General features: G+C 42.5%; 7 protein-coding genes, 1 long non-coding RNA gene and 10 other non-coding genes across 23 annotated transcripts; 10 read left to right on the plus strand and 8 right to left on the minus strand.

Annotated features, from left to right (window-relative positions):
* Positions 1–12,745: 12,745 nt before the first annotated feature.
* Positions 12,746–12,836, minus strand: TRNAY-GUA (transfer RNA tyrosine (anticodon GUA)). The gene is given in 2 exon segments: positions 12,746–12,781; positions 12,800–12,836. It is a non-coding gene; the product is annotated as a tRNA-Tyr (tRNA).
* Positions 12,837–17,629: 4,793 nt separating this feature from the next.
* TRNAY-GUA (transfer RNA tyrosine (anticodon GUA)) lies at positions 17,630–17,719 on the minus strand. Its single transcript is given in 2 exon segments — positions 17,630–17,665; positions 17,683–17,719. It is a non-coding gene; the product is annotated as a tRNA-Tyr (tRNA).
* Positions 17,720–18,195: 476 nt separating this feature from the next.
* Positions 18,196–18,285, minus strand: TRNAY-GUA (transfer RNA tyrosine (anticodon GUA)). The gene is given in 2 exon segments: positions 18,196–18,231; positions 18,249–18,285. It is a non-coding gene; the product is annotated as a tRNA-Tyr (tRNA).
* Positions 18,286–21,836: 3,551 nt separating this feature from the next.
* TRNAL-AAG (transfer RNA leucine (anticodon AAG)) lies at positions 21,837–21,918 on the minus strand. Its single transcript has one exon. It is a non-coding gene; the product is annotated as a tRNA-Leu (tRNA).
* A 4,352-nt stretch (positions 21,919–26,270) lies between these two features.
* Positions 26,271–26,352, minus strand: TRNAL-UAG (transfer RNA leucine (anticodon UAG)). Its single transcript has one exon. It is a non-coding gene; the product is annotated as a tRNA-Leu (tRNA).
* An 11,254-nt stretch (positions 26,353–37,606) lies between these two features.
* Positions 37,607–37,679, plus strand: TRNAT-UGU (transfer RNA threonine (anticodon UGU)). Its single transcript has one exon. It is a non-coding gene; the product is annotated as a tRNA-Thr (tRNA).
* A 1,154-nt stretch (positions 37,680–38,833) lies between these two features.
* Positions 38,834–38,923, plus strand: TRNAY-GUA (transfer RNA tyrosine (anticodon GUA)). The gene is given in 2 exon segments: positions 38,834–38,870; positions 38,888–38,923. It is a non-coding gene; the product is annotated as a tRNA-Tyr (tRNA).
* A 1,311-nt stretch (positions 38,924–40,234) lies between these two features.
* On the plus strand, positions 40,235–40,306 carry TRNAP-UGG (transfer RNA proline (anticodon UGG)). The gene has a single exon. It is a non-coding gene; the product is annotated as a tRNA-Pro (tRNA).
* A 451-nt stretch (positions 40,307–40,757) lies between these two features.
* On the plus strand, positions 40,758–56,139 carry RNASE4 (ribonuclease A family member 4). 3 transcript variants are annotated; one of them, XM_010990214.3, is made up of 2 exons: positions 40,758–40,897; positions 54,900–56,139. In XM_010990214.3, exon 2 carries the CDS (start codon positions 54,917–54,919, stop codon positions 55,358–55,360), a length of 444 nt encoding a protein of 147 aa, XP_010988516.1. In that variant the 5' UTR covers positions 40,758–40,897; positions 54,900–54,916; the 3' UTR covers positions 55,361–56,139. The 3 variants fall into 3 exon arrangements, with proteins under 3 accessions (XP_010988516.1, XP_010988517.1, XP_031309247.1); XM_010990215.3 differs by having other exon boundaries at positions 40,823–40,962; XM_031453387.2 differs by lacking the exon at positions 40,758–40,897 and adding an exon at positions 51,386–51,511.
* On the plus strand, positions 40,765–54,893 carry ANG (angiogenin). Of its 2 annotated transcripts, XM_064485780.1 has the most exons (3): positions 40,765–40,897; positions 51,219–51,511; positions 52,036–54,893. In XM_064485780.1, the coding sequence occupies exons 2-3, from the start codon at positions 51,237–51,239 to the stop codon at positions 52,130–52,132; spliced, it is 372 nt and encodes a 123-aa protein (XP_064341850.1). In that variant the 5' UTR covers positions 40,765–40,897; positions 51,219–51,236; the 3' UTR covers positions 52,133–54,893. The 2 variants fall into 2 exon arrangements, with proteins under 2 accessions (XP_064341850.1, XP_031309248.1); XM_031453388.2 differs by lacking the exon at positions 52,036–54,893 and having other exon boundaries at positions 51,219–51,977.
* A 5,485-nt stretch (positions 56,140–61,624) lies between the features above and the next one.
* EDDM3B (epididymal protein 3B) lies at positions 61,625–64,712 on the plus strand. The gene is made up of 2 exons (XM_031452758.2): positions 61,625–61,783; positions 63,413–64,712. Exon 2 carries the CDS (start codon positions 63,431–63,433, stop codon positions 63,869–63,871), a length of 441 nt encoding a protein of 146 aa, XP_031308618.1. The 5' UTR covers positions 61,625–61,783; positions 63,413–63,430; the 3' UTR covers positions 63,872–64,712.
* A 7,080-nt stretch (positions 64,713–71,792) lies between these two features.
* LOC135321291 (uncharacterized) lies at positions 71,793–79,858 on the minus strand. Its single transcript, XR_010380900.1, has 2 exons — positions 79,658–79,858; positions 71,793–72,047 (listed from the first exon to the last, which is right to left on the minus strand). It is a non-coding gene; the product is annotated as an uncharacterized LOC135321291 (long non-coding RNA).
* Positions 79,859–79,862: 4 nt separating this feature from the next.
* RNASE6 (ribonuclease A family member k6) lies at positions 79,863–81,017 on the plus strand. The gene has a single exon (XM_064485785.1). The coding sequence runs from the start codon at positions 79,863–79,865 to the stop codon at positions 80,322–80,324; it is 462 nt and encodes a 153-aa protein (XP_064341855.1). The 3' UTR covers positions 80,325–81,017.
* Positions 81,018–81,088: 71 nt separating this feature from the next.
* Positions 81,089–81,192, plus strand: LOC116151394 (U6 spliceosomal RNA). The gene has a single exon (XR_004135003.1). It is a non-coding gene; the product is annotated as a U6 spliceosomal RNA (small nuclear RNA).
* Positions 81,193–85,394: 4,202 nt separating this feature from the next.
* Positions 85,395–87,325, minus strand: LOC105097635 (ribonuclease pancreatic). 2 transcript variants are annotated; one of them, XM_064485782.1, is made up of 3 exons: positions 87,246–87,275; positions 86,850–86,953; positions 85,395–86,091 (listed from the first exon to the last, which is right to left on the minus strand). In XM_064485782.1, the coding sequence occupies exon 3, from the start codon at positions 86,074–86,076 to the stop codon at positions 85,624–85,626; it is 453 nt and encodes a 150-aa protein (XP_064341852.1). In that variant the 5' UTR covers positions 86,077–86,091; positions 86,850–86,953; positions 87,246–87,275; the 3' UTR covers positions 85,395–85,623. The 2 variants fall into 2 exon arrangements, with proteins under 2 accessions (XP_064341852.1, XP_010988514.3); XM_010990212.3 differs by having other exon boundaries at positions 86,850–87,325.
* Positions 87,326–100,338: 13,013 nt separating this feature from the next.
* LOC105097634 (ribonuclease K6) lies at positions 100,339–104,016 on the plus strand. Of its 2 annotated transcripts, none has more exons than XR_010380899.1 (2): positions 100,339–100,861; positions 101,380–101,614. XR_010380899.1 is itself a non-coding variant. In XM_064485783.1 (2 exons), exons 1-2 carry the CDS (start codon positions 100,837–100,839, stop codon positions 102,171–102,173), a joined length of 492 nt encoding a protein of 163 aa, XP_064341853.1. In that variant the 5' UTR covers positions 100,566–100,836; the 3' UTR covers positions 102,174–104,016. The 2 variants fall into 2 exon arrangements, 1 of the variants encoding a protein (XP_064341853.1); XM_064485783.1 differs by lacking the exon at positions 101,380–101,614 and adding an exon at positions 101,707–104,016 and having other exon boundaries at positions 100,566–100,861.
* LOC116153786 (U6 spliceosomal RNA) lies at positions 102,913–103,019 on the plus strand. The gene has a single exon (XR_004137665.1). It is a non-coding gene; the product is annotated as a U6 spliceosomal RNA (small nuclear RNA).
* Positions 104,017–107,258: 3,242 nt separating the features above from the next.
* Positions 107,259–109,212, minus strand: RNASE1 (ribonuclease A family member 1, pancreatic). Its single transcript, XM_010990210.3, has 3 exons — positions 109,084–109,212; positions 108,688–108,791; positions 107,259–107,952 (listed from the first exon to the last, which is right to left on the minus strand). Exon 3 carries the CDS (start codon positions 107,925–107,927, stop codon positions 107,487–107,489), a length of 441 nt encoding a protein of 146 aa, XP_010988512.2. The 5' UTR covers positions 107,928–107,952; positions 108,688–108,791; positions 109,084–109,212; the 3' UTR covers positions 107,259–107,486.
* Between the last annotated feature and the right edge of the window lie 32,599 nt (positions 109,213–141,811).

A 141,811-nucleotide genomic window follows, 5' to 3' on the forward strand; every position in this document is an offset into this window, starting at 1 on the left:
TCTGTTGGTGGACATTTATTTATTTTTAATGAAGGAGCTGGGGATTGAGTCCAGGACCTACTGCATACTAGGTATGCACTCTACCACTGAGCTATACCCTCCCCCCACCCCTACTGCCTAGCATCTACACTTACTAGTGGAGTAGCCTTGGAAAAGTTACTTAACCTCTCTGTGCTCCTCAACTGTAAAATGCTGTAAGGAGCAAATGAAGTAATAGTCCAAAGACTTTCCAGCACTTAGCTGACAAGTGAAGTGGTAGAGAAAACTCTGGACTATAACTTAGGGCAGTAAACTCTCAGTTTGGCTCGCCACTTCCCTTGGAAGACTAACAGTTAATCCAGCTTTGCTTGTTCTTCATCTGCCCAGCTGTAGGATGAGTTGTTTCTACTATATGAAATTGCCATTTTCATGGAGAATTTCCTCTGAAACCTAAGGGTCTAAATGAACTCAGCTTGACCTTCTAAAGCAAGTTATGCCACATTTAAAAGGAAGAATAGGGGTAAACCATACTGATTCAGTCAGTTATCCGCATCTATTTATTTAGTGTCAACTTCAAGCTGAATATTCTAGGGAACATTAAGATGAATTTCCCAAGCATTTTCAGTCCATAATACCAAGCCAAGGCTTATCCACAAACTTGGGCTCTATTAGACAACTTGCCAGAGACAGAATTCTTGGTACTCACTAATGAAATCAGAAATGAAGTCCTTACCATTTGATTCAACTCATTCCAATTCAGAAGACTATCACCAGTTATAAGAACCAAATGAATGATGTTCTGAAACTTTGTTTTTTAAAAAAGTCTCAATTATTAGGAGAAAACTGATCCCCTTTAACCATGCCAAGCATGAGAAATGACCTTAAATCCTTGATTCTCTTCTGTTCTCTAGCAAACCTAGCAGTCCTCTTTCCTGGCAAAGCTGACTCTTCACTTACAATTTCTCATCTTTGGATCCCACCTAAGTAGGAAAACTTTTGTACCTTTTGTTTAGGATAAATCAGTTCTGTAGTCTTTCTCCCTAGGAATTCCATTCTGTGTCTCGTCTCCCTCCAGCTTCTACAGAAATTGCCTTATTGCCAGTAAAACCATTTGTAATTTGCTCTGTGTTATGTATCAGGTATATATTTGGTAATTCATATATAAAGGAGACAGTCACTACCCTCATTAGCTCACTGCCTAACGAGAATGACAGAAGTTGACATGTCACAGGTGGAATGTCACAGGTAAGCATAGCGTACTAAGTGGGCACGTAGAAAGGGACCAGACTGAGACTTAGAGCTACAGGAAGTATTCTGGAGGAAGGTGATGCCTAAAAATACTTAAAAATAAATATGGATTTGATAGGAGAGAAAAGAGGGGTTTTAATGGAAAAGAGCAACATGTAAACATAGTACATTTGGGCTGTAACACAGAAAATAAGGGGCAGAGTGGAATGAGATAGGACTGGTCACCTCAAAGAGAACTCTTTCTGGCTCTCTGTTCCTCTCTGGAAGTAACTGCATTGAACTGAGCCTAACTATATCTTAAGTGAGAATAAGATGAGTGCCAAGCCAAAATATAGAAAAAATTCTTCACACCTGAATGTCCTTGATGTATCGATGAGGGTGAGGACCACCCTGAAAGAATTCTCTTTCCCTGTTTATGACTGAAACGTCCTACTCCATCCTGGAGACCTTCCCATGCCTTGTACTGTGAGGCTGACAATAGCCTGGCACCCTTGGAGTTCTGAGGATGGGCAAAGCACTTGGGAGAACAGGCAGCAAGTAGGTAACCTGCTTCTTCTCTTGTGCTTTCCTCCTGGGTATAATTCTTCAGAAGCTGTTCTTCTGCCTTGTAAACAAAGGGGCTTTCTGATCCTAAGGAGGCTGCATCATATTGCCCCTTCTTGTGGCCACGGACAGGTCAGCCATCAGGACCCACCCTCCCCTCCCTGTAGAGTTTCTTCTGCAATCTGATCACTGCTTTAAGCTAAAACAGACACACTTCAAGCAAAGTATAATGATCTCACTATGCTCCAAGATATGTCACTAAAAGAATAACATGAGGCTGGAAGGCAAGGGTGAGTGCAAAGGGGTTAAACCATTCTTCTATCTATGAGAAGGCTTGATGCACTTACCTATAGTTCCTTTTTGTCTCTAATGGTTGAAAGAGCTTCCATTTAAAGCCAGGTCTTTGCTTTCTTGCTAGTGAGTATTATGCACAAACTATCAGCTTTCCTGTCTTAGACCTGCTACTCCTCCCTGGCTTCTGGCACTGGCCTGAGTGCAGGGAAGGAGTGGGCTGAAGAAGTCATTGGTTTCTAACCAATCCTTCTATTAATGAGTAGGATCCTTCATACAACTTTGGTTTCCTATAGAAATGTCCCCAAATGGGGATTTACCGAACCAGACATTAGGAGCCCAGCTAGCAGCAGTGCCTGCCGGAGAAAAGAGACCCAAATGGTGAGGAGATAAAACCATAAGAAAGAGAGAAAATAATTCTTCAAAGACCCAAGGGAGATTTGCAATTCAACAGAAATTTCCCAGACTCCATGCCTGATAAATCTGAAAAGGAGGCTGACCCTTTATTCAACAAGGGATGAGTGGGAATGCTTCTGTCTTCACCTGTCACCCACCCCAAGCTGGCAGCTGCAAAAGTGCTGGGGAAAATCAGTGGGAATGAGAGAAAGGATGGTGTTCGATCAGCTCTGGAAGGCACTAGCCATGATCCACCTTTCTTCTGCATGGCACTCAGGGGAAATGTTTATATCCCAAGTAACAAGGACACTGTGTCTTCTCCCTAAAGACTTAAACTGTTACTGGGAATCCCTCCCCTGGCTCCTGGGTTGGGAAGTGTTAGTAGCCCCAAGGGTGGGATAAGATAGGGGAGGGTTCCCTGAGTCATCTGTAGCTTCTACTGCTTCTCCCAGCCTTGGACATTATCTTTGAGTGATAGCATATGAGGTACCACATACTCAAACTCTATTCAGAATTGTGGATCATTGTTCACATTTTTCTATTTGTGTCCACTTTATGCCCCTAAGTAATGACTTGACCAACTACTGTTCGTGTTCAAAGACTCAGTTTACTCTGGCACACACCAGTTCTTCCGAGAAGCTTTCCCTACCCGTTCCTCTAGACCCCATCCTCCACTCACTCTCCAGCCTGAACCATGGAAGTTTCTGCTGCCCTCAGTCTCAATACTTAATTGGAGCTCTGCTTTCTCATCTGTGTCTCATGCTAGACTCTGAACTTCTAAAGCAGGAATTATATTTCGATATACTATCAAACACCAAGTATAGTGCCTGGCACACATTAGGTGCTCAATAAATGGTATGTGAACTACACTGCCCTGAACTCCATACTTGAGTAGTAGCTAGTCTTGTGAGATGAACACCAGTTAAGTCTTGAGCTGAGAGGAAGAATACAGTTGTCCCTTGGAATCAGTGGTGGACTAGTTCCAGGACTCCCAGGGATACAAAATCCGTGGATGCTCGAGTCCCTTGTATAGAATGGTACAGTACTTGATTTTTTTAAAGGAACACCCCCAAATATTCCAAATATTCACTTTATTTTTTTTAACAGAGGTACTACCTATTGAACCTAGGACCTCCCGCATGCTAAGCACACCCTCGACCCCTGAGCTATGTCCCCATGCCCGACTCCTCCCCTTTCCTGAATGGTGTAATATTTGAATATAACTTACACACAGCTCCCATATAGAGTTGACTTTTGAATCATGAGGTGGTGGGGGCAGGAGGGGGTGGGGTAGGGGGGTAGGAAGGGGAGTGTAGGGGCACCAACCCCAAGCAGTTGAAAACTTCTGCCTCAAAAACAAAAGAAGTGATAATTGACTCACTGAAGGGAGGAAGATAAAACAGTTTGGTTAGAATCAGGACTCAATCTTTTGATTCATTCTGATTCTACATATTGTGATCTCTAAGAGAACACAAACTTTTCCCCACACCTAATAAATTTAAAGATATGTAAAATGAAAATACAGGTACTATATTTATTGAAAAAATCCACATGAGTGGACCCATGCAGTTCAAACCCGTGTCGTTCAAGGGTCAACGGTCCTTTAAATCATCTCTAGATTACTTACAATATCGAACACAATGTAAATGCGATGTAAATAGTTGCTGTTGCAGCAAGTTCAAGTTTTGCTTTCTGAAACTTTCTGGAATATTTTTAATCCATGGTTGGTTGAATCCCTGGATGCGGAACCCACGGATATGGAGGGTCAATTGTACAGAGGTCCCCCTGGCTCATTTTGGCTGAATCCCATTCTTCTGGACACATTCCTTTTTAGAGGAAAGAAAATACCTAACTGGAAGCATGAATGAGGCAGGAGAAGTGTCATCACTTTAGACTGCGAGGGAAGAGCAGGAGCAAACATGAGAACTGACTGGGCTAAACCGAACAAAACTACAACTAGGATCTGAGGCTCTCGTTCGCTGAGCTGCAGGGAGATGAGGTCTAAGCAAGAGAGACCCATGAAGTATGAGAGCTAGTAAAGCACACTGAAGCCATATATGCTTTCAAAATTTAACTGAACTATGAGGCTTAAGGCTACAGCAGAAAGAAAAGAGATCAAAGTCAGGCAATTTTTAAAAATTACATAGCTATTTGTCCAATTGACACTGGTTTTGGCATTTATCTTACAATACTTTTAAACTGACTTGATCATAGGAATATTCTAGTTTTTGCATGAAATAGAGCATTTTAGAAAAAAGATTTTATTTTAAAAAATATAAAACATACCCACATAACTCAAATATAAAAATATAACAATGTATAGATTTGAAAAGTCCTAGCTCTGCCCCTCCCCATCCACCCCATATCCCTTCCCTAATTAATAATTTTCATTATTTCACTGTACATCCTTTCAGTGTTGTTTTTTGTGTATGTAAGCAGATGTCAAAATGCTTATTTACCTGTGATTTTCTTATGCTGTACTGCACCTTATTTCTTCCTTTTAAGATATCCTGGAAAGTTTTCCCTGTCATTGTACAGAGAACAGAAGGGAAATATCTCAGCTAAGGAGACCACTACCTTGACAAATCTGTTGAATGATTAGATGGCAACATTCCTGAATTATACTTCTATTTTAATAATCATTTGATATCACTTTGACTTCAGTTTTCTTTGCCAATAAAAACTCCATTGTGGTAGAAATTTTATGAAAAATTTAGTTATCACTTTGTAAGTAAAAATAAGTCATAGCAAAATGATATGATATCTGGGATTTTCTTCAAAATAAAGTGAGTTGGGATGCAGATAAAATTAGCTTGGTCATGAATCGGTAATTCATGAAACTATGAGTTGGTGACACCTTCATTATACTATTCTGTCTATTTTTAGTATATTTGAAATTTTTCATAATGAAAAAGCCTCAGAAATATGTAGTGACAACCAGGTATCTATCTGAAGAAAACTCAAAGTTTTTGGAAATGTAAGATCTCTACAGTTAAAAATTAATGAATGTCAGAAATATTTCCCTAAAGATGGCAACTCAATTTTCACAAAATTAACCAACCAACCACTGGGGAATGTCAAATACCATGTGGACTACTCAGAGCCAGGAAACCTAAAACTATAATGAACTATCAACTCCAAGAAGAATTCCAACCTCTCAGCAACAATCTGCTTTCTGGTCCAAAAGAAGTGGAGGCAGTATAGAAACACATGTATACAGATGGAATCACAGTTCAGACTGGGGATTTTGGATTAAAATAATATATTGAGTACAGAATTTTTCATTATGACAAATTTCTTAAAATAAAATAAATATTCCTTTTTCTCTTCCTTCTTTTCTTCCCTTTTCATTTTTTAAAAGGGTAAGTACATAACAATATAGGAAAACAAGACTATATCATTAACAAATTTTATATAAAAGGAACTTCCAGGAGAAAAAAAATAGCAAATAGAATTAAATTAAAAAGAACAGAGAAATACAATGGAAATCTAAAATATAAACACGAGAAATTTATTCCATAGTCCTTAATTCATATATGTTAATTCATACCCATATGTCACTTGGCCTTGAGTATAACCACAGTGTGAAAAAGGAGGCTGAAATAGGACAAGTGACCTTACAGTACTCAAAAGAATAGAAACAACATTTAAAATTTCAAATTTGTATTCATAAGGTAATTTAAATATTCAGGTCATAAATATTCTAACAAAAGATTTTTAAATTAATAATGATATTATTGAAGTTAACATGCTGTATACATACACCAATTATAAGAGCGATTTGGCTGAAGACAGTCTTCTAGAACATAGATCTAAGAGACAAAATATATGAGAGAAAAGTTTAAGTGACAGAAAGGAAGACAAATATCTGTGAAACAGAATAGAGGATGCAGAAAGAGATCTGTATATTGATGGCCATTTGATTCTAATAAGGGGAAAAGAAAATTCTGTGGAAAAAGTATTGTCTTTTCAACAAATATTGCAGGAACACTTGGCTATTCATATAATAAAATGGACTTTACAACTTAGACCATATGTAAAAATTAAATGAAAGAGGATAATAGACTGAAATGTAAAACTATAAGTTTTAAGACTTCTAAAAGTACAAAATAAGATACAATCTCTGTGACCAGGATTTAGGCAGATTCCTTAGAAACGAAACCAAAAGCACAATCCATAAAAGACAAATGGATAAATTGAACTTCATCAAAATTATAAGTTTTGGTTCTCAAAAAAATAATGATAAGACAATACATAAACAAGCCATGGGCTGGGAAAACTATATTAAAATCACATATCTAATAAAGTGCTGGTATGTAGACTCTATTAAGAGTTCTTACCCTCCTCTGGTACCCACCACGAGTTCAGCCCCTGAGGGTTGGTGACCCCACTGATCAGGAGATGGGAAGTTTTCAAGGGGTATTTCTCAAGCACTAACCCCAGGAAAGATAACAGCACATTACCATAAATTTCCAGTTGTTTTCTATAAAAAAAAAAAAAAAGAAAAGTTCTTAAAACTTCTTAATAAGAAAACAAACAACTAATTTTTTAAGGAAAAAATATTTGGACAGTCCTACAATAATATTTGGAGTCTTCAATACTCCACTCCACTCTAAAACAACTAGATAAAAGATAAACAAAGAAATAGAAGACTTCAACTGTGTAATCCAACTGGACCTAACAGATACATGTAGAACATGGCACCCAACAACAACGGAATACACATTCCTCACAAGTACACATGGATCAGACTCCAAAACAGACATTACACCACAAAACTAATCACAATAAAATTAAAGTATTGAAATTATAAAGTGTCTTTTCTAATCACCATGGAATGAAACTACAAATCAGGAACAGAAGGAAATATGGAAAATTCTCAAATCGGTGGAAATTAAACCATACAGTCTTAAGCAACCAATGTATCAAATTAGCTATCACAAGAGAAATTAGAAAATACTTAAAGATGAATGAAAACAAAGTCACAACATACCAAAACTTATGGAATACAACAAAAGCAATGTTCAGAAAGAAATTTAGAGCTATAGTTGCATGTATTTAAAAAGATGTCAAGTCAGTAGCCTAATCTTCAATCTTAAGTTTGAATAAAAAAGTTCAAGAAGAAAAGTTTTAAGGAAAAAGAACAAACTAAACACAAAGCAAGCAGATGGAAGGAAATAATCAGGACTAGAGTGGAGATTATAAAAATGAGAACAAAAAATAGAATCAAAAAACCAAAATTCAGTTTTTGAAAAGATGAATAAAATTGACAAATCTTTAGCTTGACTGATGAAGAAAAAAAGAAAGAAAACTCAAATTTTCAAAATCAGGAATTAAAGTGGAGATGTTACTACCATCCTTACAGAAATAAAAAGGATTATAAGAGAATACTATGAACAATTGTATGCCAACAAATTAGATAACCTAGATGAAATGGACAAATTTTTAGAAACACACAAACTATCAAAACTGATTCAAAACTTTCTCAAAAAAATAGAAAATATGAACAGATCTATAGTGAGTAAAGAGATGAAATCAGTAATCAAAAACCTGTCAAAGAAAATTCCAGAATCAGATGGCTTCACTAAACATTGAAAGAAACTTCCACCAAATATTTAAAGAAAAAATTAACACCAACCCTTCTCAAACTCTTCCAGAAAATAGAGGAGGGAACACTTCCAAACTCCTTCTTTGAGGCCAGTGCTATTCTCACACCAAATTCAGATAAAAATATCACAACAAAACTGATGAAAGAAAAAGCATTTGAGATAGTTCCCAATTGTTTTCCTTATTAATTTGTAGACATTCTTTGTATATTTGGGGTATAAATCCTCTGTTGGCTATACAAATACATTCTCCCACTCTGTGGTAGGCCTCTTTACTCACTTAATAGAATTTTTTGAATGAGAAGATCTTAATTTTAATGTAGCTCAATTTATTATCTCTTTACATTTGTTTCTTTGTGTCTTGTTTAAGAAATGTTTGCCTAACTCAAGGTCCTCAAGGTATTCTCTTATTTTTTTAAGAAAATTTACTCTTTTACAATTCACAAATAGATTTATAATTAATCAGTTTTTATATGTGATATGTGCTTTGAAACAAGATTCATTTTCCCCCATTGTATTAGTTAAGTAATACATCATCACTAGTTGAAAAGACAATTATCTCCCCTGCAATGTAATCTTTGTCACACATCAGTGGCCAAGTGTGGGTCTGTTTCTAGACTGTACTGTTTCATTGTTATATTTATCTATCTTATATGATTACCATTCTGACTAAATTGTTGTAACTTCATAAAGATTCTTGGTGTCTGGTACAGTAAGTCCTCTCTATTTTTCCTTTCTAAGAGCCTATTAGCTATTTTCATCCTTTGCCTGCCCATATATGCTTTAGAACTGTCTTATGAAGTTGCTGTGGCCAATTGTGGAGTTTCAAGTAGATTTTAAGATGATAGATTATTTTGAGGAGATTTGACATTTTTACAATATTGAGCTTTTCAGTCTATAAACATGGACTGTCTTTCCATTTATGTAACTTTTTTCTTTAATTCTCCGTAATACTTTATATATTGTGCCTTGGGATTTTGCACATTGTAAAAGATGTATTCCTAGGTAATTCATTGTTTGATACTATGATAAAGATACTCTTTTAAAAATTTAATATTTGGGAGGTACAAACTATTGGGTGTAAGATAGGCTAAGGATGTATTGTACAACACAGAGAGTACAGCCAATATTTTGTAACTTTGTGAATAGAAAGTAACCTTTAAAATTGTATTAAAAAAGAAAAGGAGAAAATATTTAAAAATTTAACATTCTAACTATTCTAGTTGATGATGGCATATGGAAATATAACTAATCTTTGAATACTGGTCTCTGATACTGCAAATTTCTTAAAATCACCTATTATTTCTGGTAATACAGTTGTGTATTTCTTTTTTTATTCCCTCTCTCTTTTTTATTTTTATTTTTTTGGATTTACATGGTGAAGGTTTATTTCTTACCTATATTACAATCTTGTGGGCTGCAGCAATGGCTTAGAGATCCAGGATCCTCAACACGAGGCCCGCACAGTCACCGAGGATGAGAAGAGCATGGGGCAGGAATACGAGGACACTTAGACCACTTGTGCTAGTGTATCTCTGGCCAAAACTGGCCACCCGATCAATCTAACTGCTGTAGAGGCATTGTGGGGAGAGGAGCATGGCGTTGGTGAGCCCCCACAGCTTTAGCACAGGCAGAGGGAGAAGAGAAGCTGTTTGAGACCATCACTATTATTATCAAAAGTCATCCCACCCACCGGAGGGACAAACACCCAGCAGTGCATTTATTATCAGTCATTGGATCTTAAATCCTACAAACTGTACCAATAGCATCGTTACTTTGTGGATTTCTTTAAATTTCCTTTTTACACAATCATTTCTTTATTCTCACTTCTAATGAAAATCTTCAGTAAAATGTTGAATAGGCGATAGTGGGCATTTTAATTTTGTTTCAGTCTCAAACAGAAAACTAGTACCATTCCACTATTAACTATGTTGTTAAATACAACATGTAGTGAGGCTTTTTCTTTCTTGTAGATGCACTTCATCAATAAGTTGCCTTTTATTCCTGGTTTATTAATAATTTTATCATGAGAGATACCGAATTTTATTAAATGAATTTTCTTCACCTATTAAAATAGTCTTATTTTTTTCTTTTGGTCTGCTAGTGTGGTGAAGTTCACTGATTTTTCTAGCATTAAATCAATCCTACTTTCATCCAATAGTTCTGATTTTGTCAAATGTGTTATAATTTTTATATATGGTTCTATTTGATTTGCTAATGTTTTGTTTAGAATTTTTACATCCATGTTCATGAGTGAGACTGATCTATAATAATTCTTTTTCTTAATATTCTTGTCTGCTTTTGTTATGAAATTCATACTGGCTTTCTCATAAAATGAGTTATTTTCATATATGTGTACATTTTCTAGTTACTATCACTCTGGATTTTTATCTGTTATATATTTTGGGTAACTCCTGTCACCTTTGTTCTCTTTCCAATGTCATGAAGCAGATGTTTTCATATATTGTTCCAGCTTTCAGATTTCCTCAGTGATAGGGTTAATTTGAATATCTTACTGTGTGATTCCCAGCAGCTTCCTCATTTGCTTTTCATCACAGAAAACCATGGGCTCTTTATATGGAATCTGTCACCTCTGGTTGTTATCATCTTAGAATAAATTGTGGATTTAAGATTTTTCTTTCTTGGCATCAGCAGTGTTTCTGCCTTTACTGTCTGCTGGCCAAAACCAGGCAGCTGAAAAATGGATGTGCGTAGAAAATGACAGAAGGAGTGGAAATGGATGCAATGAAAATGATTGTGGAAGTGCAATGGCATCATGAACCTTTCTTCTGCTGGTCATTCTGGTAGAATAATGTACATATCAAGTGATAAAACCTCATAGAATAATGTACATATCAAGTGATAAAACCTCAGCACCTTCTCTGTGAAGACTCACAAGAGACGTTGAGAAATCTTTCCCTTGCTTTGGGGGTGAGCAGCAACTGGAACATCAGGAATATGATGAGATAAGATCAAACTCCATGCAGAATTATTTGTGCCTTCATTTCCTGCCAGGACTTCTCTGTATGCTCTAGTGATACCATTTTAGTTACACAAAAAGAGTCAACACTCTTTGGGTTCCTGTTTCTTTTCTAACTCTTCTGTATCCACTCCACTCACCTGATCACAGATCTACTACTCTTGTCCTAAAACTGAACTGACCACAAAGCACTGGCTCTACCAAGAGATCTTCCATATTTTCTACTTTACCCACCACCCCAGCCTGCATTAAAACTTCCCAAGATTGATTTTAGTTTTAGATTTACATGGAATATTCTTTTTACCTCAATTGCAGTTTTCAGCACTTTGTATCGCAACTGCCTTCTTCCATCTCTGTGTAACTTACAGTCAGAAATATTTCAAGGCAAGACTTACATTTTAACCTCTATAGCCCTGGTACAAGCACAACACCTGGGACAGCTTAGGTGCTTATTAAGTGGCTTGTGAGCAAAACATACCTGAATGCCAATCCTAAAAAGTGGCAACTCTATTGAGTCAACATGACCTGGTTGATGAGCTAAGAAGAGAATGCAGGATTTACTAGTCCCCTTGTTGATTAGTGTGTGCATTCATTCATAATTCTAAGAACACATTCTTAGTAAATAGGAAGAAATGTAAACGTAATAATGTAAGGGGGAGAATTACAGGATGCCCAGGAAAGACCTAATTCCTTCATTAGCCCTATTATGTTAATTTCTGCATGTGGTGACATTCGTAGCTGGGGTCTCTCTGTGGATACAGAGCAATCAAGTCTTTTATAGATCACCTGTCTGTGCCAAATGATATAAGCAGAATAGGAGATATTGTTGTTCATAAAATAGTAAAAAATCTACATAAAGCGCCAAGAAATACTGACTAGACAAATAAATCCGAAGATTCTTAGCAGAAAAAATCCAGAGATCACACTGATAGACCACCTAAATAGAACACGGGGAATAATAATCATTCATTAAATGACATAGACAAAACAGCTGCATATTTTGGCTTAAATGTCACTTAAAGGGCACACTAGTAACTTTACATTCTCAAAGGCAAATCCATGTTAAGAAGGTAACCATGAAAGTTTACTGCATAACTGGGTTTTAAAGATTATAGCTCACAGGCAAAATTTAAAAACCAAAAGAGAAACAAAACAAAACAAAAAACATTGAGGAAAAGAGACATATACATAAAATGACATGGAACGTTACAAAGATGCATGCCAGGGTTATCCGTGGCGAGCTTATTGGCCTATATGCCTGTGGACATACAGAATTTGCCATAAGTGGCTCTTCTGGGGCAACCTGTTTGACAGGGATCTGTCCGTGCTTAGAAAAGCTCTAGTGTCAGAGACAGCGCTTTGATAGGTAGGTGAGAGGGCTGTGGGCGAACAGAAGTGTAAAGGGCTTGGCAGTTTGTGGGGGCTGGCTGGTTGGGGCTGCCGGCTAAGGCAAAAGCAAGGTGGGCTGCTTTGCGCAGAAATGCATGGCTCCTTGGACTTCAAGAAGAGGCGAGTTATTCCCTTGGGAAGCACGCAGGTGGCTGTGATGGTGGCGCCAGAAGGGCCACTTCTCCTGGCTCTGTAGGGTGAGTTCTGATGCTTCCCTGGTGCAAGGGCTAATCTGCCGGGCAGAAGTGGCCCTGAGGGCTCGGCACCGGGAAGTGGGGGTCTTCATGATGGGGCAAAAAGCTTCACTGGCACTTCCTTCGAGCCGGAATCGAACCAGCGACCTAAGGATACCTACAAACGTCCTCGCCTACAGTCCTCCGCTCTACCAGCTGAGCTATCGAAGGGTGCACACCGGCAACCGCTGGGTCATTCCTTTTTGAGGAAATGAAGGCGGCCAAGACACTGAAAGACCCCGGGCGCAGCATGCCTTGGGGTGGTTGGAAGCCCCTCAGCAGGGAGCCGCGCACAGGCCGGGGCTCCTTGATGGACGGACATCCTGGGGCGGGGCTGCGATTTTTAAATGCTGGTCCTGGGCCTCTCCCTCTTGACTCATTTCCTCTCCCCGAGCCCTTTTCTGCAGAAAACAGCGGGACGACAGCCGTCGCTGAACAGAAAGCTGGTAAGAGGGTGAGGGGAGAGTGGCGTTAGCCACACAGATGCAGATGCTTGGGTGGGGCGGGGGCGGGCTTGCGGAGGAAAGCAGAGGGGGAGAGCGCACAACCACGCAGGCAGGGTCCGCTGAAGGGCTGTTGAGAAGTTTCGGAGCGCCGACTCCCGCCCCACCCCACCGCACACCTGCCCCCTGTTTCTAGTGCGCCCTCACCCCCGCCACTCAACCCCCGACCCGGAGCTGCTGCCCACTATGAACTAGGTGCACTTTTCCGCGCAGTGAGGGCTTCCTGGGAAGTGATAGGAAAGGATGTCAGGCTAGGTGGGGAGACCATCCCCATAGGAATCTAGACGCCCAGCCTGCTGCGGAACTGGATCCCCTCCTCTGTCCGCAGATCCGGATTCCTTTGGCAGAGGTGGCTGCTCAGTGAAGTAGCTCAAGATTCTGTGAGCTTTCTGGACAGGCACCAGAGATGAAGGGAGAGGGGCAGAGAGCACTGCTGTCCGGGGTTGGACCGCCTGCCCTGACTCCGAGTCTTTGACAAACGTTTCAAATCCCGTCTGGTGCATGCCCGCCTCCCCAAGACCGTTTCGCTCATCGACCCAGCACAGGTATCACAGAGACGCGGCAACCCACAACAAGTGACCAGACCTCCACTGCCTGTGTGGCTGTCCCAACGTAGGGAGTGACCCGCAGGTTTACACCTGCGAGGATGAGGGCTATCTCCGCGGAGGTCCCCTACCACTCGGTGTGATGTCCCAGATAGGAGGAGTGGACCGAGCCGGGGCTCACCCTGGTGCGTCCAAGTCACCAGAGTCCACCTCCCACCCATACACCCACTCCCCTACCCCTGTTATGTCTCCAAAGTGTCAAAGCTAGGTTCCCTAATCTGGACGCCTCCAATTCCCATGGGGGAGGGTGCGGGCACATCCAAGGAAACTCTTAGATTTTCTAAGTCTCAATTTTTATGTCTGTCTCCTTTTCCTTGTCTCTCTGTCAGAAGGAGCATGGGAATTGGTCCAGGCATTTTTACTACCATCATACAGAGCATGAGCAATTGTTGGTCTTTCAGAAAGAACTCAAAACTTCCTGAGCAAAAAGAACAAGGGCAAAGACAGGCAAAATCTGAAGTTATCCAGAGGCTATGGTCCTATTCACTGACGGACAGGAGACCTGAACTGGCCTCTGAAGTTTTTATGAGGCTATCAACCCCCCGCCCCCCGCCCCATGGCCATCTCTGGTTTCTTTTGTTCCTGCCAATGCCAGCCTCCCTCGAAGCAGGCCCACAATTGTCAAAGACTTGGAAAATCTCCGTGTGGCCTTCTGTCCTACAGTTGATAAAGTAGGGCATAGAAGAGGGTTTTCTGTCTCTGTAGGTCTATATATTTGTAGACCATGGGAGAAACACAGAAAGAAAGAGTGGGGGAGAGAGAGATAGTTGTAGGGAGAATTGGAAAGACAGAGAGATACAGAGACTGTAGCTGGGCTAGACAGAAAAGAGAGGACAGGGACCATCCTAAGAGGAGGCAGCATAGGAAACGGAGGTTGAGTGGGAGGGATTTCAAGAAGGATGCCTTGGTTACCAGTGACCGGTGTGGTGGTCTGCATGCTTGTCAGGCTCCAGGGCTTGTGGTGGGCAGCTACTGCGTGCCCACATGTTTGGCAGGGGTCTGTCCATGTTGAGCAAAGTGATGGTGGCAGAGCAGGCACAGCACTGGAAGGGGAGAGGTGGGTGAACAAAAGTTTAAAGGGCTTGGAAGGTTGTGGGAGTTATCTGGTTGGGGCTGGTGGCTGAGGCAGGAGCAAGGGGACTGTTTTGCGCTGAACGGTATGTATCCCCGGATTTCGGGAAGAAGGAGCAGGTGTGTTCCCAGGCAGGCAACTGCAGGAGCTATTCCAGCCAGTTTGGAGGGGGTTTCCTGGTTTTGTCCTGTGGGAATGAGAATGCTGGCCAAACTGTGTGGGCAGAGGTAGCTCTGGCTGGGCGTGGGGCACTGGGCACCTGGGGCTGACGGTCTTCATGATGGGGGGCAAAAACGGTCAAACACACCTCCTTCGAGCCGGAATCGAACCAGCGACCTAAGGATAAGCACACACGTCGGATCTACAGTCTTTCGCGCTACCAGCTGAGCTATCAAACGGTGCTTGAAAGGTTCTCTTCAGGTCCTTGGTTTTTGTGGAAATCACTGCGGTCAAGGTACTGAAAAGCACCGGGCAACATGCCTTGGGCTCGTTAGACACCACTTTGGCAAGGAGCTGTGCACGTGGACGGGAGCCCGTGGGCTGGCGATGTTTTAAATGCCTGGGTCGCCACCTGTTAGCTCATTTCCCTCTCCTCGAGCACTTTTCCGAAGGGACGGGCGGGACGACAGCCGTTGCTAGCCAGAAAACCTGTAGAGTGAGAGTAGGCAGGCTTTGGCGAAACTGATGAGAATGCGTGGGTTGGGTGGGGGCGAGCTTGCTGAGAAAAGCAGCGGAGAACAAACCGTGCGGCCAGGGTCCGCTAAAGGCCCCTGGAGGAGCCTCTAAGCGCCGTTCCCTTGTTCTGCGGCGCCCGTACCCCGCTACTCAACCCCCGACTCGGCGCTGCTGCCCGCTATGGACTAGGCTCACTTTTCCCCGCCGTGAGGCTTCCTGGGAAGTGATGGAGAAGGGATGTTGGGCCAGGTCGGGAGACCACCCCACCTGTACCAAGCCGCCTAGTCTGCTGCGGCCGGTCTGCGAAACTGGATCGCCTTCTCTGCCCACAGACCCGGATTTCTTTGGCAGAGGCGGCTGCTCAGTAAAGTAACTCAATATTCTGTGAGATTTCTGGACAGACACCAGAGATGAAGGGAGAGGGGCAGAGCACACCACTGTCAGGGTCTACCCAGCACAGGTCTCAGAGGCGCAGCAAGCCACACCCAAGTGACCAGCACTCAAACGCCTGTCACTAGGCACCCCTTGGAGTGGGAGGATGAGGGTCATTTCAGCAGAAGTCCTCTACTGCTCGCTGTGATGCCCCAGACAGGAGGAGTGGGCCATGTGGAGGGCTCACTCTGGCGTGCCCAGGTTACTAGAATCCACCTCCCACCCACACCTCCACCCCTTAACCCTTGAGGGTCATGCCCCTCAAGTACCAAAGCTAGGTTCCCCCTAACCTAGGCCCCTCCAATTCCCTTGGTGGGAAGGCCTTAGGTTCTGTCTTTGGTTCCTGTCCCCTGGTCTCCAGAGATGGTGGCATTCGAGACTGGAGACTCTCCATGGCTGCAGAGCAATAGGTTCCTCCTGAAGACCTCCTGTGGGACAGCAATGGCATCAACTCCCAGACCCCTAGAGACATGACAGCCCAGGATCAGCCCCTCTTAGTCAGCAGTGGGACAGCAGGAAAGACAGCGACCGCAGTGGGGAGACCTGGAACAGCTTGCCAGGAGAGGAAGATGTGTGGGGAAGCAGCCTCCATGCAGAAGCTGAACACGAACCAAAAAGGAGCTTGTGGGCTCAGGGGTCAAGGGAGGGCAGTGACTGGGCCCCAGGGACTTCAGAGAGCCACACTGCCATCACTGTGCCACTGACAGTCCTCTCTGTGTTGCTTTCCAACTGATGGCCTTCATGATGGGGCAAAGAAATTTGAAGTTTTCCAGAGGTTAAGACCCTGTTCTCTGATTGACAGGAGAACTGAACAGGCCTTTGAAGTTTTTATCCTGACTGTCAAGTCCCCTTCCCCCTGCCCTGGTGCCATTTGCTTCTGCCAATGCCAGCCTCCCTTGATGAAGGCGCACAACTGGCAATAGAGTGGAAAATCTCAGGGTGGCATTTCTGTCCAACAGTAGATAAAATGGGAGTGGAAGAGGGTTTTCTGTCCCACAGTAGATAAAATAGGAAATGGAAGAGAGTTTTCTGTCTCTGTAGGTCTATGTGTTTATAGATCATTCCAGACGAGTGGGAAGATGAGAGAGAGAGAAACAGAGAAACAGAGAGAAGCAGAGGCTGTAGTTGGGCTAGACAGAAGAGTGAAGTCAGGGGCCATCATAAGACCAGGCAGAGTAGGAAAGGGAGCTTGAGTGGGAGGGATTTCAAGGAGGATGCCTTGGTTGCCCCGGAGCTGTGTGATGGCCCCTATGCTTGTCAGGCTCCAGGGCTTGCGGTAGGCAGCTCCTGTGTGCCTTCGTGTTTGTGAGGGATCTTTCCACGTTGAGCAAAGTGGTGGTGGCAAAGTGGGTACTGCTCTCACTGGAGAAAGGTGGGAATAAAAGTGTAAAGGCTTGGGAGATCGGGGGTGGGGGGGTGGGTGGGCTGATTGGGGCTACCAGCTAAGAAGTTGTGCGGAAGGTCAGGGGTCTGTGGACTTTGAGAAGTAGGGACAGTTGTGTTCCTTGGTAATAGCTCACAGGTGACTGTGAGGGTTGCACCAGAAGAGCTTTCCAGGTTCTGTCCTAAGAGAGTTCAGATGCTGCCCTGCCACCCCTGCCGCAAGGGCCAACTTGCCAGAAAGAGGTGAGCGCCACGGTGGTGGTTTTGATGGGGCAAAAACTGTTGAAGGGCACCTCCTTCGAGCCGGAATCGAACCAGCGACCTAAGGATGTCTACACACACGATATCTACAGTCCTCCGCTCTACCAGCTGAGCTATCGAAGGGTGCACGAAAGCGAGGAGCTGAGTCTTTCATTTCAGTAGAAATAACAGAAGCCAAGGCACTGAAAGGACCCAGAGATTACAAGCCTTGGGTTGTTTGGAAGCTCCTCGGCAGGAAGCCGCACACGCGCCGGGGCTCCGTAGCCGTCGGGCATCCCCGGGCGGGGATTTTCAGAAATTCTGAGTTCTTGGTGCTACCCACTAAGGCAGGAGTAAGGAGAGAAGGGCTGTTTTGCGCTGAAGGGCATGTGTCAGTGGATTTCGGGGGAAAATACGGTAAGGTGTGTTCCCTGAGGAAAGCAGGGAGTTATCTGTGAGAGTAGCTCCGGAAAGTCCTTCCTGGCTTTACCCTGAGAGATAGAATGCTGGTCTGCTGCAGGGGCGAATTTGCGGGGCAGAGATAGCGCTGGGCGCGGGGAGGTAACTACCACGGGTTGGTGGGCTGGTGGTTTTCATGATGGGGTAAAAGCAGCGGCATTTCCTTCGAGCCGGAATCGAACCAGCGACCTAAGGATGTCTGGGAACATTTTCGCTACAGTCCTCCGCTCTACCAGCTGAGCTATCGAAGGGCGCACACTGGCTAGGGCTGGGTCATTTCTTTTTGTGGAAATGAAGGAAGCCAAGGCACTGGAAAGCCCCAGGGTCAGTATGACTTGGGTTGGTTGGAAGCCCCTCGGCAGGGAGCCGCGCACACGCCGGGGCTCCTTGGTGGACCAGCATACCGCGGCGGCGATTTTAAAATGATTCTCTAATAATATGAAACTTTATTATGTATCCACAAATTTATACCCAACAAAGTTAACATGAATTACTTTTTAGCATCTAGTACACAATACATATTGAATTTCCCTGATTTTCTTATAATAGCACTTAACAGGTTTTTAATCTAATCAGAACTGAAACAAATTTTATACATATATTTGCTTTAAGTCTCCTCTATCTCAGTCTCTCTCTTTCTCCTCTCTGTTCTCTCTGTTTCTCTGCCAGTCAGATATTAAAGAAACTGAATTACTTCTTGTGGACAATGTCAGTCTGATGCTCTTATTCTGCTCTCTCATTTCTTGAAAACGGAATATTAACTATAAAGGCTTCGTTAAATTCAGGTTAGAGTTTTTACAAAAGAACTTCACAAGCAGTCCCACATACTTCATATTTGGGCATCACCACAGGAGGCACATAAAATTTCAATTCTAAATGCTAATATTTCTCAGTAGGTTCACATCAATATAGCTCATTCCCTCCATTGTAATTTCCCCCATCAACCTATCACTAAATGATATTTTTGAATCAATGTCATTACTGCTTGAATTACTTTTTTAGGGGTTGCTAAATTATGATTTCCAATTCTATATTTCTTCCATATCCACTGGCTAGATTTCCTCTTCAAAGAACTTTTATTCACCAACTAGAGCTACTTGTCATCTTAAATAGAATTTGCATATAATGGGAAGGGACAATGCTTGATTCTTATCCATTATTGCAAAATTTTACAGTAAACAATTTTAACCCAGTTATCCCCACTGGTGATCAGTAAGTTGTTCTTCTTTCTGCATTTAAAAGATTATTATATGTTCTTATATTCAATGTATTGCAATCAGTTGCAGTAAACATTCAGCTTGGTGGTTGGTTTCTTCCATCTTTGGCCAATGTTGACTTCTGCAGATTTTTGACATAACTGAGTACTTTTCTTGCCAGCTCTTCATGTATGTTTCCTGCCCCAAACCTAAAATCAGCCACTCCTCTAAGAAGCTCTGGTTCTTTTTAATCAGAATGGTTTTTAAAGACCACGATATTTCAGTGATTTCATGAGGGAGAAGAGATTCTCTTTTCTGTAAATCATTTTCAAAAGGAATAATTAAAAATCTTCACACTGGTAATGTCACCCAATTAGAATGAAGTTCTCTCCCTCGTGAATCATACACTTTCTGTTGATTAAGATTTCTGTACCTTTTTGATACAATGGAGAAGTTTAAAGGGCAGATTATTCATATAAAAGACTCCAAACCGCTGGGAGTTGAACTCACAGTTCCAAAGAGACTGGAGCTCAAACCACTCCACCACTCCGCCTTACAATCAAACTTTTTCTTGATTACACTCCTCACATTTTGTGGACTAGATGAAAGATCGTTGGATTAAACATTTCCATTTGCTTGAGAAAAGCATTTTCAATCATTCTAGAAAGTGAACTTCCTGAGGACTTGGCCTTACCTGCTAGATCCAAGCTCAGTTCTTGGCAAATAGGCATTCACTGATTTGTTGAAGGCAAGTACCTTTTGATTCACATCACCTCCTACAAGCATTGAAGGGGAAAGCAGTAAGGAGGAGAAAGAAATGTCCTTTCCCACATGCCACCCACTCACCAAAACTTTAGCTCTCTAGATGAACTATTAGCATGACACTTGGAAACCTAAAAAGATCAAGGCAGACCCTCAGAGTGACCATGGGTATAAGGCAAGCCTTGCATCTACTCTCTTTCTTGTTCCCAGAACCTAAAATTTGTATTTGATACTGGGATCATAGTAGCAGCATCCTAGTGGGCTGTTGGGAATGATCCAGAAGAAGAGAGAAGAAACAACTGCCAAAAAGAATATTCTTGGGTAAGCAATAAAGGATGGCAACTAGTGCACAGTTGGGATGGCCTTAGCGAGGCTGTCATCCACAGTAACAGGAGGCATGAAAGTACTCCGACGCAGGTAGATGGGTGCCTTGTAGATGTTCTCCTGTGAATGCTGCTGTTTTCTCAGTGAAATAAAAGCTGAGAGGGAGAATATATGCTGAGGTATTGACACAAGAGAAGGAATGATAGAGTAGTCTTTAAAAATGGTACAGTGAAGAGATTGAGAAAAATAGTAAGGTTGTCTTGCAGACGTATTTGAGATTACTGTCATGAATTTAAATTGAGACCTGTTTAGCATCATTGGGTTTCCCTTTATTCTAGTTCAGCTAGGTGAGTGCAGGGACTGAATGCTTATGTTAAACAAGGATTGCGATTTTGTGAGTGAGTTTTCCTAAGCAAAAGAGGGGCAACAACATGCACACCTCTAAATGGAGAATTCAAGCTCCTGGTGATTCTTATAAGGACTTGGGCCACATTCATTCCTTCACCACTTCCTGAAATAAAATTTCTCTCCTTTGCCTAAAGGTGCTCACTCCTTCCTGGCCTCTCCAAAGAGACACTGAGAAAGATGCAACACTCAGATTCAACCTGGGATGCAGTGGACATCAAAATTCCACCCTTTCACTCTCCGGGACCCAAACTATGGGCACAGATCCAGAAATACATTGTACTTACAGTTCATTAGGGGAAAATGCCTAATAGTAGTTCAGATTATGGGTTAAAACATTCTTGGGCTCTTTGAGAGCAAGCTGTAGGAGCAGTAAGCTTAATTTTCCAAGTTAGTTGTCAAAGATCCTTGACTCGAGTCTGCAAGAATTGAAACACCCCCATCCTCCTGTGAGCATTGCCTTCTTGCTGAGCCACATCCTCTGGACAGTCTCATTCAGAACCTCTCCTTCTTTCTCGCTTCCTGGTAGAGAAAGATGCAGAGGCAAGAGAGACTAGAAATGGGTCTTGGGCTTGGCCTGAGCAAACAGACCAGTGGCGAAACAAGGACCCGAAGAGCTGACTCTAAAGTCACTGCTGTACTCCAGCGACAGGACAGACCCCAGGGCGTCCAGTGCTCTTGCCAAAGGAGTTGCCTCTTGAAGTTTGCCCATAGACTGACCGCAAAGCTGCTGTGAGTTTTCATATATGAGAAGAAAGAAATGTAAAAAATATAAACAAACAAAACCCCACTCCTTGTCCTTTCCCAGACTTTTTAATCAATCCTCTGTCGCGTGTGACAGCTTCCTCTTCTGCATATGAAGTCTTAAAAGTTCTGCTTCTTACCGACCCCTATCCTTCTGGTGAACTGCACCCTTGAAGACTTACCAAAACGTTACTAATTGGCAACGCTTTCTCGGGCCTTCTCTGGCCAGAAAATGGGAACCCACTGGACTTGGACCTGAACTTCACTCTTGCACAAAAGACTAGTCACTCATCAGTCCCAGCTGAATGCTAGGCTAGTACTCACAACTGTCCCATTTAGACCCTGGTTCTGCAGCTGGCAAAACGACTTATTGGCAGCGGTGGGATTCGAACCCACGCCCCCGAAGAGACTGGAGCCTTAATCCAGCGCCTTAGACCGCTCGGCCACGCTACCACCTGTAAACAAGCCTGTCTCTACTCTTTGTGATGGTATCTACTTTCTGTTACCTCTCAGCTCTGTTTTATATCATGTGTTCTCGGAGTATTAATTTCAAACATCATCTAAGAGCAAGTGAAGGAAGGGTTCAAGGAACATCAGAGGTTTTTTCATCTGCCGCGCAGCGCTTAAAGGGGAAGAACTTAGTGAATGAATAAGTGAGTAATGAGTAAATGAAATCTGTACCACACACTAGGCTGTGGGTCTTCTGCAGGTGTCACTACGTTTTGTTTTTGTTGGCTTCCTCTCAGTCTCGCCGCAAATTTCTTAGGGAGATAAACGAACGGTGAAGCTAATTAAAGCCACAAAAATCCCAGCTTTGAAGGAGCATGACTTATCGAAAGGAGTTTTGGAGCATTTGCACATAAATGCGTGAGCACCTACTTAAAGCTGGAATCTAACCAACAACCTAAAGTTGCGGATGGAACTTTACAGTCCCCCCTTTTACCAGCTGAGACATCAAAGAATGCACTCATACGGTTCCGCTGAATTATGTCTTCAAGAAGCCTCTCATACGATTTTACACTCTGTTCCTAAGACACCTGGGGATGTCTTCTTTCTGCTCTCATGGAGAGAGAGCTGATGCTTACACTGTTTGAATTTGACAGTTTTAGGACCTTAGAGGTCTCCCAGGTCTCCACCTTGACATCTCTGCCTTGCAAATCCACCCTCGGAGTCTTCGCTTGCTGCTCCGGGGAATTGTGCGAGGAAAGGTCTAGGAGAGTAGAAGGCAGCCTTCAAGTTCCCTGGTGACAAACTCTGCCCCCCTGGCGGAATCGTCAACACACCACCAAAAGCTATGCCCAGGTCCTCCCGAAGGAGCTCCGTCTCTAGGCCTTCCTCCTAGCTCAGTGTCACAACGTGCTCATTTCTTCGAGAAAAACGTTTTGTCGATAGAAGTCCTGCAGCTCCACAGAGGCCAGACTGGGGTTTCCAATCCCTGACCCTGCCCTCTTCCACCGGATGGTTTTCATTATAACAGAATATTCTGTCCTCGTTCACAGATCGCCTTCATTTGATAGCTGACGCCATTTTTCAAAAGATCATTCGGGCTCCTTCTGGTTTTTAACTCAGCATATCACATCAAAATAATAATTAAATTCCTAGAGCAGCAGTTCTCAGCCCTGGTTGTTCATCAGAATCATGTGAGGAAACTTGAAAATTCCGATGTCGAAGCCGCACCCTAGACCAGTTATATCAGAATCTCTGCGGGTGGTATCCCAGCATCAGCGTTTTATAAAGTTTCCCAAGGACAGCTAACATTAAAAAAAAAAAAAAAAAAAAAAAGACAAAAACAAAAAATCAATGCAAGAGGGTATTCTAACAAGTCTGTTCTATTTCTTTTAAGGACATCTCACTTGTCCTGCCTGTCAAGTCAAAATAAGCTTAGCCAGCAGCTGTTTCTCTGGACACGTGCTGGGACACAGCCAAGAAAGGTCATCACTGGGTTCAGTGCCTGGGTGGCAGTCTCCAAATGCCGCCGCTTGGCTGCCATTGCCAGACCATGGAAAAGATGGTGTGCCGGAACGATGTGAGGATGTTCGTAGATTACAAAGAGGAACCACATATAAGAAGGGCTCTTCACTAATCCTTCTATAAATTCCTCTGTCTTTCAGTCCCGTTCTTTGACACATCTCAGGATGATCCAGGGCTTCTAACTCTACCTTATTCCCACCCACACACCTGGGGTGAGCTCTGGACTGAAAGCTTTAGTGCTAGGAGCAAATACATCCCTGAAATGACACCTGAGAATAGGTTTTCCTGGTTCATAACTGCACGGATCCTGAATTGTTCATTTAATCGTCAGAGGCTGATTTAATCAACATAGTCTCAAAGTGTTGGCTTCTCCTTGACCTCTGACAAAGCTTATAGAAGAGATGAGACAGAGATGTCACTCCCAGAGCCACTGCACTCTTCCCAAAGTTTCCTCCCAGGAATTGGGGAGAGTGTTGGAGAGGGCTAATCTTGGGGGAAGGTCTAGCACCAGTCTCAGAGATGTCTGCACCAACACTAGAGACTTTCTAAGTTAGGAGAGACATGAGGTTGTTGTGGGTATTGTGCTGGACAAATCAAGTGTGTGAGGGTGGTGGCCTGGTATACCAGGGTCTTCCTCCAGACTCAACTGCACAGGCAACAGTCACACAGATTGTGTTTCTGTTCTGTCTGGTGACTTGTCTTCCAGCGTGGTGGACTTGGGAGGGTGAGATGCAATTAATTGGGACTAGGAACAACTATCTTCTATTTCTTTGTCCCAGTTTTGTTGGTTGTGGATCAACAAAATGAAAGTCTCTCTTAGAAGAACACAATAAGGAGATGCTGTAACTCAGGTTAATGCACCAGGCAGGAGCTAAGATGTCAAGTCCCCATGAGGCCTTAATTGTTGCACTTTTTATATGCTGTCACTTAATAATCAGACCAAGAAAACTTCTCTGGTGAATTTTAATAAACATTTCAGGGAGAAATAATGCCATTTAATGTTCGTGAATGAGAAGATTCAATATTGTTAAGATATCAATTATCCCTAAATTGATTTATAGGTTCAATGCAATCCAAATCAAAATAACAAGTTTGTTTTTGTTTTTGCTTTTCAAAAAATGACCAGTTGATTCCAAATTCATATGGAAATTCAAAGACATAGCATGCCCCAAACAACTTTGAAAAGAAAAACGAAGTTGGAGGACTCATTCTGCCTGACATCAAGCTGCTATAATTAAGACTGTAGTATTGGCATTAAGATACAAAAAACATATCTATGGGACAGGAGTACACATGTATTTCAACTAGCTGTTGACAAAATTTCAAAGATGATTCAGTAGGGAAAGAGTCTTTTCAATGAATGATTTTTTTTAAAAAGTAATTTGAAAAAAATTTTTGACCCCTACTTCACACTGGATAAAAAATTAACTCAAAATGGATCATAAGTCAAAACTATAAAATATTTAGAATAAAATTTTTGTCAACTTGTGCTGGGGAAGATTTCTTAGATGCAATATTAAAAGCATGATTCATAAAAGAAAAGCATGATAAATTGTACTTCATAAAGTTAAGATCCTCTGCCCTTCATAAGTCTTTAGGGAGGATTTTGCCTCCTAGGGGACATTTGACAATGTCTGGAGATACTTTCAGTTATCACAACTGGTATGATACCACTGGTATCTACTGGGTAAATGCAAGGGATGCTGCTAAACATCCTACAATACATATGCCAAGCCCCCACAGTTAAGAGCAATCCAAAATGTCACTATCATAGAGGATGACTAGAGTAACAAGCCACATGGACAAATTTATCTCATCTCCTTTAGGGCACAGGTCAGTCAGGGCCATCACCACCTACTAAAATGAACCGATGACTCCTTTTCAAAGGCTTGAGGAAGGGACAACGCCTAGATTCAAACCTGGGTGCAAACCATGCCCAAAACACCCTTTGGGTACCAAAGGCAGTGCACATAGGGCAAGAAAGGCATTGCCCTCAAAGATCAGAAAATGAGAATGTTCCTTAAAGAGCTCAAATTTTGACTTTGAGCCCATCCTGGGACACTTTGCGGGCTGGACGGGGAGTCAGAGTAGTCTTCCTTGACTGGTTCAAGCCTGGGTATTGAATTACTCCCCGGGCTGGTGAGAAGTAGCCTCCCTCGGCGATTCCCTTCCTGCTTTCTACTTTCCTGGCCTGCTGGTAGACCTGGAGGAGGAGACGGAAAAAGAAAGTGTGGGTGAGGGAGCGGGTGCTGTAGTAGCAGGGAGACCAGCGGCAGGGGGAGAAATGCGGAACATTCTGTAGGAAATAGTAGGTGTCCGAGAGGCGGTCAGCAGCAGGGGCTAGCACACTTTCCGCAATGCGCGCAACTGCTCGAATTTTTCCGGTTTAATACTTAGGAGCAAATGCTGAGACAAAGTCTCATTTCACCCCCTGCTTCCCTCAGTGACCCACCCCACCTCACCCCACCCGTTTATAGGACACATGCACTTTCAAGGTTATTTCAAGGTTTCAAGGCTCTCCACCTCTCCTCTCTCAACTTGAATGCCCCAGCTTAAATGCCATCCCTCTGGCAAGTCCTTATCCGCTCCCTTCCAAACAGAACCTTCCAAACAGAATCCTTCCAAACAGAACAGAAGATCGGGAGGACTGGGTCTTTTCAGTGGTCTGAGCATCTGTATGACTTGCTATCTCCCTAAAGGTAAACTGTGAGCCATTCATTCACTGATTCTCCCAGTCCAGAAAATCCAGATATTAGATCAAATCCCTTATGGATTTACAGAACTTTTATTTACAGATACGGGCCATGATCACTTACCGTTAAGAAACAAAACCTTGGCAGCGGTGGGACTCGAACCCACGCCTCCGAAGAGACTGGAGCCTAAATCCAGCGCCTTAGACCGCTCGGCCACGCTACCAAGCCTACGGCACAAAATTTCCTACACTTGGCTAGTTATACCTTTCTGCCCTTTTTTTCAGCATTGTCCTCTGCTCCCGGACCAGAAACCATGAGTCTAGGTATTACCAAAGCACCCTAAAGAGAGTTCTTCCCTCCCTTCTGTGCTTTACTGGGACTCTCTTCTCACTTTAAGAACTAAAAGGGAAGAGCCTTCAAAGCAAAATATCCGTTCCAGAAGCGCAGCTCTTAGGATCTAGAATGTAACAACTTTCCGAAGACAGGGATCGCATCAGCTTCCACCTGGCGCCCAGTTAGCGCTGGAAAACGGTCGAAAGGGCGAATGAACTCCTTGGTCTAGACTCCAGATCGCTTGCGGATAGTGGTGGTGGTAGCGGTGGAGTAACAGCAAAGCTGTCTTTCCCTGTCCACCCCACCGCGCGCTTCAATTCTTGACTAAATTTTGAGTCTGATATTTTCCGATTCTGAAGCCAGGAGACGAGTCTTCGAGCCTCCAGGAAGCATAGACCGTGAGTTAAAGAATCAAGAAAAGAAAAGCTTCTCTCCTAGTTCCATTTTGCTCGTTGTGACGGAAAGCGCAATTAGCGGACGCCAATCAATGTCCACTCAATTGTGTCTGCCTGAGCAGGGTCTGCGGAATCTTCCTGCCCAACTCCGCCTGCCGGAAGGGAAGGCTGTCTTTTAGGTTGGATCGTTCTTGCTTCCAGGGAGCCTCTAGTCCCTTTCTTTGGAACATATATCTTTGCGTCTCCCAGAGGAGTCCCCTTTCTCCTGCGCAGTCGTAGCTACTTGGCGGCTCTTATTAATGGGGACTACGGAAGGAGATGTGGCCTGAGACTCCCTTTCCTGGGGACTGAGCCCAGATTCTGAGCCTCGGCTGGTGATCGAGGCACCCAGGATGCCTGAGAACTCTGCATACCCGAGAACTCTGCATGCCCCTGCTCCTCATCCTACCTAGAAGTCCAAGCCTGCAGACCACTGGAGAGGAGCCTGGGAACAGGCCCAGAATGGGCGAGAGAATTAGATTTATACTGTCACCCCTCTTGGCACAGAGAGGAGTAGCCACACTTCAGTTCTCCAAATGTTAGAACATTTGTCTTGGGTCCACCAAACTTGCTTTCATGTTCTCCCATGTGAAAAGAAACTCTTGTTCCTTTTAATTACAACGAAGTGAAACTTACAGAACGCCAGGATGCTGATGTGTCTCCTTTGCTAGTGTGTGGCAGTAGCCGAAAATTAATTCACAACTATTGCCTAGACTTGCAGGAAAGAAACAGATGACTGAGCAAAAGGTCAGGTGATATGGTTAGGGGATGTTTGGGCCAATTTTCTGCCTTCTAAGTGTAGAAATTGTGGCTCCCTGGTGACATCCAATCTTCACTTGATAGAATTAAAGCTATTTGAGGGGCAAATTTCCTCCAAGAGCTTTAAACAGGGGTGTTGTATATATGTTAATCTTCTATACTTCCCTCTCTCTTGCAAATGTACAGTCTGTGTCAGTGAAGAAGCACCCAGACCTGGCTTACTTTCTTAAGAATAGACAATTGTCACTGTCTCTTAACTTCTGATGGTTCCCATGAGAAGGGAAAATTAATCCCATGGTGGTGCTGGAGGTTCTTAGGACACATAAAGAGGATTCTCTCAGAGCCTCCTGTAAAATTCTGTGCTATTTGTTATCAGTGGAAGTGTGTCTCCCCCAAAAAGACATATGGAAGTCTAATCCCCAGTGCCCCATTACTTGACCTTATTTGGAAATAAGGTATTTACAGAAGTAATCAAGTTAAAATGAGGTCATTAGAGTGGGTCCTAATCCAATATGACTGATGTCCTTATAAAAAGGGGAAATTTGGGCACAGAGACAGAGATCTCTTCCTGAATTCCTATAAGTTTCAACATAAAAGTGAAGAGAACAGGGACTGGAGGAAGACTGCAAACTCAGATCTTCTGTGGGATCTGTGTAAAAGAATCTCAGTGTATTTTCGAGGGTGATAGAAGTAGGTATATGAGGGCTAGATTTCCCTAACGGTGTGAAGAGCGATCACTGGAGAGGGAGATACTTCCAGTGGCAGAGCAGTGGCTCTCAAACTTTAGCATGCATCGCAGTCTCCTGGAGGGCTTTTTAAAAGACAGATTGCTGGACTCAACTCTTGACATTTCTGATTTAGAAGCTCAGGGACCTGAAAATGTACATTTCTAACAGGTTGCTAGGTGATGTGGATGCTGCAGATCCAGGGACCATGCTTTGAGAAAAACTGCAGCAGAGATCAGTTTTGTATTTTGGAATTCTAATAGAAATGAGTCAAAGATCTGCAGTGTCCAGGGAAGAGAGATGTGCTCAGTGGGGTAGCAGTGAGAAAGAATGAGAGGCCTCAGTTATAAATGAGAGGGAAACACCTGGCAAAATAGTGAAGACTATTGTTAAAGACAAGGAAAAGGTCCTTCCAATATTGGGGAACAGTATCAATCACTCTACAACTCTTAGGACATAGATAGAATGTGGACTCAAGAATGCCCAGCACTAGAAACACTAGTGGTCTCAAATGAACTACACAAAAATGGAATCAATGGTGCTATCTTCTGAGGTCTCTGACCACATTTATTTGTATTGGTGGGCATGACATAATGACAGGTGAGCGTGCAGGAGAAACTAAGAGAAATGCTTGCACCCTTACCCTCTCCTGGGCCACATGGGAGGCTCTGCACATGTCCACATTAACCAACTGAGGTCACCCTGGAAACTTGCTGCCAGGAATCTTTCTCATCTGTGAAAGAACTACAGAAACTTGAAGCCTGGAAAGTCTGCGGTCCAGAAACAATGCACCTGCAAGATCTCAGTCCAAGAATAGGGAATCTCATCTACTACTGTGTGGCTTCTTTTTTGTTTGACCCTCAAAAATAGAATGCTTTTAGGCAAAGAGGGTATAGCTCAGTAGTAGAGATGCATGCATGCCTAGCACGCAGGAGGTCTTGGGTTCAATCCCCAGTACTTCCACGAAATACAAATAAATAAGCCTGACTACCACCCCCAAACAGTACTTGGAGAGACTTACTATTGTCTCTCTATGACTATGGGGGTAGAAATCCTACAAATGTACTCTGTATTGACAGAAACCGAACAAATTATAAACACTTGATATTTAGGGTCTGTTTCCCTTGATCATTCTAAGTTGAAGTGTATTTTTCATCCTGTCCATTTTTCCAGCTTGAACAAGGTGGAGTTCATACCCTTGACAGTAGTATGCAAAATATCTGCATTCACCTTTGAACCTTAGAGACCTAAGTATATAGAGAACATGGATGCTACAGTCCTCCATTCTATCAACTGAGTGATTGAAGTATGCATGGTAAAATTTATTTGAAATTTCTTTTTTTAGGAATCTATCCAATTACCTCTGAATACCAGGCATTGGTTACTGTGTTTATCAAATCTTCGATGTCCTCACTGAACATTGTGTCTATTTGTTTAACACTTAGTGAGAGAGGATTGTTCAAATATCAGTGATGATCGTATGTCTTTATATTTCTTCTCTTAGTTCTGTCAACTTTGTTTCTTATCTTTTGAAGGCTTGTTATTAGATACATAGAAATTCAAGAATATTGTGCAGCGGGAGTTAAATAGAATTTAACAGGTTGCTAGGTGATGTGGATGTTGCAGATCCAGGGACCATGCTTTGAGAAACACTGCAGCAGAGGGCAGTTTTAAGTTCAGAGCAAAACTGAATAGAAAGTGCGTAGAGTTCTGGTATATCTCCTGCTCCCATACATGAACAGCCTCCTCCACCATCAACATCCCACACCAGAGTGGTACAGAATGGTACATTTGTTACAATCAATGAATCACATTGATACATCACTATCGCTCAAAACCATAGTTTACATTAGGGGGTCATTCTTGGTGTTGCAAATTTTTTGAGGTCTGACAAATATATGACATGTATACATCATATCAAAAAGAGCAGTTTCACTGCCCTAAAAATCCTCTGTGTTCTGACTATCCATCCCTCCCTCTCCTCTGACCCTTGGCAACCAGTGACTTTTTGCCTTGTCCATAGTTTTGCCTTTTTCAGATTGTCATATAGTTGGAATCATACAGAGTGAAACCTTTCAGATGAGCTTCTTTCACTTAGTAATATGCACTTGAGTTTCTTGTCTCAGTAATCTCAGGCTGCCATACAAAATACCATAGTCTGGGTCACTTAAACAACAGAAATTTATCTTCTTATATTTCTGAAGGCTGGACGTCCAGGCTCAGGAGGCTAACATAGTTGGATTCTGGTGAGAACTCTCCTCTTGGCTAATGGGCAAGCACTTTCTCACTGTGTCCTCACTTGGCAGAGAGAGAGAAAGAGAAAGCAAGCTCTCTGGTGTTTCTTCTTGTAAGGATATTAATCCCATCATGAGGGCCCCATCCTCATGACCTCATCTAACCCTAAGTACCCCACAAAGATACCATTTCCAAATATCGTCACATTGGGAACTAGGGCTTCAACATATGAATTTGGGGGAAACATAGGCATTTAGTCCATAACAGTTCGTCCATGTCTTTTCATGGCTTGATTGATTGTGCTATAGCTCTTAGGGTTGAATAATAGTCCTTCGCATGGATGCACCACAGGGAATATTTTGAATTGACCCTCTTATAATCATGAAATATTCCTCCATATTTCATATAGTACTTCTCATCTTAAATGATCTGTTGCCTGATATTACATAACTACATCAGGTTTTTTCTTTTAAAGAGTTTTTATAGTATGCTTTTTCCATTTTTTACTTGCAGCCTATCTGTGTGATGGGAAAAATTTTCAAATATTGAGGCATAAGGAAGTCATCCTAGCTTATACATGATTTGGCTTAAACTTTATGCTAATTAAAAGAGCCTGTCTATGATTTGTCAAACATGCATTGTACATCTCCTTTAACCATTAAAGAAAAGAATGCATTTTAAAATAAAAATGAAGTAACTGTGGCTTAGGCATTCAAAATGGAGGTGGGTGGACATTGTGGATGTGGTTTCGGACACATTCCTGCATCACCGAGAACTTGAGTTTTCTGAACTTTATTGGACTCAAGGACACCATCAGCCGTTCTCAAAGCAATATCTGCTAGCAGCTGCCAGCTGTAACCTGATGATCAAGTTCTCCTCTTGTAACTCAACAACCATTTTGGACCCCAACCAATCCTTTCCTAACAAGCACCCTTACTTCTTGCCAGCTCCAATCGTAAATCTTGACAAACAACTTATGTAATTTTGTAGTTTTTGCCTGTGTAGCCTCCCCTATTTTGTAGTCTGGCAGAATACAATTCAAATGCTTCTTGAGTCTGTGTCTCCTGGGGGTATAGTCCTCAGTTTGATTCAAATAAAATAATTTTCTATTGCTATTGTTCATTGTTTACTGATTATCTCTGTCAACATGTGTCTTTACATTTAAAATGTGTTTTCTAGAACAGCATAGAGTTGGTTCTTATTTTTACTCCATCTAACATTTTTTTCTTTTAACTACGATATTTTTTCCATTTACATTAAATGTAATTTCTGATATAGATGAGGTTAAGTCTACCAGTTGCTATATATTGCTTTCTATTGTTCCCACCAATACTTTTAAAAAACAACTTTATTGACGTATGATTTACATACCTTAAATTCATCTTTTTAGGTGTACAATTCAATAATTATTTTAGTAAATTTACCAAGTTGTGCAACCATCACAATAATCAAGGTTTAAAACATTTGCATCATCACAATAACATCCCTCTTTAACTGTTTGTTTGTTTGTTTGTTTGTTTATTCCTTGTTAACCAAGAACTCCAGGACCAGAGACCTGGTTGAGGCAAAAAAAAAAAAAAAAAAAAAAAAAAAAAAAAAGAAAAGAAAAAAAAAAAGAAATGCTTTTATTTGGGATTTGTTAGGACTGCAACCCAGGAAGCACAAATACAAGGAAACACTTGAGTTGTGTTCCATTGGATTACAAAATAAGGAAAGTTTACAAAGGCAAAACAAAAAAAGATAAGGTTACAAAAATTATTTGTCAAGAATTAGAAGTAGTAATAGTGCTTATTAAGCAAGGATTGGTTCAGGTTTGAAATGATTACATAGTTGTGAAATGGTGGGGAGCATTTTGAAACTATAAGGTTGCAGCTAGCAGATGTTAGCAGATATTGCTTTGAAAATGGCTAGTGGTTTCATTGCGTTTGATACAGTTCAGGAAGTTCAAGCTCTCAATGATTCAGGAAAGTATGTCAAACCATATCCACAATGGACACCTGGCTTCGTTTTGGATGCCTGAACCATAGTTACTCCATTTTGATTTTTAAATGATCTCATATATATCATCAACAGCCTTTTCTGCCTTTCTTCATATTAAACAAGCACTTTTATCATTTCATTTATCTCCTCCATTTTGTTTTACTTTTATCATTCTTTAATATCTTAATCTTAAATTTACAAAAAGCATCATTTTCTTATTATAGTCTACATGAGATTAGCATTTTATCATATCCAAGACAATGCAAGAAACTTACATACAAGAAACATGTTGCAGATGGCAAAATTTCCTTTTTATTAAGGTTGAATAATATTTCATTGTATACATGTATACCTCATTTTCCTTATCCATCGACAAGCATTTAGGTTGTTTCCATATCTTGGCTACTAAGGATATTTCTGCAATAAACATAGGGCTGCAGAAATCTCTTTGAGATACTGATTTCATTTCCTTTGGATAAAAACCCAGAAATGGGATTGCAAGGTCACAAGGTAGTTTTATTGTTAGTTTTTATCAGGAAACTTCGTAACTATTTCCATAATGGTTCCACCAATTAACATCCCAACCAAAGTGCACAATGGTTTCCTTTTCTCCATATTCTCACTAACACTTGTTATCTTTTATCTTTTTGATAATAATCATTCTAGCAGGTGTGAGGTGATGTCTCATGGTGGTATTGACTTGCATTCTCCCGATGATTAGTAATATTAGTATGTTTTCATGTATTCGTTAGACATTTGTATGTCTTATTTTAAGGCATGTCTATTCAGATCTTTTACCCATTTTTTAATTGGTCGGGTTTTTTTGCTATGGAGTTATATGAGTTGTTTAAAGCGTATTTTAGATATTAATCTCTTGTAAGATATATGGTTTGCTAATGTTTCCCCCATTTGGTAGAAAATATTCACTTTATTGATTATTTCCTTTCATGCACAGAAACCTTTTAGTTTGATGCAATGCTACTTGTTTTTGCTGCCTGTGCTTTTGGTGTCTTATACAAAAACATCATTGCCCAAACCAATGTTGAGAAGATTTTCCCCTATATTTTCTTATAGTAGTTTTATAGTTTTATGCCTAACATTTAAGTCTTTAATTCATTTTGAGTTGATTTTTGTATATGATGTGAGATAAGGGTCCAATTTCATTCTTTGTATGTGGATATCCAATTTACCCATACCACTTACTAAAGAGACTGTCATTTCACCATTGTGTGTTATTGGCACCCTTGTCAAAAAGATCAGTTGAGCAGATACATAAATTTATTTCTGGTCCCTGTATTCTGTTCCATTAATCTACGTTTATTTTATGCCAGTACAACACCGCTTTGGTTACTGTAGCTTTGTAATATATTTTGAAATCAGGAAGGGTGATGTCTCCTGCTTTGTTCTTCTTGCTTAAGATTTCTTTGGCTAACCAAGGGTTCAAAGAGGACAAATAGACAAAGACAAAGAGACCAAATGAAAGAAATCCAGTCCTTAGTCTCCAGATGCCTGAACTTCTATTAAGAGTTGCAAATAAACACTAATGTTTACTTAAAAAAAAAAAAAAAGATTGCTTTAGCTAATCAAGGACTTTTATGGTTCCATATGAACTTTAGGATTGTTTTTTCTATTTCTGTAGAGAATGAAATTGGAACTTTGATTTAAAAATGCATTTAATCAATAGATCACTTTGGGTAGTTTGGATATTTTAACAAAATTAATGCTTCCAATCCATGAACACAGATGTCTTTCCATTTATCTGTGTTTTCTTTACTTTTCTTCATTCATGTTTTGTGATTATCAGTGTATAAGTCTTTCACCTCTTTAGTTAAGTTCGTTCCTAAGTATTTTTGTTGTTGTTGCTATTGTAAATGGGATTGCTTTCTTAATTTTTTTTTGCATAGTTCATTGTGCAAAGAAATGCAACTGATTTTTGTATGTTGATTTTGTATACTGAAACTTTACTGAGTTTATTTATTAGTTCTAATAGGTTTTTCTGTTATTGTTGAATAGTTAGGGTTTTTAAAAAATGTATATAATCATGTTATCTGCAGATAGAGATGATTTTATTTCTTTCTTTCCAATTTAGATGATTTTTATTTCTTGTTTTTGTCTAATTGCTCTGGCTAGGACTTTCAGTACTATGCTGATTAGAAGTGGTGAGAGTGGGTATCCTTGCCTTGAACCAAATCTTAGAGGAAATGCTTTCAGTTTTTCCTCATTATTTATGCTGTTAGCTGTAGGCTTTTCATATATGGCCTTTATTGTGTCAAGTTCCTTCTATACCTATTTTATTGAGCGTTTTTATCATGAATGAATGTTGAATTTTGTCAAATGCTTTTTCTCCATCTAGAGATAATCACATTCTTTTTCTGTTAATGTAGTGTATCACATTAATTGATTTGCATATGTAAAACCACATTTGCATCCCAGAGATACATCCCACTTGGTTATTGTGTATGATCCTTTTAATACACTGTTAAATTCAGTTTGCTAGTATTTTATTAGGTATTTTTGCATCAATGTTCTTCATTGATATTGGCCTGTAATTTTCCTTTCTTGTAGTGTCTTTGTCCGGCATTAGTATCTGCATGATGGTGGCCTTATAAAATGAGTTCCCTATTTTCCTAACACATGTATTCAACCCTGGGGAAAATTTCCTTTGAGAAATACTTGACTTCCCTTCTCAGTCTAATGTGTGATGCCAGACCCTCAAGAAGACATACTTTCCACTGAACATGTGTTTAGAAAATATGTTCCTGTTATGCCCTGTTATGCAGGTAAGTTTCTTAAGTGGGGCTTCTTTCACTGGAAAGTATGTCTCCTTGAGGCTCTAAAATCAAGAAATAGCCTGAGAAAGGAGGTCAGACATTTTTCAGAGGAAACTTGCCTGACATTTTTCAGAGGAAGCAGAGCTGCAAAGCTGAAAGCACAGGCCGTGTTAAACTGACTCACGGGTAGATTTAACAGCTGATTAAACACAGCTATAAAGAAAGTTAGTGGATTATGAGTAAGAACACGTGATCCAAGATGCAACATGGAAGGACAAAAAACCCCAGAAAATGTGGAAGAGAGGTTAAAAGAAATGGAGAACAGGGTGTGAAGGTCTAATATATGTTTAATTACAGTTTCATAAATGGAGAAAGAAAAATAGAGCAAAAACAACATTAAAAAGACGATGGCTGAGAATTTCCAGAACGAAAGAAAGACAACAATCTATAGATTAAAGAAATCTCATACCAAGAACCTGACACCTTCACCATTGGAAAAATATGAGATTTTCCTGTGGGATCATTTAGTCCTGTTTTACACTTCTAAACTGAAATTTTGCCTGGATGCATCTGATTTGTGGACCTAGGTCACATGGCCTCTTTCAGCTGCCAGGTGACAGCAAGTTTTCTAGGAGGACCTATTTATAATATTTAAAATTACGAAAAATAAGGAGAATGTTTAAAAATCATTGGACACTCACTCATGTTATAAATGCCTGCAACAGCGAAAGCTCATATTCAACTGCCTGCTGTTTTATCTTTGCACTCTCTTCCTTCAAGAACACATAACTCTTCAGAGCTCTAACTCAATTGACTTGTGTAATTTGATCTAACCTTGACCTATCAATCTATGGACTCTAGACACAAGAGTACTGTTTCTAGCTATCATAAATTCCTATATCCTCCATCTACACCTCAAATTCTGCCTACCTAAATCCTAGCATTTTTTCACCCCTCTGCCTTCTCCAAATACTCAACTCTCCTTTAGATTTTGTGTGTGTGTGTGTGTGTGTGTGTGTGTGTGTGTGTGTGTGTGTGTGTGAGTATCCTCTTGTTTCTTCAAGGCATGATAGTTGATAACACTCCCTGTCTCTTTGCTCTTTATTGTCTGTTATTTCTTCTTCATTCATGTCTAACTTCAGCAGAATCTCCTTTGTCTGTATCACTCTCATTCATTCCTTCCTTTCCAGTCCCATAACTACTCCTTTGCTGCACTTTATGTTTCAAGATCTGCACCATGGCCAATCTTTGGTGTCCTCTTGACTCTGGCTTCTCTTCCCTTTAATGCATTCTGCATATCCACATTTGGTAAGTTTCCACGTTCAGTTTTTTTTTAAAGGGTTTTACTTCATTCCAGAAATTTCTGTCTCCTGATTACCTGTTTTACTTTCCCTCACTTCCACAAGGGCTGGCAACTGCCCCAGCCAGTGTTCTGCCTTGGCCCTTTAAGGCCTGGGTCTTTCTCTCCAGTTCTGCTTATAAATTTTTCTCTACCAGGGATCACTCTGCCCCCTAACTTATGTATAAGTCTTAACTTTTCTTCAAAGCGCAGCACAATTCGCTTCTGCTCCTGAAGGCCTGCCTCTGTGATGGCTCACTCTGTAAATCGGTGAACCTTGGCCCTGTTCACTGCCGCCTCACACCCGGCACAGCTACTTTTCAACGTTCTCTTCCATGAAAACGAAGACTATGACAATGACTTCAAGGTTAAAACCATATCTGGATGCCTCGTTCCTGGGTGCAGAGCCTAGCACGGAATTGGAGTTCAGTGTTTATTGAATGAAGGGATGAATTAAACTGCGAATTTACCAATGCCTGTAATGGCGCTGACTCTTGAGCTGTAGAGAAATTGCTAGTTTAAAGAACTTGACGCAAGCGGTTGCAGGTCGGTGAATGTCCTGAGTCAAGATGAAAACCAAGTACGGATATCTGGGTTTCATTTGAGAGATCTGTGGTATGCAACCTTCTCTATTCTGAGTTTCCCTTCTGCAGAGGGTGAGGAGAGATGTTTCACTGTTTTGGGTTGGGCAGATTTCTGCGATTTTAAAATAGTGGAGGTTCCTGTCACTGCCCCCATATTGCGCTATCCCCAGCAAGAGCCTACAAACTGAGTTCCAATAGTTGGGAAATAGATTGAAACGATGTCCGGGTTTTGTTTGCTGTGTACATACAGATACTTTAATAAAACCCAATGTAAAAGCCTCCCTTTCCAAAGGAAGAAGGCAAGCGCTTATGCGTAAGGCCCTATAGCTCAGGGGTTAGAGCACTGGTCTTGTAAACCAGGGGTCGCGAGTTCAAATCTCGCTGGGGCCTGCTGTGTTCAACCTTTTAAATTTCTAATCAGCCACTCACCGCTCTGATAACTTACGCCCTGCGGAAGTTCCGCTAGTTATAATCTTCTCGCCAGTGTCCAGACCTCCCGAAGAAACATCCGAGCAGAGCCGCTTCCTGAGAGCTTCCAGTACTAGTGCGCAAGTGCTGCTTTGCTGCTTTGCTGCTTGGATTGTGGCGGAGTACGTTACGAACTGCGGGAAGTGCTGCCAGCCTCTGCGGACTCCCTGGCTGTGCGGCCCGCAGCAAGAACCGGAGCCGGAGCAGGGCGGTGGGGGAAGAGAATGGGGTCGAGCCCTCAGCACCCCCTCTGACCAGGTTTAGAGCCCAGAACAAAGTCCCCACCCCAAAGGGAAAGAGCTGGCGTCAGCTGTCCTGATTAAGCATCCCCGAGAATGTAGGCTGTCCGACAAGGTTTCATGTTTCAATGGATTCTTGAACATTTCAGTGTATCTCAACGGGAGAATTAGGGTCGAAACTTGGGTCACTGAGTTGTTATTGACTCAAAGAAACTGGCTTCTTCTTTGAAAAATTTTAAAGTATTTTCTCCAAGAGTCAATTCTCACAGCAACAATGGGCTTAGCCATATATATTATATACCACAACCTCTCCCTCCCCTAGTCTGCGGACTTGTAAGAGGAAGAGAGAAGCAGCTCGCTTGTGTAAACGCTCCTGGATTCGGAGGCAATCACAAGAAATGAGGAAATGAGAGGCTCAGGCCAGAGCCCCGAGGCCCGTCCTTCTCCCTGGCTCGCAGTTGCGCGATCAGAATTTTGTGTCCCACGCCTCAGCCCCTAGTTCTCCGTTGCCCTGTGGCCGCTCCCACTTTAGACACATGTCACTCCAGGGAGGTTCCGGGCCTCATGCTACGCAAAGACAACAGCCCGGGGCGGCCTCGGGCTGCACAGGTTCTAGGAGCTCCGGTGAAGAGCCCATTGTTTGGCCCTGCGTGGAAGCCCCTCCGTGAAGCAGGAGAAAAAATCCAGCTGTAGAGGGGTTGTCCCCAGAACTGCAGACAGGACTTTCTCATTAAGCTAGCTACTACGTGGTGTCGACAGCAACTAGTAGGCCATTATGTACTAGTCTGTTTAGCGATGTCCTCAATACAGAATCCTAGATACTCCCCGTTCGTTCCCCCTTCGATAGCTCAGCTGGTAGAGCGGAGGACTGTAGTGTTTCCCTACCTGGTTATCCTTAGGTCGCTGGTTCGATTCCGGCTCGAAGGAGGGCTTGACGTTTTGGGGTTTGCCGCCACCCAGTGAGCCGTTGCTCTACTGTTTCTTACGTCGTTTTCACTCTTCTAGAGTCCTTTTCTCCAGAACTTACCCCACCGCAAAGATAAACTTGGCTTACTTGCAAGAATTTATACAAGTATCACACCTTAAAAAACTGCTCTTGTTGGCCACTCTTTTTAATAAAAGGGGGATTGTACACTAACTCTTCAAACCAACTGGAAAGTTTCTGAGTTTGATGTTTTAGCTGAATTTAGTTTTCAGGTCCAAAGGTTGGAGATCCAAGACTACTCTTTGGTACAGAATACGTGTGTGTGTGTGCATGTGTATGTATATATATATATACATACACATACACACACACTGGGATATATATATATATATATTTATATTTATATTTATATTTATATTTATATTTATATTTATATTTATATTTATATATTTACGTATCCTGCTGCCCTCGGGACTTTAATTTGCAAGACAACCCCCGAGACCTTCATTTACTCTAAACACACACACACACGCACACACGCACACACTCACACACACACACACTCATTCAGGTGAGGGCACTTTTAATTTATTTATCTGTTTATAAGTTTTTATAGTTCCATAAAACCATTTTGAGCTGGAGTAGGAAGGAGGAATAGGATTTGAAGTGAATTGGGATGAGACTGGGAGAGAGAATTTCAGACTGAGGAAACGATTTAAGCAAATCATGGGGAGAAGAAACATTTGCTTGGCACCAAGGAAAATCGCAAGAGGTCTGGACTTCCCGAACACGCGCCAGGCTGGTTCACCTCCAACAGAGCAAAATAGTGGCTCCCCGTATTTTGATGCCCATTAGTTCTCGCCCTAGGATTTTATACTCGCTCGAGGTAGTAGCAGCCCGACAGATAGACATCCCGTGCGTCCGTGCCAGGGCTCAGGACACTACAGTCTTGCAACCGACCCCAGCTCGGGCCCTAAGGCTCCAGCTTGTTTCTCTCCAGGCTCCCTCCAAGCTGGAGTTCAGGGCTGGACTCTTCCGGGAGGGAATTGTTGGAGTTCAGACAGGCGGCCTGATGTCTAAAAAGCTGCCTCTCCTTGCCTCATCCAGCGTTTGGAGGGGTCCAGGACATGGACGGGGGAGAACAAGCGAAGCTAGAGTCAGAGGGAGACGTGAGATTTCATGAAAATGGAAGAGCTAAACAAAGCCAAAGGTAAATGTCACAATAGAAAACAAAATTCCAGAGCTGGGTGTTGGCCAATCGCTGACGGAAAAGTGAGATCCAGGGAAAACATACGCAACAACTTATCCGGAGTGGCTCGTTGGTCTAGGGGTATGATTCTCGCTTTGGGTGCGAGAGGTCCCGGGTTCAAATCCCGGACGAGCCCAAATTTTTGAAAAACTTTTCCTTCCTTTGGTAACTGCTGAAAAAAGTTTAGTTCTGTACAAACTTTCCCGCTTTCCAAGCTGTTCTACAAAAGAAAGGTACACTGATGGAACTAGTGGTAGGTGGGCGCTGATGACCTGTGCGGGGCGAAACTGCCTGGCTTCCTGGAATCTCGCCAGCGGACGCCTGGAGGGGCAGCCTCACGCCCGGGAGCAGGGGTCAGGGTCCCGCAATCTGCGGTCCCCAAAAGCCCTGTCCTCGTGGCCCAGGAGCGTAGAACTCGGATCTCCACGCTCGCTCCCTGCCCAGATGGGGACCCACCCGCTCCGCCTGGGGCGGGGGCTGCTCTGACTCCTGCTTCAGAGGCGGGTCCTGGCTGGGCGGCGTCGGGGGCGCCTCATCCGAGAAACGGGGCGCGGTCCCAACTACAAAAAGGCTCTCACTCTGACCCTCCTCGCCTCTTTGCATCTCCACGCCGTCCGTGTACACACACATATGCACGCTGACCGCATGCAGATCTAAACAGAGATTCAAAAGAACACCTTTGCTCTTCTACCGGCTAACCCGTCGTCATCACTGTGAGGAGAAGCGGGTGAGAAACAAAAACTTCTCTTTTCCCAGTCCTGCCCTTTTTCTGCAGCTTGTTCCGAGGCCGAGGTGGGTTCACACTCGTGTTCCTCCATCCCCTCTCCCCTCCTGCTTTTTGGTAGCTTTATCAGGGGCATTTGGGCCGCGGGAGTCCCTTCTTAGCAGAGGCAGTGTGGGGCTCCTCCAGGAGGCGTTTGAGGGACGGAATTGGAGGATTCGAGGAATGGGAAGGAAGTAGGTGAAGTTCAGTTCTTGTAGAGTTCGCCATTCCGCATTCCTACTCGGGTGCTTATTTTCTGCAGCTCAGTAGAGAGGCCAGCGTGAACGTCTTTTGCCTAGAACATGGGCTCAAAGGAGGACTCCAACCGAAGGGAAATCTGGGGAAGCCTGCCTGTCCTCCAAACTAAGGCTTCTTTGCTTGGTACCCAGGTTAATCGCCAGATTTATGGAACAGGCCTTGTTCAGTTTTTGTGAGCATTATTGGGAACTCACGTTTTCCTTTTCTGTTTACTTATCTCTTACCTGGACCTTAATCCACCCTCAGCCCTAGTTGTGGAATTCTTTGAGACACTTTGCCAACATCCTCTTCTCTAAGCTTTCTTACTGAAACTTGGGATCCTCAGCTTTCTTACTCTAAGACAGCACATCAAATGGTATGAACACAGGGCTTGCTTAGGAAAGACAGTTTAAAACAAAACAAAACAAAACAAAACAAACATTTTCAGCACCATTCTGGGGACGGGGTAAATCTCAAATAGGCTGCAGGGGAGCAGAATTTGTCAGCCCAAAATATCTCTTTGGCATATTATTTTAAGCTGGTTATTTTCTAAGAAACGGCAGACAAGGGGAAAATCCTGAAAACCTAGCAGGAATTCCCTTTTCGTAAGAAAAACATTTATGTTTATAAGGGAAATCTTCATTTGTAAGGGTGGCTCCCTCCCTGTACCAGGAAGAGGAGGATGACACAATCTTTGTAAACTCCTGCCAAGGGAGAAGGCAGAGACTTAAGTTTGCATAACAATCTTACCCTTGTTCACTGTGCTTTTCCTGGTAACCTCCCATATCTAAGTTGCCCCACCCTCAACATCCTCTTTTGTCTTTACCTGAGGATGGTATTTAAACAGAGGACCTCTGCCATTTTGGAGTTACTCAGTTTTCCTGGGTCTCTCTGCGGTGTACTTGTTATTAAATATCTCTTTGATTTTCTTCTGTTAATCTGTCTCATGTCAATTTGATTCTTTGACCAGCCAGAAGAACCTAGAAGGGTAGAAGAAAATGTCCTCTTCCTGGACAGAGCCAAGACCTTTCCTGTGTCATTAAGAACCTCATGATCAAGTCATAAATGTAATCACTGGAGACCCAAGTGACATAATTATCTGAATAGCATATGGCTCATTTCCCAGAAGCAGCCACAGATATTCAAAGAGCTACTTGGGGTTTATAGCTCAGTGGTAGAGTGAGTGCTTAACATGCATAAGGTCCTGGGTTCAATCTCCCCCAATATCTGCATTAAAGATAAATAAATAAACCTAATTACCCATTCCCCCCCCCCCCAAATTCAAAGAGCTACTTAATTACGTAAGCTGCTCACGAGTTATGAAAGCTGTGTGGTGCATTGGGAAGCTTCTAGTCCCTGGAAATGCAGATGTTCACTGGGCGATACATGTTCTTCCTTTGTACCTTGTCTGTAAAGTGAGGGGTTGACAGATAGTCTCTGAGCTCCCCCGCTTAGATCCCAATCCTTATTCTGACTACAGGATGTTAGGAACGTGGCTCATATGAAAGATGTTATGTGGAGAACTAGTTTGGCAGAGAGGATGGGAAAAACCATTCCAGGAAAAGAGAAATGGCTCCAGCTATTGTTGAAAGAGCAGATGTGAGGTTATAAACAGGCACAACTGAGAGGTTTGTCGAGTTACTGTTGGAAGCATTTACCAGTATGATTCATAAAGTAAATTGCCAAGAATGTGGACCACAGTGGGCCAGTGAAATCCCTCTTTAGTTTTTATTTACTCTGTATTTGCGCAAAGAGCAATCTCTGTTAACAGCTATTCTCAGAAGAACACACTGAAATACCTGGGAAAGAGGGAATGGGCACAGAACCCATGTTATGGAAATGACAGGCCAGCAAAAAACAAGCACCACTCGGAGGGTTGGAGTACTCAGATGTATTACGCCGGCGGGCTCAGAGGGGCTTCTGCTCCGAAGCTCTGAGCACCTCCAAGACGTGCACATGAGGTTTCATAGGGTTAATTACAAGTATGGGCTATTAGCCAATAAGGCTCAAACAACAAAAGCAAGGAATCAGTACACTGAAGCTTATCAATTCGGAACAGATCACATTACTGACACTTGTTGAGCTTGGATTTACGAGTTAGCTTGTTAGCCCAGTAAACTGACACTAAACTTCAGATTTACGAGTTAGCCCGGCAGAACTTAGATCAGTAAACCGACACTTGTTACACTTAGATTTGTGACTTAGCTTGTTAGCCCAGCTGGGCTTTTCCTTCACACCCAGAGTCTGTTGAAAGTGAATGTTTAATGTTTGTCTTTGTTTGGAAATATAAGCGTGTCAGCAGGACTCTGTCCCCATCCTCCCTCAATCAATAGTGTCCCCCACTTCCTGGAGTGGAGGTGGGATCCTTCGTTCTCTCTGGGCTTCATCCTCTTTTAACCATGACTTTGGTTATTAGATAAATTTCATGTCTATAGACCTAAAAACTGTTAGAGGTATAAAGGAATTTAGAGATTAACCCCTTGCCTCTATCCCAATAATTTCATAATTAGTCGTAAGGACAGAATGAAACACATGTAGTCTGTATAAAGGGGAAAGTACACGAGCACAAAAGTCCTTAGAAGGAGAACCCATGCTTCCTGTGTCCGTGTGCAGGGAACCCACTATTGGCTTGAAGGAGAGACAGAAAAACATTTCAGGAAAAGGGGAATGACTTTAAAGTTCCAACTGTCAGAACATTTAAAACTATATAAGGATTAAAATATATATATATATGTATATAAGCTTTTTTTCTCAATTGGCAAGTGCTTCACATCTATTAAAGTTACTAATAAAAAGATACACCATAGTCACAGGCTACAAGGCAGTCCCTTGGTAGCCAAGGGGAACTGGTTCCAGGACCTCCCAAAGATACCAAAATCCGATGCTCAAGTCCCCTATATAAAATGGCATGCATAGTGTTTGTATATAATCTGTGCACATCCTCCCTATACTTTAAATCATGTCTAGATTACTTATAATACCTAATACAATATAAAGCCCATTGCTGGGGCACAGCGAATTTAAAAGATTCCTTTTTGGAACTTTCTGGAATGCTTTTCCAAATATTTTTGGGCCATGGTTGGTTGAATCCAAGGATGGGGAACCTGTGGGTATGGAGGGTTGACTGTAATTCCTTATTATAAGTATTTTGACTAAGCCCTTAAACGCATTTTAATGAGATAGCAAAATTTTTTTTTATTCCAAAACCTTCTTTTCTGTTTCATCATAACCTCATGGTGCCAAGCTGAAAAGAAAAACACTTAGAATGAAAGCAATCATCCGCCATTCACCTAGGTGGCTTCTGGCATTGTCAACTCTACGACAGGTTGTGAAATCTCCAAAGGTGGCCTGGTGAAATCCCCGAAGCAAAAAAAGAACCCGCCTTGCTCAGGGACACAGGCTGCACCCTCTATACTCAGAGGCTGGTCTCCGTGTGAGCTGGTGTTTGCACTGGGCTTTGAGGCCACGGGACGGTACGTGTGTGATGTTGGAGTGGAGTATCTTATCTGCTTTTAGGCTGTTTACCAGAGAAGGGTGGGTGCTGTTGATCAAGTCACCTTAATCCCCACAGACAGTGGGAGCCCACTGCTCCTTCCTGGTCCAGGACTGCTGAGGCAGTAAGGGTGTTGCAATGGGCCTGGCAACCTCCTCTCTGATAAGTGACTGAAAACTTTAGGACTTTGTTTTTTGCTGTGTGTTCAAAAGGCAAAGTATGATCAATTTAACACAGGTTCCCCTCTCAAACACTGTGTTTGCCCACAAAAGGAAAGTGAGCATCCGGGCACCTTGTTAGAATCCAGTACAGGCCCTGCATCCCTGTTAAAAAACCAAATGGTTTCGAGTAAATTTGAAGATCTAATTGGCTTTTTGAATGAGCCATGAATGGGGCAGCATCTCATCTAGTAAGTAAGAGAGGTGCTCTGAGGAGCTGTACAATGAAAGGCTTTTATAAGCGGAAGCTGGGCAAGTCAAGAAAGTTATAAGCAAAAAAAAAAAAAGGTTGTTTCTATGCACAGGTAAGGATGAAAGGAAGGAGAAGCCCAGGAAATAACAGTAAGGATACTTCCGAGGGTTAGTAGCTGGGAGGCTGAGGTCAGGGACAGGGTGCTAACACCTGTCACATAACCCTCTCTGGAGGTGCCTTCCCGGTTCTGTGACTCCTACCTACTACCGTTTCGTGGACCCAAGTCATGTGTCTAAACAGAAAGGACAGTGGATCTGCGTCTTCCTGGGAGCCCCCAGTCTTGCTCTGCAGGCTTCTCCCAAGGCAGTTCTTGGAGCTGGCCCAAGAAACAGCATTGTCTGCACCCAGATCACTGCATGCGAACCATGAAACCTGAGTTCTGTTGTGGGCAAGAGTAAGAACCGTCCGTGGACATCAGAAAAAGGCTGCTTTGGGACCAAAGGCCATGTTCAGCACACTTTGCCTCCCAGAACAGATCTCTAATCCCCTCAGGTGGGTTAATAGTTGACCCAGTCATGCCCTGGAGAGGGTGACTTTCCTTGTTTGTCTAAGAGCAGTGTCCTTGGTTTTGATGTCTCTGCCAGGACTTGGACTTTTTAGATCTAGTCTCCTGACCCAGTTCATCTGATCCCTATATAATCGGAACCAGGAGGGGCCTCCAGGTTCACACCACTGGACCCCACCTCTAGGAACAAGTGGCTGGAACCTCTCTTCAGTTGGAGGGAAACTTCCAGATTTTTGTAAGATTCTTCCTCCTGGGTAATCTATTGTTCTATTTATTTATTTATTAGGCATGTGTGTATTTATTTACTATTTCTAACTGTCCATCCTTTTCAATGAAACCATTTCCCCCCTTTTAAAGCTGCTGGGCCCAAGCTCATGAATTAAGAAGAAAATGAATTAGATTCCAAAGTTTAAAATGAAAAGATTTCTCTTACAATATCCTATATGTAGCTAAAGGGAAATTGGTGAGACTGGGAGTAAGTGGAGGTTTAGGAGGGATTCCTAAATTGTGATTAAGTCCCCAAAGATTTGGGAAAGCTGTTTGCTGAAGGCCATCCGGAGTTCCCCTGGATACAGGCATTATGTATGACTTAACAAGAAAAGAAAGATAAAGTATATTTTTAGCTGTTTTCTTGTAATCTTTCCTGCTACTTTCTTTCCTTAAAGCTTTAGGGGTTGAGGGGGGTCGTAGGAGGAGGAAGGGGATATAGCTCAGTGGTAAAATGTGTGCTTAACATGCATAAAGTCCTAGGTTCAATTCCCACTACCTCCATTAGAAAAAGAAAGAATAATTTTGGGTGCTCTTTGAGAGCAAAGTGGAATGCATCCCAAGGTCAAAAGAGGTATACAGGCAGGTTGAAGAGAAGAAAGAAGAAAACAACTAAAAAGGAGGACTACTCATTGGATGGTATGCTTGCACTTTGAAGGAAATTGCTCTAGAACACATGAAAGTGTGAAGCTATATTCATGGAAACTCTAACCTTAGATACTGATCACAACTGGTCAAGGTAATCCCCTGGTGCATAAAGTTTGATGAATCCCTGGAGTGCAAATATTGCCTGTGGTGAGAGGAAGAGAATGTTAATTTTTGTAAAGACTAAGGGATTGGTTTGAGACAGAGGATCAAGTTAGCCTAAAGAACAGATGGAACAAATTCCACTGACAATTATGTGCTTGGGTCTAGAAGGGTATGTGTGGATGAGTCTGACCACCTTTGACCAGAGGTGAGGCTCTGCACCGTGGTTGGCCTAGGCAGATTCACTTCTGTACTACAAACAGTCTGTCTCTTATTTGTTTTCTCCCAATTGCATTTTACCTCTGTTTTGGGGAAATTTAGTATTGAATATATGAGTGTGGAAGGTGTGAGTGTGGGAGCAGATGTTAGATAGCGGTGGCCATGGTGTGTACTTGCTGGGATTTGGTTTCTGGATGTCTTTGGGAGTCAAGACTACAATAAGCCTGAGCAAACGTTAGCTGAGTTGTTACAGAATGAAGGTGCAAATTCTGTAAATCAGGAATAAAGATCCTTTACCGCCCCAGACAGGGACATGAGGACCATCAGCCTCTCAACGAACAAATGGCTTTTTCGGATGCAGAGCCCCAGTGCAATGTCAGTCCAGTGCCTTAACTAGAAATGATGTGGGCTTGGTTTACACACCGAGACTCAGGGAGGATGCACACCCGTGAGACTGGGCTGCAGGTCATCCTATCATCTCTTCCAGCTTGTGCCTCGTGCCACCGACTAAACTTATACAGACTTACCTTTACAATTCCATGGACACTGGACTTTTGCTAGTGAAACTTGAAAGGCTCCTTTACACCTAATGAGAACCCATGGAATTTCAGACTTTTCGCTCTAGCAACTCACTTTATTTATAGATGAACAAATTCAGACCTGGAGAGGAAAATGAAGTCAGTCATTAAATTATTATTAAGGGTCTACTGTGAGGCAGGCATTGTGATTCAAGGTGAATAACATGAGCTCTGCCCTCCTGTGGATTGTGCACCAGTAGGAAACACTGGTGAGTACACGGGTAATTGTTTGCTCAAGATCACATGAATGGTGGTTTGGGAATGGCACTTGACAAGAGGTAAATCTTTATTTTGTGATGTCCTTGCGGGCATATCCTGAGCTTTGTGATGTTTGCTTTGACACTCCTTTCTAGGGAGGTGTCCTTCGTTTTAATATCTAAAGCATATGGTGTTTGGAGAGAGTCTCTAGACAAGCCTGCCAGCTCATACTTACTTCAGTGAACCGCAACATCCCCTGTGCAATCCTGGCACCTCCTCCAAGGACCCCCAGTTTCCTCTACAGTGTGGAACATGTTGGCACCATTCCTACCCGCCACTGCCACCTAATGCCTCTTCTGGGTACTACCAGCTCAGGTTCTGCTTCCAGATTTTTGAACTCTGGGATTCTGGCCTCTGGCAGAGAAGTGTCAACTCTGACCTGTGGGGACCCTTCTCACCTTGAGAGCCTGCCATTCTACAGTTGACTTTGACATGGGAAGGCAATATTTGTCCATTGCAGAGCAAGAGACTTAATGGATTACAAATTAATAAAACTTTGTCTTGCAAAAGACTAGAAAGAGAAAACAAACCCAGGAGACTGAAAAGCACAATGTAAATGTAAAAGAGCTTAGCACATGGGGAGCCAGGCAGCCCAGCAGCTGTGATGGAGCAGCAGCCACCTCAGCGTCCTTGTTCTTCTCTCAGGTGTGGCTCTCCCCTCCCACTTGTGTACCACTTTCTTGCTAAAATCCCAAGAACACACTTCTGCTGCTTCTATTACAAATTATGCTCTCATGTGCTTAAAGGAAATCTTTTCAGCTGATATCTGTTTATTTACTTCAGTACTGAGGAATAACCAAAAAAAGTCTTAGCGTATAATTTGGTAATTCTTCATCCGCGTACCAGATTTGTCTACAGTTAAGATGAAACAGACAAGGGGGATCGATGCCAAATGCTGACGAGAAAGAGAGGTCACTCTGCTCACCCTGCCCCATGCCTTCCCCTGGAGCCAGCAGAACCCCGAAGCCCTTCATCTTCCTGCATTCACGGTTGTGCTCCCAGGGCTGTTTAGCAGCACGATAGGCTTAGTGCTATGACCTGTGGTCTCTTTAAGGGCTACAACACACAAAACTGACTTCCACACAAAAAAACACTATAAAATTAATAATTAAGTATCCATGACAATGTACAAATTTAGGGTTCATAAAGATTACATTACATTTAAGAATAAGTTGCAGGGGGAGGATACACTCAGTAGTAGAGCACATGCCTGGCATGCATGAGGTCCCAGGTTCAATCCCCAGTACCGCCACTAAAATAAATGAATGAATGAATGAATAATCCTAAATACCTCCGCCACCAAGAAAAGGAATAAACTGAAGGTCGCAGACCAGTGCCTTTATATAAAGTGAAAAGGCGTACTTATTAGCCTCTAATGGATCATCCTAAATGCCAAGGATTAGAATCCTGGGTCCAGCATTTTGTATGTAGGGGACGCATCGAGCACACACCTTTGCTCCATAAGGAAGAAACAAAAGGCAAAAGGGACTGTAATGGCACACTAGACGAAGAAAGTACCATTTTGAAGAAACCAACAAAGAGAATTCGTGTGGCCACAGAAATTAAAAGCCTCATTTAACCATAAAATTCACCAAGATCTAGGAGGCAACAAAAGACCATAAGGCCCTAATGAACAAGAAAAAGTTTTGACCATCCTTTCACTCCTGTCCAGAAGAATTCAGAGATGGAGGAAGCAAAAAACAATTGTAAAGTGGACATATATGCACATATATGTACCTGGAAACTCGTGACTTGTGTTCAAATTCATTAAAGCTGGGTGCAGCAAGTGGATACAGAAGAAGGAGAAGAAATTGAAGGTCAAATTTTTCTCCCATTGTAAGAATTTCTCAGTAGGTATGAGGATTGTCAAGAAATCATAGCCAGCTATAAATTAGTTACTCGTAGACTAACAATTCCAAAAGCAAAATCATAAAAATTAGTTTCCAGTTTCCAGTGGAAAGTCATTCTTGTTCTTGGATGTGTGGGCATTCACATGTATTTGGCTTAATACGGAGTAGGACTTTGGTGGCTTTTTTTTTTTTTAGCATTTTTTATTGAGTTATAGTCATTTTATAATGCTGTGTCAAATTCCAGTGTAGAGCACAATTTTTCAGTTATACATGAACATACATATATTCATTGTCCCATTTTTTTTTCACTGTGAGCTACTACAAGAGGACTTTGGTGGGTTTTAAAGGCCCTGTTCTTCCAAATTTTCTCTGAAGAACTGAAGGTATAGTCAGAAACTACCTGCTGCAAATACCAAATAGCTTTCTATTTTCAAATCAGCAAGTTTCATAAGATACAATCTTAGTGGTTCATAGGAAAATTTGTTTTCTCTTTTGTTATCATCTTTACTTGTTTAGTTCTATTTTTGATTATCTATCATTAAGTTAAAATTATGCCCCAGGAAGAAGCACTCTATTAACTCTCTGGGTGTGTCTGAGTGTCTGACACACCACCCCTGGGATGTCCAGTGTTTCAGTTGACAGCTCTTGAGAGATGATGGCTGCTCTTCTCCTTCTTCTGAGGATGACATTAAGAAATCATTACAGCAAGTGATAAGACCTTTGGTTTGATGAAAAGGTCTAAGGACTTTTGTTTGTTTGTTTGACATGGTAACACCATTTTCCTGTTGTGTAACAGTCTATGTATGTATGCGGGGGAAACAAAAATATTCTCTGAGAATAATTCAAATTGTTCCCAATGCAAGAAGCTCCTAAGAATGAGCTTGAATTCCTCTTCCTCCAGTCCTCTGTAAGGGTTGACCCCAGACCCACTCCCAAGCTTACGTGGATTCCTCCATGCTCCTCCCTGTTCTTTCCAAATAGTACGTAATAATCCCACCTTTGGCCATGAACCACCTACTCCTTGGGGAATTAGGTCTGCTTCCCTTCACCTCAAGGTGAAACTGCTCTCACGTCTCTCCTCACAGTCAACTGACTGATTGACTTGAGTACCTGGACTTCTCTGATTGCTGCTTCCCTGGACTCAGGGTTCCCTAAAAGTCCCCCTTCTTCACAGGTCTCACCTCCCATCTTACTGTCTCATCTCAGTAAGTTGGTTCTTCCATCCCTTCCCCAGGGATGCTACACCCTCTGGTAGGTGTGTCAGTGGTCTTTGTGTTCCAGGACCCAGCACAGTGCTTGGAACCCAATAGGGGCTTGTGTAATATTTGTTACTCGGTTAGTTAATCCTTGAATTAAAGACTGTGTATGGATTTTTGTAATGCTACAACTGATAGAAAGGTACATACTCAGTGATCCTAAGAAATAAGAAAGAGTGGTTGGGGCTGGAAGTTGTGTTCAGGAAACATTGGAATAGACTTTCCTCAAAAAGTTGATGGACAAGAAACATGAGATCAATGAGGAAAGAGAAAGAAAAGAATACTTAGGTGCCAGAGGATAACTGATCCATGACACCCTGTCAGAGAGAAAAGTCCCTGTCCTTTTAGCCTAATGTGGCAACGCTGTTCTGTGCCCATATCGTATCTCCTTTTGCCCTTGGCAGGAGCCTTTGTTGGAAAAGATGGTGATGGGCCCCCTCTTGTTGGTCTTCCTGCTGGGTGTGGGTCTGATCCCACCGACCTTAGCCCAGGGATACCAGGAATTCCTGTCCAAGCACCATGATGCCAACCCCAGAGGCCGGGATGACAGATACTGTGAAACCATGATGAGGAGACGAGGCCTGACCTCACCCTGCAAAGACACCAACACCTTTGTTCATGGCAGTAGCAACAACATCAGGGCCATCTGTGAAGACACGAATGGAGAGCCTTACGGGATAGGTCTCAGGAGAAGCAGGTCTGCTTTCCAGGTCACCACTTGCAAGCACAAGGGAGGGTCCCCCCGGCCTCCATGCCAGTACAGAGCCACAAAATCCTACAGAGTCATTGTTATTGCCTGTAGAAATGGCTTTCCTGTCCACCTTGATGAGACCTTTTTCCCTTGAAGCTGGCAGCCCGGAGCTGGCTCTGCCCTTCTTTCCTTCCGTCTCCCATCCATACCCCAGAACAGTGGTGGCAGCGTTCACTGCTAGGGGTCCAGAACTTGAGCTGTCTGATCCTTTGTTTTCTGTTTTACAGTATGTTTACCAAATAAAAACATCTCTGAAATCATTAAGAATCAGATTTTCTCACTGATTCCAGGCCTATTGATCTCTCCCCATTTCTCTATTCAGCTGTTTCTCCCCCCTCCCCGCGACCCCCCCACTCCAGGGTTGGATGGAACAGAAATGCCTTTTTCTTTACCAGTCAGTTCTTTATCAGGCCTTAGGGAGGTGTACTTTACCTTTCTGTGATGGCAAGGATGTTAAATTCATCTTACAGAGATTTCTGGGAAAATCCAAATGGCCGTGGAGCAGAATTTTCAAGAGGGGCAAACTGTTACCAAATAATAAGCAGGTATAACTTTTACAAATGTTAAACCTTAGGAAGAGGAGTATAGGACTAAATAAAAACAGATTAATTACACTTTCTCTCTGTCAAACACACACACACACACACACACACACACACACACAACACACACACACACACAGACACACACACACACATTTGTAATCCTGCATGAATACCAAAATCCATTCAGGGCAGCCACCTCTTAACCTTAAGCAGGAGGTAATTTGACATTGCTTTGAACGAAATGTTCCCAGGATAGTCTCAAAGTTATTTCATATCAAGATCAAGAAATTTGATTACTACATTATTTTCTCTTTACTCTTTAACTGTACCAACTGTTGTCTGGCAACTCTAAGGTCTTAGGGTGGTCATAGAAAGATTCCAAACTTATCCTTTCTTCTCCAACTGGATATGTTTTCAAGTGAACATGAACTTTGATTAACAGACCGTCTCTGTAAAATGTGCTAATTAATCCACAGGTTCAGTGGTTAACTTCCTGTTACTTTATTTCGTCAATCGGTACCTGGATATTTTATTTAGAAAGCAGTTAATAAATTACAGTTATACGTCACTAGTTTTGCTGTATTGTGAATGAGTATAGTGGTCACAGTTTTCCTGCAAGATGGCCTCTCCTGATGCCTACATGCCCTGAGATGAGCCAGAAGGCTTGGTTCCTCAATACCTGGTTATAGACCAGTGTCTAGGTGCCACAGAGAGCCCAGCCTCACTGAAAGTGTTCTCATTTATGGAGGAAAACAAGGAGAAGTCAGTTACCAGGGCACATTCAGAGCATGAATATATTTGCCTTGAGTTAATTGATTTCAAAATTGAAAACATTGTCATTTCTTTCCTAAGTAGTTGAGAAGAGTTTTCCAAATTTCTTTTATTAGAAAATTTGTCAATATTATAAAATAAAAAAGCCCTCAGGAAGTGAGGAAGTTCCAGTGCTTGGTAGAATATTTGGAAACATCTCAGGTTCTCCAACCAGTACTGTCTCCCTCATATGAGGCAATGGGGCTTCCATACAGATCATTGTCCACTCAAGGTCATGAAAGTCAAAGGCATGGACCATTATTATACTGATCACATCATAGCTGTGAAAACTCACATCTCCAAACCTCTGCTTAGCGCATGACCATGGCATCTCCTGCCCTGGTGTTAGGACAAAAGACTGTGTCCCAGGAAATCATGTGGCAATGGGATGGGGGTGCTTCCTGATGGAGCTAACAGCTGGGTAGCCCCCAATCCTAGTATTTTTTGCTTCTGGTCTCTTTCTCTCACAACCAAAAGCTGTTTAGGATGAAATGTCAAGTTGCAGGCAAGTCATTTTACCTCAAGTGAATCATTTGGGAAGCTAAAATCCTAGTCCACTGTGCTGTGTTGACTTTGCAAGGAAAAGAAAAGAAACCCCCCAAATGTCAAGTGCTTTGAAGAATGGTGACATGCAAGGAAGAAAAATACATGCACTTTGGAGAGGAAACATTTGTCTAGGGACAAGGCATAAATTCTAGTATCGGCGACATTTCCGCTTAAAAACAGCCTTCTAATTTCTTGGGAGTACAGGTACTCGACCAAAGTTGGGGGGTCAATAATACATATGATTCAGTGTAGTCATTATTTTATCAGATTGAAGGCTACAAAGAAAACCAAGAAAAATGGAAATTGCAAAGGTGATCTTCGGCAACATTTACTCAACAGCTACCATGTGCTAGGCATTGTAACAAGCACTTTACATTGATTTTATCATTTATTCCTCACAACATGCCTAAGAGGTGGGTGTTATTATGCTCATTTTACTTGTGAGGAAATACACTGAGAGAAGTTAAGTAATTTCCCCAGGGTCACACAGTTAACGTGGCAGAACTCAGACTCTGGAATCACAGAATGAAAAGAAGCTCTTACTGAGATTCGATGGTGGTGCAGTGGAGAAAGCCTTAGGGACAAGCTCTGACCAAAAAAGATGTGTTGGGATGATTTGTGGATCATCTCATCTTCTGTTGTAGCTAGAACCTTGAGATGCAACCATTGATGACTACATTAGGATGTTTTTCTACGTCTTGTTTAATCGGTTGGTTAATGTAGCTGGGGCCATGGGTTTGCTCTTGTATGAATAGCTTAATTCTTCCCTGTAGTTGGTTAACTTGCTTTGTGACCATGTTATTGGTCACAAAGAAGCAGAATTTGAGAAAGTAGACAGAACTGTGCAAAATTAGATTTGGGAAAAACAACCCCAAAGTACATTGTTGTGATGAAGCTATTACCTAAGTGATAAGTGTATCTTCAGAAGTTGTATCCACTAGTCCTGGGGTGAGGAGTAAATCGAGCATCAATTCCTCCCTGCCAACCACCTCCCACAACGCCTTCACTTCCCTCTCTTCCTAACTCCATATCTCGTATCCACAGCAGCAGGCACAGGAATGTGACACAGAGCTTTGTATCTTTCTGTGCACGGGCAAAAGGTGGCTGTGAAGTTAGAGGCTGGCATTTAAAAGACTGATAGTTATGCCTGATCGTAGTCATTATCATTAACCAAAATATAGGCTGTAGGTGGGATAAAGCGCAGGTTTCTCGTCAGCCATTTCGGTCACTCAGTGTGATCTGCCAGCGCCTTTGAAAACAAAGGACAGTAGAAACCATATGTATCAAGCTAGGAGTTCAGTTGGGGCCAGCCCTTGAACTGCACGTGTAGAATAGGGACCTGTCTGACTCTCCAAAGATTGTCCTTGCTGCTTTGTGTTGCTCATTTCCTGTTGAATCAGGATGATTTTTCCTGTCCCTTGGTTTCTCTCTAGGCACCTCCAAGGTAGTGATGGCGCTCCAGAAGACCCATTCATTGCTGCTGCTCGTGCTGCTGACCCTGCTGGGGCTTGGGCTGGTACAGCCTTCCTACGGGCAGAGTTACATGTACCAACGATTCCTGCGGCAACACGTGGACCCTGCTGGGAGAGGTGGCAGTGATAGCTACTGCAACCTGATGATGCAAAGACGGAAGATGACTTCATATCAGTGCAAGTACTTCAACACGTTCATTCATGAAGACATTTGGAAGATTCAGAGCATCTGTAGCACCACGAGCATTCAGTGCAAGAATGGCAAGATGAACTGCCACGAGGGGGTAGTGAAGGTCACAGACTGCAGGGAGACAGGAAGTTCCAGGGCTCCCAACTGCAGGTACCGGGCCACAGCCAGCATGAGACGTGTTGTCATCGCCTGTGAGGGTAACCCAGAGGTGCCTGTGCACTTTGACAAATAGATGCCACCCAGCAGGGGTTTTCTCCCAGCAGCTGGCCTCTAGCTTACTCCTTAAGTAGCAATGAGTAGTGCATTTGAGCTGTCCCAGACTCTGTCTCCTCTGCTTGTTTCTTCTTTTTCTCTGTAGAACCCATTCTGTTCAATACACTGCATGAAAGAGAAAGTTGAGACATAAACTTATAATGGGCCTGGGCTTTTCTGTAATAAGCTTCCTTTTGTAATACTGGTCGCCTTGGCTTTCTCAGATCCTCTCCTCTGGAATTTAGTCATTATATGTACGTCCAGAGCACTTCAAGCATTTTCATCTAAGTTACGTCATTTCTAATGCCACAGCACCCCTGGGACACTGCTGCTGATGCTGCAAGATACACAAGCCCCAAGTTAAGGGATTTGCTAAGAACATAAAGCTAGTAGAAAATCTGAGACAGAAGTCCAGTGTAACTGGCTACTAATCTAGGGCTTTTTCCACTTCAGCACAAGAGATGTTCTGAAACTTTCTGGTTTTTGTTATTCCCAAAAGTCAGCTGTTGTGGGGAGTGTTAAAATTTGGGAAGTATGTACTGGCCAGATGAGAGCTCTATCTGTAAAATTTGGGAACTTGACTGTGTTTGAATCTAATAAGACCAAGAAATGATATAAGAAATTTTGTTCTTCTCTTCCCAAACCCCTAGTAAGTCAGAGTGTTAAAAATGTACTGGATCATTAAGACTCACTCTTCCTGACTGAAAGATTTTTCATGTTTTCTTTATAATAAAAGAAATAAGATACCTTAAATTTCAAGCATTTGAGACAATAGTCTTGTGTGTGAGATTTTTTCCCCTCCTATCCTCTTTTAATTCTTCTCTAGTTTATAAACACACACATAGTTTAATATCCCCATAAACTCTAGTCCAAGTCTGAAGAGCATCAGATCAATGACGGGGACACAGAATGTCTGTCTCATTTACTCCAGAGGGAAAGATTCCTCTCAGGACAATTCTCACACCCCTTCCCTTCTCCCTTTGAAAATTTAGAAACAAATTGGGGAACAGAGATGCATGAAGACGCTAGCTGCTAAAGAAGGAAAGTGTGTGGGTACGAAAGGACTAAACTGAAGGCATTTGGGTGACAGCCCACATACATTGTTTATATTTAAGATGTACAACTTGATTTGATACACGTATACATTATGAGGTAATCGCCATAATCAAGCTAATTAATACACCTATGACTGCATAAATTTACCCTTTCATGTGTGTGTGTGTGTGTGTGTGTGTGTGTGTGTGTGTGTGTGTGTGGTGAAAACACATAGAATTTACCCTGGTAGCACCTTTTAAGTATACGATACTATATTAATTAACCTGCTAAAAAAAAAAAAAACTTACAAGTTCCCAGTTATAAGATAAATAAGATCTGAGGAACTAATGTATAACTTGGTGACTATAGTTGATAAGACTGAGTTGCATAATTGAAATTTGCTAAAAGAGTAGGACTTAAATGTTCATACCAAGGAAAGGGAGGTAGATATGTGGGGTGATAGATGCATTAGTTAACCCGATGGGGGGGATACTTTCACAATGTGTATGCACATTAAATCATCACATTGCCCACTTTAGGTATCTGACAATTTTATTTGTCAATTATACCTCAATCAAGCTGGGAGAAAAACTGTAGGGGTTCAGAAGAGGCCTCCCCAAGATGTGCTGCTTTGGCATGTGGATTGTTTTGAGCTAAAGGCAGTGGAGACCCTGTGAACTCAAGAGAAACTATTGCCCCTCCCTTAACTACCTAGGAGAATTTAAATTGGGGACTTTTCTGAGAAAAAGAGTCATTACTAGACATAAGTTTTATCTAAGTGGCCGCAACTATATGGCAGGACCAACTTCTAGTTACCAAACATCTGCCCACTATCGTCCAGTGAGTGACCCTCCTGTCCTTGGAAGCCTTAGGCCCCTTCCCATTTTTTAGCTCGGGGTGGCACACACACCTCATTTTGCCTTTCTGCCTTTGAACCTCTCGTGTATGTGGGGCTCCTGCGTGTGCCAAATGAAATCTTATTTGCCCCTGTTAACCTGCTTTATGTCAATTTAACTCTTAGACTAGCTAGAAGAACCGAGAAGGGCAGAGGAAAGTTTTCTTCCTCCCCAGCAAAACAAAATTCAACTGAGTAGATTTTTAAGATCTTGTTGGCATACAATGTATGTATCAGGCAGCACATAGAAAGGAGGTCCAAGAAACTGTATTAAATGAAAGACTTTTATTGGTGGATGGGAGCAGGAACCAAGATGTTATATTAGGCAAAAAGGCAGACTGGTTACTGCAAGGTCACTTTGCCTTGGGGATGACAGTTATCTATCGGGTGGATTTCCTATCTAGTGATGATCAGGCAATTCCTGATTGACTGATTGAAAATTCCATTTCTGGGAGACCTGAAACTGTAATTAAGTCTTAGTTTGGTGATGGGGGAGGTTAGCATAAGCAACCTATTTGGGGCCTGTTGTCTTATTTTCGCCTCTAGTCACTATGCTAGATATTGGATGCTCAGAGCTTATTCAGTTAAATAACTGAAACTTTGAATCCCTTGACCACGGTCTCCCATTTCCCATCTTCCATGGCCCATTTCCTCCTCCCCGCATCCTCTAGTAACCACCTTGGTACTCTGATTCTGTGATTTGACTATTTTAGATTCCACGTACAAGTGAAATCGTACAGGGTCTGTGTACAATTTTTTTCTGACTGTGTCTGGCTTATTTCACTAAGCATAGTGTCCTCCAGGTGCATCCAAGCTGTCACAAATGGCAAGATTTCCTTCATTTTTAAGGCCAAGTCACATTCCATTATGTGTATATCCATTCAGTATCACTAATCATCAAGGAAATGCAAATCAAAACTGTGCGACCAACTGACATCCTGCAAAGTCCAACGACCCCCATTCCTGGGCTCTCAGATGTCTGCTGTGATCCCTCAACAGGTGAAGTACGTTCTTTACAGGGCACGTTTCCCCTAACAAAGTAACTAGGTAATGCCTAATCTCACAGTAGCTCAGGCTGGCCTGTTTCAGCCCACCTTATCAGAGTCATAAACCCCCCCACCCTAAACTTCTTACCTCACCTACAACCAATCAGAGACTTGTGCACAAGCCAATCAGGCACCTTGTGGTCCTGCCTTCTAAAAGACCCCCACAACCAGCCCTCGGTGCTCACACAGGCAACTCTCATCTGTGTGGCCCACTCTTGGCTATGGCAGCTCAGCCTAATAGCTCCTTTACTATTCTCTTTCTTCATCTCTGGTAAATTCTTTTACCAATCCGTGTGTCATCGGCTCACCAGCCCACTGATCCGCCCACCTGTGTCCCACAACATAACCTAAGCAGTTTGTTTTAAAAGGGGGTAGACAGAGTTCTAGGAAACAGACCCAATAAACCACTTCCAGAAACACTGAGTAACTTACCTTCTTGGGCTGCTTTGGTGGCTGCTCATTTCTGCAGATATAAAGGGGTACAACTGCCACAATTAAATTTAGGTTGCTTCCCAACTGGCTTAGTTTTATAGTAGGGTTCATGGATGGATGCTTTGGGTTCACGATAATTTTTTTCCCCATATCAAAAATAGATTATGACACTTATTTGAGAAACACTGGATGAACAAGTTGACACCGGAAAAGACTGGAGTAGATCAACCATATAATAATATTATCAACCATTGATATCAGCATAACAGTTTATTCTTTAAAAAATTACTTTCACTGGCACAGTTTCTTATAATTTTCTCAATTACTCACTGATGGTCTGTAATATGCCATAAGGATGCCTTGGAAAGCTACGGAGCTCTTTCTTAGCCCTTTCACACTTTAACCCTAGTGGTGTCTCCCTCCTACCTGTACATTTATTGAGTCACTACTTGGTTTACGTTCAGGAGAGAGCATGAACTTGCTGGGAAGGGCTCCAGCTGTATGGACCCATCATGGCCACCTCATGTTTTCTCAGACTCATCTCTCAAGTCCTCCAAACCCGGGTGCCCAGAGTTTCTACCTTCTTATTCTCCTTCTTCACCCAAAGGATAGAGAGTAGGCGGATGTACAGAGTGTCCTCTGAGACAACCCCCGTCCAGTCTATCAGCACATGATTCTCTGTTATTCAAAGAATATTTGACATGAGCTAGGGTTTAAAGTGCACCAGAATTTCTGTAAATACCAACATATCCCTATACATGCCAACAGGTCCCCATCTAATCCTGATAACATATTTCCCATTCAAAGAGAAGATCAGGTGACTATAAAACAGGATGGCATTGCTACTAGCACGCTTTAAAGATAAGTTCTGGATATAAAGTAGACATTCTGCCTATAGGACAGGAAAAGTCACTTTCCCTCTACACTTCCAGGTTCTGAGACCCGGCTGAGATTCCCTTGTAATAGAAAAACAGATTAACAAGAGAAAATGTTGACCTAAGTTAGACAAACAGACTGCTAGTTATTTCTCCAGCAGAAAAATGGATGTATTTGGGATCAGCAAAGAATTGCAGTTTGGGGTCTGTAGCCATAGTGCAAGTTCCCAGCAACAATGCAGAGGAGACCTCATTTACAGAGGGACAAAGGAAGCTGGGAGGGCTACAGGAAGACTGTGCATGGCTTTCCATTGGCTGAGTGGCGACAATCTCTCACTGTCTGAGCCAGCAAAGGAGAGGAAGTCTTTCTTCTTCCTGCCGGGCTCTGCTGTGCTTGTAGAGCATGAGTGCTCCCCTTTCTGGTCTCCTGAATATTTAATTAAGATTTCTATTTAACATATTTTTTCTTTTTCTTTCTTTTCTTTTCTTTTTTTTTTTACAAAAGACACACAGAAGCTTAACAACATGTGTATCTCCTATAGGCATGGAAGATACCAAGGAAAACAGTAAAACTCTCCAAAATGGCTCAAGCAGCCACTTTAAATACTATCCTCGGCTACAGACAAAGGGGATGTTGCAAAGGAAAGTAAGGCAATTCATCAGACGATCAAAGGAGCAAATGTTTGGTAATCAAATATTTGCTGAGCCTTGCAGAGACAATGGGACAGAGAGTAATTTTAACAGACTTTGCTAAATTCTTCCCTGTCTGCTATACCTAGTTCATATTATACTATAATTATCCATGGTAATAGCTCTCTTCCTGGAACATTCTGTTGACTGGAAAAAAAAAAAAAAAAGCACAACCTAAAGGTTGAAAATTATGTTTTATTCGTTGGACCTACTGGGTATTTAAGCTTGGGAGACAGCCTCTCAGACAACTCTGAGGGACTGTCCTGAAGAGGTAAGGGAGGAGCCAGGATATATAGGAGTTTTTGCAAAAAAAAAAAAAAAAAACCAAAAAAAACCAACCCAATAGTTGGAACATCACAAGATTACTGTTAATGAAAGAAAAACCACACATCTCAAGTTAACAAATTTGGCACTTTTTTATATGTAGGAAGATGCAGGAGTCTAAGATTATTAAAACCATTCCCATGATATGCACCTTATCTATCTAGGGCTGACGTTCTGTTTCTCTCCATCCTGAGTTCCCCACAGGGGGCACCATTTGGGGTGGCTGCAATGGATGCTGGCTTGGTGGCCACAACATTGTTTGTTGACTGAAATGGCAGGTGAAATTCTTTGCCCACAATTGTTTTAGGCAGTTAGAAGGAAGGTCAAAAGTTCTTCCTGAGTCTTTTGGGCCTTGATTCTTTTCAGTTCAAAATAATCCAACATGCCAAAAATATACATTTTGAGGAAGCAAATTATGCTCCCTGAGAGAGGCATATCTTGGGGTGGCATAATCTGTTACCTTTCATGACATTCTGATAACAAGGTGGCCCAGTGAGAAATCCAACCAAGGTGGCTTAGCCAGGAACAGTCCTTGGAGAAATATGTTGATAGAAAACACATTCGAGGATCTCACTTTATCTGCAAATTGTACCCTTGACTAGATACTGTTTCACTTCTCAATGGAAGTCCCACAGTTTACAACTCCAGATATGGTTTTCCTCACTCAGGTTCCCACTGGAACATAGCTTAGCCATGCAGGGACTTTCCCCTAGAAGTTTGTTGGGAAATGAGTTTCGGAGCCAGATCTCTGGTTGTCTTCTGACAACTCTAGATAACCCCTCTCTGGGGTTATCCGGGGCCTTGCAATTCCTTTGTGCCCGCAAATCAGTCTTTGATGATTTTGCTCCAGGCTATTCTCGGAATGAACCCAAGTGTTCTAGATGAGAAGATATGGGAACTGGTTCTCTTAGTAAGGCTGTCCCCTCCTCCCACCCCCACAGCACTGCCAATCCACTGGAGCGCTGCACCTCCCGCTGCTAGTCCTTCCTTCACTGCTGCAGGCTTCTTGGTGCTAAGAAAAAGGGAAAGACACAGACTCTCTTCTCTTCAGATCCGCCTACTGATCCCCACTACCACCAGTGACTGGACTGTTGGATCTAAATAAGGTGAGTTACGGATAGAAGGGTGGGTGCTGAGGATTCTTAAAGGGAAAGGCCCAGGAACACTGGAAGGGGCTTGACTGGACTTCTAGATGGTGGAGTTAAGAATGGACAGGGATCCAACTGGTAAGAAGCAAAGACCTGGATTCAACCTAGCACTGATCTCACTGATACAGTCCTAGTAGCCTCCCCCTGCTCTTCTCCCTGCCCCTCCCTACTTCCTCTCTAATCTTCCTGAGAATAGTACCATTGTCCCTTGTATCCACAGGGGATTAGTTCAGGACTCCCCACCCCCAGGATACCAAATCCATGCACGCTCAAGTCCCTTACATAAAATGGCATAGTATTTGCATATAGCCTGAAGTATCCCCCTGTATACTGTAAATCATTGTTTCATTACTTATAATACCTAATACAAATGTTTTATAAATGCAATGTCAATGCTACGTAAATAGTTGCCAGCTCACAGCAAATTCAAGGTTTACTTTTTGGAACTTCGTGGATGTTTTTTGGAATATTTTTGATCTGCGGCTGTGGCTGGTTGAGTCCCTGGCTGCAGAACAGGTGGATACGGAGAGCTGACTGTACGTTGGAAGAGCCTGAATCCTGATCTTCTCATCCTGCTTAGTTAGCCCCTTTGAGTCACAAATGAGAAAGTGCCTACCCCTCCTTCCGGGCCTGATGTAGTACTAGACATTCTCAGAAATGTTCTCAATGCATGTATCTTACTAGACTCTTACAGATCTGTGAGGAAGCCTTTATTAGGCTTATTTGAGGACACACCCTTAGAGAGCTGAGAATCAGGTTGGAGATTTCATATGCTCATGGTAAGTGAGGGCAGAGAGCTGGTTTAAAGGGAGACTTTTTCAAATATGTCTACGCCCTAATTTACAGGAGAGTAAGTCTGTGAGGACAGTTTCAATCTTGGTCCTTGATTGATTAGAACAATATTTCAAAACTGGAATTCCTTTATGATGACATTCTTAACAACAAATTAAGACCATTTATGATGATGATAATTGGGGAAATGGCCTCTGAGAAGGGACATGGGTCATCAGAAGTGATGGTGTGTTTCACACAGGCTTTGGGGAAGCGTTAGAAAGCAGTCGAGACCCCGTAAGCACCATCTTGCCGAGTCAGTGTAGTCGCAGCCTAGGATTTCAGGGAACTAAAGCCTTTCTGCTGGGAAGTATCTCCCAAGTCTCTACTCATCTTCTGTGTCCCCTTAAAAGGAGACAGCCCTTTCCACGTCACAGACATAAAGCTTAAAAGATCATTTTCTTTAGGGCACATGCTCTTCTGAGAATTGATCTGGACTTCAAAACAGCTAGCTAGAGGGTGATTGGGTTCTCAGTTCATGTTGAAGAGAGGGCAGGGAGGAGGTGCTTGGAATTCTCAAAATAAATATTATCTATGATTATTATTTTTCACAACTTTGTGTTTGTCTCTCTCAGGCTCTAGCACACTTTCAGTTCTCACAAACTTTATTTTCTAATGAGACTTACCATCTTCTAGCCTGGGAATCAGATGGGTCCCAGTGCCTACAATGACAGGGAAAAGAATTTTAAGGTAGAGTTGAGCTCTTAGGGCAGTGTTGAGATAATGCTTTCCTCTCTCTTCCCTGTGGACACACAGGTGGTCCTGGTGACTGAAATGGCATCTGCTCTAAAGGTCCTGGGCCCTCTCTTGGCCCTGCTGTTCCCCCTATGTGGGCTCTGTGTACACAGCAAGAACCTCTCCTGGAGGGAATTTATGAAACAGCACCACCTGAACACAAACTGGGAATTCAGGAAGTACAAATGCAACGATCTTATGAGGGAAAGAGATGTTCCAAAAGACAAGAACTACCACATCTTCATCTATACCTTATGGCACAAAATTGAGAACGTATGCCGCAGGAACTGGAGAGGTCGCTACCGAAATGTCTACATATGGTCCCAATATCCCTTCAAAACGCTGAAGTGCTACCGGGAGAATAACAAAAATAACTACAAAGATTACAAGAGCTACAGCTACATTGAATTCCACTGTAGCATGAATGGTTATGTTGATAGTATAGAGGACACGTGGCTGTTAGAGGATGTCAGCAACTAAAAATTCTACCCACGTCCGCAGCTCTGAGTGTTCAGTGCTTCCCAAGTGGTGTCCTCTGCCTCCCTCAATAGCCCTTGCATTTGTCTGCCAATGTTTTCCAACTACTTCGAGTTACGTTTTGTGGAGCCAGCTGGCGCTCTCGGAAGTTCATAAAAACCCCCACTCTTGGGTTCTCCATGTTCCTGGAACCGACTGGCACCTTAACCCCCACTCCCCACTGCAGGACCCTTCGCATACCTGCATTTCAGCAGGGTAAAAACATCTTCTCCTGATATATGTTTTTACGCCACCAAAACTAAGCACCCCAGGACATAGCCCATCTCCTGCTCTTATCAGAGTTGTACATCTTATTATTGAGAGTAGCTTCTGACAGATCTCACAACCAATCAGGTACCTGTGCATGAAATGATCATGCAGCCCCTACTCCTTGTGTTCACAGCCCCCTTCTCCCCAGTAAAAGACCCTGCACATTCAGCCTCGGTGCTCACTCAGGCATCTCTCATCTGTGTGGCCCGCTGTTGCCTGTAGCAGTTTATCTATTCAACTTTCCCTTTGTTCTTAACACCTCGTGGTCCTTGGTAAATTCTTTTACTGCAAACGCACCGGCCCGCCAGGTCCTCCAACATGTTTCACTTTGTTTCTTGCTATCAGAACTTTTCCTATGTTGTTCCTCTGCCTGGAATACACTTCCATCCTTATTTACCTGATTTACTGTTACATTTTAAAAAAAGATTCAGCTCACATGGCACCACTTTTTGACTAATGCGGAAATTCTCCTGATACTGACTCTCTTCATGTCTTCCCAAGCTGAATGGTCTTCCCTTTTCTAAATAAATTATATCATCCCAATGTGTGTGGAAATTTCTATGTTACGTGTGCAGAGTATGTGCTGTGTGATTAGTGAAGGTGTTACATTGTGTGTGATAGAGTTTATGCTTGGATATGCTGCATGTAGACTTAAGGTGTTTCATATGCGTGTGTCAAAGATGTGTGATAGACTTATGTGTCTGATGAAAGTATGACTGTTTATGTGCTAAGCTGGGGAAAAGTTGTGACCTAAGGGTTGATTGCAGTGACTGAATTCCATCCAGATTGGTGGGTGTGGGCAGAGCTGACTAAATATAAAATATGTGGCATGTTCCTGAGTCATAGCAGGTGCTCACTCAACACTGATTTTCTTCCTTTCTCAACCTTTGACTTGGTATTTCAATTTTGATTTTGACAAAACAAACATGGCAAGTGCCTGTCAATCATGTCCTCTCTGATATTCATTAAGAATGTCTCTAAGATGCAATAGATCACATTTATAACTCTACATAGAATAATTAATTGTAGTGGAGGAGGGTTTAGCGCAAAGTGGTAGAGCGCATGCTTTTCATGCTTGAGGTTCTGAGTTCAATCCCCAGTATTTCCTGCAAAAAATGTAAATAAATAAGTAAACTTACCTCCCCCCGACACACACACACAAAAGAATAATTATACTAGTTCGACTCTAGTTATGGGAAGAATCAGCAGGAGAAAACAGTTCCTGGATCATAATAGACTAGTAAAAGAGGTGATCTAGAGATTTTTTTAGATTATCAACAGGGTCTAATCAAAAAAGATCAGTAAATTGAGTGTCCTATTAACAGGATGTTTACCTGATCTACGAATGAGCCTTCCAAGTACTGAGGGGCAAATTTGGTCATGGAGAACCTCCCAAACTTTGGGCAAATTTATGACCAAGGGAAGGCACTATGGATGAAAAATATTGCCTGCCAAATCAGTAAACAATGATTGTGGGGCCAACAAGCCATCAGCCACTGAGGCCACCACCAAAGGTGCCCCCTGAGGGGATTCAGGATGTATAAAAGCAGGACACTGGCCCTAGACAGCTAAGGTGCTTATCAAAGGACTGATTTCAATCAGCCCAGACTCTTGCATCTTCCCATACACAGAAAAGCACTAAATTTATTAGCTTGAGATGTTTCGTTCTCTTTAATTAAAAGTAATCTTCTGATGTTCCGACTACCTGGTTTTTGTTACAAAACTCCCGTATTATCTGGCTCCTCCCTTACCTCTTTGGAGCAGTCCCTCAGGGCTCTCTGAGAAGCTGTCTTCTGGGCTTAAGCTCTCAGCTTTATCCACGAAGCATAACACGATTCTTTAAAAAATTATATATATATATAAATAAAGGTGGGTTAAGACATTATGTTTTCTGATGAATAATGTATTAGGTAGAAAATATGAGCACAAATGAGTTTATCTGATAATAACCATTTTCACTTGGCAGAGATAAAGGGTAGGGTTAGAGGGTTTTTAAATAAAATTCTCCTTAACAATGGGGCTTAAGATTTAAATTTTGTTGGAAGGAAGAGTAAGTAAATCGGAGAAAGAAATGTTGAGAACACAAGTAACTAGGAACCACGAAATCCTGTTTGCTAACTTGGGGATGGAGATACAGAGTAGGAGAAATGTTCACATCATATAATTCTGCCTTGGATAAGTTATGTAGAGGAGAAACACTGAACATTAAAGGACCTTGTGTTCTTCAGTCTCCTACATTATTGAATGACTTCAGCCCTGAAACAATTAGGAAGCTGACCAAAGCAATATAGGAAAATAGGACATGAGAGGATGGCAGTGTCCCAGGTCTCTGTTGATTACCTGGGATGCACCCTGCCAAGTGAGGATCCTTGGCTTCACACAGGAAAGAGTTCTAGAGCAAGCCTTAGCTGAGTAAAGGTAGATTTATTTAGAGAAATACACACTCCCTGGACAGAATGCCAGCCATCTCAGAAGGCAAGGAAGGGAGAGTGTTGCTAGTTTTTATGTACTTGGTTATTTAAGATGCTAACAAGTGGGAAGATTATTCCAACTACTTTGGGGAAGGGGCAGGGATTCCCAAGAATTGGGCCACTGCCCTCTCTTTGACCTTTCCTGGTTAGCCTCGGAACTCTCCTGGTGCCACTTACCATGCTGAGCATATAATGAAGCTCAGGTTCTACTGGAAGTCAAGTCTCCCGTCTTCTTGGTCCTCAAGGTCTATTGGGAGTTGACTTTTCTGCCATCTTGGTGCTAACTGCTGTGTCATTTCTTTAATGGCCATGCCCTGCCCTTCCTTCCTGTCTAAAAGCTATCAACATTTTAAATTAGGTGACTGCACACTGGAAGTGAGCAGGATTTTCCATCCCAAAATGTGTCTCTTTAGCATAAGGATTATTTTAGGCTGGTTATTTTTTAAAGAAACAACCCGTATGGGAGGAGCTCTGAAAACCAAATAGAAGTTACCCTTTTGCAAGAGACATTTACATGTGAAAGAGGAATCTCCATTTGTAAGGGTGTCTTCCTATTGTACCAGGAAGAGGAGGATGACACCTTCTCTGGAAACTTAAAGGTGGAGAAGACCATGATCAATCAGCAAAACAAATTTATCCTTGTGTGCTGTGCTTTTCCTGGTCACCTCCCATTGATTCCCCACCCCCAATCTCCTTTTAGCTCAGGACGGTAGTTAAGGTGATGGCATTCGCTGCCGTTGTAGCGAGTTACTCAGTTTTCCTGGGTCTCTGCCATGTATTATACATGATATTAAACTTCTGTTTGTTTCTGCCCTGTCAATCTGTCATATCAATTTAATTATTAGACCAGCCAAATAACCTAGAAGGGAAAAAGGGAAAAATTTTCCTCCCCCAAAACACCTTCCTAGAACACTGACCTCAACAAGTAGCAGTGAATGTAGGTTGGTCATCATGTTCCAAAGGCATCTCCTCAGCTTTGCAGTATTTCAGTGCACCAGGGGATGAGCAGATAACTGGGAGATTATGACCTATACCAACCAAACTTACAAGAGATTAGTGTTAAACCAGTAGTTCTTAGACAGGGGAACAGGGGCAGGGCACAACCTTTAAAACAATGACAGAGCAATTAGCACCAAGATGGTGGAAGATTTAATTCCCAGTAGACCTTGAGCTTCAATATATGGTCATCGTGTTGCTGAAAGATCGGCCCCCATCCCTGACAAGCCAAATAACCCAGAGACAAGGTCTTGGAGCTTAGAAGAAAAGAGGCAATTTTATCGCTTTGCTGGGCAAAGGGGACTCACAGCAGGCTAGTGCCTTCAAAACTGTGAACCCACTTTGGAGATGGGGTAGGGTGGTTATATAGCCATAGTTCAAACAATAAAGCACTGATAACAATCAACAGAATCATTTTCTCAACAGAAGACTTAGAACGGCAACATGATGCCTCCAGGTGACCAATTCTCTAGAGGCCAGTGGTTAGATCTCTTTATCTCTTAAGCACTCAAGGTGTGGTCTTCTTCGTAATTCTGGCTATTTTGTAAGGTTACAGTCCTGTGACCTTCTCCTTGGAGAAGGACTCAGAAATCAAGCTGATTATTACTTTCAATTACTGGAATAAAGTAGCAACAGTAAGATCAATAGCTTTAGTTTTAACAATGGGCCTGGGACTGTGAGTAGCAACCGGTCAGTTGACCGTTTTAAGGGCAAGCATAAGAATAAGGAATCTGTTAGCCTAAGTGCGGCCATTTTATTAATCCTCCTTCAGTTGAAATACAATAGCTGCTGAATGGCACTCCCACAGGTGCCATGACAGTTTCAAGGTTGAGCATAAAAGGTCAAAAAGTGGGTGATGGCCCAGTTCTTGGGACTCCCAGCCCCTTTCCCAGAGTAGTTGGAATAATCCTCCCACTTGTTAGCATATGAAGTTACTGAGCCCAGAAAAACTAACAACCCCTACACCTTGTGACCTATCTCATTTTTCGGAGCCAATCCCATGCTCTGAGTCTGCCATTCTCCCTTCTGAGTAACATGGCCCCCATTCTGCCTATGCAATGTGTATCTCCTGGGCCTTTCTCTTGCTTTATGAGACAGCTTGCACTCTGTCTCTCTGAAGAAATCTGCTTTCACTCTACTATGACTCACTTGGCTCGCAAAGCCAAGAACTCTCACTCAGCAGGGTAAAACCCAGGGACTCAACTGAGACATGGGACACAGCCATCGCCCTGCACCCCATTTCTTCCTGTATCAGTCAATTTTTCATGAATTGACATATGGGAAATACTGATTACTTTTCTCACTTGATAAACTATACTTCAAAATGTAGTGACATATTTTGGGGTCACGTATTCTGGTTCCTATAGTCATATTTTAGGATGATCTATTCAGAAATACCTCATTAAAAAAAAACTCTTTAAAAGTTGCTTTCATTAAAGAGTTAAAAGATGGTGGTTCAAAAGTGTATAGGAAGAAAATAAAATTTTTTAACATTTTTTAATGGAGTTATAGTCATTTTACAATATTGTGTCAGCACAATTTTTCAGTTATACATGAACATATATATATATATTCATTGTCACTTTTTTTTCATGCTGTGAGCTACCATAAGATCTTGTATGTATTTCCCTGTGCTATACAGTATAATCTTGTTTATCTATTCTACATTTTTAAATCCCAGTCTGTCCCTTCCCACCCCCCGGGCCCTTGGCAACCACAAGTTTGTATTCTATGTCTATGAGTCTGCTTGGAAGAAAACAAATTTAAATGCAATTAGTTGTAAAAAATTAATAAACAGAAACCTCATTTAAATTGAGTTGGAAGACCAGAAGGGGGAGCTCTTACACCCTATGACCATGGCAGAGCCCCATAGGAAGAAGTTCTTTCCTGGTAAGGACTCAGCCAATGAAAACCATGGACTCTTCTTTTAGTACAACCCCCTCAACTTCCTTTTCCTCTCTATTAAAGCAGTCACTCTCCTTCCCTTGCTGTGCAGGGACTTGTGCATGGCTCTCCATGGTTGTGATACTGAGAAGGACACTGTACCCAACCCCCAAACCCCTGCCTCTTACAGAAAAGTCTCCCAGGCCTCCCTGAGTCACAGAAGAGCAGGCTTAAGCAGTTGATTAGGACAAGCCTGCAGGCATTGGGGGATGGCAACGTCTCTGACCAACTTTCTCAACGATTAACTGAGATTACTCACTCATTTCCTTTTCAAATTTTCATGACTAAAAAGAATTTTCAGAGATGGTTTTTTGGGGGGATGTTGGGTCCACCAGATGGTAGGCATTCTGATTAAAAGCAACTTTCCTTTCTGTTATTAAGGCTGTTGCCCCCAAGATCATACCCCTGCCCTTCCCTTGAATAGAAACCAATTTCCCTTTTCTGAGACTCAGGAGGAAGCTGCAAAGAGAAGAAACAAGATCTTGTTAGAACCCAGGGAACCCAAAATGGCAGAGAATTTGACTTCCAGCGGAACTTGAGTCTGATTATATGCTCACTGTAATGTATTAGCACACTAAATGACACACCCACCAGTGCCATGACAGTTAATGATTGCCATCACAACCATTGGAAAAGCCCATACAAGAACTGAATGATTCCATCACACCTGGAAGGAGGACATGATGGCAGAAGGTTCCCATAAAAATCCACATGGCCCAACCTGGGCCCTAGCTGTCTCTACTGGCCAACTTGGCTGACAGCTCACCACTTGAGTATTTTCCTTCCCTTCTTCCTGATGGAGCACTTTCCTTTCTTTTCCTCTTTTGAGAAAGAAAGCAGCTTTTTTACTTTGTTCCTCTGCCTCTGCTGCAAAATCTTTCACAGCTGGTGGCAAGGACCCACATTTTGGTGGGCCTCCTAATTTACAGATGTCCCTATCTGCTTAGTTGCAGGCCCTGAATTTCAATTCTCTGTGGATCCCAAACAAACCCATCTTTGCTGGAGAAAAATCTGGCAGGCTATTTATTTCAGGTCAACATAGTAAAATAGCCTTGTGTTTTTGCATAGATTTCTGACATCCACTTCCCCTATTTGGATAGGGAACTATCCATTTCCCTTAGGGAACTACCCTTCCCCTTTTTGTGTGTGTTATTGATGGGGTTGTCCATTAAAGTTCTCAATCTCGTCTGCTGAGCCCCGAACAATATTAATGAGATCCAACGTAAGCTAAATGGACTCTCTTGTGGGAGACCAGAATATGCCTCTCTGACATAAGGATTATTTTGAGAAACACCAGATAAAGGAGAAGCTCTGAAAGTAAAGTATAAATCAGTATGTTATAAGGAAATTTACAGTTACAAAGGAAATCTCTGTTTGTAAGGGTGTTTCTCTCTCTGTCCAGGAAGAAAAAGATAACTCTAAATCATAAGAAACTCTTATCAATGGAGAAGGCAAAGACTTAGATCTGTATATAAGCCCTACCCTTGTTTATTATACATTTTCCTGGTCACATTACCATAATTTGCCTCCCCCACATTCTTCTTTGTTTTAGCTGAAGATGGAATGTAAGCCCAAGTTCTAATCATCTCTTTGAGTTACTCTGAGTTGCCCTGAGTTTCTCATATATATAAAATTAATGCTAATAAATTTTCATTTCTTTTTCTCTTGTTAACCTATCTTTTGTTAAAGAGTCCCTAGTTACAAAACGAAGGCTAAAGGAAAAGATTTCTTTTCTTCCCCCTACATTGTCCTCAGAGTCTGAATGTCAAGTAGTGATGCAAAGATTTTTTGATGTTGAAGTGGATTCTTGCCCATTAGGCCCTGTTTTACAGCTCACCTACGATTCTTGGGTTCCAGCTATTTCCAAAGGCTGACCCTTTTGCTATATATTTTCAAGTGTGAAACTCTCTCCGATTCTTCCAATAAATCTCTACCACTCTACCACTTAAAATTCCTCCCCTCAAGTTAGCTCAAATGGGTTTGTGGTGCTTGCAACCCAAAAAAACCCCAGTGGATAAACTCTATCTGCAATGTTTGTGATCCCAACATCACTTCAATGACCATGCCATCCAAATTTCAGGATCTGCATGCATACTCGGTGCCAATCCTACAGGAAATATTACCTTTCTTTAGCCCAGCATGTGGTTGAACCCAAGGTCATGTGCCTGATGCACAGTGAGGCCAAACAAACTGAAACATTAGAATTTGGGGCAGAGAAAGGTTTATTGCAGGGCCAAACAAGGAGTATGAAGAGGTGCAAAAGACCTGACTCATACTCAAAAGACCTGTACTCTCTGATGGTTGTCAGGAAAGAGTTTTTAAAGGCAAAATTTGGGGTGAGGGTTGTAGGATGTGTGAATTTCTTCTGGTTGGTTGGTGCTGATGCAACAGGGTGGTGTTCCAGGAATCTTGCGCTCAGCTTGAAGTTGCCAACTTCCACCTGGGTGAGGTCTTGGTTCCTGTAAAAGAACTAAAAGTTACATTGCTATGTTTATCTCTTGAGGAGGAACTAGGAATCTGCTTTGCACTACTGTTTCTTGACTGCATTTCCTTCCTTTCTGTATTCTTTCACTTCCCTAATTAGTAACTGTTTGAATCTGACCTTTGGGGCTCAGGGAAGACCTACAAAGGAGAAACAGAAAGGCTTTTGTGCCCAGGAGGGCCCTGAAAGGTCCTCCTCAGTTTCAAGCACATAATCATCATAATCTGACTTCTGCCAACCTCTCTAAGCTCATCTCCTGTCACTCACTTTACTTATTCTCTTAATAGGAATCATCCTAGCAGTTCCAGAAATAGGCCATGCACATTCCAGCCATAGAAACTTCTTTCTTGATGCTACTTGATGACAATCTGCCCTCTGTTTACATTCCAGTTCAGTCTCATGGCCATTGAGAAGCCCTTGGCTCAGTTCACGGTGATCACTTCCTCTGACCTCATTTATGACATACATTTAGTACTTACCAGACACTCTACTGTGTCATTAATTTTTTTCTCATATGCATTTATTCATTCATTTATGTATTCACTTATTCAACAGGATTTGTAGAATGTCTACTATGTGGTAAATGCAATAATGATAAGCAATAGTGATAAGCAATAGAAGGATGAAAAAGCCAGTTTCCATGCAGTTAAGGGAGTCATGTTCTCTAGAACAGCTGCTTATAACCTGGGGAATTCAAGATGTCCATGAGCCCACTGAAAGTATATGAATTCATTTTGGTATGTTTCCATTTTTGGACAGCAAGTCGATGGCTTTAATCAAATTCTAACAGAAGTTTATGTCCATTGGTCTAGAGGCTACAATATAAATACCACACATATGCACCTAACTACAAATGATACCATTAAAACTAGTCAAAACCCATTTTACCGTCTAGGATTGGTGGTCCCAAAGTAATTTATATTAAAGTAGAGATACTTTCCCAAAACTTCAGGTTTCATTGGTCACCTGTTACAGCCCATTTCTTAGGAGTCAGCATTATCTGGAACAAAGACATTATTCAAAGGTCTTATTTGAAGATAGGTATTTTCACAACATGCACCAAAATTATGATGACTCAATAAATCCTGTTACATAAAGTTTATTTTTGAAATAACACAGCACTCTGATTCACATCCATCCTGCTGGTGCTGAGTGGGTATGCCAGGGGCAAAGGAAGAGGTGGCTTGCTGCACCATCTTTCCCTTTTGCTCTGTATCCTGAGAAAATTTCTATCCCATCTTGCTTTCTGAACTTTGCATGTTACAATCCTTAAATCCTTCCCCTCAAATATTGAAGAAATTTGGTTTCACCAGCCATAAAATGTTTTACACCTGAAGGAGGATTAATAAAATGGACACATTTGGGCTAACATATTACTTATTCCTATGCTTGCCTTTCAATGGTCAAAACACCTGACTGCTCACAGCTCCAGGCCCATTGTTAACACTAAAGCTATTGATCTGACTGTTTCTACTTTGTTCCAGTAATCAAAAGCTATAATTATTCTCAGTCTTGGAGTAGATCTTCAGGGAGAAGGTCATAGAACTGTAACCTTATAAAGGAGGCTAAATACCAAGAAGACCACGCCTTGAGTGCTTAGAAGATAAAGAGATAGAAAAAAGTGACAACCGCTGGCCTCTATAGAATTGGTCACTGAGAGGTATCATGATGCCATTCTAAGTCTTCTGATGAGAAAATGATTCTGTTGACTGTGATCCATGCTTTATTGTTTGAGCTATGGCGATTTACCACCCCACCTCACCCCACCCCACCCCCAAGGTGTGTTCACAGTTTTCTAGGCACTAGCCTGCTGTCAGTCTCCTTTTCCCAGCAAAGTAATAAAGCTGTCTCTTTTCTTCTAAGCTCCAAGATTTTGTCTCTCAGTCATTCAGCTCCTTAGGTTCAGAGGTCGATCTTACAGCAACATACCTACCATCAAAGTTCCTAAATTTCCATTCCAGATATAGAAGGCATGCTTTCTTGTTCCCCCCATATGGTCTTATGAGTACCTGTAAGGCAATTTGCTCTACAGAGAAATTCTAACTCAATTACAAGAAGGAAAGTTAGTTTGGTGGTAAAGGGCATGCCTAGCATGCATGAGGTCCTGGGTTCAATCCCTAGTACATCCACCAAATAAATAAGTCAAATTACCCTTCCCTGTCCTGACCCAAAGAGACCCTTCCCTGAAAGCCAGCAGGGAGCTCAAATTAGAACACAATTAGGAGGAAGGACAGGAAAACATTGTGTAAATGTGCGGTTAGTAAGTCTTCCTGCTTTGAACAGCAGGAACAAAGAGAAGAGTGAGATAGCAGATCTGAAGTCTTTTAGCCAAATTTACCCTTCAATTATACTTTGGTATATTTATAATTTAACAATAAAATGGAATAGTGAGTGCTAGTAAGGCCTGATCATCTTAAGGCTGGGAGAGCTGCTCTGTGCCTGGAAAGGGAACAGCTCAGGAGAGGATATTTGAGAATGTAACCAAACAAAATTTCATGTATCTAATGCACAGTGAGGTCAAACACACTGAAAGATCAGAGTTTGGAGCAGAGAAAGGTGTATTGCAGAGCCAAGCAAGTTGGACAGGCAGCTCCTGCTCAAAACACCAAGACTTACTGCTGCTTTTAGGGGAAAAGCTTTTATAGGGAAAATTTGGGGGTACTGCCGCAGTGTGTGGGACTTTCTTCTGATTGGTCGGAAGAGAGGTAATAGGGCCTGTTCCAGGAATCTTGTGCTCAGCTTGAAGTTACCATCCTCCACCTGGGTGGGGGCCTTAGTTCCTGCAGAAGGACTCAAAGATATTGTTATATATTCCTTGAGGAGGAACCAGTTCCCTGGCCCAAGGCTGCGCTATTATTTCTTGATTCATCCTCCCCGGTCTCTGCATTCCCTCCCTTCCCTGATTAGCAACTGTTTGAATCTGCCCTTTGGAACTCAAGGAAGGTCAAGGAGGCTAAAAGAAGCCTATTTCCTACATCAAGGAACGGGGGACACAGAAAGGATTTGTAGCAGGGATGGCCCTACAGGGTCCTACTGTTTCAAGCACAGCCTAGAAAGATGGGTAAGCAACCAAGCAGATGAGGTGAGAAAGGATATTCCAGAAAGAAGAAATAATACCTGTAAACATATGAAGTGTTAAAGAATAAATTTTTTAAGTTAAAACTGTGGCTCTCATGAAAGTTTTAAAAAATAAACTCATGTCATCGAATAAACTGATAAATAAATCCATTTTATTCAACTCATTAACTAATGAGGAAATCAGTAAGATGCTAAAAACAGTTCAAATGTTCTCTTGCTTTACAGAAAATGATAGTCTCTGCTGGACTAAATTCATTTGCATTGTTGTGAACAGTAAATATATGCATTGTTATCAGTTTTTTACAAGTTCATTTCTACCCTGCAGGTCTACCCTGCACAGTAACTGCTCATCTCCTTTGGGTCTGCTAGATAAATCCTCCTCCAATGAGAGGACTCCCAGTAACCTGTTTTGTCCATTTCCAAGTCTTGGGAAATCTTTCCTGTCAGAAGATACAGAAAATTGAGGACTTGTTCAAGAAATAGAGGTCCTTATGACTGGTGTGAAAAGGACAGAGGGAGTCACAAGAAACAGTATGACCAAGCAATTGGACAAAAATGAAATGGTATCACATGCCCAAACTGACCAGTGGGCTAAGGGTTGGAGGCCATCTTGAGTGTCAGGACTTCAGCTCTGCAGAAACAATAAAACGAAACCTCACAAAGGAACTTGGAACTCATCACTTGGCTTCAGCCTCTGACTCACTGTTCTGGGCACTCACTGGCCTGATGCCTGACACAGAAATACATTGGTAACCATGGGAGAGGGAGTGTTCTGAGAGGTCTGAATATGAGTGGTAATTGCTATAAGAAGTAACTGTTAAAGACAAGACACTGGTCTTCTGTTATTTCAGTGACAAGTGCTTGAGACTGTTACTTTCGCCGTCAGCAAGCGTGTAAAGGTCTAGAGAATGAAGTAGACCAAGTAACAGGCCCGAGGCCTTGTCCACTCCCAGCTGGGCCAGGATGTGCAGAAGACATAGATATGTCTACATAGAGACTCCAGAGTGGAGACACGGCAGATGCCCTGAACTTGCTTTAGAATTGCCGGGCTGGCACAAGGGCCAAGCCAACCACCAGCGTCCATTCCCTACACAGGGAGTGTCTGATGGGATTCAGGACACGTTGCTCCAGAATGTGGCACCTTGCCAGACTGAATATTTCAAGCTGAAGGAATTCAAGAGATGGCAGGTAGTGCAGCAAGCAATTTCCGACCTGCTGAAGCAGATCATAAGATCTTCATATGTGAGGAGCCCTCCCTATACCTAAGGGGCAAGGAGCATCCTTATCTCTGAAGACAGAATCTCAGTGAGTAGGCCTTGCAAGTTTCTCCCAGTTCACTACACTTAGCTTGGACCCTTTGTTCTTTCCCATCTTTCCGTGACTTCCCATTCCTTATAAAACCTGGCATTAAAAGGCTCAGGTTTAACCACTTCTTAAGGAAGGTTCCTGTGCCATGTTCAGATTAAATGAAATAACTGTGTATGCTTTTCTGTTACTAATCTCTTTTGTTACAGGGGGCTGGGTGAGAATTTAGAAGGGTAGAAGGAAAAGATATTTTTTCTCTCTTACACTTCCAAGATTTGGGATTACATATGAGAGACAGATAACAGAGTTAGATTCTCCCATTCTTCCCTTTTCCCATCTCTCCTACACCTTAGTCATTATAGTGACAGGAAATCACCTGCCTGATTTAAGACAAAGTGGAAGCTGTATCTCAGGAATCAGTTATAACCTCAGTCTTGAGAACTTGGAAATTGGGTGAAAATCAGTATCAGCCAAGAAGAACAGTTCTCAACTAAGAATGGGGAACAGAATCACTGCACAGGTAACCAAACAAAGATATGCAAAGACCTCAGTGCCCAAGACTCTGATTCAGCAGGCCTGGGTTCTGGGCCTTTAAGTCATTTCATGGGCAATTCTGATGTGAGGCCAGGCTTGGAGGACCCCTAGCCAGGGATGCTGATGCTGTTTTCTGCTGCAGTGGCCTGGGGGTGCTATCAAGCTGTGGAACTGTAGGGAGAAGGACGTCTGTCCTAACACATAAGGCTGCAGAAGAAGACAGGTGAGTGCTCGGCAGACACACATCTTACAAAAATGTTTTCAGATTAAAAGACTTATTTGTTCAGAGCAATGTTAGATTTAGAGAAGAATTGAGTAGAAAGTACAGAGAGTTCCCATATGCCTGTCCCCCTCCCCTAGCCACACAGCACACACTTTTCCTATTATAGCATCTTACATTACTGTGGTTCTTTTCTTATAATTGATGAACCAATATTAATACATTGTTGATTAAAGTCTACAGTTTACAGTAGGATTTGTTATTCATTTTGGACAAGTTTTGACAAGTGGATAAAGTCATTGTCTTAGAAGAAAAACTTTTCCTCCACACAGTGTGAGAGTCCCTGGCTGGGTCTGAAAATTAAACTGACAAAGGCAGATCAATAGGAGGAAAGCACATTATTTTATTAAATGTGTACACGTTCATGGGAGTGTTCAGATGACAATGAAAATCCGAATTAAGCGCATAGAGCAGGAAGCTTTTATATCTTTTAGTCAAAGAAACAATACATTTATGAAGACTTGTCATGACAAAGGGGTTTGGTCTATGGGTAGGAAATGATGAAGACGGAACTAGAAATATAAACGTTAGTTTCCTCTGGTGCCCTCTCTAGGCAGATAAGAGTCCATCTCCAGTGAAAGGAGAATTAATTTTTCTGCCATTAGACAAAAAAGGAGATCTTTCTGTACTTAATGCTTCTCACTTGCCTTCAGTGCAAAATAGTTTTTATGTCAAAGAGCCATATGTTGGGGTGACGTATTCTGGTTTCCTTTAGCATAAACATGGGATATCTCTCCATTTATTTAGCTCTACTTTTGAATTATTTCATCCGAATTTTATCGTTTTCCTCATATTAATGTTGTACATATTTTATTGGATTTATACCTAAGTACTTCATTTTTCTTTGTTGCTAATATGTTCGGTTTTTTTCTTTCAAATTCCTGTTATTCATTGCTGGGATTTATGAAAGCAATCTATTTTTGTATATTAGCCTTGTATCCTGCAACTTTCCTATAAACAAGTAGTTTTTATCCTAAAGATAATTGGAGCCATGAAAAGCATGGGGCAAGAGCATTCCACTGTTATCTTCATGCTCCAAGAATACTAATCTGGAAGTAATATGTCAGATAGATTGGAAGGAAGAGAGGTTAAAGGCAGGAAGTCCAAGTAGGAACCTTTTATGTGAGCCCTTTAGGAGACAATAAGATTCTGAATAAGGGCATTTTAGCACCAGTGGAAAGGTAAGTGCAGATTTAAGAGGTAAATCCCCTAAGTTCGTCCTTTCCCTTCATATGTGTGGTTCTCTTCACACAGCTTCCTCTTTGGGATGCCCTTACCATCCTCTTCATCGAACTTCTAGTTGATCCTCAAAACTCGGTTCCAGTGTTGTGCTCTCTAAAAATACCTCCTCTCTCCTGTCTCCTCACACTTCCTGAGGAGCTGCAGTTACCTCCATCGCAGCTGCAAGTGCTGTTTATGTTTATCAATACGTAACTGGGGAGGTTAGAGTTCAGTGCCAGAGTGCATGGTTAGCATGCATGAGGTCCTGGGTGCAATCCCCAGTACCTGCATTAAATACATAAGTAAATAAATAGACAAATGTAATTACCTCCCTCCCTACAAAAAAATTTTTACAAAGAAAGAATAAACAAAGTTCAAATATTTCTATATATGCATATGTGTATGTATGTATGTATATATAATGTATTTTTCCATTTACCTCACTGTTTCTTTCATTAGATCCCAAGCTCCTCAATCTCAGTAGCCCAGTTACTGGCCCAACAAACATACACATAAAGGAATAATTCAAATCTCTTGTTGAAACTCACATTACCAAGTACAGGGTAGTTATTACATCAGATTTTCACGCATCGTTTCTCCTAAGGAACTGAAATCATAAAACCTCAAAAACTGAAACTTCAGTTCAAGAAGGAAGCACCAGCCCATATCAGGAAGTGATCGGGTCCTTAAAACTCTGTTTTGAGTCTCATCGTTTCTTTAAGTAGCCTTACTCTTCCTGTGTCCACAGTGTTACTGATACTATTTTCAACAGCAGTTGGAAAGGGTAAGAGTATCATCCCCACTGTGCACAAGAAGTTCATCTTCCAAGCGCTGGGTTTCTCTTGCCTGGGGCTCAGAGCCCCTCCCCTGCTGCACGCGGGCAGCCCGGGCAAGCCTGGGGGAACAAGAGACAAGCCTCGGAGCCTGGGACTAAGCACCACTTCTGGCTCCGTGGGAGCCCCAGCGTGGAGACCTGGTAAGAGGAGGAGCCTGAGGGCTGGGGAGAGTGAGCCGTGAAGGTGGCCGGGAGGTCCGGGTCAAACAGCTGGAGGTAAACATTTCAGGAGCAAAGAGGGAAGAGACAAGGTTTCTGACACGGGGACCATCAAAAGCAGGAGTACAGGACAAAGAGAAGAGTGAGTTCTACCAATCAGGAAAGGTCATCTTACCTCAAATGCCGCCTCACTGGGCTTCAGTTTCTTCACAGAATTGTGAGACTCAACTGAGAAAGAAGATGGCTTAAAAAAAACAAAAATTCATGAAATGTTAAGAGGCAGAATAAAAATCTAAATGGTTGTGAGTAATAATTTTGCTCCTATGTCTTCTCCTCTTCTTCTCTGTCACCATCATCTTCTCTCTTCTTACACAGAAAAGATGGGGCCATGGCTTCTGGGACGCCTTCTCTTCGTGTTGCTGCTGGGACTGTGGTGGGCAGTGCCTCCCCTTTGTGCTTTGCCTGAGGGTCTCACCAGGGCTCGATGGTTTGAAATTCAGCACATACAGCCGAGGCCTCTCCCGTGTAACAAGGCGATGAGTGTTGTCAATAGTTACACCCGGCACTGTAAGCCTGAAAACACCTTTCTGCACACCTCCTTCCAGGATGTGGCTGCTGCCTGTGATTCGCCAAACATCACCTGTAAGAATGGCCAGAACAATTGCCACGAGGATCCGAAGCCCGTTCACCTGACTCAGTGCAGCCTCACTGGGGGGAGGTACCCTGACTGCCGCTACCGAGAGGCTGCCGAGTACAAGTGCTACATTGTGGCCTGTGACCCCCCTCAGAAGGGCGACCCTCCCTATGCGTTGGTTCCTGTGCACTTAGATAAGGTTGTTTGAGGTTTCCATCACTTTCATTCTCACTTGGCACAAATTCTCTTATGATCTTTTCTGATTTTTCTTTGCTTTTGTTGATTTTCCTGATTCCCAGAGAAGGAAAAGGGAGGGCGTTGGAAGAATTAGAGTGACGATATCAGGCAGTTTTCTGCTTTGGAGCTCAGTGATTTGAAGGAAGACAGAAGGGAAGAGGGCAAAGAAGGGTCCAGGCCTCCGTATTTTCAGCTGTAGAACTTTGCTGCGTTACAGGAGAAAAGCAATTTTAATTACATGTGTACGTGTGGGATCCCTACAATTACATGAGACTCAGAAGACACGGGAAACCCTGGGTGGGGGGTGGGGGGGGCTCAGGGTCCATGTCTGCAGCAGCGTCCCGAGACCAGGCCTGGGGCCTGGAGGGTTGTCCTGGCTTAGAGATGCCATGTTTCCCAGGGAAAATGAGCTAAGTAGACAACCCAATACATGTCTTCTACCCACAGGGTGTGGGAAAAGAAATTGAGTATCAGGTCAGAAGACATTGCATTTTTCAAATGTCATACTTACTAGAGGATGTGAGGCCAGTAAAAACATTATGCCTCTCCTTCAGCTTTACTTCCTGCCTTAGTTGGTACTTTAACTGTTTCCATTGGGGAAAAGAACTGTACAGTCAAAAAGAATTTTATTGATAAATTCAATAAAGTGAATATTTTTGCTTAAGTTGTCTTTTTAATTTGTGAATTTTTTAAAATGCCATACTGTCTAGATAGGGCCAATAGAAACAGAATAGTGCGCTCCCCTCCCCAGCACGTATACTAAAATTACAACAATTCAGAGATTAGCATGACCTCCTCACAAGGATGACACACAAATCCCTGAAGCCTTCCATATTTTTTGAAGTAAGTCAAGACAGAGAAAGACAAAGTCACATGATATCACTTATATGTGGAATCCTAAATATGACCCAAATGAACCTATTTAGAAAACAGAAAGGGACTTACAGATAGAAAACAAACTTATGGTTATGGGGGGAAGGCAGGGCGGGAGGGTTAAATTGAGATTTTGGGATTAGCTGATGTAAAATACTATGCATAAAATAGATTAAAAAACAAGGCCCTACTGTATAGCACAGGGAACTATACTCAATATCTTGTAATAACCTATAATGAAAAAGAATCTCTCTGTCTCTGTATATATGTATGGAAAAAACGGAATCACTATGCTGCAATCACTATGCTGTACACAGGAAGCAAATACAACGTTGTAAATCAAAAAAATAAAGGAATATTAATCAATCAGTCACTCAGCACAAGCAGAAGAAGTGATGTGCACGTTTGAGGCAAGCCTGCAGGGGTGTGGGGTGGCAGGAGCGGGGCCAAAGACCCTCAGGGGAAGGCAGAAGCAGATGCTCGTGAGGAGGGGAAATCCAGAGCGCCTCACACTTCGTGATGGACTTTATAAAGGCCTTCCCTTGCCCTGTCTCATGCACTCACTTCATTTTTAGCATGATTTATTACTTTTCAAAAATTAAACAATGTAGACCAATACAAACTAATACATGGTGCTCAAATGAATAAATATTGTGTTCCACATGCTTACTCTTAGAAAAATACAAAAACACTGGAGTCCATTCTATTCCTCCCTCCACTCCCATTCCTCTTAACTCTTCTTAAATGAAATCATAAATTTAGAGTGTCTCCAGCCCTATTTTGACACTTTTACTTCATGAACAATATATAGTGTTTCCATGTGCAATTTAAAAATAAATTTATCCAAATGCCATTGTATGGTAGAAATCATTCTGCAACTTGACTTTTTTGTTCACTCAATAGTGTTTTTAACACACATTAATATTAAAATGTACCTTGCTCTTTTATTTTTATGGATGTATTTTTTCTTTGGATTAATAAACCATCATTTATTTATCAGTCGTTTCTTGATGGATATTTGGGATGTTCTCAAATTTTCACTCCAACGAGCAGTGTTGCAATGAATGTCTCTGTACATTTCTCTGTGTGCACATGTGGCAAAATTTTACCTCTAAGAGATTCCATGTCTATCATAGGTACACCAAGATGTGGAATTTCCAAGTCATGCATATTTTTAATTTTGCTGTCTTGTTATATTTTTGTCATACTTGGCAATTTAAAGAAAGACACGCAGCAGAAGACTTGTATGTTTCAGCTTTATTCAAGGTGTCACTGAGGACTAGAGCCTGGGACACAGCCACTCAGGTAGCTCTGAGGTATGAGATAGCACACCATTGTTGTGTAGCTTGTTCATAAGTAAATAAATGATGCAAAAACGCATAACCCAAATTCAGTCATATGGGAAAAAGTCTGATGTGTCCAAATTTAGAGACATTTTACAAATAAGAACCGCCAAGAAGCCAAGCATGGTGAGGCTAGTATGTATTGAGGTCTTTCATTGCACTTTGCCTGCTTTTCTGAGGTAAGCATACAACGTATAAAGTGAACCCGTAGCCTGCTCTTATGACAACAGTTATTTGGTGCCTACCAGAGGCTGGGGGATTTTACAGAAGGCAGCTGTGTAAAGAAACGTGTGGAGGAAAGAACTGATGGTGTTTTGTATCTCCAAGTGTCTTGGGTGACTGGAGGAATTGCAGGAGTACATGCTCTGTGAGGGCTGAATCAGCCCAGGGAGCCAGAGTGGGCATTGGGAGCAGCCTTTCATTCACAGTTAAAGAGAAAGCTCAAAGTGCAAATACTGGAGTGGGGGCACTTGGAAAGAAAGAACCTGATGGGGTGATCATTTACTCTGGCAATTGAAGGACTCATCTAAGGTGTGCATGGTGGTTGTGTTTTGCCTGGGGAAGGGCTGGGCTGGGGGACTGCCGGCTGCTGGAATTGAAGGGAGAGTTTACCACACAGAGAGGCAGGAGAAGACCAGCCCAGCAGAGGCAGAAGACGCTGTGGTTCTGTGGGTACACACAGAGCTGCGGGGGCGCGGGGGAGCTGGGCTGCTGCGATGTGTTTCCTTGTCCACCGAGAATGCAGAATCCGGGAGCATGTTTGGTCTGAGGAAGCTTCTGAAAATTAACATTATCCTTCTTCAAAGAATCACTGGATATGATCATTTGTGTCTTTAAGCAGGAACCCATCTTCCCATGTTAGCACCTCAATTTTAAGATTCACCTGCCTGGGTTAGTCTCCTGGAACAGGCTAGTACTCCTTTCCTTTTGGGGAACAATAGCTGCCCCAAGGAACAGAGACCTCTGACTTGTCCCCAGATGACCCTCCTTGACTGTGTGTGACCGTGTCTGGAATAAGACTTGGCCTTTCCCCTCTCAGTGTCCTCCTTTCCAGAGCACTTCCCACCCACCACCCACCACCCACACCAGCTCCCTGGCTGTGCAGGTCTGCTCCTGGACCATCTGTCATCACCTATCAGTTTATTCCCCCGATGGAGGCACACTATGGTCCTGTGGCCCACAAGGTGTGGGGGCCCAGAAGCCAGAGCTGGTGAATGTGCAGAATAGATGCAGCAAAACTGCAAGTGTGTGTTCAAAAAAGCTCCAATAAAGTGTTCTCTTAGCACTAGCATGTGGGAAAATGAGCTCTGGGTTTGGGAACACGGGGGAGATGAATGTAAGAAAAATTCTGTCTCGAGGAAACAGATGTAGAAACTTAAAGTTCCCCTTTTTCCCCTCCTCCATCCTCACTGCTTGTAGGAGAGAGATCCCCATTGCCACAGAAATGCAGGGATAGCTGGCTGCCCTGTCTCACTGGCAGGCTTTCTTCCTCTTACAGAAGCCCCCAGGGCTAAGCATTCCCTTTACCTAAAAACACAGTCACTTCCAACCTTTACAAATGTAGTACACAAAGACAAGGACAGAACTGGTCAAACGGGCTGGAAGTAGGACTTTCTTTAGTTCTATGACCTTGTCCCGATGCAAGTGCAAACAGAGGATCATATGAAATGATTGCGTGATGACAGAAGCCGAGTCTTTTCTTTTCAGTGGATGTGAGGAATGGTGGCTGAGAAGGGAGCTGACTCACAGGCCAAGTCCACTGGGAACCTGTGAGAGCCCCCAGCGAGCTGAGGCAGAGCAAGATGTGATTCCAGGGTCCTCAGGGAAGGAAGGACACTGGAGAATTTTTTCCCTGGATAGAATCTAGTCTCAGTCATGCCACTAAGTAGCAGTGGCCACGAGCAGGTCACTTAACCTTTCTGAGATTCCGGTTGCTCCTCTATAAAAGGTGGGAAGGTTACATTAGGTCAGGAATGTCAGTGGGTGGAACCTACTTCCTCACCTCCCCCGTGCCTTCGTGAAGATACTGCTCGAGCACATCCTAGTGTAGGCATTTTCCTCCAGCATCCTAGGCAGGCATTGCCCAGTGAGTCAGTACACAAGCTGAAATCTGCTTATCCTCCCTCCTTCTGATGATCTCTGAAGTCCCTGCTAAACGGGAGGTTCCAACTTTCCAAGTAAGAGAAGACTATTTTACTGATTTAGTAATAGCTCATTCAAAAAAAAAAAAAAAAAAAAAAAGAAACATGGAAATTTAGGATCATAATTTCACACACTCCACTTCCCCACCTGTGGCCCTAGCAGGGTTTTCTCAGGTTCACGCTGTCTTTCCTTGTGCCAGAGACTTTTGTGTCTGAGCTTCACCCTTTGTCAGCTCACCCAGCATGGCAGTATCCCAGACTATAGCTCCGTTTTATCTAAAATAGCCCATGAGCATCAAAGGACCTACAGGGAAAGGAATGATCTCAGGTCACTAAAAATGCAAGAGTCCATAAAACAGATAAACAACAAGGACCTACGGTGTAGCACAGGGAAGTATACTCAACACCTTGTAATAATATATATAGTGGGAAAGAATGTGTAAAGAAAAAATATACATGTATGTTATATGTATAACTGAATCACTTTAGTAACCTGAAACTAACTTTGTAAATGAACTACACTTCAATGCAAAATTTAAAAAGCAATAAAAAAAAGCCCAAGAGTCAGAAGGTGGCATTTAAGGATTCCATTCACCTCTCACCAAAGCTACTGAGAGTCACGGTTCTCAGCCCTGGCAGGAAGTGATCACGCAAACAGTACCCGGATGGGGACTGCATCAGGAATTCAGGTGATTGCAGCTGTGTTTTATTGAAAGAAGCAGTGAAGTGGTTAACATGGGCCCCAACTCAGAAGCCACTCCTCGCCCCCTAAACCACGCATGAGCAAGCCTCAGGCCAGGGAAGCATGTGTGCATGCTGGATAATTGCCCTCAGGGCAAGTAAGCAAGAGGAGAGAGAAAGATGCCTTGGTGATGAGGTGGGGTATGTCGCTGCTCAGGCCTCAGGTGGGCATCTACACAGAAGCATCCAAGTGCACTGGCATGGACACGTTCCCCTCACAGGCCACAATGATGCGCTTCTGCAGCTTGGTAGTCTTGTATACACAGTTGGGGTACCTGGAGCTGCCTGTCTGGCGGCAGTCCGTGATGTTCACGGTGGAGTTGCTCTGGTGGCAATTGTACTGCCCATTTTTGCAGGTGATGTTTTTCTCGGAGCAGATGGCCTTGACATCTTCCAGGGACTCATGCACAAAGGTGTTCACCGGCTTGCACCATCCACGTGTCATCTTCCGACGCTTCATCATTTGGTTGCAGTAGTTGGTGTTGTTGCCAGGGGAGTTGCCGCTGTCCATGTGCTGCCGCTGGAACTTCTTGGAGGGCGATTCCCTGCCCAGGGAAGGCTGGACCCACCCCAGCACCAGCAGTAAGGACAGGAACAGGAACAGGAACAGGAACTTCAGAACCATGGTCGCCTCACACTCCTGGAGGAGCCGACCCAGGAAAAGAGAGGTGGGGGGGGGGTAAAGCATCACCAGAGAACCCCAGCTGCCAACTGTAGCCTCCCTGGCATATCGTCTCCCACAGGTTAAACAGAAAGATGTCCCTCTTCCAGCGAGTTCTTCCAAGTAATGAGACACTCACATATACAATTCTTCATTAGCATTTGACTCCCACTCCTTACACAGAGGCCATCCTCCCTTCTGGGTAGTGACCCCAGAAATGACCGAAAACCCTAGCAGTCCTGTCTTTGAATGCAGAAGTATTTTTCTTTTAAAATACACTGGAAAAATAAAGTGTCTTTCTCACATTTGTACCCAGTGTTTACGTGGCTCATTAGAAGATCCATTTGAATAAACCATGAAATAAATGAGCCAAATTTTGAATAAGCCAAATTGTATCCCTGAGATACCACGCAGTATTCATCCAGGACCAGGGCTGACAGAGCCCCGCTGTCCTGCAACACAAGGGAAACTCTGCCCCACTGCCTGACGCTGGCACATAAAGGGAAGCCATTGTATCCCAGAGGAAGGGGCTCTCCTTCCACAAGCTATGGGGTGCTGCTCCTTCCCTAGCCCCATGGGTCCGGGGCAGCCTGCTTGCCTCATCCATGACCCCAGCTGTGCCCCAGCTGATGTTTGCCTGGCCCAAGCTTTCTCGGGCTGCCCTCACCCACTCTGCTTCCCTCCTCCCCAACCCTCAAGCAGAAGCAGCACCTGAGACCACCTCTTGGTTTGCTTACCTGGGTCTCTAGCTCGGTCTCTGAGAGAGAGCGTGGAAGGCAGTGTCTGCAACACCCGATCCTGGGAGTGTGGACTTTATACAGACTGAAAAGGGGCTTGGCTTCTGAGAAGAGAAGGGTGGGAGGAACTCTTGGCTCCGGTCCACATGAGAGCAAGGACAATGTGCGGAAGGGATGGGGAATTACACAGGCCACCCTCTTTTCAGGGCTGCTACACAGAGTGAGCCTTTGCCTATGAGAGCCTTTCTTTCCACAGGAAGCAGAGAAAGCCCCCATAGCAGTGATGCCCGAACCTCACCCGAGTCCTACTTATCTCCTTGGGAGCCAGTTTCACCAAGTAGCCCTTGGAGGTTAGCAAAGGGCGCATGTGATCCAGGGAGAGGGAGGGGAACGGACCTGCTCTCTCTCCTGCCTGGAGCTGCTTAGGCCAGAATTCCACATCTCTCCCAGGGAAACCAGGGAGAGGCGGCCAGCTGCTCCCTGCTGGAAGGCGTCCCAGATCTGGAGAAGAAGCGGGAGAGTGCCTGAACCCCGAGAAGAAGGACACCTCTGCATGACTTAACCCCTTTTGGCCACTTCGACAGTCCTGGGCTGTTAGAGGAGGGTGTGTGGCTTTTCTTATCTACAGTGACCTCTCATCCTGCAAGTCAGAGTGGAGTAGAGGAACTAAAGATAAACCAAAATGCAAAATCCCCTTTAGACACTATATAGAGAGCATCATATTTTTTATCAGTAGAATTTCCTCTGAGAAAGAGCCCTGTATTTGCTGGAGGACAATTTTATTTTTATTTATTTTAAAAATACAGTTGATTTACAATATTGTGTTAGTTTCAGGTGTATAACAAAATGATTCAGATATATACAAATTTTAATCCCTTGGGAGTGAGAATTGTCAAACTATCTCTGCATGCTCTAGGTTTACACTGTCTCAGTCCAAATTCTGGTTTAGCATTTTAAGAGCTGGGCAAGTTTCCTCCTCTCTAAAATGGGGATGATAATAATATGGTCCTCTTTGATCCATTTTTAAGGCGAAGTAAGGTAAGATGCAGAGGGCTTGGAGCAGTGCTTAGAAAGCATCAATAAATGTTAGTTCTTAATATTGTTCACAAGGGCTGAGGTTAAGTTCCTCCCAAAGACTCTTTTATATAACACTAGGTGGTCTCTGATTTGCTTTCTCCAGGAGGTGGAGTCAAGTAACTACCAGGCTTTTGTTCTGCTAAAATCCAGAACTAAAAAGAGCAGGCAGTTTGAAAGCCCAGGAGAGGGAACGGAAGGGGGAAGAGAGAAGAGAGGTAACTTGGTGGGAAGAAGAGAATTCTTCAAGGGGGCATTTTTACTTTTTTTTTTTTTTTTTTTTTTTTTGGTAGGTGGAGGTACTTGGGATTATTTATTTATTTTCAGTGAAGGTGCTGGGAATTAAACTCAGGACCTGGTGCAAGCTAAGCACCCACTCTACCACTGAGCTATACCCTCCCCACTAAGGCAGAATTTTAAAATTGCTTTGCCACATGATATCCAAGAAATCTTTGGTAAAGTTGACACTATTTGCTCATGTGCATAAATTTGGAAGAAACAGTGATGCCAAGGAAGTCGTGGTGTGTTAGTTCCATGTTTCCATACTTTGCAAAGCCCCGACACTCCACCCAGGCCTTGTTTGTCTCATAGTCTTTAAATGATACTCATACCCTCCTGAGTAGTGTTGGAAGGAAAACTTTTCATCTCCCTGCTTGTTGCTGAGGCCGAACTCGTTCGGCTCACCACAGGACAGGCCAGAAAATCGGGAGACAAGGTGTTGGGCAAGGAATAGCAACTTTATTCGGAAAGCCGGCAGACAGAGAGGATGGCAGACAAAAGTCTTGGAGAACCATCCTGCTCTAGTCAGAAAACAGGCTCCTTTTATGAAAAAATAAGGGAGGGGGAGGGAAAATAAGGGAGGGGAGTGGTTGATCGTTGTAATCTTCTTGCTGCAGGCATTCTTTGTTCTTGCAGCCATCCCCGTGGGCTAGGTCGTGGTGTCCCTGTAAATCTCCAACAAAACAAAGCTTGTTCTGTACTACATACTTACGTTCAGGTCAAGGGTCCTGCAAATTAACTGACAAAAGACAGGTTAACAGAAGAACTGACAGAATTTATTCATTCGCACATGGAGGAGCACAAAAGAAGTGGTTCCCTCAACAAATTAACAGAGGAAAGATGGAGGTGGCATGGGATCGGGACAGATACAGATTGTATAGGAAATAAATGTGTTTGTTTTTCTTTTTTTTTAAGGAAAGATAAATGAGCTTTTAGGGGAACAGATAGGACATAAAATAGTTTGTGATAAGGTGTGTCTATTCAAGTTCAAGTGGTTTGTTTTCTTCCTGAATGTAAAACCCACCCAAGAGGGGATTTATAGCAGCTTTGCTCTCAGAAGACCTTGCTTTTATTCAGATAAGGGAAGCTCCGAGAAAGAATCTTTTGGCATCTGCTGAGGCTCAAATATCTTCCATTTAAAATAACCTTCATATCAAATCTGTTGATCTGAGTGGGTACCCACAACAGCAATTTAGAATTTCTTCATTCATTCATTCAACAACGGAATGCAGCGATAAATTACAGGGCCTGCCCTCAAGGTGCCTGATGGGATGGTTTGTCAGGTGAGTCCTACCAAGTTGGGTGTGGCTGCACACAAGTAGTGATTCTTTTGGCACCTTTCCATTGCCAGAATTCCAAGGAGTTGGTCCAACAAGATTTCAGAATCACAGTTCAAATATGAACAAGACTTCTGTCACCCGAATACGGTTCTTCAATAGCTTACCCCCTCCTAGGCTTCCCGAACTATACCAAGTCATTTTACCTATTTGTGCGTGGCAAACTGGACAGGCCCTTGGGGTTTTCATTCAGCTTCATGGAAACCATCAAAAACACATCCTTACTATAGCCTTACCCTTGATTTCCTTTCCTTTGGGCAGGAGCTCCAGCTTCAAAACTTCTTGAAGCTTCTGATACAGGAAAACAGATGTGGGGTATAAGAAGGGCCAAGTCCCAGGTCTCAGCTGAGCCCCTGGGACGTGCCCTGCCAAGTATGTGTCAGCATCTTTTAGTAGTAAAGTATTTTTAATTGAGATATATCCCTTTCTTTAGAAACAATGCTTTCCACACTTTATTTATAACTGCCAAGATCAGGAAGCATCCTAAGTGCACATCAATAGATGAATGGATAAGGAAGATGCAGCATATAAATGTAATGGAACACAACTCACCCATGAGAAGGATATTTTGCAATTTGCAGACTTTCATTCACTTTTCTTTTTCACTGCAAAACCCACAATTTTCTAACTGACATAAACATATCCATTGCATCAAAAACAACAAAATACCTAGAAATAAATTAACCAAGGAGGTTACCTATACTCTGAAAATTGTAAAACATTGATGAATGAAATTGAAGATGATACAAAGAAATGGAAAGATGTCTTGTGCTCTTGGATTGGAAGAATCAACATTAACAAAATGGCCGTACTATCCAAAGGAATCTAAACATTCAACGCAACCTCTGTCAAAATACTCACGACGTTTTACAAATCTACTGGAAATTCTGATACCATCAGTGAGGCCACAAGCAATCACAGTTGGTGGCATTTCTACCTGCACCTAGATGGATAATTGACTCTAAACAATTCATCTGGTGATTTTCCTAGTGTCCCTCTCTCCCAGGGGGAAAAAAATTATTAAAATCTCTTTCCAGACCCTAGATAATTCTAAATTTGAGCTCAGCCGTCTTTGTAGGGTGATGAGCCCAACTCTTAACACCTGGAAGAGACTAGCAGCAAACCAAACATACGATGTAAGGCCTTGGTTCCAACCTCATGGCATGAATAACTCCCTTTTTCCTGGATCTCCATGTGTCCCCGCTGGATAATACTTCCTTTGGGATCAGGATGCATGGTCCTGTTTGCCGCAGACTAATACCTCATGAACGTTAGGAATAGTACTCCAAGATTTGCTTGTATACAGAGACCCTAACTCTATAAATCGCCAAGGCTGGAAATTCCAATTTAGTTATCAAATCCAGATGGGGCCATTCTGCAGTATTCAGGAACAATATTTGGGGGAATTGCTGGCTCAATTTTTATGTGAATAATCAGAGTAGTGTTCTCATCAGTGGGAATCACAAAATAGAAGACTTTAAGAAACCTACTACTAACTCTGGCAGAAGTTATGAATGATACCACGTCTGCCCTAGATGGAATACACATCAGTCTCAGCTCATCGGTATGAGCAGTGATGGACAATCACATTGCTTTAGATTTCTTGTGGGCCAGTCATGGTGATGTCTATGCCATTGCTAATACTTCTTGCAGTACTTGTCCATGAAATAGGCAAGTCTAACAGGCTATCCATTGCTCTAAAGAAGAAGACATTTGGATGTCTAAGGTTGATCCTCATGGTCTATGGGATTTGTTCTGTTGGCCTGGGTTGGCCAGTTGGGCTTCCTGGTCTTGAAGTACCTCAGAGGGACTATTAATTATTCTTCTTTTAGTGAGAGTGGTCATTATACTGGTCTGTTGCATTTTATCCAGAATCTTAAATGCTTCTCCACAGCCGCTCTCTCCTCAGATGACCACCATGATGATACAATAGAAGGATCAGGAAGATCTTGCAATACAGTTGACTATGAAGTTAACCAAACTGTTTCTGGACAATGAAGATCTGGAATTCTAGCTTTCCCTAAATTGGTCAACTTGTTGGAAATGAGAGAATAAACAAAAAGAGGGTCAGAGCGATGAAATGGGTAAACAAACAATGGCCAGATTATACATGAAGGTAAACTTTGACCCCAAATCAGCAGCAATAAATCCAGAAAGCCAACCCACTCTACAGAGCACACCAGTCCAGAAAGCCAAACAAGAACCCCTGTGGCAAAACAGGTTGGCTGCTGGCCTTTGGGTTAGCCAGGACGTGATGAATAACTGAAAGTTTCCCTAATTTTTGTCCCTAAAACCTCAAATTAGGACCAACTGGAGAACACCAAATATGCACGTCTATCCAATCACAAAGTTGTCTGGCTTCTGGGCAACCCACCTCCAGCTCCATGCCAACAGCCTCCACTCAGGGTACACCTTCTGAAGGCCTCCCATTTTTCTACCATGGAGCTTTCCTAATTCCTCACAACTGAGTCTTTGCCAAACGCAAGTGACAGTGGTTGATGTCCTTCTATAGTAAGTTTACTGAATAAATAGAGTTTCTTTGTTCCCATCTGAGTGGTTTTCTTCATTTCCACATGATTTTGACAAAGCAAGGAAGACTTTAGGTAGAGGGTGAGGCTGTTTTACAAGGAAGGTGCAGAAACTCCCAAGGATGTTCTGCCATTAGGCTGGCTCCAAAGGCTCAACACAGCGCCCACAAACACACACATACACACAGACATACACACACAGAGAACAGTGTCCCAGGGTTCCTTGTCAAACTCAGAACAAAAGGAAGCAGAAGAAAATTAGAACAGGAAAGGATAGAAACATGGAGGAAGGAAAAGGGGTCGATCAGTGATCGAAACGGGAGGGTGGCAAGGGAAGGATGGAGGACGTATCCAAAGAGATACCTGAAGCCCGTGCTGCCCCTGACCCTTCCCACCGTGGATCTGCACAACCCAGGTAACCACAGAGGTGAAATACAGGAACTGCCGTGATGACATCCTACAACGCATCTTTCCCACATGTGAGTCTAAGCCTAAGATGTAAGATTATTGTTTTTAATGATTGATTGTATGGAGAGTGGGAAGGACAGGGATGGAGGTTAAGCTGAGATGATGACCAGCACTTCTCCCACCACTAGTTCTTCCTGTCTTGTAGAAAGCTCAGTCCTGGCCGCAGACTCCTTTTCCTTGACTGTCTCAACTCGGGCCACTCCCTGGTTAACACTGATCAATAAGAGGTCATGGTGCAGAGCTGGGCAACTGCAGGGAGGAAGGCAGAGTTAGAGAACTATTTTTTTTTTTAATTAAAGTATAGTTGGTTTACAATTCGTGTTAATTTCTGGAGATCACCATCTTCAGTTCCCTTCGTCTGGGGGCTCTTCCTCTCCCCTCCCTCCCTTTGTCTCAGACACTGAAAGTTTTTGGACATACCTACTTGTGAGTTGATTCTCAGACAATCATGTGGAGGAAGTAGGCTGGGTCTGCGGGTATTTGCGAGCACAGGAAGGGCAGGGGTGTAACTTCTGCAAAGCTCTATTCTGTCTTCAAGTCTCAGTTCCTCTTTCTGAGCTTCCTCCCCTTCACATCTCTTCCACATATCTATGCAGAAGCTCCTTGTTCCCTCTCTTCTTTTATCTTTAAAAATCCAGAACTATTCGGAATTCAGTAAAATTGAATATATATTTTAAGACTTATTCCAAATACAGAATATAATTTTTTTAAATCTTATTGAAGAACTTCAAGAAAAAAGGTGGATATAGATGGATTCCTTTTTGGAATAGAGGGATACATTTCCTGACACCCCATAAATTCTCCAAGGAAACTGTGCATGAGCATGTGCATGGAGGGGATGGTGTGTGGGGAGATACCCAGAACCAGGCAGGTGAGAAACAAGGGGAAGATGAGTCCAGCAGGTATGAAGGCACCTGGCATCCCAGGCCCTTGGGATGCTGGGCTGGTCCTCCTAGAGAGAGGACTGTGCAGGGCCAGGGAGAGGGTGGTTAGGCAGGTGTACTGACCCTGGCTAATTAACACCAAGGGGAAGGAAGTGCCCAGCTGATGGAAAGGGAGGGCATTTCTCTTATCGTACAGCTGGCTGCTTCATCTCCAAGGACAGACTCCAGTACCTCTTTCTTTGTTCCCACGCAAGTTTCTGCTATTTGCTGTTGAGCTCAGGGAACACCTACAAATGAGAAAACAGAAAGGCTTTTGTACCCAGGAGGGCCCTGAAAGGTCCTGCTCAGGTTCAAGCACATAATCATCATAATCCGACCTCTGCCAACCTCCCTAAGCTCATCTCCTGTCACTCACTTTACTTTTCTCTTAATAGCAATCTTACCAGCAGTTCCAGAAATACGCCATGCACATTTCAGCTATGGAAACTTCAATCCAGGAGATAAAAACAAGGAAAAGGAGGGCACGGTTTTCCCTCTCTTGCATTGGCCCGTTCCCTATTCTCAGGAGTGTTCCTTCTTTCACTATTGTATTTACTTCAGTAATCAAAGTCTTGCTTCTATCATGATTTCTGTCTCTCCTCAAAAATCTTTTTTCTGGTACTAAGAACTGAGGTAATTCTTATTTCCCTGTTCCCAGTAACAAATTCATTTTGGTATGTTTCGATTTTTAGACAGCAAATCGATGGCTTTCATCAAATTCTAATAGAAGTTTATGTCCATTGCTCTAGTGGCTACCATAGAAATACCACACATATGCACCTAACTACAAATGATACCATTAAAACTAGTCAAAACTCATTTTACCAACTAGGATTGGTGATCCCAAAGTAATTTATATTAAAGTAGAGACACTCCAGCTGGCAAAATTTCAGCTTTCATTGGCCACCTGGTATAGCCCATATGTCAGGAGTTGGCATTATCTAGAACAAAGACATTGTTCACAGGTCTTATTTGAAGATAGATATTTTCACAACATGCATCAAAATGATAATAACTGCATATATCCTGTTACACAAAGTTTATTTCTGATCTAACACAGCACTGTGATCACATCCATGCTGCTGGTGCTGAGTGGTATGCCAGGGGCAAAGGAAGAGGTGGCTTGCTGCACCATCTTTCCCTTTTGTTCTGTATCCTGAGAAAATGTCTATCTCATCTTGCATTGTGAATGTTACATGTTATAATCCTCAAATCCTTCCCCTCAAATATTGAAGAAATCTGGTTTTACCAGCCATAAAGTCACTTATACCTGAAGAAGGATTAATACAATGGTCACATTTAGGCTAAATGATTGCTTATTCCTATGCTCGCCCTTACAACGGTCAACTGATCTGACTGACCGGTTGCTACTCACAGTTTCAGGCCCACTGTTAACACTAAAGCTATTGATCTGACTGTTTCTGTTTTATTCCAGTAATCAAATGCTGTAATCATGCTTGGTCTCTGAGTCCATCTCCAGGGAGAAGGTCATAGAACTGCTACCTTACAAAGTAGGCTAAATACCAAGAAGACCACTCCTTGAGTGCTTAGGAGATAAAGAGATCAAAAAAAGTGACAACCGCCGGCCTCTATAGAATGGGTCACCCGGAGGTATCATGACGCCATTCTAAGTCTTCTGATGAGAAAATGATTCTGTTGATTGTGATCCATGCTTTATTGTTTGAGCTATGGCTTCATAACCACCCACCCCATCCCCAAGATGGGTTCACAGTTTTGTAGGCACTAGCCTTCTGTGAGGCTGATCTTCCGACAACATACCCAAGATCAAAATCCCTAAATTTCCATTCCAGATGTGGGAGGTATGCTTTCCTGTTTGCTCCATATGGTCTTGTGAGTACCTGAAAGGCAATTTGCCCTACAGAGAAAATCTAACTCAATTAGAAGTGGGGAAGGGACAGTTCAGTGGTAGAGTGTATGTCTAACATGCATGAGATCCTGGGTTCAACCCCCAGTACATCCACCCAATAAATGAGCCAAATTATCCCCCCCTGCCCCCCCTAAGAGACCCTTCCCTCAAAGCCAGCAGGGAGCTCAAGTTAGAACTCAGTTAGGAGGAAGGAGGGAAAAACACTGTGTAAATGTGCGGTTAGTAAAAGTCATCCTGCTTTGAAGAGCTGGAGCAAAGAGTAGAAGAATAAGACAGCAGATCTGAAGTCTTCTAGCCAAATTTACCCTTCAATTATACTTTGGTATATTTCTAGTTTAACAATAAAATGGAATAGTGAGTGCTAGTAAGGCCTGATCAAATTCAGGCTGGGAGAGCTGCTCTGTGCCTGGAGAGGGGACAGCTCAGGAGAGGATATATGAGAATGTAACTAAACAAAAGTTCATGTATCTGATGCACAGTGAGGCGAAACACACTGAAAGATTGGAGTTTGAGCAGAGAATGGTTTATTGCAGAGCCAAGCAAGGTGGACAGGCAGCACGTGCGCAAAAAACCCAACTTAATGATGATTTTCGGGGAAAAGCTTTTATAGGGAAAATCTGGGGGTACAGGTTCAGGGTGTGGGTCTTTCTTCTGATTGGTCAGAAGTTAGGTAACAGGGCAGTGTTCCAGGAATCTTGTGCTCAGCTTGAAGTTACCATCCTCCACCTGGGTGGGGGCCTTAGTTCCTGCAGAAGGACTCAAAGATATTGTTATATATTCCTTGAGGTGGAACCAGGTCCCTGTCGCAAGGCTGCGCTATTATTTCTTGATTCATCGTCCCCTGTCTCTGCATTCCCTCCCTTCCCTGATTAGCAACTGTTTGAATCTGCCCTTTGGGTTCTGTGTGGCTAGGGGAGGGGGCAGACATACGGCAGTTCTCTATACTTTCTATTTAATTCTTCTTTACATCTAACATTGCTGTGAACAAATAAGTCTTTTAATCTTAAAACATTTTTTTAAGATTTTTCTAAGAAGGTCACAGAGGATGAATGAAGTTAATTTCCTGCATCAAGAAATGGGGGACACAGAAAGGATTTGTACAAGGAAGGTCCCCACAGGGTCCTGCTGTTTCAAGCACAGCCTAGAAAGATGGGTAAGCAGCCAGTCAGATGAGGTGAGAAAGGATATTCCAGAAAGAAGAAATAATACCTGTAAACATATCAAGTGTTAAAGAATAAATTTTTTTATTAATAAATAAATAAATTTTAAGTTAAAACTGTGGCTCTCATGAAAGTTTTAAAAAATAAACTCATGTCATTGAATAAACTGATGAATAAATCCATTTTTTCAACTCATTAACTAATGAGGAAATCAGTAGGATGCCAAAAACAGTTCAAATGTGATTTTGCTTTACAGAAAATGACAGTCTCTGCTGGACTACGTACATTTGCACTGTTATGAACAGGATATACATGCGTTGTTATCAGCTTTACATAAGTTCATTTCTACCCTGCAGGTCTACCCTGCACAGTAACTGCTCATCCCCTGAGGGTCTGCTGGATAAATCCTCCTCCACTGAGAGGACTCCCAGTAACCTCTTTTGTCCATTTCCAAGTCTTGGGAAATCTTTCCTGTCAGAAGATACAGAAAATTGAGGACTTGTTCAAGAAATAGAGGTCCTTATGACTGGTGTGAAAAGGACAGAGGGAGTCACAAGAAACAGTATGACCAAGCAATTGGACAAAAATGAAATGGTATCACATGCCCAAACTGACCAGTGGGCTAAGGGTTGGAGGCCATCTTGAGTGTCAGGACTTCAGCTCTGCAGAAACAATAAAACGAAACCTCACAAAGGAACTTGGAACTCATCACTTGGCTTCAGCCTCTGACTCACTGTTCTGGGCACTCACTGGCCTGATGCCTGACACAGAAATACATTGGTAACCATGGGAGAGGGAGTGTTCTGAGAGGTCTGAATATGAGTGGTAATTGCTATAAGAAGTAACTGTTAAAGACAAGACACTGGTCTTCTGTTATTTCAGTGACAAGTGCTTGAGACTGTTACTTTCGCCGTCAGCAAGCGTGTAAAGGTCTAGAGAATGAAGTAGACCAAGTAACAGGCCCGAGGCCTTGTCCACTCCCAGCTGGGCCAGGATGTGCAGAAGACATAGATATGTCTACATAGAGACTCCAGAGTGGAGACACGGCAGATGCCCTGAACTTGCTTTAGAATTGCCGGGCTGGCACAAGGGCCAAGCCAACCACCAGCGTCCATTCCCTACACAGGGAGTGTCTGATGGGATTCAGGACACGTTGCTCCAGAATGTGGCACCTTGCCAGACTGAATATTTCAAGCTGAAGGAATTCAAGAGATGGCAGGTAGTGCAGCAAGCAATTTCCGACCTGCTGAAGCAGATCATAAGATCTTCATATGTGAGGAGCCCTCCCTATACCTAAGGGGCAAGGAGCATCCTTATCTCTGAAGACAGAATCTCAGTGAGTAGGCCTTGCAAGTTTCTCCCAGTTCACTACACTTAGCTTGGACCCTTTGTTCTTTCCCATCTTTCCGTGACTTCCCATTCCTTATAAAACCTGGCATTAAAAGGCTCAGGTTTAACCACTTCTTAAGGAAGGTTCCTGTGCCATGTTCAGATTAAATGAAATAACTGTGTATGCTTTTCTGTTACTAATCTCTTTTGTTACAGGGGGCTGGGTGAGAATTTAGAAGGGTAGAAGGAAAAGATATTTTTTCTCTCTTACACTTCCAAGATTTGGGATTACATATGAGAGACAGATAACAGAGTTAGATTCTCCCATTCTTACCTTTTCCCATCTCTCCTACACCTTAGTCATTACAGCGACAGGAAATCACCTGCCTGATTTAAGACAAAGTGGAAGCTGTATCTCAGGAATCAGTTATAACCTCAGTCTTGAGAACTTGGAAATTGGGTGAAAATCAGTATCAGCCAAGAAGAACAGTTCTCAACTAAGAATGGGGAACAGAATCACTACACAGGTAACCAAACAAAGATATGCAAAGACCTCAGTGCCCAAGACTCTGATTCAGCAGGCCTGGGTTCTGGGCCTTTAAGTCATTTCATGGGCAATTCTGATGTGAGGCCAGGCTTGGAGGACCCCTAGCCAGGGATGCTGATGCTGTTTTCTGCTGCAGTGGCCTGGGGGTGCTATCAAGCTGTGGAACTGTAGGGAGAAGGACGTCTGTCCTAACACATAAGGCTGCAGAAGAAGACAGGTGAGTGCTCGGCAGACACACATCTTACAAAAATGTTTTCAGATTAAAAGACTTATTTGTTCAGAGCAATGTTAGATTTAGAGAAGAACTGAGTAGAAAGTACAGAGAGTTCCCATATGCCTGTCCCCCTCCCCTAGCCACACAGCACACACTTTTCCTATTATAACATCTTACATTACTGTGGTTCTTCTCTTACAATTAATCAACAAATATTAATACATTGTTATTGACTAAAGTCTACAGTTTACAGTAGGATTTGTTATTCTTTGGAAAAGTTTTCTCAAGGGAATAAAGTCATTGTCTTAGAAGAAAAACTTTTCCTTCACACACTGTGAGGGTCCCTGGCTGGGTCTGAAAATTAAACTGACAAAGGCAGATCAATAGAAGGAAAGCACACATATTTTATTAAATGCTTACATGTCCATGGGAGTGTTCAGATGACAATGAAAATCCAAATTAAGTGCATAGAGCAGGAAGCTTTTATATCTTTTAGTCAAAGAAACAATACATTTATGAAGACTTGTCATGACAAAGGGGTTTGGTCTATGGGTATTAAATGATGAAGACGGAACTAGAAAGATAGGGGTTAGTTTCCTCTGGCGCCCTCTCTAGGCAGATAAGAGTCCATCTCCAGTGAAAGGAGAATTAATTTTTCTGCCATTAGACAAAAAAGGAGATCTTTCTGTACTTAATGCTTCTCACTTGCCTTCAGTGCAAAATAGTTTTTATGTCAAAGAGCCATATGTTGGGGTGACATATTCTGGTTTCCTTTAGCATAAACATGGGATATCTCTCCATTTATTTAGCTCTACTTTTGAATTATTTCATCCGAATTTTATCGTTTTCCTCATATTAATCTTGTACATATTTTATTGGATTTATACCTAAGTACTTCATTTTTCTTTGTTGCTAATATGTTCGGTTTTTTTCTTTCAAATTCCTGTTATTCATTGCTGGGATTTATGAAAGCAATCTATTTTTGTATATTAGCCTTGTATCCTGCAACTTTCCTATAAACAAGTAGTTTTTATCCTAAAGATAATTGGAGCCATGAAAAGCATGGGGCAAGAGCATTCCACTGTTATCTTCATGCTCCAAGAATACTAATCTGGAAGTAATATGTCAGATAGATTGGAAAGAAAAGAGGTTAAAGGCAGAGGGTCCATGTAGGAACCTTTTATGTGAGCCCTTTAGGAGACAATAAGATTCTGAATAAGGGCATTTTAGCACCAGTGGAAAGGTAAGTGCAGATTTAAGAGGTAAATCCCCTAAGTTCGTCCTTTCCCTTCATATGTGTGGTTCTCTTCACACAGCTTCCTCTTTGGGATGCCCTTACCATCCTCTTCATCTAACTTCTAGTTGATCCTCAAAACTCGGTTCCAGTGTTGTGCTCTCTAAAAATACCTCCTCTCTCCTGTCTCCTCACACTTCCTGAGGAGCTGCAGTTACCTCCATCGCAGCTGCAAGTGCTGTTTATGTTTATTAATACGTAACTGGGGAGGTTAGAGTTCAGTGCCAGAGTGCATGGTTAGCATGCATGAGGTCCTGGGTGCAATCCCCAGTACCTGCATTAAATACATAAGTAAATAAATAGACAAATGTAATTACCTCCCTCCCTACAAAAAAATTTACAAAGAAAGAATAAACAAAGTTAAAAAAAATATATGTATATGTGTGTGTGTGTGTGTATGTGTGTGTGTATGTATAAAATGTATTTGCTCATTTACCTGACTGTTTCTTTCATTAGATCATGAGCTCCTGAATCTGAGTAGCCCAGTAATTGGCCCAACAAACACACACATAAAGGAATAATTCAAATCTCTTGTTGAAACTTACTTTACCAAGTACAGGGCAGTTATTACATGAGATTTTCACGCATAGTTTCTCCTAAGGAACGGAAATCATGAAACTTCAAAAACTGAAACTTCAGTTCAGGAAGGAAGCAGCAACCCATATCAGGAAGTGATCAGGTCCTAGAACTCTGTTTTGAGTCTCATCGTTTCTTTAAGTAGCCTTACTCTTCCTGTGTCCAGTGTTACTGATACTATTTTAAACAGCCATTTGGAAAGGGTAAGAGTATCATCCCCACTGTGCACAAGAAGTTCATCTTCCAAGCGCTGGGTTTCTCTTGCCTGGGGCTCAGAGCCCCTCCCCTGCTGCACGCGGGCAGCCCGGGCAAGCCTGGGGGAACAAGAGACAAGCCTCGGAGCCTGGGACTAAGCACCACTTCTGGCTCCATGGGAGCCCCAGCGTGGAGACCTGGTAAGAGGTGGAGCCTGAGGGCTGGGGAGAGTGAGCTGTGAAGGTGGCCGGGAGGTCCGGGTCAAACAGCTGGAGGTAAACATTTCAGGAGCAAAGAGGGAAGAGACAAGGTTTCTGACACGGGGACCATCAAAAGCAGGAGTACAGGACAAAGAGAAGAGTGAGTTCTACCAATCAGGAAAGGTCATCTTACCTCAAATGCCTCCTCACTGGGCTTCAGTTTCTTCACAGAATTGTGAGACTCAACTGAGAAAGAAGACGGTTTAAAAAAAAAAAAACTGATGAAATGTTAAGAGGCAGAATAAAAATCTAAATGGTTGTGAGTAATAATTTTGCTCCTATGGCTTTGTGAAAGAAAAGCCGGGCTGGGCTTACAAGCTAACTCACATCTAAGTGTAACAGGTCTCGTATTACTGATCTAAGTTCTACTGGGCTGACTTGTAAATCTAAGTTAATTAGTGTTGGTTTACTGATTCCCTGTTCATGGTTTTTTTTTTTGTTTTTGTTTTTTTTGCTAGCCAGCTGGATTTTCAGAGAGACATATTGGGCCTTGAAATGTTGGTTTGCTGCCTCCCTGCCTCTACTTTTGTGATAATGATGCTGCTAAAGCTGTTCCATGCCTATTGGCCGAATACCCCAAGCTTGTAATTAACCGTATAAAACCTCATGCGCATGATTTGGAGGTGCTCAGGGCTTCGGAGCAGAAGCCCCTCTGAGCCCGCTGGTGTAATAAATCTGAGTACTCCAACCCTCCGAATGGTGCTTGTTTCTTGGCTGGCCTGTCATTTCTGTAACAGCTTCTCCTGTTCTTCTCTGTCACCATCATCTTCTCTCTTCTTACACAGAAAAGATGGGGCCATGGCTTCTGGGACGCCTTCTCCTCGTGTTGCTGCTGGGACTATGGTGGGCAGTGCCTCCCCTTTGTGCTTTGCCTGAGGGTCTCACCAGGGCTCGATGGTTTGAAATTCAGCACATACAGCCGAGGCCTCTCCCGTGTAACAAGGCGATGAGTGTTGTCAATAGTTACACCCGGCACTGTAAGCCTGAAAACACCTTTCTGCACACCTCCTTCCAGGATGTGGCTGCTGCCTGTGATTCGCCAAACATCACATATAAGAACAGCCAAAACAATTGCCACGAGGATCCGAAGCCCGTTCACCTGACTCAGTGCAGCCTCACTGCGGGCAGGTACCCTGACTGCCGCTACCGAGAGGCTGCCGAGTACAAGTGCTACATTGTGGCCTGTGACCCTCCTCAGAAGGGCGACCCTCCCTATGCGTTGGTTCCTGTGCACTTAGATAAGGTTGTTTGAGGTTTCCATCACTTTCATTCTCACTTGGCACAAATTCTCTTATGATCTTTTCTGATTTTTCTTTGCTTTTGTTGATTTTCCTGGTTCCCAGAGAAGGGAAAGGGAGGGTGTTGGAAGAATTAGAGTGACGAGGATATCAGACAGTTTTCTGCTTTGGAGCTCAGTGTTTTGAAGGCAGACAGAAGGGAAGAGGGCAAAGAAGGGTCCAGGCCTCTGTATTTTCAGCCTTAGAACTTTGCTGCGTTACAGGAGAAAAGCAATTTTAATTACACATGTACATGTGGGATCCCTACAAATACATGAGACTCAAAAGACACGGGTAACCCGGGGGGGCTCAGGGTCTGTGTCTGCAGCGGCATCCCGAGACCAGGCCTGGTGCCGGGAGGGTTGCCCTGGCTTAGAGATGCCACGTTTCCCAGGGAAAATGAGCTAAGTAGACAACCCAATACATGTCTCCTACCCACAGGGTGTGGGAAAAGAAATTGAGTATCAGGTCAGAGGACACTGCACTTTTTAAAATGTTATGCTGACTAGAGGATGTGAGGCCACTCCTACTGCTTTACTTCCTGCCTTAGTTGGTACTTTACTTAGTTCCACTGGGGAAAAGAAGTGTACAGTCGAAGAGGATTTTATTGAAAAAATTCAATACTATGAATATTTTTGCTGAAGTCATCTTTTTAATCTGTAAATTGTTTTTAAAGCCATACAGTCTAGATAGGGTCAATAGAAACAGAAAAGTTCGCTCCCCTTTGCAGCACATATACTAAAATTACAACGATTCAGAGAAGATTAGCATGACCCCCTCACAAGGATGACACACAAATTCCTGAAGCCTTCCATATTTTTTGAAGTAAGTCAGACAGAGAAAGACAAACGTCATATGATATCATTTATATGTGGAATCTAATATATGACCGAAATGAACCTATTTACAAAACAGAAAGACACTCACAGAGATAAAAAAACAAATTGTGGCTATGGGGGGAAGGCAGGGAGGGAGGGATAAATTGAGAGTATGGGATTGGCTGATGGAAAATACTATGCATAAAATAAATTTAAAAAAACAGGTCCTACTGTATAGCACAGGAAACTGTATTCAATATCTTGTAATAACCCTCAATGAAAAAGAATCTCTCTCTTTCTGTATATATATATGGAATAAATGGAATCACTATGCTGCAATCACTATGCTGTACACAGGAAACTAATACAACATAGTAAATCAAAAAAATAAAAATTAAAAAAAAGGAATACTAATCAATCAGTCACTCAACACAAGCAGAAGAAGTGATGTGCACGTTTGAGGCAAGCCTGCAGGGGTGTGGGGTGGCAGGAGCGGGGCCAAAGACCCTCAGGGGAAGGCAGAAGCGGATGCTCGTGAGGAGGGGAAATCCAGAGCGCCTCACACTTCGTGATGGACTTTAGAAAAGCCTACTCTTGCCCTCTCTCATGCACTCATTTCATTTTTAATGTGATTTATTACTTTTCAAAAATTAAACAATGTAGACCAATACAAACTAATATATGGTGCTCAAATGAATAAATATTGTGTTCCACATGCTTACTCTTAGAAAAATACAAAAACACTGGAGTCCATTCTATTCCTCCCTCCACTCCCATTCCTCTTAATTCTTCTTAAATGAAATCATAAATTTAGAGTGTCTCCAGCCCTATTTTGACACTTTTACTTCATAAACATTATACAGTGTTTCCATGTGCAATTTAAAAATAAATTTATCCAAATGCCATTGTATGGTAGAAATCATTCTGCAACTTGATTTTTTTGTTCACTCAACAGTGTTTTTAACACACATTAGTATTAAAATGTGTCTTTCTTGTTCTTTTATTTTTTCAGATGTATTATATTTTTCTTTGGATTAATAAACCATCATTTACTTATCAGTCGTCTCTTGGTCGATATTTGGGATGCTCTCAAATTTTCACTCCAACGAGCAGTGTTGCAACAAATGTCTGTGTACATTTCTCTGTGTGCACATGTGGCAAAATTTTACCTCTGGGTGACATGATCTCCCTCGTAGGTACACGGAGATGTGGAATTTCCAAGTTATACATATATTTAATTTTGCTAAGTCTTGTTATATTTTCATCATACTTAGCGATTTAAAGAAAGACACGCAGCAGAAGAGTTGTAAGTTTCAGCTTTATTCAAGGTGTCACTGAGGACTAGAGCCTGGGACACAGCCACTCAGGTAGCTCTGAGGTATGAGATAGCACACCATTGTTGTGTAGCTTGTTCATAAGTAAATAAATGATGCAAAAACGCATAACCCAAATTCAGTCATATGGGAAAAAGTCTGATGTGTCCAAATTTAGAGACATTTCACAAATAAGAACCGCCAAGAAGCCAAGCATGGTGAGGCTTGTGTGTACTGAGGTCTTTCATTGCACTTTGCCTGCTTTTCTGAGGTAAGGATACAACGTATAAAGTGAACATGTAGTCTGCTCTTATGACAACAGTTATTTGGTGCCTACCAGAGGCTGGGGGATTTTACAGACAGCAGCTGTGTAAAGAAACGTGTGGAGGAAAGAACTGATGGTGTTTTATATCTCCAAGTGTCTTGGCTGACTGGAGGAATTGCAGGAGTACATACTCTGTGAGGGCTGAATCAGCCCAGGGAGCCAGAGTGGGCATTGGGAGCAGCCATTCATTCACAGTTAGAGAGAAAGCTCAAAGTGCAAATACTGGAGTGGGGGCACTTGGAAAGAAAGAACCTGATGGGGTGATCATTTACTCTGGTGATTGAAGGACTCATCTAAGGTGTGCATGGTGGTTGTGTTTTGCCTGGGGAAGGGCTGGGCTGGGGGACTGCCGGCTGCTGGAATTGAAGGGAGAGTTTACCACACAGAGAGGCAGGAGAAGACCAGCCCAGCAGAGACAGAAGACGCTGTGGTTCTGTGGGTACACACAGAGCTGCGGGGGCGCGGGGGAGCTGGGCTGCTGCGATGTGTTTCCTTGTCCACCGAGAATGCAGAATCCGGGAGCATGTTTGGTCTGAGGAAGCTTCTGAAAATTAACATTATCCTTCTTCAAAGAATCACTGGATATGATCATTTGTGTCTTTAAGCAGGAACCCATCTTCCCATGTTAGCACCTCAATTTTAAGATTCACCTGCCTGGGTTAGTCTCCTGGAACAGGCTAGTACTCCTTTACTTGTGGGGAATAATAGCTGCCCCAAGGAACAGAGACCTCTGATTTGTCCTCAGATGACCCTTCTCGACTGTCCCTCACCATGTTTGGGCCAAGACTCAGCCTTTCCCCTCTCAGTGTCCTCCTTTCCAGAGCACTTCCCACCCACCACCTGCCACCCACACCAGCTCCCTGGCTGTGCAGGTCTGCTCCTGGACCATCTGTCATCACCTATCAGTTTATTCCCCCGATGGAGGCACACTATGGTCCTGTGGCCCACAAGGTGCGGGGGCCCAGAAGCCAGAGCTGGTGAATGTGCAGAATAGATGCAGCAAAACTGCAAGTGTGTGTTCAAAAAAGCTCCAATAAAGTGTTCTCTTAGCACTAGCATGTGGGAAAATGAGCTCTGGGTTTGGGAACACGGGGGAGATGAATGTAAGAAAAATTCTGTCTCGAGGAAATAGATCTAGAAATTTAAAGTTTCCCTTTTTCCCTCCCTCCATCCTCACTGCTTGTAGGAGAGAGATCCCCATTGCCACAGAAATGCAGGGATAGCTGGCCGACCCCTCTCAAATGCAGTCTTTCTTCCTCTTACAGAAGCCCCAGGGCTAAGCATTGCCTTTACCTAAAAACACAGTCACTTTCAACTTTTACAAATGTAGTACGCAAAGACAAGGACAGAACTGGTCACACTGGTTGGAAGTAGGACTTTTCTCTAGTTGTATGACCTTGTCAGGAGCTAGATGCAAGTGCAATCAGAGGGTCGTATGAAATGATTGCGTGATGACAGAAGTCGAGTCTAGTCTTTTCAGTGAATGTGAGGAAGGGTGGCTGAGAAGTGAGCTGACTCACAGGCCAAGTCCAGTGGGAACCTGTGAGAGCCCCCAGCGAGCTGAAGCAGAGAAAGCTGTGACTCCAGGGCCCTTGGGGAAGGAAGGACACTGGGGAATATCCTCCCTGAATAGAATCTAGTCTCAGTCATGCCACTAAGTAGCAGTGGCCACGAGCAGGTCACTTAACCTTTCTGAGATTCCAGTTGCTCCTCTATGAAAGTTGGGGAGGTTACACTTGGTCAGGGATGCCAGTGGGTGGCACCTACTTCCTCACCTCCCCCGTGCCTTCGGGGAGGTGCCACTCCAGAACATCCTAGTGTAGGCATTTTCCTCCAGCATGCTAGGCAGGCATTGCCCAGTGAGAGTCAGTACACAAGCTGAAATCTGCTTATCCTCCCTCCTGATGATCTCTGAAGTCCCTGCTAAACGGGAGGTTCCAACTTTCCAAGTAAGAAAGGACCATTTTTCTGACTTAGTAATAGCTCACTCAAAAAAACAAAAAATAAAAAAAGGAACATGGAAATTTAGGGTCATAATTTCACACACTCCACGTCCCTACCTGTGGCCCTAGCAGGGTCTTCCCAGGTTCACACTGTCCTTCCTTGTGCGAGAGATTTTTGTGTCTGAGCTTCACCCTTTGTCAGCTCACCCAGCATGACAGTGTCCCACACTGTAGCTCCCGTTTTATCTAAAATAACTCACGCCTTAAAACGATAATTGGACATCAAGGGACCTACAGGGAAAGGAATGATCTCAGTTCACTGAAAAAACAAGAGTCAATAAAATAGATAAATGACAAGGACCTATGGTGTAGCACAGGGAAGTATATTCAACACCTTGTAATAATATATATAGTGGGAAAGAATCTGTAAAGAAAAAGTATGCATGTATAACTGAATCACTTTGCTGTGAAACTAACTTTGTAAGTGAACTACACTTCCATGCAAAATTTAAAAAGTAGCAAAAAAAAGCCCAAGTCAGAAGAGGTGGCCTTTAAGGATTCCATTCGCCTCTCACCAAAGCTACTGAGACTCATGGTTCTCAGCCTTGGCAGGAAGTGATCACACATACAGTTAGTTCCCAGGTGGGGACCGCATCAGGAATTCAGGTGATTGCAGCTGTGTTTTATTGAAAGAAGCAGGGAAGTGGGTAACATGGGCCCCAACACACAAGCTACCCCTCAAGCCCTAAACCACACAGGGGCAATGTGAGGCCAGGGAAGCATGTGTGCATGCTGGATAATTGCTCTGAGGGCAAGGAAGCAAGAGAGGAGAGACAGATGCTTTCATGATGAAATGGGGTATCTTGCTGCTCCAGCCTCAGATGGACACCTACACCGAAGCGTCGAAGTGGACTGGCACGTACGGGTTCCCCTCACAGGCTATGATGATGTGTTTCTGCAGATTGCTGGCCTTGTATGCACAGTTGGGGTACTTGGAACTGCCCGTCTCACGGCAGTCTGTGATGTGCATGGTGGATGTGCTCTGGTGGCAGTTGGTTTGCCCATTTTTGCAGGTGACGCTTTTCTGGGAGCAGACGGCCTGCACATCTTCCAGGGACTCATGAATAAAGGTGTTCACTGGCTTGCACCATCCATCTGTCATTTCCCGACGCTTCATCATTTGGTTGCAGTAGTTGGAGTTGCTGCTGGAGGAGCTGTAGCTGTCCATGTGCTGCCGCTCAAACTTCTCGGCCGCTGTTTCCGAGCCCAGGGAAGGCTGGACCCACCCCAGCACCAGCAGTAGGAACAGGACCGGGAACTTCGGAACCATGGTTGCCTCACACTCCTGGGGGAGCCTACCCAGGAAAAGGGGTGGGAGGAAGCATCACCAGAGAACCCCAGCTCTCACCTGCACCCTCCCTGGCTTACCACCTCCCACAGGTTAACCAGAAAGACATCCCTCTCCCAGTGAGTTCTTCCCAGTAATGAGGCATTCACAGGTGCAATTCTCCACGAGTTTTACTCCCACTCCTTACAGAGAGGCCATGCTTCCTTCTGGGTAGTGACCCCAGAAATGACCAAAAATCCTAGCAGTCCTATTTTTGAATACAGAAGTATTTTTCCTACAAAATACATTTGAACAATAAAGCACCTTTCTCACATTTGTACCCAGTGCTCACGTGGCTCATTAGAAGATGCTTTTGAATAAATCATGAAATAAATGAGCCAAATTTTGAATAAGCCAAATTGTATCCCTGAGATACCACGCAGTATTCATCCAGGACCAGGGCTGACAGAGCCCTGCTGTCCTGCAACACAAGGGTAGCCCCGACCCCTGCCTGACGCTGGCACATAAAGGGAAGCCACTGTATTCCAAAGGAAGGGGCTCTCCTCCCTCAAGTTGGGGTGCTGCTCCTTCCCTAGCCCCATGGGTCCTCGGCAGCCTGCATGCCCCATCCATGACCCCAGCTGTGCCCCAGCTGATGTTTGCCTGCCCCAAGCTTTCTCGGGCTGCCCTCACCCACTCTGCTTCCCTCCTCTCCAACCCTCAAGCAGAAGCAGCACCTGAGACCACCTCTTGATTTGCTTACCTGGGTCTCTAGCTTGGTCTCAGAGAGAGAGCGTGGAAGGCAGTGTCTGCAACACCCGATCCTGGGAGTGTGGACTTTATACAGACTGAAAAGGGGCTTGGCTTCTGAGAAGAGAAGGGTGGGAGGAACTCTTGGCTCCGGTCCACATGAGAGCAAGGACAACGTGTGGAAGGGGTGGGGAATTACACAGGCCACCCTCTTTTCAGGGCTGCTACACAGAGTGAGCCTTTGCCTATGAGAGCCTTTCTTTCCACAGGAAGCAGAGAAAGCCCCCATAGCAGTGATGCCCGAACCTCACCCGAGTCCTACCTGTCTCCTTGGGAGCCAGTTTCACCAAGTAGCCCTTGGAGGTTAGCAAAGGGCGCATGTGATCCAGGGAGAGGGAGGGGAATGGACCTGCTCTCTCTCCTGCCTGGAGCTGCTTAGGCCAGAATTCCACATCTCTCCCAGGGAAACCAGGGAGAGGCGGCCAGCTGCTCCCTGCTGGAAGGCGTCCCAGATCTGGAGAAGAAGCGGGAGAGTGCCTGAACCCTGAGAAGGACGCCTGTGGGTTCTAACCCAGTTCTGGCCACTTCAATGCTCCTGCGCTATTAGAGGAGAGTGTGTGGTTTTCGCATCTACAGTGACCCTGCTAGTCAGAATGGATTAGAGGAACTAAAGATAAATCAAAATGCAAAACCCCCTTTAGAGAAGAAATGGAGAACATTATATTTCTTAGCAGTATAATTCCCTCCAGTAAAGAGCCCTTGTTTGCTGGAGGACAGTTTTATTTTTACTTATTTTTAAAAATACAGTTGATTTACAATATTGTGTTAGTTTCAGGTGTATAGCAAATTGATTCAGATATATGTATATATATTCAGATATATGTGTGTGTGTGTGTGTATCTATATATATAGATATATAGATATAGATATATATACACATAATTTTAATCCCCCTGGAGTGAGAATTATCAAAATATCTCTCCATGCTCTAGGTTTACACTGTCTCAGTCCAAATTCTGGTTTAGCATGTTAAGAGCTGGGCAAGTCTCCTCCTCTTTAAAATGGTAATGATAATAACATGGTCCTCTTAGATCTATTGCTAACACAAAGTAAGGTAAGATGCAGAGGGCTTGGAGCAGTGCTTAGAAAGCATCAATAAATGTTAGTTCTTAATATTGTTCACAAGGAGTGAGGTTAACTTCCTCCCAAAGACTCTGTTTAAATAACACTAGGTGATCTCTGATTTGCTTTCTCCAGGAGGTGGAGTCAAGTAACTACCAGGCTTTTGTTCTGTTAAAATCCAGAGCTAAAAAGAGCAGGCAGTTTGAAAGCCCAGGAGAGGGAACGGGAGGGGGAAGAGAGAAGAGAGGTAACTTGGTGGGAAGAAGAGAATTCTATAAGGGGGAATTTAAAGCTTTGTTTTTTAGGTGGGTGGAGGTACTTAGGTTTGTTTTTTTTTTCCCAGTGGAGGTGCTTGGGAATGAACCCAGGACCTGGTGCAGGTGAAGCACCCACTCTACCACTGAGCTATACCCTCTCCACTAAGGGGGAAACTTAAAATTGTTTTGCCACATGATATCCAAGAAATCTTTGGTAAAGTCAACATTATTTCCTCATGCATATAAATTTGGAAGTGGAAGTGATGTTAAGGAAGGTGTGGTGTGGCATAATCCTTTAGTTTTATGTTCCCATAGTTTGCCCACCACCTGACTCTCCACCCAGGTTTTGTTTCTCTCTTAGTGTGTAGGTGGTATTCATATCCTCCTCAGTAGTGTTGCAAGGAAAACTTTTCATCTACCTACTTATGCTAAAGTCAACAAGTCTGCAAATTAACTGACAAAAGACAGGTTAACAGAAGAACTGACAAAATTTATTCATATGCATATGGAGGAGCACAAAAGAAGTGGTTCCCTGAACAGCTAGGGATAAAGGTTTATACACCAACTTAATAGGGGAAAGATGGAGGTGACATGGGATTGGGACAAGTACAGACTATATAGTAAATAAATGGCGCTTTTTTTTTTTTTTTTTTTGAGAAAAGACAAATGAGCTTTCAGGGAACTAATAGGATGTAAAATAGTTTGTGATAATGTGTGTCTATTCAAGTGCAAGTTGTCTGCTTTCTTCCTGACTGTAAACCTCACCTGAGAGGGGATTTATAGCAGCTTTGCTCTCAGAAGATTCTGCCTTTACTCAGATAAGGGAAGCTCCAAAAAAGCTTCTTTCAGCATCTGCTGAGGCTCAGATATCTTCCGTTTATAATAACCTTCATATCAAATCTGTGCATCTGAGTGGGTGCCTACAATGGCCAATTTTGAACTTGTTCATTCATTCATTCATCAGTGGAATGCAGCGGTAAATTACAGGGCCTGCCCTCAAAGTGCCTGATGGGATGGTTTGTCAGGTGAGTCCCACCAAGTTGTTGGGTTTGGCTGCACAAAATTAGTTATTCTTTTGGCACCTTTCCATTGCCAGAAGAATTCCAGGGTGTTGGTCCAACAAGATTTCAGAATCACAGTTCAAATATGAACAAGACTTCTGTCGCCCAAATAAGGTTCTTCAATAGCTTACCCCCTCCTAGGCTTCCCGAACTATACCAAGTCATTTTACCTGTTTGTGCGTGGCAAACTGGACAGGCCCTTGGGGTTTTCATTCAGCTTCATGGAAACCATCAAAAACCCATCCTTACTATAGCCTTTCCCTTGATTTCATTTCCTTTGTGCAATAGCTGTTGTTGTAAAAATTTCTGAAATGTCTACTAAACTGGTTCTAGGCTCCTTGCTTGATTCATGGTTCCTCACGCAGTAAGACACTGCTACTGACTGAGAACAAATTACACTTTCCAGCCCATCAACCAGTCCCTTATAGGACTCTCTTACTCTGTCCATCTCATGTACTGTTCACCACGGAAGCATCCTGAATCCTGCCATTCTCCAGCTCAGTGCAGATGAAGGGGAGCCTCAGGATCCATTTATCTCAGGTAAAGAACTTCCTGTGTCTCACTTAGATTTATTAGACACTACTATTGAGAACCCTGCCTAATTTTGTGTACTGATGGATCATACCTCAAAACTGAAATTGAAGGTTAAAAAGCAGGGTATGCCATCACTAACCAAGCTCTTCAGAATATAGCCCTCTACCTGAGGTTGAATCAGCTGAGGTGGCAGAACTTAACAGCACTTACTCAAGCTTGTGAACTAGCCAAAGACCAGAGAGTCAACGAGTCAACGTACATACACACAGCAGGTCTGCTTTTGGAGCAGTATGTGATATGAGGATGCTTTAGAAACAAGCATCATAATAGACAGCAAGTAAAGGAACTTTTAGATGCATTCCTACTCCGTAGAGGGTGGTTACTGTAAATACTGAAGCCACATAAAAAGAGAGAATATGGAAGGAAAAGGGTTGTTCAAGCAGATTATTATAGCAAATAAGCTGCTCTAACCAAGATTATGATTGTATCTAAACCTTCAAAGAATAAATCTCTGGAAGGATTCAAACGGTCATTATAATATATCAAAATTCAGTCCCTGATTTTGGAAAAAGAAGAATGGAAAAATTCTGGTTGCTCTCTTCACTCAAATAATCCCCAAAGCTCTCAAGACCACTGCTTGGAGGCACCAGATGACTTCAAACCAGTATTATGTGAATTTCTCCAAGAAATATCCACCATGAAATTGCCGAAGACTTAGAATGGCATCATGATACCTCCAGGTGACCCATTCTATAGAATCTTTGTCTGAGCAGTAGCTCTCAACAGGGAACTTAAAATATTCAGTAAGCCATGATGTAAGCAGATGTGCTGTCTTCCAGGGTTTACTGTCCCATTTATAGAGCACAGGCTGAGTAGATTTAGCAGGGCTAAAGGGCTCCAGATTTGAAGAATGGTAAATGACCATCGGCTTCAACGGAAAGTCCCCTGCTGCATTAGCCCCTATTAAAAGTCAGTCAGTATTTTGAAGCTCTGTGGCCAGGCATTGACTTCTCCTCTGTAGCTATGAAAGTCCTAGATGGCATCTTCTACCAAAAGAAGGATGTTGTCTACACAGAAAAATCTGTTGCTTATTGTAGTCACGTTGATGAATGATCTCTTCTGGATAATTTATTGAAGCTTCTCCATCACCTGCTTCTCCATCACCATGCTGCTTCACCTTGCACTTTTGTGTTGTAGAGACGGTTTCCTTCCTTAAACCTCATGAAGCAGCCCCTGCTAGCCTCGAAGTTTTCTTCTGCCACTTCCCCACCTCTTTCAGCTTTTACAGAATTGTAGAGAGTTGAGACCTTGTTCTGGATCAGGCTTTGGCTTAAGGGAACACTCTGGCTGGTTTGATACTCTATTCAGACCACTACAACTTTTTCCATATCAGCAGTAAAGATGTTTTCTTTCTTATTATTCATCTGTTCACTTTTTTTTTTTTTTTTTTTTTTTTTTTTACTTTTTTAAAAGAAGCACTTTTAATTTCCTTCCAGACCTTTCTCGTTGCATTCACAGCTTGACTGGCGCAAGAGGCCTAGCTCTCTGCCTGTCTTGGCTTGTGCTATGCCTTCCTCGCTCATCTTAATCACTTCCGGCTTTGATCGAAATTGAAAGATGTGCACGACTTTTCCCTGTTCCCTTGAGTACTTAGAAGTCATAATGAGATTATTAATTGATCTAATTTCAACGTTGCTGTAGGTGAACAAAAATACTGCCATGTGAATGAAAATACTGCAGCCACATCAGTAAACAAAGAATGCTGAAACCAATTAATAATCTCATGATGACCTCTAAGTGTTCAAGGGAACAGGGAAGAGTCCTGCATGTCTTTCACTTCCAATCAAAAGCTAGTAAAGAATATATATTCAAGAACTAAAAAAAAGAAAAAAAAAACCAAAACGTCGAGCCTGAAGAGGTGATTTAATAGCTGCAGTCTCATGAGAAAACTTTAACCAATGGGTGAGCACAGAAAGCAGTTTCCTGAGATGGGATCTACTCCTGGTGAAGGTTATTGAAATGATAACAAAGGATTTAGAATATGACCTAAACTCAGTTGATAAAGCAGTGAGTTGATAGGATTGACTCCAGTCTTAAAAGAAGTTCTACTGTGGGTAAAATGCTATCAAACAGCATTCTGTGCTATAGAGAAATTTTTCCTGAAAGGAAGAGTCAATTGATGCAGCAAACTTCACTGTTGTCTTATTTTAATAAATTGCCACAGCCACCCAATCTTTAGCACTCACCACCCCGATCAGTCAGCTGCCATCAACATCGAGGCAAGATCCTCTATCAGCAAGAAAATTATTACTTGCTGAAGGCTAAGATGATGGTCAGCATCTTCTAGCAATAAAGTATTTTTAATTAAGGTATATACTTTTTTTTTTAGAAACAATGTTTTGCACACTTAAACTACAGTATAGTGTAAACGTAAATTTTATATGCACTGGGAACCAAAAAATTCATGTGATTTGTCTTATTGTGATATTCACTTTATTGTAGTAATCTGGAACCAAAGCCACAGTATCTTTAAGGTATGCCTGTATACATTGTATTCATTTTTTTTTTAATTTACCCACTTTTTAATTTGGTTTTAGAAAGACAATTTGCTAAAATTTTTTTCCTTCAAGTATAGCAAACTCAAAGGATCCATATCTGCCCATCAGTGAGTAAGATCTTATATTAATCTCAAATAAAAATTCAAACGAGTAAGTCTTTTCATGGCTTAACCAAAGACATTAGTCCTCTCACAAAAGAGTATGCAGCCTTCACAAGATCCAGAAAGTTCACTTTCAGAGTTAGTCTAAGAAAATAAAAGCCTTTGTTGGTACAGGCAGTAAGAATGCAATAGTGATAATGGCGTCTCCAGTTTCGCACGAGAATGTGGGATGCCTCAACTCACAGACCTGCTAATCTGTGAAAACAGATATGTGCTCCTCGAATGGACTATTTTCAAACATTAAAAAAGCAATGAAAGTTGAGATGACAAAAGCACCTTATGGATCGAGACTTCTTATGAAAAACTCCCCTGGGGGCTGGAATGGCTGATCATAGAGACGGCCACTGTGCCTTAGTGTGTCTTGCAACCCCAGTCTATTCGACTGGCCACCAAGGTGCATCCTGGTAGGTGCACCTTCCCGATGGTGGAGACCAGAGAGAGTATTCTCACTGGTCATAAAGCCAAGCTCTCAGGATAGAGAACAAGGCAAAAGGAAAAACCTCATCTTGTTTTTACATAGAGGACCCACAGCAAAGTTTGTCTAAACAGACAGCAGTCTAGTGAGAACCATTAACTCAGCAGTCTGTGAGGCCAGTTTGAAAAGCAAGTTCACAGGGCCTTTGCCTGTGTTCTGCCCTCAGGTTTTTCCTCCACGTGACAAATGACAAAAGAGAAAGACAAAGAAAAACAATGGTCATCTCTGAGAGAAGAAGGATCAATATCAGAGATACTATGTCCGAGGAACTAATTCCAAAAATAATTTTTCTCCCACTAATTTAAATTTAGAAAGAGAAAAAGGACTCCCACAAATTTCTCTTCCACTGAATCCTGCAGCTAGACATCCAGGAGGCTGATGCGGTGAAAAATCTTACCTTCTGCCAGCCTTTGTCCGATGTCCCAAGGTCTCCTGGCTGCAGCAGACTCAGGGGAGAGTGAGGTCCAGCCAGTATCATGCTGACTATGACAACTGTCAGTCAGGGAATATATCCCTCCTACCCTTCTTGAGTTCTTTCAATTGGGTTATTAATTAAAGACAGATTAACAGGAGGGGAAAAAAATCAATTCATGTACACAGAGGTCTCTTAGAAGTAGGACCAAAGCCATGTCCAAGGCAGGCAGCTTTTTATACTTTTCAAACAAAGAAACAATAAATTGGTGAGGGATTGACAGGTCAAAGAAACTTAGGCTTGGGTGCTCAACTGGTGAAGAATCTAAGCAAAGTTTGGCTCTGACATAAATCTCAGTAATGTTCTCCTGGGTGGTCTACCCATGCAATAGAAATATAAGCAAAAATAAACAAATGGGACCTAATTAAACTTATAAGCTTTTGCAGAGCAAAGGAAACTACAAACAAAACAAAAAGACAACCTACAGAACAGGAGAAAATATTTGTAAATGATACAACTGACAAGGGCTTAATTTCCAGGATATATAAACAGTTCATACAAATTAACAAAAAACAAACAACCCAATCCAAAAACGGACAGAAGACCTAAACAAGCATTTGCCCAGTGAAGACATACAAATGGCCAGTGGGCACAAGAAAAAATGCTCAATATCACTAATTATCAGAGAAATGCAAATCAAAACTACAATGAGGTATCACCTTATACCAGTCAGAATGGCCATCATTAAAAAATCTACAAATGATAAATGTTGGAGAGGGTGTGGAGAAAAGGGAACCCTCCTAAGCTGTTGGTGGGAATGTAGTTTGGTGCTGCCATTATGGAAAACAGTATAGACAGTCCTCAAAAAACTAAAAACAGACTTGCCATATGATCTAGCAATCCCACTCTTGGGCATATATCCAGAGGGAACTCTAATTCAAAAGGGCACATGCATCCCAATGTTCATAGCAGCACTATTTACAATAGCCAAGATGTGGAAACAACCTAAATGTCCATCAACTGATGACTGGATAAAGATGTGGTGTATATATATATATATATATATATATATATATATATATATATATATATATATACATACAATGGAAAACAACTCAGCCATAAAAAAGAATAAAATAATGCCATTTGCAGCAACATAGATGGACCTGGTGATCATCCTACTAAGTGCAGTAAGTCAGAAAGAAAAAAAAAATACCGTATGATATCACTTATATGTGGAATGTAAAGAAAGGACAAAAAAGAACTTATTTACAAAGCAGAAACAGACACACAAACATAAAAAATAAGCTTATGGTTACCGGGGGAAAGGGTGTGAGAAGGGATAAATGGGGAGTTTGGGATTTGCAGATACTAACTACTATATATAAAATAGATAAACAATAAAGACCTACTGTGTGGCATAGGGAATTATATTCAATATCTTGTAGTAACTTATAATGAAAAAGAATGTAAAAAGGAACATATGTATGTACACGTATAAGTATTATGCTGTACACCAGAAATTGATACGATAGTGTAAACTGACTAGGCTTCAATAAAAATTAAAAAAAAAAAAAGAGAGAGTTTAGGCTTGGGGCAATAAATTAGTACAGAAAGAACAAGATTTGTTTGCAGCCTTCTCAGCCTTGAATTCCTTGTCTCTGTGACAGGGATGTCTTTCTACCTCTTGGCACAGGGATGGTACCTTTCACATGGGAGACTTGTTTCCTGTTTTCAGGAGACAAAAGGGAGCAACAGAGTGTCTGTTTTGCACTTACGTTTCTTAAGTAAATTTAATTCAAAATAATCAATATAAAAAAATCAATATGGCACCTTGGCGTATTTTGCGCTAGCCTGCCCTGAACCCCAACAGGGTCATCTGTTATCTGCCAACAATTCAATTCTGGAAGAACTGTAAAGGTGGGACATGGCCATGAACGAAAGCTGCAAGTGCCCTTTGGACATCTTTTAGACATTTACCTAGCTTCCACCTTCCATGGAATTTAAATATGTTTTAGCTATTGTATGTCAGTTTTCAGGATGAGTTGTAGCATTTCCTTGCCAAAGGGCTATAGCCTTTACAGTCATTAAAAACCTGCTTGATTTAGTGTTTTCAAGCTGGGGCATCCCAACTTTTACATCAAGTGAAGGAGGCATTTGTTTCATGGGAACAATTATCAAAGAACTCTGTAAGTTGCTACCCCTTACTCAAAAACTAAAAACTTACTACAGGAAACTAAAAAATAACAACAACAACAACAAAAATCAACCTCAAAAAGAAAAAAAGAGGAAAGCTGTCCTTTCCACCCAGTAGCATCTTTAGATTAAAATTAGCAATATTAAAATCAGCAATATTTTCAGAAATTCTTGAGCTCTCTTGCCCACAGCAACTCCCACCCACTCTCCTTATGACCATACAGTCTGCTCTCTCGGGAATACATAGTTTATCCCCCTATGAACTGATAACAGGAAGGCACACGCATTTGGAATTTGCCTCCAAGACTAGTCTCATCCTTCCACATGCAGACATGACAGAATATTGCGAGGCACTGATGTGCTATACCCAGTCCTGTTACTGACAGGTTAAGGTCACCTTCCTACAACCTCTTTCTAAACAATTTCTTCACTATCTTCAACCAGGGGATTTTACCTATTAGAAGAGACATCAGAGAAAAACTATTCTTGCACTTCACTGGAATGGACCTTATCAAAATACTGTTAACAACAAATATGGCAGGGAAACTCTAGGAAATCAGTCTTTGGGTTCAAAGTTCACAACCAAAGAAGCAATTGAGAATTCCACATAATTGGAAGGCTATTTCAGTACAAGATTTCAAACTTAGGATTCTCAGAGATCCTTCAGAAGCTGCCAGTCTTCTGAAGCAGACAGTTAATCTAAGACCTTTGGAACAAGCAGATGACCACAGATAGTGGATAGCTTCTACACAAGACATTGGACCAAAATTCAATTTGTTTTAATCTTTTTGCTTATAATTCTTCTTCTTATTTTCTATAAACCCCTTGTTGTCATCCATCCACAATGAGACATTTTCTCTTTTCTTACTCCTTATTACAATTGTTAGGTCGGAACATACTCATTCTAAAAAAGTAAATATATGAAGTTATGAATGTTATTTAACTCAATGGAAGGAATCCTTTCACAATGCATACGTGTATCAAATTGTCACGTTATAAACTTTAAGTATCTTACAGTTTTATCATTTATACCTCAATAAATTTAAAAAGAAAAAAATACTCATTCTAATACCATTTTTAGATTATCCCAAACCATAGCCACTGTTCCCAATCTTACGACTGCCGAATATACCAACCATCACCAGACCCCCATGATTAAAACCTGTGGGCAATTCTTTTTTTTCCCCCAATTTTTCAGTTTTATTAGGTAGAATTGTTACAATTTGACTGCACATATATAATATATTGCATGTAAATACATATACACAATATACTGCACATATTTTAAAATTTCCATATATGTACTGTTTGTTGTTTCTAAGAACATTTAAAGCTTTAGCTTTTTAAATTTATATAGTTATAAAAGGAATAAAGCCAACCACAAAATAAGAATTAATTCAAAAAGATACATACACCCCACTATTAAAAGCCACAATATTTATTTATTTATTTAGCAACATTATTTACAATTGCCAAGATATGGAACCATCCTAAGTGCACATCAATAGATGAGGATAAAGAAGATGCAGCATATATATGTAATGGAGTACAACTCACCCATAAGAAGGATATTTTGCAATTTGCAGCCCTTCATTCACTTTTATTTCTGACTGCAAAACCAGAATTTTCTAACTGGCACAAACATTTCCATTGCATCAAAAACGACAAAATACCTGGAAATAAACTTAACCAAGGAGGTTACTTATACTCTGAAAATTGTAAAACATTGATGAAGGAAATTGAAGATGATACAAAGAAATGGAAAGATATCTTGTGCTCTTGGATTGCAAGAATCAATATTAACAAAATGGCCGTCCTACTCAAAGTAATCTACAGAGCCAATGCAACACCTGCCAAAATACTCACGACATTTTAAAAACCTGCAGGAAATTCTGATACCATCAAATTACGCCACAAGTAATCATAGCTGATGGCTTTTCTACCTGCACCTAGATGGAAAATTGACTCTAAACAAGTCAACTGGTGATTTTGCTAGCGTCCCTCTCTCCCAGGGGAAAAACAAACAAAAAAACAATTATTAAAATCTCTTTTCCAGACCCTAGATAATTCTAAATTTGAGCTCAGCCGTCTTTGTAGGGCGATGAGCCCAACTCTTAACACCCGGAAGAGACTAGCAGCAATCCAAACATACGATGTAAGGCCTTGGTTCCAACCTCATGGCATGAACAACTCCCTTTTCCCTGGATCTCCATGTGTCCCCGCTGGATACTACTTCCTTTGGGATCAGGATGCATGGTCCTGTTTGCCGCAGACTAATACCTCATGAACGTTAGGAATAGTACTCCAAGATTTGCTTGTATACAGAGACCCTAACTCTATAAATCACCAAGGCTGGAAATTCCAAGTTAGGCATCAAATCCATATGGGGCCATTCTGGATTATTCAGGCACAGTACTTGGGGGAATTGCTGGCTCAATTTTTATTTGAATAATCAGGGCAGTGTTCTCATCAGTGAGAATTGTACAAATAGAAGGAAGTCTTTAAGAAACTTACCACTAACTCTGGCAGAAGTTATGAATGATACCACGTCTGCCCTAGATGGAATACACATCAGTCTCAGCTCATCGGTATGAGCAGTGATGGACAATCACATTGCTTTAGATTTCTTGTGGGCCAGTCATGGTGATGTCTATGCCATTGCTAATACTTCTTGCAGTACTTGTCCATGAAATAGGCAAGTCTAACAGGCTATCCATTGCTCTAAAGAAGAAGACATTTGGATGTCTAAGGTTGATCCTCATGGTCTATGGGATTTGTTCTGTTGGCCTGGGTTGGCCAGTTGGGTTCCTGGTCTTGAAGTACCTCAGAGGGACTATTAATTATTCTTGTTTTAGTGAGAGTGGTCATTATACTGGTCTGTTGCATTTTATCCAGAATCTTAAATGCTTCTCCACAGCCGCTCTCTCCTCAGATGACCACCATGATGATACAATAGAAGGATCAGGAAGATCTTGCAATACAGTTGACTATGAAGTTAACCAAACTGTTTCTGGACAATGAAGATCTGGAATTCTAGCTTTCTCTAAATTGGCCAACCTCTTGGAAGTGAGGGAATAAACAAAAAGAGGGTTGGAGAGACTAAATGGACAAAGAGACAATGGCGAGACTATACATAAAGATAAACTTCTGACCCACAATCAGCAGCAATAAATCCAGAAAGCCAACCCACTCTACAGAGCACACCAGTCCAGAAAGCCAAACAAGAACCCCTGAGGCAAAACAATTTGGCCGCTGGCCTTTGGGTTAGCACGATTTGATTAATAACTGAAAGTTTCCCTAATTTTTGTCTCCAGTGGCTCAAATTAGGACCAACTGGAGAACACCAAATATGCACCTCTAACAAATCACAAAGTTGTCTGGCTTCTGGGCAGCCCACCTGCAACTCCATGCCAACAGCCTCCAATCAGGGCACACCTTCTGAAAGTTTCCCTTATTTTCACCATAGAACGTTCCCACTTTCCCGGTTTTGAGTCTTTGCCAAACGCAAGTGATAGTGGTTGATGTCCTTCTATAGTAAGTTTACTGAATACATAGAGTTTCTTTGTTCCCATCTGAGTGGTTATGTTCATTTCCACATGATCTTTGAAAAAGCAAAGAAGAAGTTAGGTGGAGGGTGAGGATGTTTTTACAAGAAAGGTTCAGAAAATCTCAAGGACTTTCTGCCATTAGGCTGGCTCCAAAGGCTCAACACAGCCCCCACAAACACACTCACACACACAGACACACACAGAAATACACACACAGAGAACAGTGTTCCAGGGTTCCTTGTCAAACTCAGAACATAAGGAAGCAGAAGAAAATTAGAACATGAAAGGGTGGAAAAGTGGAGGCAGGCAAAGGAGTCGATCAGTGATCGAAAGGGGAGGCAGCAAGGGAAGGATGGAGGACGTATCCAAAGAGATATCTGAAGCCAGTGCTGCCCCTGTCCCCTCGCACCGAGGTTCCACACAACCCAGGTAACCACAGAGGTGAGATAAAGGAACTGCCGTGATGACATCCTACAACGCATCTTTCCCACATGTGAGTCTAAGCCTAAGATGTAAGATTATTGTTTTTAATGATTGATTGTATAGAGAGTGGGAAGGACAGGGGTGGAGGTTAAGCTGAGATGATGACCAGCACTTCTCCCACCACTAACCCTTTCTGTCTTGTAGAAAGCTCAGTCCTGGCCGCAGGCTCCTCTTCCCTGACTCTCTGAACTCAGGCCACTCCCTGGTGAACACTGATCAATAAGAGGTCACAGAGTGGAACTGGGCAACTGCAGGGAGGAAGGCAGAGTCAGAGAACTCCATCTTTATTTTTTTTTTTATTTAAAATATCATTGGTTTACAATTTGTGTTAACTTCTGGAGATCACCATCTTCAGTTCCCTTCATCTGGGGGCTCTTCCTCTCCCCTTCCTTCCTTTGGTCTCAGACACTGAAAGTTTTTGGACATACCCACTAGTGAGTAGATTCTCAGACAATCACATGTGAGGAAGTAGGCTGGGTCTGCAGGTATTTGGGGGCACGGAGGGGCAGGGCTGTAACTTCTGCAAAGCTCTATTCTGTCTTCAGGTCTCAGTTCTCCTTTCTGAGCTTCCTCCCCTTCTCATCTCTTCCACACATCTGTGCAGAAGCTCCTTGTCCCCTCCCTTCCCTTATCTTCCTCCTTAAGAATCCAGAAACATTTAGAATTCAGGAAAATTGAATATATATTTTAAGCCTTATTCCAAGTGTAGTATAGAATTTTTTCATCTTCTTATTAAAGAACTTCATTTGATAAGGGTGGATATAGATTGATTTGGAGGGGGGATAGTGGGATGCATTTCCTGACACCCCAAAATCTCTTCAAGACTGGATGAGCTTGAGTATGGAGAGGAAGGTGTGTGGGGAGGATATCCAGATGCAGGCAAGTGAGAAACCAGGGGATGATGTCCAGTGAGTTCCGGAAGGTATGAAGGCCCCTGGCATCCCAGGCCCTTGTGAGAGGACTGTGCAGGGTCAGGGAGAGAGGGGGTCCAGCAGGTGTACTGACCCTGGCTAATTAACACCAAGGGGAAGGAAGTGCCCAGCTGATGGAAAGGCAGGGCATTTCTCTTATCATACAGCTGGCTGCTTAAAATCCAAGGACAGACCCCAGTATCTTCTCCTTTGCTCCCATGGAAATTTCTGCTAATTGCTTTTGGTTTCAGGGCTGATGTCTGAGGGAGGATCCTGTCACAGGAAATAACTAACACCACACTGGAATGAAGACAAGGATGGCAGAGCCTTCTAATAAAAGGCCCTATGACCCCATCAGGAGCTGGAGCCTTCTCTATCGGCCACCTTGGGTGACAGCTCCTCGCTGGAGCGCATCCTTTCCCCGCTCCAGGACCTTTCTTTCCTTCACTCTGCTGGAGCACGTTCCTTCCATCTCCCCTTCTGAGCAATAAAGCGGCTCTTCACTTCATTCCTCTGCGTCTGCTGTGTCAATTCTTTCACAGCTGGCGGCAAGGACCCACACTTTGGTGGGTGAGCTTTCTAATTTAGGGGTCCCTCCATGCGCTAACATCAGATTTCCTGCAGCTCTTTCCAACCGCTCTGCTGTCACTGAGTGTGGCTGAGCTATCCGGGTCCCAGGTCTGCACTCTTGGGAGGGGTGGAAGAGGAATGCACTCGAGTGTTCCAGGCAGGCTCCCAAGACCACATCACATCACGAAGCTGTGTCAGTGATGGGCCTGGTCCCAGGCCCGAGTGGGAAAGTGAAGGAAGTGCATTTTTGCCCCCGTCACAGAATGCATGGAAACGAATCTCTGAAATCCTTTTAAATTCAAAGGCAGCCCAGGAAGATTAGAACTACGCCACACCTGTGGGCTCTGGGCCCCGAGGAGCCTCCTTAGAGACAGGCTGTGACAAGGGCCCCCCACGCCCCGCATGCCCTTCGCTCCAGTCGGGCACCTGCCGCCCTCCCACGTTAAGCACGGCTTTCCTGGCTCCTCTTCAGGAGTGAGGCTCCAGACTCTGGACTCTCCGGATCTAGCTCCACGGAGACAAAGTCCCCTTTGGATGGTGGTAATTTGGGGGTCTTTTTAGGAGTCAAAGGGCACAACCCCTCAAGCCTGTCACAAAGTGATATATTTATCAGCCTCAGTTGAGAAACCCCTTCTCTGGTGAAACATTGTGCAGTCTTCTCCCAACTTCAGCCTCCTGCCCACACACCAGCAATTCACCTCACATGACAAATCAACTACCAAAGGGCAGGAAGTTTTCCAGGCCATGCGGGTCTTCGTCTCTGTTGATTTCTCCCATTATATAAGACTTCCCATTTCTCTTTTTGCCCATCTCGCCCTCATCCACCCAGCAGTGCAAACTTGGAAAGAAAGGGGTTCCAACACCTGACCCCATGTTTGAGGCCAACTGGGCACAGGCTGCACTTTCCCAGAGGGTAGCTCTGAGTCGCCTGTGAGCCCACCAGGTGCAGTCAACAGTCTGGTCTCCAGAACACACAGAGACGGGCCCCCCCCCCCAACCCCGCCTCCACCTCCTGGCCTCCTGGACACGGTCACTGTTTCCTCAGCCCCAAGGACAGACCATGTTCTCCATATGTCCTTTCTCACCCCAAGAGCCGCTCTGGGTCTTCTTAAATCAAGGTCAGATGTTGCTCAGGTTATTTGAGACGATAGAGACTTGGATGTCTGCGGTTCCTGATTAGAGAAAAACTAATTACCTTACAGTCTGGGTGGTTCAGTGGTCTCCTGGTTTCATCCACTTTAGAAGACCCCCCAACACACACTCACCTCTAGAGCAAGCACCAGAGCCCTCAGCCCTTACATAAGGGACAGCCATTTGTGCCAGCTTTTCTGGTGGTTTATCGCAGAGGCATTCATTACTGTCCAAGACTCTTATATGAAAGAAAACAGCCGATAAGATAGAAGGGCAGGGCACCTGAGGGATCTGGGAACCTCAAATCTGCAGTCTCCCCCAGAGCCACCTGCTTTGTCTCCTCCTAAGAGCTAAGCAATTAAATCAAGGATTGAGTTTAAGACCCAAGTGCTGAGAATTCTCCCAAACAAAAGCAGCCTCTAGAGATGTAATACAAACCAGACCTTGGTAAGAGCTCCAGCAGAGGTGAGGATGGAGTTCTTAGGAAGTAATAGGAGGAAAGGGGTGGAGAGGGGGGAATCGGGGAAGGTTTCAGAGCAGATGTTACCCTGGGGAGGACTTTTAAGGATAAATAGATGTGGGGTTTTTTTTTCCTCTTTTTTTAAGGGGTGGGATAAGGCAATGCAGACAGAAAAAAAAGCCAGAAGCAGCAGACGCGCAAGGCAGAGCACTGTGCACTTAGAAAATAACAAGTTTCTCCATGTGGCTAAGAGGAGGCAGGGGATGACACGGAAAAAATTTTTTTTTTTTATTTTGCCAGAGTAGAAGCGTCTTGAATGCCATATGAAAGACTTCAATTTGTAAAAGATATGGATAGATAGTTGCCTTCAACTCAAGCAATGGAAGGGACCTTCCTCCAGGCGTCCCATTACATACACGAGGTGACTGAGGACCAGAGCAGGGTCAGACAGCCATGCCTTGGCAGCAGAAGTGGAAACCAGTCTCAGGTCCCCGACTTCCAGGGCAGCGTTCTCACTGCACCAGGCTGCCTGGTGTGCCATGGGTGAGGAACCCACCCCCAAGATGGGCACCCAAGGGGCTGCAATTTCCTCCTGTGATATTGACCTCTTCCTCTTCTAGCTCTTTCTGCTGTGATGTGTGGTGGGAGAAGGAGAGATGGCTTTGCTGCCACCCCACGGTGGAGTTGGGGGACTGGGGACTCATACTGAGGTACAATCAGGGGCACTTCCAGTGGAGCAGCTGGAGTGAGGAGAGAGGAGGCAGGGAGAGGAAGGGTGGGACAGGGGGTGATGGGGAGCCTGTTTAGGAAGAAGAGACCCCGCAGGAAGATGGTTACTCTGAGCAATAGCCCCCTCTGCTGGTTCATCACATGCTGGCATCACATGCTGGTTCCACCAAGGAAGCAAGGTCTTGAGAAAAGTCATTTGCTTAGAAATTTCTTGGATCACACATCTTCTGTCTCCTGCCCGCCTCCTGGTGCTGATCATTAGGATGTTTACAACCAGCATAACTGTGTGTCTTTTCCCACAGGCAGGAGATACGGTCAAAGGGACAGACCGTGTGGGTGGGGAAGTTGATGCAGGCATATTGAGTGAAGAGAGTCCAGCCTTCTCCAGTTTAGGGGACAAGCCTCATGTGTACTTAAGTGGAATCTTTCATGGGGTCACTAAGTCTGACCTCCTGACCCACTGGCTGACGTGCTTTTGAGCTTTGAATTAAACAGTCCCTTTGAATCAAACAGGGGAGGGTATAGCTCAGTGGTAGAGCACGTACTTAACATGTACGAGGTCCTGGGTTCGATCCCCAGGATCTCCTTTATAAATAAGTAACCCTAATTACCGCCCCCACAGCCCCCAAAATTGATTAAAACAACAACAAAACCAGTCCTGATGCTTTCCCACATGGCAATCTGATCCAGCCTGAGTTTCCGCTCCCTGAATATGGGTCTCACTTCTCTGGAAAGGCTAATCCTTAATCCTGCTCTGCTTTTCTGGTTCTGCCCAAAACTCAACTCTACCTTTTTTTTTTTTTTTTTTTTTTTTTTTTTAAGCCATTTTATCTCTCATAAATGAGCTAGAGAAGCAGACCTCAGCAGGGCTATGGTTGTTTTCTATGAGCAGGAGAGGCTACCCCACACCCAGCGTACAGGTGTGTGAGGAACAGTGTGGGTGTTTCCCCCACCAGACCTGGGCCACCAGACCTCTGTCGGTGGAACAGGAAGTGACTGTGGCCAAGTCCTGTGACCTCTCTGGGCCTCACTATTGTTTTCCGAGAAATGAAAGACCGAAGAAAGATGATTTCCAAGATCACCCTCAGTTGAAGCATTTTGTTTCTTGAAAAGTGTTTTCTTTTTCTAAAGCTCTTCCTCTCAATACTTCTCGGAAGAAAGGCAATATAAGATCTCAATATAGGGGGTCGTCATTCTAAGTGAAGTAAGCCAGAAAGAGAAAGAAAAATACCACATGGTATCACTTACATGTGGAATCAAAAAAGACAAAATACAAAAAAAAAAAAAAAAAAAAAAAAGACACCAGTGAACTTATTTACAAAACAAACAGACTCACAGACATAGAAAACAAACTTACAGTTACCAGGGGGGAAAGGGTGGGAAGGGATAAATTGGGAGTTTGAGATACTAACTACTATACTAACTACTATATATAAAATAGATAAACAACAAGTTTTTTCTGTATAGCACAGACTATAATATTCGGTAGTAACCTATAATGAAAAAGAATATGAAAATGAATATATGTATGTATACGTATGACTGAAACATTATGCTGTACACCAGAAGTTGACACAACATTATAAACTGACTATACTTCAGTTTAAAAAATCTCAGTATAAGATCTGTTTTCTTAAGACTTTTATGTTTTTCACAAGGTCAAAGTTGCTTTTATGGATCTATTCACCGATTACGTTTGGTCTAACTGAAAAACAACTCACTCACACATCTTAGTCCAGAAACAGAGATACACAGAAAGGGAGAGGCAAGTTCTCACCTACCACCCCCATCCTCATCCTACTGAATTCGTGTCAAACACCAGCAAGGAGTGGATTTTTACCCTAATATGGATTTGGTGTGTTTTCACACAATACACAAACTCTTATCTTTCTATGAAAAGATTAAGTGTCCTCAGTGTATTTACAGATAAGGGGAGCTCAGAGGAAGACTCTTCCGATGTTTGTTGATTCCCAAATATCTTCAATTTAAAATAATCCTCATGCCATCATGACACATTCTGGAACTCTTCAGGGATTTATCAAATAAATAGTTATTTTAAGAAAAATTGGATCCAGGTTTCTCATTTAGGAGATGAGAGTTACAAATGTGGAAGACAAGAAAACTAGAAGAAACCATATGGTGTTGGAATGAAACTGGAGGTGACAGTGTGAAGTCATGGTTTTCAATTCTGATATAAAATAGAGATGTAAACGGGTGTGTGTGAATTTACATTTGTATATTCCCTTGATCCGCTCTTCCCTTGAAAGAGTCTGGGAATAGCAACACTTTAATAGTGACTAGCACACTTAGCACCCAGAACTTGGCTTTTAAATATCATACTCTTAAAAGAACCTTGGAGAAATGGCTCCGTGGGCTCCTTGAGGAAATGGCTGATCCCAGGGCTGGGGTGGGGAGCACAGAAGATAAGACTGGACCATCTTGTACCAGAAAACAAGAAAGTACCCAAAGAATGATGAGAACATGTCAAAAGGACACAGAAACCAATTGAAGAGGCTCCCAATGGCCAAATCTGTGACAATTTGAGCACCAGAGTAAATAATTATAGTAACAGATTATACAACCTATCAAAAAATGAGAAACCATGAGGCTACACAGATATAATAAATTAAGGAATAAACTGAGAGTTTGATGAGGAACAGGATATTTACATAGTTTCAAAGTACAGTCTCCCCCAATACTTACTAACCACAAAGGAGAAAAGAGTAACTACACCGGAGAAGCGTGGGTGACACTAACTTAATAAAGGATCAAAGTGGATAATGTAAGTTGAAAGGGCAAGTCTAAATGCCATGCGCCACCTATTAAAAACACAAGAAGAGCACAGTGTCACTTCCCTGATATTCCTATGAAAGACACACAACTTGAATTTAACCATGAGGAAACATCAGGCAAACCCAAATTGAGAGATACGCTGCAAAATAACCGTCAAAGTCATGAAAGGCAAGAAAAGGCTGAGGAATTGCTCCAGACTGAAGAAAAATAGAGACAGGACAACTAAAAGCAGCATGTTATTCGGAACTGAATGTTTTTGCTATAAAAATAGTAATATTGAGGCAATTAACAAAAACATGAATGCAACTCTAAGTATTAGATGGTAGTATTGACTAAAAATTGGCACTTGCCATCTGTCTCTACAAGGGCTGGATCACATTGGCACTTGGCATCTAACTCTGCTTGAACGAATTCATAAGCCGCTACAGCCACTGACCTCCAGCACTCCCTGAAAGGAGTTCAGGGTGGAGATCAGGAATGATCTGTGCTCTGGGAAAACTGGCTGAACAGGCCTTCAGAGAGTTAGATATTTTCAAGAGATTTTATGAGCCCAAATTCTTGCATCTCCTCATATCTGGAAAAGGACTAAAATCAGTAACAGTGACATCTGCCCTTTGTGACTAGCATCAAGCCTCTGCCTAAGGGTGTGCTTGACCGCACGTACCCCTTCACTAAAATCATACATAATACTGAGTTTTCCCCCTGCTTCTTCGAAGCAGTTCCTCAGAGCTACCTGAGATGCTGTCTCTTGATCTATAGTTCTCATTTTTCTACAAATAAAACTTAACCCACAACTCTCACGTTGTGTGATTTTATTTCAGTCGACAGTAGTAATGCACCAAGGTTCATTTCCTCATTTTGGTGTCTGTTCAAGGACTATGATTAAGTAGGAGAATGTCCTTGTTTGTATGAAATACACACTGGTGTATCTGGCAAAGGTTGCGGGGGTGATGGCCAGAGGTGGTGGGCGTCATGTCTTCAGTTTGGTTTGTGTCTCAGTTGGTTCAAGAAAAAGAAAGCTCTTGGAACTCTACTTGCACCTTTTATGTAAACTTGACATTTTTTTCAAAATTAAAAAAAAATTAAGAAATATATCCCAATGGGAAAGTCCAGACAGACAACTTCTAAATCTAAGAGGACCTGAGTCAAAATTTCTAATGCAAGTATATTGCCTAATATCCAAAGCCAGACATGAGAATGAACACAAGAAAGCCTGGGACAAAAGGGTATGAGTGGAGTAGTCTCAAGTAATCGCCTAAGATACTTGTGAGGACAGGCTGGGACCTGGGTGATCTGGCTGTTGAAGGGCCAGAGGAAGTGAAAACAGAAGAGAGGTAGATGGAGCCCAGAAACATTACAGTAATCACAAGAAACATTCCGAGCAGGGCTGTTAAAGATCTGATTTACAAGTTTAGACTTGAAATGAAAGGGATGATAAATAGCACTCAGCAAAGAGTCACATGAAAATCTCATGAGACTAATCTCTTCTTCCGCCTCGACAAGGTAGGAAATGCAGGGAATATTTTTGCATTTTTAGTTCAGCAGATAGAGTCTCTCAATACAATGGCTGCCTTCCCAACTGGCTAATCCAGACCTAGTGATGCTGTGACATGGGGCTGCCTCCTCAGACCTGTCTTGTTCACTGTATTTACAAATGACTTGGATGTTGCAGATACTAACTACTATATATAAAATAGATAAACAACGATGTATAGCACAGGGAACTACATTCAATATCTTGTAGTAACCTACAGTGAAAAAGAATATGAAAAGGAATATATGTATTTATATGTATGACTGAAACATTTTGCTGTACACCAGAAATTGACACAACATTGTAAACTAACTATACTTCAATTTAAAAAATGGGGGGAAAAATTTCATCACAGTAGCTGGCATGACAGACAGATGTCAGACAGGACAGAGAGAGAAAATAACACAGATGAGGGAAGAGCTCTCGCTAGGCTGAAGCAGCAGATAAAAGATGAAACTTCATAGGTATGAATTTTTTGTCCTTGGGAGCAGAAAACCAATTGTGCAAATACAGGACAGAGCACTTGCCCTAGAGTGAATCAGACAGAGCTCCTGCCCTCAGGGACCTTGCCGTCTAGTGGGAGATATAAACAAGTAAACAGGAAGTTAAAGCACTACCTGACAAAGACTATTAGTGCTAGAGAGCACAGAAGAGGAAAAGCAGTGGAAGTCTGACTCCTGCAGAATTCGGAAATGGTTCCCAGAGTAAGTCACAGCTGAGTGGGGACCGGAAAGACGAGTAGGAGTGAAGGAACTTTGAGGGAAAGCGTTTTGCAGGCAAATGTAGCAGCAAATCAAAGATGTGCAGATGAGGGAGGGCGTGGCTCATTGGGCCGTGAGAGCCCTGGAGGTGCCTGTCCGGCTGAGTCAGAGCCTAGAGGAGCTGCAGAAGACAGCAGGGAAGGGCCAGAAGCAATTATAGAAAATGATCTAGGGGAAATGATGATGACCTGAAAGGGAAAGAAAAGCAGTAGACAGTAAAAGAAATGAAAGTGGTGAAGTGTACAGAACTTGGTGACTGATTGGTTTCGGGCAATGAGGAAAGGGAGCCATGAAGTGGAACACCAGGATGACACTGGCCTGTGTGGCCGTTTAATTTTTCATTTAATACTCCCAGTAATGCTGAGACTGTTGGGCTGCACCCCACAGGCCTGCAAGCCCTGTACTTGTCCAACCTTAAGACCAAAGAAAGAGCCCAGAGTCAGTTACGGAGACAGCAGTGGCTTAGTGGATAGGGGGGTCTTACAAGTCCCAAGCAAGGTCGTGGAATGGCACCTCTTCTTGTGCAACCAACCGCAGGCAGGATACGGCAGCGGTCCGGTGGTGAGGAAGGTTACCACTTATAAGGGGAAATGACGTCAGATTGGCTCATCGGTTACCAGGGTAACCAGTAGAGAAGCATGACCCTTTGATAAACTATCACAGTGAAGACAGTTCTGATCTAAAGATTAGAATACTCACTAGCTGGGGCCTGGTGAAGTAAATGGAGGCATTTACTGATTAGGCTCTACGATGAAGAGGAAAGGTCGGTCATATGAGTGGGGTGTAGGTGAGGCAGGTCGAGCAGGGGGATGTACAGCGAGCAAGAGAACAGCCTTCTTGGGTGGCCTGGTCATACGAGATATGATGATAGACGCCATTATTATATCTACCGATGACCATAACTTGAAGCTAAGTAACTTGCCGGAGTTAACGCTAGAAAGTAATAGAATGATTTTCAAACCCAGATTAACAGCAATACAACAGACTGGGCATTTATTTTCACATATCAGGCATAAGACATGAATAAGAAATAAAACATTGTAAGATATCAATTCCTATTTAACCTCAAAAGTTTGTGACTACACCGTTTTGAGTTTCAAGTTTTGTCCATAGATGTCCAAAAGTGTTGATATTAAATGTTAGACCATAGCAACAAGAATCGTAAAACATCTTCTAGGTCCTCCTTTGTTACTAATGGAATGTCCAACAGCAGAGGAGGAGCGGAGTCCTCGGAAGTGATAACTCCAGGGATTCTCACTGAGGTGGCTCATTTACAAAACAAAGAACACAGGAGGAATATTCAGTATAATAAGAAAGATAGACTATGAACGCTTGTAAGATTATCTTCAGAGGAATGACAGACTGACAGCTGACTTCTCATCAGAGACTAAGGAAGCCAGAAAACAGAAGACTACTATGTTTAAAGTACTGAAAAAAAAATCATTGCCAACTGAGAATTATTTACCCCATCACTTAAAAAATAAGGTAAAATAAAGCCTTTTCAGACCAAAATAAATAAATAAATAAATAAATAAATAAATAAATAAATAAATAAATAAATACCACCCCAATGGAGTTATAACTAGCAACCTTTCACTAAAGGAAATTTCAAAGTATGTATTTCAGAGAAAGAGAAAATCTACCAAATGGAATTCTGAAATTCAGGGAGGAATTAAGAAACACTGCCGGGGGAAATAAGATGGAGAAGATTGTATAAAGGAAACAAAGGAGTGGATGAAGGTTGGAGGAAGAGGCGTCGAAACAGTGCAGCTGAAGGATGCCTTTGGATGCTCCCTTCTGTTTGGTACACAGAAGAGTAGCCAGGAAGAGGGAGGGAGCAGACCCAGAGCAGTAGCACGCCTTCAAGCCCTGTCCTGCCCTTTCTCCTAAACTCCCGTTAGGAAATACTTAATCCCTGTCAGGCAAGGCTGGTGGAGGGGGCAGGAGTTGGTAGCTGCCTTATTGTGAAGCTTCAAATCAGACCATTGCAAAGAATGTTTCAGAGCTGGATGCTAGTCAGCCAGCTCAGATGATTGGAGTTGTATACTTTATTCACTGGAAGAATAAAATCATTATTGACTTAAATTCTTGGGGAACAATGGAGTATTTGTTTAACATTTCTGAGCTGCTGCTGATTGCTCAAGTTCCAGAGAATGTCCTCTTCCAGAGAAAAGCATTTAAAATTAGATGGTGAGTAAAGAGTTGGGGGTAGAGGGGGGACGGTCTGAGGTTTGCAGTGAACTTTCACTGACCTTCCAGCTCCCTAGGTTGTGTTCCTTGTAATCCATCCATCCTGCCCAGTAGCTAGCCCTTGTCAGCCTGCTTCCTTGTCTGTTGTCATTTCAGAGTCTAAATCACTTCCTGCTCCTGATTCTAGGGCGCTTACTCTTCTTCATTTGCGACCTTGCAGAACATCGTGTAGTGAATAAAAGCGTGGGCTCTGGGGGTACGTAGACATGAATTTGAGCCCAGTGCCACAGTACCACCTAAGACTAATAACACTGCTGGTTATCTGTTGCTGCACTCCACACTTATTATTAAAATAACAGTATTTTATTCTCTCTTCTGATTTTTATGGTTTAAGTGTAAACCTTCAGTCTTATGCAGAGTATGGTAGGGGTGAGGGAAAAATTGCAAACACATCCCAAACTTTTTTAGTAGTCTTGTTTATTATAGTGATATGGGCAAGGCCATTCAAACTACTTTAGATGTATTATAAAAATGAACAAATGAGTACAATGGTTAATGTTGTGAAGAACCAGGATTCACACCATTGAAGAAGGGACATGGAATTACAGAACAAGGGGCTTGTAATCACAGAACAAGGGAAGGCAATGTAGGGGAGGAAGAAACTTTTTCCCCTACTCATTAAGGTTCAGTGACTGGGAACCTATAAGTCAAACAAATGATAAATTAACAAGGGAAAAACATAGATTTAATTGTGTACATACATACAACACCAAGAGTGAACCCTACTGTAAGCTGTGGACTCGGAGAGATTATGATGTATCTGTGTAGTTGCATCAGTTGTAACAAATGTCCCCCTCTGGTGAGGGATATTGACAGTGGGGGAGGCTATGCATGTGGCAGAGGGTAGGGGGTGATGGGTAGGGGAGTTGGTGGGCACAGGGGTATATGGGAACTCTCTACTTTCTGCTCAATTTTGCTGTGACTCTAAAACTGCTCAAAAAAATGAAGTCTATTTAGAAGGAAAAGTTAAAAAGGGAGATGCTGATTTCTTCAAAAATTTCAAAGCCCCAAAAGATAAAGGAAGTCTATGGAAATGTGACAGTTTAAAGGTGGCTAAAGAGACATGCAACTAAATGTGACACCTCCCACCAGGCTGGAACTGATACTAGAGGGAAATATGCTATTGAGGATATTATTGGGCCAATTGACAAATTTGCATACAAAACAGATTTGATAAAAGCATTGCATCAGTGTGAAATTAGATTTGTCTATTCACCATTGTCTGAAATTTCCTTTTGAATCTTTTGTCATTCCTGCTGCCTAGGGTGCTTTTGCCCAACCGCTTACGTCCTATCCACCTTCAAACTTCAACTCACTATCCCATGACCACCCACAGACTCGCCTGGCTGTTTCAGCCCTGAATAATCTAATCTTCCTCCAACTCACAGAACCTGTTTCTGCACCACTTACGTTATGTTTTTGTGGCCTTGAATTTTCAGTTGTCTTCCTATATAAATTTCGTTTCCAGCTAAATGGAAAGCAAACTAATACAGGGATGCTGTGTTACGCTTCCTTTTACCTCACTGGCCTCTCTTATGAGAGATGTTCACGGTAATGAACTTATTTGACAATGAGCTATCAAGCATCTACTATGCACTAGTCATTATTAACACCCAGATAGATGAGACACGATCCCGGCCCTCAAGGGACTTATGGTTCTATATGCAGAGCCAAAGTATAAATTAGAAGTTTTAAATGTGCAAACAACATAAAGAAAGGGATGAGAATTGTTCCGAGGAAGGCTCCACGGAGTAGCTGACACTTAAATTGAGATCTGAAATGTGTGTAGGTGTTCATAGGTGAACAGGTGGTAATATGGCACACAGATGAGAGAGTGTAGATGACATGGGAAAGGCTTCTGCATAACCTCCCAGCCTGTGCCTCCAGCCTTTTGCCTGAGTGGCGCAAGCCTCATGGGACACCATCCTCATGGCTGGAATGCACATGAAAGAGAGGCGCAGGTGGGTGACCTCAGGGGACTGAAGCCATTGCTGGAGACAGGAGGAGCTACGGGAGGCAGGGGCAGCTTCGGGGTTTGCCACAGGCAGAGAAATGAGAAGGAAGCCCTGATGTTAATCAGGAACACGTAGAAGCCTGTGAGACTGACAGGGTTCCGTGAACCCATCCTGAGAGCAAGGCACTTGGACAGGCTGTGCTTAGTGGCCATGTACCCAGAGAGGAGGGACTGGGTGCTCTCTGTATGGACAGACTGATTCAACCATGATAAATGGTGCCAATAAAGGAGGAAATTAGGTCCCTAAGAAAGAAGGGGGAAATCAAACAGAAGTTCTTTATTCTATCAGTGATCTTTCATTACCACTAATGTGCAGGATAATTGATTAATTTGGGGATTAGTCCAGCTCTTCCTCTTTTTTGGCAAAAGGAAAACTACATAAGGAACCAATGAAGCGAGATTCAACATTATCCTTAAGCAATCCAGTAGAGCATCTCACAGCCCTTCTCTGCAGCTCTATAATAATGGCCCTAAATCTCCACGTTTGCACTTTGAATGCCATTAATCTCTCTCTATTCTTAGCACTTACGATAAATTGACATCTGTACAGAATTTGTCATTGCTTAACACAGTTTGTTGTTGTGGCTGATGCTGTTCTTTCAATAAATACTCCTAATTACGGCTGCTGACATCAGAAGGCTTTGGGTGGCATTTCCAGGGAGAGCATCGCCCAGCCTCTCTGTCTAGTCATGAGGCTCATTACATCACTCCTTCCTCTGCAGGAGGAGCTCAGAACCTCAGAGACACTCATCTCAGTGTAGAGAGACAGCTGTTCACCTGAGATTTTGCTGCTTCTTCTGTTGCTTAAGTTGGAGCTTGCATAATTCCTCATGGTGAGCTCATTTCATTCAAATGATAGTCTGCAGTCAGTGCGCTCTCTTTCTTTAGGAAATTGGGAGTTTCCCTTGATTGTTTTCCTGAGGCTATGCTAACTCTATGACGGGAAATCCTGGGAGACTCCACTGCTGACTTTTCCACATGTTCCCTTTCCATCTCTTCATCATCACCTCACACCCACTCACTTCACCTCAGCCACACCACCTCTATAAGGCACCTAAAAGATGTCAAGCCTTTGCCAGCCTCAGGACTTTTGCACTTTCTTTTCTTTCTGCCTGAAGTGTTCTTTTATATGATACCAGGTTTCAGTTTAAATTTCTCCTCATCAGAGGTTCTTTCCTAACCACCCTGTCTATAGTCCTTGTCTAAGTCCCTTTAGTCCCACAGCCTGGGTGGCTTAAAAACAACAGAACTTGATTTCTCACAGTTCTGGAGGCTGGGAAGTCCAAGATCAAGGCACCAGCAGATTCGCTGTCTGGAGAGAGCCTGCTTCCTGGTTCAGAGATGGCTGTCTTTTTGTCATGTCCTCACGTGGTAGAAGGGGCCAGGGAGCTCTCTGGGATCTCTTTTATGTGAGTACTAATCTCATTCACAAGGGATCCACCCTTATGATCTAATCACCCCCAAAGACCTCCCACCTCCTAATGCCATCACATCTGGGGGTAGGATTTCAACATAGGAATTGGGGGAGTGGAAATATTAGGTCTATAGCAATTCTATTCTTTTCATCCACCAGTCCCTCTATCATATTGCCCTTACTTTTTCCTGTATAGTTATTATTATAATCTGTAATTATTTACTTCTTACTTATGTAACACTTTTCTGCCTCCACTAGAATGTATGTTTCAAAAGAGTAGGACCCTGCACTGTCTTTTTCAGAACTGAGTTCCAGTGCTTAACACATTTCCCACAGTTCTTGGCAAATAGTAGGCATTTAAATAATAGCTGATGAATGAATGAATGAATAGTGAAAATTACCCTCCATTAACTCTCTGGCAAGTTATTTTGCAGTTAACTTTTATCAGTCTTATAGAATCAATGTAATCCTTGATTAAAACTTGATCAAGGCTTCTGATTGTATAGGACAAGAACAACTATTTACGGTGTTCTCTTGCTAAACTAAAGACAGGTACTTGAAAGGCAGGGATCATATCTAATTCACATAAACATAATAGCGTGCATGTGTCCCACAACTATGGTGATTCAAACCATTCACTAATAGGTGGGACTAACAGAGGTTTTTTCAATTATTAGTAGACCTTACTAAGCATGGTGGCTTTAGAAGTCTTTCTGAGTTCTCCTTATAGCCCTATGATCAGCCCTGCCGCCTCCACCCCACCACACACACACTTTAATGTGCTGATACATTCCTCACCCTAAAAGAGGTTAGGTCAACATGCATTTTCTAGGGGGAAAAGAGCCTTATCTTTTACTTGTTCAGAAGGAAAGGAAGACACCGAAACTCTGATTGGAGAAGTGAAGATTATACACTCACCCTTTATCTAAGACTCGATCTGGGGCAAGCATTTTATTCTAGAACTTTCCTTGGAAGGGAAATGCTAAAGAGAAGAATGAGAGAGGATATCTGTTGGGGGTTCCCAGAAAGGAAAAGATAGGAGCCCCGGCTTCAGTGCCTGAGAAGTTGCTTCTTCCACCAGGTGGCTCAGTGGCAGGGACCGCAGGCAGGCAGGCTGCGCTGCGTGGCATGTTACTACCTGTGTGTTTACCACACTTAACTCAGGTCTTTGTCTTTCCTTTGCTAGTAAAGATAGTTTCCAAAATGCCAAATGGATTTTCTACTCAGCCTGAGGTCTGTGGGGGTTAATGTGGGAGAGAGAAAATGAGACAGAGGTAAATGAAAACCTGGGGCAGAGTTCACAGGTCTCAAGCTTCAACCTGGAAGAATTTTTTTTTAGGGAAGTGATTCTTTTGTACTTCTAATGATAAATAGACTTAAAACGTTACCAGGTTGGAATTATATTTTAAATTGTTGCGTTCTAAGTTACTGAAAATCATATACATATATATATATATATTTTTTTTTTTTTAACATTTTCTGCATCAAGCACCCCTATTCAGAGAAAGTCCCCTTTGACCATCCTTCCCTGGATGGCTCCTATCTGTAGATAGAGGCCCATACAGCTGTGGAAGCTTGAGGAGAGGCTTTCTGGGAGGCAAGGGGAGAGCTCAGTGGGAGAGTGCCTGCCTAGCACGCATGAGGTCCTGGGCTCAATCCTCAGTACCTCCATCAAATAAATAAGTAAACCTAATTACTGTCCCTCCAAAAAAAAACAAAAAAACAAAAAACAAAACCTAAAAAAAGAATTTAAAAAACTAAGGATAAAGAGAAGAAAAAGAAGCTTTCTGGACTTGGAATGCTCACTAGCATCAGGGAAGAGATGCACATCAAAGAAGAAAGTTTGCACAAAATTTCACATGGGCTAGCTTCATTCTACAACTTCATTCACAAGCCCCCACGGTTCAGACTCTTCCCATCATTCCAACAAACACCATCTCAGAAGAAGCATAAGACCTTCATCAAGAGAAGAGTGGAGGGTAAGCTAGCGTGCTTCTCCTGGAGAAAGGGCCACAAGAATCTGCTTCATGTTATTTTTGTAGGTCCTTGTGCATGACTTTTCCGTCAGCATTTGAAAGCTCCTATCTGGCAAGGCTCTTGTGATCTATGGGCACCATCAGTTCTGTTTAGAACCGTGTGTCCTCCCTGTTTTCAGGTTCACTGCCTAGTGTGACATCCAGATTACCCTGACACTTAAGAGCAAGCATGAGAAGGTAAAGACTTCCAGCACCCAAAGGAGATCACAAAATATTTCAAGAGCATTTTCCAAAGTTTATCAGGAGTCATGGGGAAAAGGGTTTCCAGAGCCCAGACATTTGGGGATAAAAAGCAAAGTAAAGTTAAATAGAATTAAAAGAGAGCTTTTCATGTTCTAACATGAAAATATTTTAGAACCAACTATGATAAACAGACATCTTAAACCTTTCTTAATCCATAGAAACTACAGTTTCTCCCCAGCAGAGCATCCAGTAAGACTAGTGTTCCTGCAGTACTGGTTTTCTAAGAAACAAGGCGATTAGAGATTCTTACAAGTCACTGACAGGAGAATGAAAAGGAAAAGAAAGAAAAGTCAAAGGGAGAAATAGTTTTATTGACTTTTACCTCCTCTGAATGGCCTTAGCAATGGTTTTAATTATTCTTTTTAAAAATAATTAATTATTCTGTAACCATTAACTAACGCGAATCAGTTAAATTGCTCAATCCCTTTCTCTCCCCTTCAAGCACCTTGTGGAAGCTTTGTTCTTGAAATACTGATCATCTAAGATAATGGGGAATTAAAGACCTTTGAGATACACTATCCAGAAGAAGAGAAGAAATGCAAACCAAATGGATGTGATGGTTCCATTATAACTCCCCTGGATGGGTCTACTGACTTTTTAAGACAGCCCTCTGTAAAGCTCTCTTAATCGTAGTAGCTGTGCATTAATGTGGTTTGGAATCAAACATTGCGTCATAGTTCCCAGAGGATTCGTTAGGATACCTAAGATACAGATGCATTTGCCAGCTCTCCCTCTGTCATGTCTCTATTTGACTATTGGTCACATGGAAACCCCTGAGATAAGCCACTGAGTAAAAGGAGCAGCTGGATTTTGTCAGGATATACCAAGCTGGCTAAAGGGCTGGTTCCCAAGGAAAGGGGCTAGGAATCCAGAGTAAAATGTCTGGTTGATTCAGACTGATGTCAGAATTCTAGAAGAACCAACCCACTGGGAGCGCAGGAACTCCTGGGGGTTCCAAGCACTGGCTGACACTCTAAGTCAGGTGTGAGCCATGGTAATGTTTGCAGTAAACTGTGGTGAGAAGGCTCCAGTTGGCAGCTGGAGGGTCTGGGAAACAGGAGCCAGCTCTGATGGGGAGAGCACTGGTGAGACATTTGAATCTCTGGGCTTGCAGGCATGGCTCCAGTCCTAGAGGACAACCAGAGTTCAAAGCAGGAAACACAGGCAGATGATCACTGAGATACAGAACAGAAAGATAACATAAAATTGATAGAATATTCTGACTTACATATTTAATAACTTTGAGCAAACTCACTGTGCTGGGTCAGATGTACAACACATCCCTCCCTTCATCAATCAAACATTTCTAAGCATGGTCTCTATGCCCGGTGACGGGGGTTCAAAGAGACACCCAGTCCTAGGGAGCCCCCATGTCCTTTGGACTCAACTCAGGAGATGTGGCCAGCCATCTGTCTCCATGCACCACCAGGTCCAAATAGTAGGATTTCCTTTTTAAGGCTGAATAATACTCTATTGTGTGTATATGAACATTCTGCTTGTTTCCGTATCTTGGCCATTGTGAATAATGCTGCAGTGAACAATGGGCAGGCAGATACCTCTTGGATATGTTGACTTCAACTCTTTTGGATATATATTCAGAGGGGGATTGTTGAATCATATTTTAAATTTTTTGTGGAACTTCCATACTGTTTTCCACAGTGGCTGCACCATTTTATGTTCCTACTAACAGAGTACAGGGGTTCCAATTTCTTTGTGTGTGTGTGTGTGTGTGTGTGTGTGTGTGTGTGTGTGTGTATTTTTTTAGTCAGTTTACAATGTTGTATCAATTTCTGGTGTACAGCACAATGCTTCAGTCATACATAAGCATACATATATTCATTTTCATATTCTTCTTCAACATAAGTTACTACAAGATACCGGATATAGTCCCCTGTGCTATACAGCAGGAACTTGTTGTTGGGGGTTCCAATTTCTCCACAACTTCTTCAGCACTTGCTATCTCTTAGCTTTTCGATAACAGCCATTCTAACAGGTGTGAAGTAATATCTCAGGACCTGTTGGCCACTTGTATGTCTTCTTTGGAGTAATGTCTATTCAAGTCTTTTGCCCATTTAAAACTTAGATTTATTATTATTATTATTATTATTATTATTATTATTATTGTTATTGTTATTGTTATTATTGCTATTGAGTTGTCAGAGTTCCTTATATATTTTGGAAATTAACCTCTTATCAGATATATAGAAAGAAAGAAGTAAAATTATCTGTTTGCAGATGGCATGATCTTATATGTAGAAAACCCTAAACACTCCACAAAAAGAAAAAACTGCTACCACTAATAAATTCAGTGAAGTTGCAAAATGCAAAATCAACATATGAAACTCAGTTGCATTTCTATACACTAACAACAAACTATCAGAAAAGGAAATTAAGAAAACAGTCCCACTTACAGTAGCACTAAAAAGAATAAAATACTTAGGAATAAACCTAACTAAGGAGGTGAAAGACTTGTACACTGAAAACCATAACATGCTGATTTAAAAATTAAAGCAGATACAACTAAATGGAAGACATCATCCTGTGTTCATGAATTGGAAGAATTAATACTGTTAAACTGTCCATACTATCCAAAGTGATCTATATATTCAATACTGTCTTTATCAAAATCTTGAGCAAAGATTGAGCAATGAAAGAAAGAAGTATGGAAGATAGCAAAGAATATTTAATATATGGATGATGGGAATTCCTGAAGGTAAAACACCCCCAAAGATGGAAACAAATACTAAAAGCTATAATTCAATAAAACAACTGAAGTTTTAAAAAGAGATTTGCAAGTGCAAATTGAAAGTGAATACCGCATAACTGGGAATATCGATGTAAAACAACCAATACCAAGATGTAGTTTAGTGAAATGATGAAATTAATGAATAAGAAAAAAATCATTTGGGCAGCTAGAAATAAAGAAATGTGACTTATATGGAAAAGAAATTTCAGATATCCAAGGAGAGAAATTTTAAACAAGAATTTTATTTTTAATTTGGAGGCAGTTTTACTATTTGACATTTATAAGAAGGGTAAATAAATTATGTTATTGGGGCTTCTGCCTTAGAAAATAAACATATTCCTTCGTGGAGAACAAAATGCGGTATTTTAGAGTTATAACTCAAAATTTCCAAAGCTTTTTCCACTCACTATTCCCAGGAGTTACGCATACTGTCATGTAATTACAACTTCCAATGTCTTCATTTTTGTGTGGGTTCCTATTTCCACCTGGTGTCCTTTTTCCTCTGCCTGAAGGACTTCCTTCTTCATTAAAGATTATGAAGCTTTTCATATATGAAGATTATAACGATTACTATAAAAAATTAAAAGCTAATTCCTTTAGCTCTTGTATGTCTGAAATAGTCCGTTTAATAAATCTAATAAAACAGGCATTTCTCATAAGTTTTATCAATTTTAAAAGGTACAAATAAAATGTCAGAATAGAAATAAGATGTAAAAACAGATGCTGCAAATATTTTAA

This window comes from Camelus dromedarius, chromosome 5, assembly GCF_036321535.1.
Source record: "Camelus dromedarius isolate mCamDro1 chromosome 5, mCamDro1.pat, whole genome shotgun sequence".
Lineage (NCBI taxonomy): Eukaryota > Metazoa > Chordata > Mammalia > Artiodactyla > Camelidae > Camelus > Camelus dromedarius.

Bases quoted from the DNA above. Each gene is read 5' to 3' on its own strand.
- ANG (XM_031453388.2), top strand. From the start codon at position 51,237: ATGGTGATGGGCCCCCTCTTGTTGGTCTTCCTGCTGGGTGTGGGTCTG.
- RNASE4 (XM_010990214.3), top strand. From the start codon at position 54,917: ATGGCGCTCCAGAAGACCCATTCATTGCTGCTGCTCGTGCTGCTGACC.
- EDDM3B (XM_031452758.2), top strand. From the start codon at position 63,431: ATGGCATCTGCTCTAAAGGTCCTGGGCCCTCTCTTGGCCCTGCTGTTC.
- RNASE6 (XM_064485785.1), top strand. From the start codon at position 79,863: ATGGGGCCATGGCTTCTGGGACGCCTTCTCTTCGTGTTGCTGCTGGGA.
- LOC105097635 (XM_010990212.3), bottom strand. From the start codon at position 87,125: ATGGGGGCTTTCTCTGCTTCCTGTGGAAAGAAAGGCTCTCATAGGCAA. The intron at 86,092-86,849 runs GTAAGCAAACCA...CGGCTCCTCCAG, and splicing joins AGACCGAGCTAGAGACCCAG to GAGTGTGAGGCGACCATGGT.
- LOC105097634 (XM_064485783.1), top strand. From the start codon at position 100,837: ATGGGAGCCCCAGCGTGGAGACCTG. The intron at 100,862-101,706 runs GTAAGAGGTGGA...CTTCTTACACAG, and splicing joins AGCCCCAGCGTGGAGACCTG to AAAAGATGGGGCCATGGCTT.
- RNASE1 (XM_010990210.3), bottom strand. From the start codon at position 107,927: ATGGTTCCGAAGTTCCCGGTCCTGTTCCTACTGCTGGTGCTGGGGTGG.